The sequence below is a fragment of the Salvelinus fontinalis genome, chromosome 3 (assembly GCF_029448725.1).
Source record: "Salvelinus fontinalis isolate EN_2023a chromosome 3, ASM2944872v1, whole genome shotgun sequence".
In the NCBI taxonomy this organism is placed as follows: domain Eukaryota; kingdom Metazoa; phylum Chordata; class Actinopteri; order Salmoniformes; family Salmonidae; genus Salvelinus; species Salvelinus fontinalis.
In genome coordinates this window covers 38,312,220-38,456,398 of record NC_074667.1, presented here as the reverse complement: position 1 = coordinate 38,456,398, position 144,179 = coordinate 38,312,220, and the positions used below count along the sequence as shown (strand labels likewise).

General features: G+C 42.4%; 1 protein-coding gene across 6 annotated transcripts; it reads right to left on the bottom strand.

Annotated features, from left to right (window-relative positions):
* Nucleotides 1-37,443: 37,443 nt before the first annotated feature.
* LOC129847225 (E3 ubiquitin-protein ligase RAD18-like) lies at nt 37,444-126,200 on the bottom strand. Of its 6 annotated transcripts, none has more exons than XM_055915045.1 (15): nt 126,142-126,200; nt 125,986-126,048; nt 125,597-125,675; nt 125,383-125,444; nt 125,184-125,254; nt 118,943-119,313; nt 114,449-114,548; nt 112,849-113,036; nt 100,993-101,063; nt 100,737-100,797; nt 93,938-94,024; nt 87,689-87,829; nt 83,489-83,657; nt 57,764-57,799; nt 37,444-37,793 (listed from the first exon to the last, which is right to left on the bottom strand). In XM_055915045.1, exons 2-15 carry the CDS (start codon nt 126,034-126,036, stop codon nt 37,691-37,693), a joined length of 1,590 nt encoding a protein of 529 aa, XP_055771020.1. In that variant the 5' UTR covers nt 126,037-126,048; nt 126,142-126,200; the 3' UTR covers nt 37,444-37,690. The 6 variants fall into 6 exon arrangements, with proteins under 6 accessions (XP_055771020.1, XP_055771019.1, XP_055771024.1 ...); XM_055915046.1 differs by adding an exon at nt 44,478-44,549 and having other exon boundaries at nt 37,707-37,793; nt 125,986-126,188; XM_055915044.1 differs by having other exon boundaries at nt 125,986-126,188.
* Nucleotides 126,201-144,179: the final 17,979 nt, after the last annotated feature.

The following is a 144,179-nucleotide window of genomic DNA, read 5'->3' as shown; positions in this document are numbered from 1 at the left end:
TACCTCTTTTGCGTGCCTGAACCACTCGTCCACCACAGGAGCTTCGGTCTGGCTCGGAGTCCACGGAGCCAGGGCTCACTGATAACCTAGAACACACTGAAAGGGAGTTAGCCCGGTCGAGAAGTGTCGCAATGAATTCTGGGAATACTCAGCCCAATGAAGGAATTGGGTCCACTCCCCCTGCCGGACCTGGCAGTGGCCCCTCAGGAACCTCCCCAGCTTCTGGTTCATCCTCTCCACCTGCCCATTAGACTGACACGGAACCCAACCCGGCTGCGCGCGTGCACCATCGTGCATACATGTATTTTGTCCCCCCACATCAAACATGATCACAACACGCAGGTTAAAATATCTAAACAAACTCTGAACCAATTATATTAAATTGGGGACAGGTCGAAAAGCATTAAACATTTATGGCAATTTAGCTAGCTATCTTGCACTTGCTAGCAAATTTGTCCTATTTAGCTAGCTTGCTGTTGCTAGCTAATTTGTCCTGGGATATAAACATTGAGTTGATATTTTACCTGAAATGCACAAGGTCCTCTACTCCGCCAATTAATCCACACATAAAACAGTCAACCGAATCGTTTCTAGTCATCTCTCCTCCTTCCAGGCTTTTTCTTCTTTTGACTTTATATTGCGATTTGCAACTTTCATAAATTAGGTGCATTACCGCCACTGACCTCGTTCGTCTTTCAGTCACCCACGTGGTTATAACCAATGAGGAGTATCTGCTTCTATAAACCAATGAGGGATGGGAGAGGCAGGACTTGCAACGCGATCTGCGTCACAAATAGAACTGACTTCTATTTTAGCCCTTGGCAATGCAGACGCTTGTTTGGCGCGCGCAAGCAGTATGGGTGCAATAATTGAATAATATAGATTTCTAAATGTATTTTGCAATGCTCGCGCACGTGACGTGAGCGGTGTAGTCAGCCTGTGAGGCCGGATGTGAGGCTGACCGTTACCTTCTCCATTAAAGTATTCAATACACGTGATGTGAATTGGGGGCCACGATCAGAGACTATATCCTTCGGAAGGCCAAAATGCCGGAAGACCTGCTTGAACAGTGCCTCAGTGACCTGGAGAGCGGTAGGGAGCCCAGAGAGAGATGAAACAGCATGATTTAGCGAATCTGTCCACTTTCACCAAAATCGTGGTAAAACCATCAGAAGAGGGGAGATCAGTGACAAAGTCAACAGACAGATGAGACCAGGGACGCTGAGGCACGGGAAGGGGAAGGCGTTTCCCTGCTGGAGCGTTCCGGGGGGATTTGGATTGGGCACATACGGAACAGGAGTTGACATAACGAGTGTCGTCCCGCACCAAGGTAGGCCACCAGTACTTTCCAGAGATGGACTGAATGGTGCGGGTGATACCTGGATGTCCAGCGACAACAGCTGTGTGTGCCCTGGTCAATAGCCGATCCCTTATCCCCATCGAAAGTTTAAATACACTTAGGTTGGAGTCATTAAAACTTGTTTTTCAACCACTCCACACATTTCTTGTCGACAAACTATAGTTTTGGCAAGTCGGTTAGGACATCTACTATGTGCATAACACAAGTAATTTTTCCAACAATTGTTTACAGAAAGATGATTTCACTTATAATTCACTGTATCCCAATGCCATTGGGTCGGAAGTTTACATACACTAAGTTGACTGTGCCTTTAAACAGCTTGGAAAATTCCAGAAAATTATGTTATGGCTTTAGAAGCTTCTGATAGGCTAATTGACATCATTTGAGTCAATTGGAGGTGTACCTGTGGATGTATTTTAAGGCCTACCTTCAAACTCAGTGCTTCTTTGCTTGACATCATGGGAAAATAAAAAGAAATCTGCCAATACCTCAGCAAAAGTGTAGACCTCCACAAGTCTGGTTCATCCTTGGGAGCAATTTCCAAACGCATGAAGGTACCACATTCATTTGTACAAACAATAGTACGCAAGTAAAAACACCATGGGACCACGCAGCCGCATACCGCTCAGGAAGGAGACGCGTTCCGACATGCTTTGTCTCCTAGAGATGAACGTACTTTGGTGCGAAAAGTGCAAATCAATCCCAGAACAACAGCAAAGGACCTTGTGAAGATGCTGGAGGAAACAGGTACAAAAGTATCTATATCCACAGTAAAACGAGTTCTATATCGACATAACCTGAATGTCCGCTCAGCAAGGAAGAAGCCACTGCTCCAAAACTGCCATTAAAAAAGCCAGACTACGGTTTGCAACTGCACATGGCGACAAAGATCGTACTTTTTGGAGAAATGTCCTCTGGTTTGATGAAACAAAAATAGAACTGTTTGGCCATAATGACCATCGTTATGTTTGGAGGATAAAGGGGAGTCTTGCAAGCCGAAGAACACCATCCTAACCGTGAAGCACGGGGCTGGCAGCATCATGTTGTGGGGGTGCTGTGCTGCAGGAGTTGTGCTCTTCACAAAATAGCTGGCATCATGAGACAAGAAAATTATGTGGATATATTGAAGCAACATCTCAAGACATCAGTCAGGAAGTTAAAGCTTGGTCGCAAATGGGTCTTCCAAATAGACAATGACTCCAAGCATACTTCCAAAGTTTTGGCAAAATGGCACAAAGTCAAGGTATTGGAGTGACCATCACAAAGCCCTAACCTCAATCCTATAGAAAATGTGTGGACAGAACTGAAAAAGCGTGTGCGAGCAAGGAGGCCTACAAACCTGACCCAGCTACACCAGCTCTGTCAGGAGGAATGGGCCAATATTCACTCAACTTATTGTGGAAAGCTTGTGGAACGCTACCCGAAATGTTTAACCCAAGTTAAACAATTGAAAGGCAATGTTACCATATACTAATTGAGTGTATGTAAACTTCTGACCCACTGGGAATGTGATGAAAGAAAGAAAAACTGAAATAAATAATTCTCTCTACTATTATTCTGACATTTCACGTTCTTAAAATAAAGTGGCGATTTAAGACAGGGCATTTTTACTAGGATTAAATGTCAGGAATTGTGAAAAAGGTGTATGTAAACTTCCGACTTCAACTGTAGGTGCACTCAGGAGGACACGTGGCAGGTGCAGGTTCCCTCTCCGGGCCTGGCAAATGTCCACATCTAAGTCCCAGAACACGGGGGCTACGACTCAAGAGGGTGGAATTATGGGTGCACTCAAGACAAGAACCTTCCCGAATCGTAAAGACGGGACAGGGCATCGGCTTTGATGTTTTTTGAACCTGGGCAATATGTCAGCGTGAAATTAAATCTGGTGAAGAAAAGGGTTCAGTCACCTCGCTGTCCGTATGTATTCCAGGTTCCGATGGTCAGTGAGGATGAGAAATGGTCCTCGGCGCACTCCAGCCAGTGCCTCCACTCCTCTAATGCCAACTTCTCCGCAAGATGCTCCCGATCGTCAACATCATAGTTCCTTTCTGCAGGAGACAGCTTTTTTGAGTAATATGCACATGGATACAATTTCTGTGGATTACCTTTACGTTGGGACTGAACAGTCCCCACACCTACTTCTAAAGCGTCCACCTCCACCACGAAGGGCAATCAATCGGCGGTAGAAGTTGGAAAATCCCCCAAAACGTTGTAAGCCCATTATAGTGGCTGGGACTGGCCATGACCCGACAGCATCGACCTTCATCTCATCCATCATGACTCCTTGCAGGCCGATCTGGTTACCCAAAAAGGAGACCTCCTCCAAATTGAATTGGCACTTCTCCGCTTTGACGTAGAGGTGGTTGGCCTGGAGGCGTTCCAGGTCGTTGATATACATGACCACCTGGGATCCAAGCATGTCCCGGAACACCTCGTTGACGAATGCCTGGAACAACTGATGGAGCATTGGCTAATCCAAAAGGCACCACCAAGTATTCGTATTGACCAGACATTGTGCTGAAGGCCGTCTTCCATTCATCCCCCTCCCGGATGCGGATCAAATTGTAGGCGCTCTGCTGATCCAACTTGGTGAAAAGCAGAGCCCCGCAGAGTTGTTCAATCGCGACCGGCACCAACGGGAAAGGGAAGTATTTAGGAGATGTTGTACCCACTGTGACAATTTAAACCTACCCTAACCAGAAACCATGGATAGATGGCAGCATTAGCACAAACCTGAAAGCGCGACCCACCACATTTAACTATGGCAAGGTGTCTGGGAATATGGCCGAATACAAACAGTGTAGTTATTTCCTCCGTAAGGCAATCAAACAGGCAAAACATCAGCATAGAAAAAAACAGCCACGTCGCAAACACTGACGTCTTGCTTCCGGACAAGCTAAACATCTTCTTCGCCTCCTTTGAGGATAACCCAGTGCCACCAACGCGGCTCGCTACCAAGGAATGTGGGAACTCCTTCTCCGTGGCCGATGTTGTGTAAGACATTTAAGCGTGTTAACCCTCGCAAGGCTGCCGGCCCAGACGGCATTCCTAGCTGCACAGACCAGCTGGCTGGAGTGTTTACGGACATATTCAATCTCTCCCTATCCCAGTCTGCTGTCCCCACATGCTTCATGATGTTCACCATTGTTCCTGTACCCAAAAAATCTAAGGAAACTGAACTAAATGACCTTCGTATCACTCACTTCTGTCATCATGAAGTGCTTTGGGAGACTAGTCAAGGAACATGTCACCTCTACCTTACCTTACCTGACACCCTAGACCCACTACAATTTGCTTACCGTCCCAATTGATCCACAGACGATGCAAACGCCATCGCACTGCACACTGCCCTATCCCATCTGGACAAGCGGAATACTTATGTAAGAATGCTGTTCAGTGACTATAGCTCAGCATTCAACACCATAGTACTGGTCCTGGACTTCCCGATGGGCCGCTCCCAGGTGGTGACGGTAGGAAACAGCACCTCCACTTTGCTGATCCTCAAGTGGAGAAGGTGGAAAGCTTCAAGTTCCTTGGAGTACACATCACAGACAAACTGAAATGGTCCACCCACACAGACAGTGTAGTGAAGAAGGCGCAAAAGCGCCTATTCAACCTAAGGAGGCTGAAGAAATTCGGCTTGGCACCTAAAACCCTTACAAACGTTTACAGATGCACAACTGAGAGCATCCTGTTGGTCAGTATCACCGCCTTGTACGGCAACTGCACCACCCTCAAATGCAGGGCTCTCCAAAGGGTGGTGCAGTCTGCCCAACGCATCACCGGGGGCAAACTACCTATGAGACACCTACAGCACCCAATGTCACAGGAAGGCCAAAAATATCATCAAGGACAACAACCATCCGAGCCATTGCCTGTTCACCCCACTATCATCCAGAAGTCGAGGTCAGTACAGATACACCAAAGCTGGGACCGAGAGACTGAAAAACAGCTTCTATCTCAAGGCCATCAGACTGTTAAATAGCCATCAGTAGAACCTTAGAGGCTGCTGCCATATATACATAGACATGAAATCACTGGCCACTTTAATAATGGAACACTGGTAACTTTAATAATGTTTACATATTTTGCATTACTCATCTCTTATGTGTCGTGACTTTACTTTAATCTGATGACTGTTATATATTTAATCCCCTAACTATGTTTCATTGTTACTCGATTAAATGAATCATGTAACAATTAACTAATTTGAATTTGGGGCACCACAGAAGACGTTTTTTTAATGAATTACCATCTCCTGAATTAAAGTCTGGAAGATATATAAATTCTTTATCGACAACAGTCATCTTATTAATTATCACCTCATATCAGTCTCATAATCTGAACGGTTGCAACCTTCTTGGATGCGCAAAACCCCAGCCTTGAGCATTATTCAGTACCACACAAATGTGTTGAATTATTTACTAGCTAACTAAATAATAACACAGAATACACATACCCACTTACATGAGACAAGGGTCCCTAGTGGACTGACAAGATATGACGGCTTGTTACACATATGGAGAGGGGGGAAAAGAGAGCGATAGAGAAAAAGGGACATTTATCGTGGATACATTCTAGGACTGTCCTCACATTAATCATATACCTTGCACATGAACCACCGCCCATTTGGAATAAGAAGTAATTCATGTATTTAGGTGTTGAATGCCGTTCGCCGTTTCTCAGTCGGAATGAGCCCTCCTTCGGAAAGAATGTTGGTTTGGTGAGCCTTTCCTATGGGCCACTTGTACATGCTCTGATTGTCCACCAGAGGTCACAATGTCCTTCTTCTTAGTTGTCCGGTGGTGTCTTTGTTCAGAACTTGTTCTTAGCTAGTGTGGATAGTCAGAGTTGGAACCTTGTTACATGCATAGCTGCATCCTGGCAATGTTCGGGTCTAGTCTGGTGAGTTTGTCTTCTTCACCTCGTGTTGAGGTTAAGTTCTAACCATTTAAAACGTGTGGACCATGGTCTCATGTCTTTCTAGTCTGATGTTGATTTCTCTTCCAAGCCTTTATGCACTCTGTGTAAAAGGGCGTTCCATCATCCTGACACGATCTCTCAATAGAAAATCACATTCCTATCTTTAAAAAAAAAATCTTATAATTTTCAGATTTCCTACAAAATGTAAAGGATGACTTTACGTTGTGACTTCAGGATGACTTTATGTTGAGACTTCATACATGTTGTGTAAATACTTTTCAAGTTACAGTATTTCCTTTATAACCTTAGTGATGACATCACAAAATGAAAAACAATATAACATGATTTCTTTTCCCACATTCTTATGTTAGGAATATTGTTCCAGTGTTCACTTTTTGGACGTTTTGGAGTTTTTGGACGGCAAAAATCTTCTGGAGACAAAGCACATTCCAATCACCAATACTAAAGAGCCAGAGAGTCCTCTGCTGCATAAAATTTACGACCGGGTGTGATGTGTCAAAAAGTGTCCCCCCCCTTCTGTGGGTGACAGAGGGCCTGGTTATATGTCAACCATTGCCAAGCTGATCATCATGACATATGTATATACTGTATTTTATTCTACTGTATCTTAGTCTATGCCGCTCTGACATTGCTCATACAAATATTTATATTTTCTTGATTCCATTCCTTTACTTTGGATTTGTGTGTATTGTGTGTTTTGTTGGGAAATTGTTAGATATTACTTGTTAGATATTACTGCACTGTTGGAGCTAGAAACACAAGCCGTTCGCTACCCCCGCAATAACATCTGCTAAACACATGTATTTAATTTTATTTGGTGGTACTTCGGGGTGATGGAATTCAGATTTCTGTAATTGATGCACAGACGCAATCCTCCATCCTTCTTGGCCACGAAGAAGAAGCCTGCCATTGCAGGGGAGGTGGACGTGCGAATGAAACCCTCCTTGAGAGCCTCCTGGATGTACTCCTCCTTGAGAGCCTCCTGGATGTACTCCTCCTTGAGAGCCTCCTGGATGTACTCCTCCATAGCCTTGGTTTCGGCCATCGACAGAGGGTAGTTGCGGCCGCGTTTGGCGCAGAGCCAGCAAACAGTCCCAGGGGCGATGAGGTGGGAGACAGGTGGCGCGGGTCTTGGAAAAAATCTCCCGAAGATCTTGGTATATCTCCGGGATGTTGGGTTGAAGGCCACCACAGGACTCTCAACCGACATTGAACCACAGGGAAAGGGTAAGCAGGTCTTCCGCAGAAAGGCGTGTGGCCACCACCTCCATGGGTTCAGGCTCTGACTCAGAACGATCAACAGAGGAGGGAGAGAGGCAATGGGGGTACTGAATCTCCTGAATCAGGTTATCCAGACGGATGGCCATCGAGATGAGGGCGTCCAAGGATAAGTTGTAATCTTGTCACGCCAACTCCATCTGGACTTCTTCGCGCAATCCTCTTCTGAATTCGGTGGGGAGTGCTGGCTCATTCCAGCCGCTGGTTGCTGCCACTGTCCGAAAGGTGATCGCTTATTCCACCGCGGTCTGACCATTCTGCCGTAGTTGGAGTAGACGCTCACCCCTCTCTCTACCCTCCCATGGATGGTCGAAGACTCCCCTGAACAGAGCCATGAATCCTTTATAGGAACCCAGCTCTTCCTCTCCTCTCTCCCAGATGGCTGTAGCCTACTCCTCTGCCCATCCGGTCAGCAGAGAAATAACCATGGCAACCTTGGACCTCTCGGTGGTAGGGCCTCCCATCTGATGAGTGAAATAGAGGGAGCACTGGAATAGGAAGCCACGGCATTTCGATGGAGTCCCATCATATTTGTATGGGAGGGACAATCGGGCATTGCTGACAAGGACGGATTGCTGGATGGGCTGGGGTACTAGCTTACTGGGTCGATTTGTGGTAGAGAATCCTCCACTGTTTGTAGATGACGCCCCTTGAGTAATGTCGACTCGTTGAAGAACGGGGAGGACCTCATTCATAGCCTTCCCAAATGAGCCAGCTGGTTGTGGTGTTGACGAAGTGGGTGTCCCTGTTCACTGACCATATGGGAGATGTCTTGATTAACTGCTGCTTCTATTTGCGGAGGTACTATTCTGTAACATAGACACAGGGAGTCAGGAAGCAGGTGCAGGTAGTGAGTTTAATAACAATGAACATGGAATGATACAAAACAAGAGAAGCATCTGACATGTAAAAATAATACTACCTGATGACTGATAACACAATAATGTAATATAAAGGGTAGGTAATCAAGGGAGTAATGAAGTCCAGGTATGACTGATGATGATGAGATGCAGGTGTGCGTAATGAAGGTTGCCAGGTGTGCGTAATGAAGGTTGCCAGGTGTGCGTAAAGCCAGGATCGGTGGATAGTAGACCGGTGAAGTCGAGTGCAGGACTGTCAGTGCTGACTCTCTATTCAGCCGGCAGGATTCTCCTTGCGCATATTTACACAAACCGTTTCACATTGTAAACACAAATAGGGAGAGGTGGCTTCCGTATGATTATCACATCACACTGTGGCAGTAACACAATAGTAGTCCAATGATGCTGCCAGTCAACGTATTTTAGCATAGTCTCACTTTCTTGGGTCATAAAAATCATAAAATCATCCAGCTTTTTCCATTACTAGTCTATAAATAGCACTGGGTTTAAATTCCTATATTCAGACTATAAAAAAAAGCACTATTACTTTATAGTTTAAGTCTACAGATGACCCCAATTCTGCCTCTGTTTAATTAGCTCCTCGTAATGAAAATACTGCAATGAACAACTTCCATTTCGCCAACAAGAAGGCTAAAGATAAACTTTTGCATTCAACAGAGTATTTCAGCTCATCCAAACAACTGTGTTTTCGTAATGCTTGGAGTTTTCTAAATCCACCTTTCCTTCCTCAAGGAAGCAGAGGTACGTGCTGCCAGGGCTTCATGATGCCACCGTGGATAATCAAAGAGCCAGGGTGGAAATCAATAATCCACTGAGCAAGCTCCAGACATGCCAACACAAAACACAGTGCACTGGAGCACATATTTGCAGATTTGTCCTGCTGGTGTTAACAGGCTGCTACATTCTACATTCCCCCCCCCCCCCCCCCGCCCCCCAAATTAGCATGGCAAACACAGATGTGCCATCAGGGTGACAATATCTACAATGGAACGCACACTCAAGTGCTATTGAAAAAATATGAATAAAATAGCAAAATAAATTTCACATACTGTAAATCCTGCTGTGTTTCAATTTACAATATTTTCAGTCTTCGCTTTACTTTGTTTTTCTTCTCTTTGAAAGGTACATTGCACTTTTATTGGTGTAATGTACAAGTAACCAAAATAAAGGAAACATCAACGTAAAGCATTGGTTCTCCTAGAGCCGCCAGAACAGCTTCAGTGTACATGGATTCTACAAGTGTCTGGAACTCTATTGGAGGGATGCGACACCATACTGTATTCTATTGTACTGTATCTTAGTCTATGAAATACCATAATTTATTGTTTTTTTTTAATGGAAAGCACTGGTACTGCTCCAGAATCTCCCATAAGAGTTCAATTGGGTTGAGATCTGGTGACACACACACACACACACACACACACACACACACACACACACACACACACACACACACACACACATAACACACACACATAACACACACACACACATAACACACACACACATAACACACACATAACACACACACACATAACACACACACACACACACACACACACACACACACACACACACACACACACACACACACACACACACACACACACTTTAATCCCCCTATGCTCCTTTGAGACCCCTCTTTCTAAGTCACTGAGATTTCTTCTAGCCATGGTAGACAAAATAATGGGCAACTGGGCATTTTATACATGACCCTAAGGATGCTGGGATGTTAATGCTTAATTAACCCAGGAACCACACCTGTGTGGAAACACCTGCTTTCAATATACTTTGTATCCCTCACTTACTCAAGTGTTTTCGTTTATTTTGGCAGTTAGTTGTTTAAGTAGTATTTCATTTTAATAAATGAAATAACATTGTGTTGGCATCAAATTACCTGATATAAAATAAAGTCACTGACATGATCTGATTACATAATTGCTATCCACTGAAGGTCCAGCTTACTTACACAGCAAATTATCCAGTGTTAAATCAACACTGCGAGTGTTTAAATGTAACATGGGCCAGTGTCTATATGGGTCCATGGGTTGAAATTCACATGCCATTTAATTAGTTCCCCCTCCACTGGCTCTCCTCCTCTGTGGTCTGCCTACCTGCCTCACTCCCAGAGATATATGATTAGTGCAACAAAAAACAACATGTTGGAGAGGAGAGTCCCCACTGTCTTCTATGGTTCTGTAAGTACTAGTCTCTATGCTGACCGCCACAAAACATAAACACTACCTGTATGTCATCTTTGACGGGCTCAGATGAGTCTGTTGGTTGTCTTGGCCTTGAACATTTAATGATATGAATTCAACATTCTATATTCATTAAGGATTTCTGCTACATTCTACAGATATAAAATACGAGAGTGAATACATTGATAGAGGAACTAGTTAATGAAACAAATTCATGAAAAGTGGGAAAAATCTGTTTCCTATGATGCTGAAAGCTTCATCAAAAAAAAGCTTTGCTTTATCTTGGCCAGGTCGCAGTTGTAAATGAGAACTTGTTCTCAACTGGCCTACCTGGTTAAATAAAGACCAAATAAAAATAAATAAATATCAGCAAGCAGTAGATGTATAGTGCATTCCGAAAGTATACAGACCCCTTGACATTTTCCACATTTTGTTACGTTACATACAGCCTTATTCTAACATAGATACAAAAGTCAAAATAAATATCATTAATCTACACACAATACTCCATAATAAAAAAGTAACAACATGTTTTTAGTAATGTTTGCAAATTGATTTAAAATAAACAACAGAAATACCTTATTTACATAAGTATTCAGACCCTTTGCTATTTTTTTAATTTTTTTATTTCACCTTTATTTAACCAGGTAGGCTAGTTGAGAACAAGTTCTCATTTGCAACTGCGACCTCGCCAAGATAAAGCATAGCAGTGTGAACAGACAACAACACAGAGTTACACATGGAGTAAACAATAAACAAGTCAATAACATGGTAGAAAAAAGAGAATCTATATACAATGTGTGCAAAAGGCATGAGGTAGGCAATAAATCGAATAATTACAATTTAGCAGATTAACACTGGAGTGATAAATCATCAGATGATCATGTGCAAGAAGAGATACTGGTGTGCAAAAGAGCAGAAAAGTAAATAAATAAAAGCAGTATGGGGGTGAGGTAGGTAAATTGGGTGGGTAGTTTACAGATGGACTATGTACAGCTGCAGCGATCGGTTAGCTGCTCGGATAGCAGATTTTTAAAGTTGTTGAGGGAGATAAAAGTCTCCAACTTCAGAGATTTTTGCAATTCATTCCAGTCGCAGGAAGCAGAGAACTGGAAGGAAAGGCGTCCAAATGAGGTTTTGGCTTTAGGGATGATCAGTGAGATACACTTGCTGGAGCGCGTGGGTGTAGCCATCGTGACCAGTGAACTGAGATAAGGCGGCACTTTACCTAGCATAGCCTTGTAGATGACCTGGAGCCAGTGGGTCTGACGACGAACATGTAGCGAGGGCCAGCCGACTAGGGCATACAGGTCGCAGTGGTGGGTCGTATAAGGTGCTTTAGTAACAAAACGGATGGCACTGTGATAAACTGCAACTGAGTATTGGAAGCTATTTTGTAGATGACATCGCCGAAGTCGAGGATCGGTAGGATAGTCAGTTTTACTAGGGTAAGTTTGGCGGCGTGAGTGAAGGAGGCTTTGTTCCGGAATAGAAAGCCGACTCTAGATTTGATTTTGGATTGGAGATGTTTGATATGAGTCTGGAAGGAGAGTTTGCAGTCTAGCCAGACACCTCGGTACTTATAGATGTCCACATATTCTAGGTCGGAACCGTCCAGGGTGGTGATGCTAGTCGGGCGTGCGGGTGCAGGCAGCGAACGGTTGAAAAGCATGCATTTGGTTTTACTAGCGTTTAAGAGCAGTTGGAGGCCACGGAAGGAGTGTTGTATGGCATTGAAGCTCGTTTGGAGGTTAGATAGCACAGTGTCCAGGGAAGGGCCGGAAGTATACAGAATGGTGTCGTCTGCGTAGAGGTGGATCAGGGAATCGCCCGCAGCAAGAGCAACATCATTGATGTATACAGAGAAAAGAGTCGGCCCGAGAATTGAACCCTGTGGTACCCCCATAGAGACTGCCAGAGGACCGGACAACATGCCCTCCGATTTGACACACTGAACTCTGTCTGCAAAGTAGTTGGTGAACCAGGCAAGGCAGTCATTAGAAAAACCGAGGCTATTGAGTCTGCCGATAAGAATATGGTGATTGACAGAGTCGAAAGCCTTGGCCAGGTCGATGAAGACGGCTGCACAGTAATGTCTTTTATCGATGGCGGTTATGATATCGTTTAGTACCTTGAGCGTGGCTGAGGTGCACCCGTGACCGGCTCGGAAACCGGATTGCACAGCGGAGAAGGTACGGTGGGATTCGAGATGGTCAGTGATCTGTTTGTTGACTTGGCTTTCGAAGACCTTAGCTAGGCAGGGCAGGATGGATATAGGTCTGTAACAGTTTGGGTCCAGGGTGTCTCCCCCTTTGAAGAGGGGGATGACAGCGGCAGCTTTCCAATCCTTGGGGATCTCAGATGATACGAAGGAGAGGTTGAACAGGCTGGTAATAGGGGTGCGACAATGGCATGACATTCTAAATGGAGCTCAGGGGCATCCTGTTTCCATTGATCATCCTTGAGTTGTTTCTACAACTTGATTGGAGTCCACCTGTGGCGAATTCAATTGATTTGACATGAGTTGGAAAGGCACACACCTGTCTATATAAGGTCCCACAGTTGATAGTGCATGTCAGCACAAAAACCAAGCCATGAGGTCAAAGGAATTATCTGTAGAGCTCCTTAGACAGGATTGTGTCGAGGCAGAGATCTGGGGAAGGGTAGCAAAACATTTCTGTAGCATTGAAGGTCGCAAAGAACACAGTGGCCTTTATCATTCTTAAATGGAAGAAGTTTACAATCACCAAGACTCTTCATAGAGCTGGCCGTCCGGCTAATCTGAGCAATTGGGGGAGAAGTGGTCACACAATGGTCACTCTGACAGAGCTCCAAAGTTCCTCTGTGGAGATGGGAGAACCTTCCAGAAGGACAACCATCTCTGTAGCACTCCACCAATCAGGCCTTCATGGTAGAGTGGCCAGACGGAAGCCACTCCTCAGTAAAAGGCACATGACAGAGTGCTTAGGACCTCAGACTGGGTCGAAGGTTCACCTTCCAACAGGACAACAACCCTAAGCACACAGCCTAGATAACGCAGGAGTGGCTTTGGGACAAGTCTCTGAATGTCCTTGAGTGGCCCAGCCAGAACCCGGACTTGAACTCAATCGAACATCTCTGGAGAGACTTGAAGATAGCTGTGCAGCGATGCTCCCCATCCAACCTGACAGAGTGTGAGAGGATCACAATACAAAAACAAGTAGAGGGTGAGGCTGTTACCGTGAAAGATCCGGTTTGGAGCGAGCGGTCGCATTTGCATTCGCTCTGCAGGTAGTATAACTTTTCATTACATTTTATTACATTTCATTATAGTACAACGGTTTAATTTGTCTAACCTTAGCAATTTCTTCTTAGCTAGCTACTTAGCCGTCTGTGTATAAAAGATAATTGCGTAATCATCGTATTTCGTCGCCTATCGTAGTCCACACTGCTATCTGCCCAGCAGCTAGCAAACGTCCACCGTCTACCGTATAACTTTTCATTACATTTCATTATAGTACAACGGTCTGATTTTCATTTTCATTACAGTACAACGGTTTGATTTGTTTGATCTTAGCTAGCTACATAGCCGTCTTTGCATCAAACATAATTGTGTAGTTATTGAGGTTCGCCAGCCAGCTATTTTCGCCCTAACGTAACGCAACGTAGCCAACACGGCTAGCTAGCCAGCTTGCCACCGAATAGCAGCATTGTAGAAACGAGTGCATTACAACGGAACGACTTGATCAGTGTAGTGTTGGCTGACTACACAGTTGTCTTTGCTATCTTTGATTTGTATTTGTTCGATCTTAGCTAGCTACTTAGCTGGCTACATAGCCGTCTTTGTATCGGTGATAATTGTGTAGTTATCAAGGTTCGCTGAGGTTCGCTAGCCAGGTATTCTCGCCCTAACGTAACGTAACGTAGTAAACCCTGCTAGCTAGCCAGCTAGCCACCAATTAGCAGCACTGTAGAAACGATTACATTACAACGGAACGACTTGACTTGTGTAGTGTTAGCTAGCTACATAGTTTTCTCTGCTATCTTTGTATCTAAGATAATTGTGTAGCTTTGAGTAATTATCGGTTAGCTAGCCAGCTATTTTTCGCCTGCCGCGCTGCCGTCCTCCTACCTAGCCAACGCTGCTAGCTAGCCAACTTCTACCGAATAGCAGCACTGTAGAAACTTACATTACAACGGAACGACTTGATTAGCGTAGTGTTAGCTAGTTGTCTTTGCTGTCCTTGTATCCACGATAATTGTGTAGTTTAGAGAAATTTAGTGAAATTGTCGAGGTTACCTAGCCAGCTTCACTTTCAACAACGTAGCCACTGCTAGCCAGGCTACTTCACCAGCCAGCAGTACTATATCATTTTAGTCAATAAGATCTTGTATTTTATTTTTATTTTTTTGCAACGTAAGCTTAACTTTCTGAACATTCGAGACGTGTAGCCCACTTGTCATTCTAATCTCCTTTGCATTAGCGTAGCCTCTTCTGTAGCCTGTCAACCATGTGTCTGTCTATCCCTGTTCTCTCCTCTCTGCACAGACCATACAAACGCTTCACACCGCGTGGCCGCGCCCACCCTAACCTGGTGGTCCCAGCCCGCACGACCCACGTGGAGTTCCAGGTCTCCGGTAGCCTCTGGAACTGCCGATCTGCGGCCAACAAGGCAGAGCTCATCTCAGCCTATGCGTCCCTCCAGTCCCTCGACTTCCTGGCACTGACGGAAACATGGCTCACCACAGATAACACTGCTACTCCTACTGCTCTCTCTTCGTCTGCCCACGTGTTCTCGCACACCCCGAGACCTTCTGGTCAGCGGGGTGGTGGCACCGGGATCCTCATCTCTCCCAAGTGGTCATTCTCTCTTTCTCCCCTTACCCATCTGTCTATCGCCTCCTTTGAATTCCATGCTGTCACAGTTACCAGCCCTTTCAAGCTTAACATCCTTATCATTTATCGCCCTCCAGGTTCCCTTGGAGAGTTCATCAATGAGCTTGATGCCTTGATAAGCTCCTTTCCTGAGGACGGCTCACCTCTCACAGTTCTGGGTGACTTTAACCTCCCCATGTCTACCTTTGACTCATTCCTCTCTGCCTCCTTCTTTCCACTCCTCTCCTCTTTTGACCTCACCCTCTCACCTTCCCCCCCTACTCACAAGGCAGGCAATACGCTTGACCTCATCTTTACTAGATGCTGTTCTTCCACTAACCTCATTGCAACTCCCCTCCAAGTCTCCGACCACTACCTTGTATCCTTTTCCCTCTCGCTCTCATCCAACACTTCCCACACTGCCCCTACTCGGATGGTATCGCGCCGTCCCAACCTCCGCTCTCTCTCCCCCGCTACTCTCTCCTCTTCCATCCTATCATCTCTTCCCTCTGCCCAAACCTTCTCCAACCTATCTCCTGATTCTGCCTCCTCAACCCTCCTCTCCTCCCTTTCTGCATCCTTTGACTCTCTATGTCCCCTATCCTCCAGGCCGGCTCGGTCCTCCCCTCCCGCTCCGTGGCTCGACGACTCATTGCGAGCTCACAGAACAGGGCTCCGGGCAGCCGAGCGGAAATGGAGGAAAACTCGCCTCCCTGCGGACCTGGCATCCTTTCACTCCCTCCTCTCTACATTTTCCTCTTCTGTCTCTGCTGCTAAAGCCACTTTCTACCACTCTAAATTCCAAGCATCTGCCTCTAACCCTAGGAAGCTCTTTGCCACCTTCTCCTCCCTCCTGAATCCTCCTCCCCCTCCCCCCCCCCTCCTCCCTCTCTGCAGACGACTTCGTCAACCATTTTGAAAAGAAGGTCGACGACATCCGATCCTCGTTTGCTAAGTCAAACGACACCGCTGGTTCTGCTCACACTGCCCAACCCTGTGCTTTGACCTCTTTCTCCCCTCTCTCTCCAGATGAAATCTCGCGTCTTGTGACGGCCGGCCGCCCAACAACCTGCCCGCTTGACCCTATCCCCTCCTCTCTTCTCCAGACCATTTCCGGAGACCTTCTACCTTACCTCACCTCGCTCATCAACTCATCCCTGACCGCTGGCTACGTCCCTTCCGTCTTCAAGAGAGCGAGAGTTGCACCCCTTCTGAAAAAACCTACACTCGATCCCTCCGATGTCAACAACTACAGACCAGTATCCCTTCTTTCTTTTCTCTCCAAAACTCTTGAACGTGCCGTCCTTGGCCAGCTCTCCTGCTATCTCTCTCAGAATGACCTTCTTGATCCAAATCAGTCAGGTTTCAAGACTAGTCACTCAACTGAGACTGCTCTTCTCTGTATCACGGAGGCGCTCCGCACTGCTAAAGCTAACTCTCTCTCCTCTGCTCTCATCCTTCTAGACCTATCGGCTGCCTTCGATACTGTGAACCATCAGATCCTCCTCTCCACCCTCTCCGAGTTGGGCATCTCCGGCGCGGCCCACGCTTGGATTGCGTCCTACCTGACAGGTCGCTCCTACCAGGTGGCGTGGCGAGAATCTGTCTCCTCACCACGCGCTCTCACCACTGGTGTCCCCCAGGGCTCTGTTCTAGGCCCTCTCCTATTCTCGCTATACACCAAGTCACTTGGCTCTGTCATAACCTCACATGGTCTCTCCTATCATTGCTATGCAGACGACACACAATTAATCTTCTCCTTTCCCCCTTCTGATGACCAGGTGGCGAATCGCATCTCTGCATGTCTGGCAGACATATCAGTGTGGATGACGGATCACCACCTCAAGCTGAACCTCGGCAAGACGGAGCTGCTCTTCCTCCCGGGGAAGGACTGTCCGTTCCATGATCTCGCCATCACGGTTGACAACTCCATTGTGTCCTCCTCCCAGAGCGCTAAGAACCTTGGCGTGATCCTGGACAACACCCTGTCGTTCTCCACCAACATCAAGGCGGTGGCCCGTTCCTGTAGGTTCATGCTCTACAACATCCGCAGAGTACGACCCTGCCTCACACAGGAAGCGGCGCAGGTCCTAATCCAGGCACTTGTCATCTCCCGTCTGGATTACTGCAACTCGCTGTTGGCTGGGCTCCCTGCCTGTGCCATTAAACCCCTACAACTCATCCAGAACGCCGCAGCCCGTCTGGTGTTCAACCTTCCCAAGTTCTCTCACGTCACCCCGCTCCTCCGCTCTCTCCACTGGCTTCCAGTTGAAGCTCGCATCCGCTACAAGACCATGGTGCTTGCCTACGGAGCTGTGAGGGGAACGGCACCTCAGTACCTTCAGGCTCTGATCAGGCCCTACACCCAAACAAGGGCACTGCGTTCATCCACCTCTGGCCTGCTCGCCTCCCTACCACTGAGGAAGTACAGTTCCCGCTCAGCCCAGTCAAAACTGTTCGCTGCTCTGGCACCCCAATGGTGGAACAAACTCCCTCACGACGCCAGGACAGCGGAGTCAATCACCACCTTCCGGAGACACCTGAAACCCCACCTCTTCAAGGAATACCTAGGATAAAGCAATCCTTCTGCCCCCCCCCCCCCCCCCCCTTAAAATGATCTAGATGCACTATTGTAAAGTGGCTGTTCCACTGGATGTCATAAGGTGAATGCACCAATTTGTAAGTCGCTCTGGATAAGAGCGTCTGCTAAATGACTTAAATGTAAATGTAAATCTGAAGAATGGGAGAAACTCCCCGAATACAGGTGTGCCAAGCTTGTAGCGTCATACCTAAGAAGACTTGAGGCTGTAATCGCTACCAAAGGTGCTTCAACAAAGTACTGAGTAAAGGGTCTGAATATATATGTAAATGTAATATTCTAAAAACCTGTTTTTATTTGGTCATTATGGGGTATTGTGTGTAGAATGCATTTTAGAATACGGCTGTAACGTAACAAAATGTGGAAAATGTCAAGGGGTCTGAATACTTTCCGAATGCACTGTATGTTCTTGCATTTCTAGGAAAGTAGGCTCAATCAATACTTCTTAAGTGGCCAATTCTAATGGTTAGTTGAACCTCACAAATGAATGCAATCGAAGAGCAGATCCCCCAACCAATTGCATTGAGTAAGCAGATAGCATGGTCTGAATGTATAGCAGTCAATACCTATAAAGGCCCCCCTCTCCTAATCAAAATGCAGTATAGAAGGGCACAGTTTACTTTTGCTAGGCACAAAGCTTACATTAGATATGATTTACTTAAAACAGCAATGACTGGTGAGTGTCACCCACTTGAAAATTTACATGTCCATTTAAGGTTTTATATTCGTCATCTGGCTTTCTTTGTTGCCATTGTTTAACAAAAACAGAACATTAATTCTTTTGAAGTGTGATGATTGCAGGAATGAAAATAGACAGACGGGTCTAGGATGGAAAGGACGGTGGGTGCGCTTCCCTGCTTCCTCCAAATAGAACGATAATTATATACAAATGGAGGAAAAAGTACAGTACGTTCAGATGTGTGAGCTAGGGAGAGCAGAGTGGAGATGCTCGGAATCATCACCCCATGATGGCTTTCTCTGTTTATCAAAACGCTTCTCAGACACTCGCTCTCTCTCCACTTCCTAATTGAATTTCCTCTCCAACCGGAGAAGAAAAGATGAGCTGCACTGTATTTCATTATGCACTTAGGTAATATCTGTATCACCTAAGCAATACACATGCAGAGACCTCACCTGGCGTAACTGGTCCCACCAGAGACGATATCTCTCATACCTATACTCACATCCTACCACATCCTACCAAGTCTGTACATTATGCCCTGAATCTATTCTACCACACCCAGAAATTTGCTCCTTTAATTCTCTGCTCCCAACGCACTAGACTACCAGTTCTTATAGCCTTTACCCATACCCTTATCATACTCATCCTCTGTTCCTCTGGTGATGTAGAGGTTAACCCAGGCCCTGTAGAACCCAGTACAACACCTATTCTCCAGGCGCTATCATTTGTTGACCTCTGTAACTGTAAAAGCTTTGGTTTCATGCATGTTAACATCAGAAGCCTCCTCCCTAAGTTTGTTTAACTCACTGCTTTAGCACACTCCGCCAACCCTGATGTCCTAGCCGTGTCTAAATCCTTGCTTAGGAAGGCCACCAAAAATTCTGAAATTTCCATCCCCAACTACAACATTTTCCACCAAGATAGAACTGCCAAAGGTGGCTGGGTGTCACGCCCTGACCTTAGAGATCCTTATTATTCTCTATGTTTGGTTAGGTCAGGGTGTGACTTGGGTGGGAAAATCTATGTTTTCTATTTCTTTGTGTTTTTGGCTGAGTGTGGTTCCTAATCAGAGGCAGCTGTCTATAGTTGTCTCTGATTGGGGATCATATATAAATTGTAATTTTCCTTTTGGGTTTTGTGGGATCTTGTTTTCTGTTTAGTGTTTTTTTGCCTGACAGAACTGTTCGCTTTCGTTTTTTGACTTTCGTTATTTTGTTTGAGTGCTTTTTGAATAAAAAATCATGAACACTTTCCACGCTGCGTCTTGGTCCACTCTTCCTACCACAAACGAGAGCCGTAACACTGGGTCACTACCTACTGCAGGGATAGTCGGCAGAGTTCTGTCATACTATCCAGGTCTGTGCCCAAAGAGTTCAAGCTTCTACTTTTAAAAATCCACCTTTCCAGAAATACGTCTCTCACTGTTGCCGCTTGATATAGACCCCCTCAGCCCCCAGTTGTGCCCTGGACTGCATATGCGAATTGATTGCCCCACGTTTATCTTCAGAGTTCATACTGTTAGGTGACCTAAACTGGGATATGCTTAACACCCCAGCCCTCCTACAATCTAAGCTAGATGCCCTCAATTAAGCTAGATGCCCTCACACAAATTATCAAGGAACCTACCAGGTACAACCCCAAATCCGTAAACACAGGCATCCTCATAGATATAATCCTGACCAACCTGCCCTCTAAATACATCTCTGCTGTCTTCAACCTGGATCTCAGCCATCCCTGCCTCATTGTCTGCGTCCGTAATAGGTCCGCGGTCAAACGACCACCCCTCATCACTGTCAAACGCTCCCTAAAACACTTCAGAGAGCAGACCTTTCTAATCGACCTGGCCCGGGTATCCTGGAAGGATATTGACCTCATCCCGTCAGTAGAGGATGCCTGGTTATTCTTTAAAAATGATTTCCTCATCATCTTAAATAAGCATGCCCCATTCAAAAAATGTAGAACTAAGAACAGATATAGTCCTTGGTTCACTCCAGACTAGACTGTCCTTGACCAGCAGAAAAACCTCCTGTGCCGTACTGCATTAGCATCGAATAGCCCCCACAATATGCAACTTTTCAGGGAAGCTAGGAACCAATATACACAGTCAGTTAGGAAAGCAAAGGCTAGCTTTTTCAAACAGATATTTTTTTTTCAAACAAATTTGCATCCTGTAGCACAAATTACAAAAGGTTTTGGGACACTGTAAAGTCCATGGAGAATAAAAACACTTCCTCCCAGCTGCCCACTGCACTGAGGCTAGGAAACACTGTCACCACAGATAAATCCATGATAATAAGGATTCAATAAGTATTTTTCTACAGCTTTCCACCTGGCTACCCCAACCCCGGCCAGCAGCTCTGCACCACCCGCAGCAACTTGCCCCCCCCCCCCCCCCCTCCGCTTCTCCTTCACACAAATTCAGATAACTGATGTTCTGAAAGAGCTACAAAATCTGGACCCCTACAAATCAACTGGGCTAGACAATCTGGATCCTCTCTTTCTAAAATTATCCGCCGAAATTGTTGCAACCCCTATTACTAGCCTGTTCAACCTCTCTTTCGTAATGTCTGAGATCCCTAAAAAATGGAAAGCTGCCGCGGTCATCCCCCTCTTCAAAGGGGGAGACACTCTACACCCAAACTGTTATAGACCTATATCCATCCTGCCCTGCCTTTCTAAAGTCTTCGAAAGCCAAGTTAACAAACAGATCACAGACCATTTCAAATCCAGCCGTACCTTCTCCGCTATGCAATCTGGTTTCCGAGCTGGTCATGGGTCCACCTCAGCCATGCTCAAGGTCATAAACGATATCATAACCGCCATCAATAAAAGACAGTACTGTGCAGCCATCTTCATCGACCTGGCCAAGGCTTTCAATCACCACATTCTTATCGGCAGACTCAACAGCCTTGGTTTCTCAAATGACTGCCTCGCCTGGTTCACCAACTACTTCTCAGTCAGACCTCTGGCAGTCTCTATCGAGGTGCCACAGGGTTCAATTCTCGGGGCGACTATTTTCTCTGTATATATCAATGATGTCGATCTTGCTGCTGGTGATTCTCTGATCCACCTCTACGCAGACGACCAGACGAGCTTCAATGCCATACAATACTCCTTCCGTGGCCTCCAACTGCTCTTAAATGCTAAGAAAACTAAATGCATGCTTTCAAACAATCGCTGCTCGCACCTGCCCGCCTGACTAGTATCACTACCTGACTTAGAATATGTGGACAACTACAAATACCTACGTGTCTGGTTAGACTGTAAACTCTCCTTCCAGACTCACATTAAGCATCTCCAATCCAAAATTAAATCTGGAATCGGCTTCCTGTTTCGCAACAAAGCCTCCTTCACTCATGCTGCTAAACATACCCTTGTAAAACTGACTATCCTACCAATCCTTGACTTCGGAGATGTCATTTACCAAAAACCTCCAACACTCTACTCAGCAAATTAGATGTAGTCTATCACGGTGCCATCCGTTTTGTCACCAAAGCCCCATATACTACCCACCACTGCGACCTGTATGCTCTCATTGGCTGGCCCTCGCTTCATATTCATCGCCAAAACCAGTGGCTCCAGGTCATCATATTAGTCTTTGCTAGGTAAAGCCCCGCCTTATCTCAGCTCACTGGTCACCATAGCAACACCCACCCGTAGCACACGCTCCAGCAGGTATATTTCACTGGTCATCCCCAAAACCATCTCCTGTTTTGGCGGCCTTTCCTTCCAGTTCTCTGCTGCCAATGACTGGAGCGAAGTGCAAAAATCCCTGAAGCTGGAGACATATCTCCCTCACTAACTTTAAGCATCAGCTGTCAGAGCAGCTTACCGATCACTGCACCTGTACACCGCCCATCTGTAAATAGCCCACCCAACTACCTCATCCCCATATTGTTATTTATTTTTGCTCTTTTGCACCCCATTGTCTCTATTTTCACATCATCATCTGCACATCTATCACTCCAGTGTTAATGCTAAATTGTAATTATTTTGCCACTATGACCTATTTATTGCCTTACCTACCTAATCTTACTACATTTGCACACACTGTATATAGATTTTTCTATTGTGTTATTGACTGTACGTTTGTTTATCCCATGTGTAACTCTGTGTAGTTGTTTTTGTCGCACTGCTTTGCTTTATCTTGGCCAGGTCGCAGTTGTAAATGAGAACTTGTTCTCAACTGGCCTACAATGGTTAAATAAAGGTGAAATAAAAAAAATACATATAAAAAAATACGACGCTGTAAAACAGCGATCAAAATGTAATCACATCACATTTTCCGCCTAAGTAAGTCTCGAATGACTCACTTGCACTGTGGACTTGTACAGACATTTAGAGGCTATAAGCTAATTATATGGCCATTCTAATGCTTTATCAAATCAAATTGTATTAGTCACATGCGCCGAATAAAGCAGGTGTAGACCTCACCGTGAAATGCTTACTTTCAAGCACCGAACCGACAGTGCAGTTTCAAAAAATACGGATAAAAATAAGAGATAAAAGTAACAAGTAATTCAAGAGGAGCAGTAAAAAAATAACAATATATGCAGGGGGGTGCCGGTACAGAGTCAATGTGCGGAGGCACCAGTTAGTTGAGGTAGCATGTACATGTAGGTAGAGTTAATTAAAGTGACTATGCATAGATGACAACAGAGAGTGGCAGTGGTGTGGAGAGGGGAGGGAGGGCAATGTGAATAGTCTGGGTAGCCATTTGACTAGATGTTCAGGAGTCTTATGGCTTGGGGATAGAAGCTGTTTAGAAGCTTCTTGGACCTAGACTTGGCGCTACGGGTACCGCTTGCCGTGTGGTAGCAGAGAGAACAGTCTTTGACTAGGGTGGCAGGGGTCTTTGACAATTTTTAGGGCCTTCCTCTGACACCGCCTGATATAGAGGTCCTGGATGGCAGGTAGCTTGGCCCCAGTGATGTACTGGGCCGTTCGCACTACCCTCTGTAGTGCCTTGCAGTCGGAGGCCAAGCAGTTGCCATACCAGGCAGTGATGCAACCAGTCAGGATGCTCTCGATGGTGCAGCTGTATAACCTTTTGAGGATCTCAGGACCCATGCCAAATCTTTTCAGTCTCCTAAAGGGGATTGGTTTTGTCGTACCCGCTTCAAGACTGTCATGGTGTGCTTGGACCATGTTAGTTTGTTGATGATGTGGATACCAAGGAACTTGAAACTCTCAACCTGCTCCACTACAGCCCCGTTGATGAGAATGGGGGCGTACTCGGTCCTCTAGCTACAAAGAATATAGATGAAAACTCTCTCGTTAGGTAATAAATGGGGATACCTAGTCAGTTGTACAACTGAATGCAGTCAACTGAAATGTTTCTTCCGCATTTAACCCAATCCCTCTGAGTTAGAGAGGTGCGGGGGGATGCCTTAATTGACATTCACGTCATTGGCGCCTGGGGAACAGTGGGTTAATTGCCTTGCTCGAGGGCAGAATGACAGATTTTTACCTTGTTGGCTTGGGGATTAGATCCAACATCCTTTCAGGTAATGGCCCAACGCTCCTACCTGCCAGGCTACCTGCCGCCCGCTAACTAGCCGTGGGAGGAGAAGGAGGGCTGACAGGGGGGCTGAGTTTAAGTTCTGGAGCAGGGAGGTTCAGTCTTTTTACTGCTCATGTTATCCATCTGAGTTTAGGGAAAATTTCTGGCTTCATAATGTCTTCCTGAATCACCTTTCTACCATCTGTCACATAGCCTTTTATAAAGCTTATGTCAGCAAAGAAAGTCTTTGGGGGACCCCTATCTTTGGGAATCTGCTTATTAATCTATGTTGATGTGTTATTACGCAGTTGTTGTGCTAACAATAAGATAGATCTGGGATTGAGAATACAGCGGTTAAAAGTTTAATCACCAACTCCAATCATCAACTACTTTAATAATCCAGTTTCTTGCTCCCTCGCTCTGCCAAGCAGCCAAAATGAAGTTTCTATAATGAGGGGAAAGAAGTCTTTCTTCTCTATCATTATCACTTCACCCGGTGAACATGGCAACAGTGGAATCGAGCAGAGCTTTGATCTGCTCAGGGGAAATGAGGGAACGCTTCCTGCTTTGTGGCTATTGGGAATCAAAGTCCATTACAGGCTGTCCAGTGACTGATTGGAGAAGCACTCCAAACATCCCTGGCACTAGACTGCACTCAAAGGGAACAGAAACCATTCACAATGAAATTGACTTTTTGGATGACATCAATGGTGTCTGTGAGTCAATTCTAAAGCATTTCTGCCAGTTACAAAACCCCTCTGATGAGCGAGACCACATCGCCACAGCATGATCCTGCCACCACCATGCTTCACCGTAGAAATGGTGCCAGGTTTCCTCCAGATGTGACACTTGGCATACAGGCCAAAGAGTTCAATCTTGGTTTCATCAGACCAGAGAATCTTGTTTCTCATGGTCTAATAGTCCTTTAGGAGCCTTTTGGCAAACTCCAAGTGGGCTGTCATTGGACTTTTACTGAGGAGTGCCTCCGTCTGGCCACTCTACCATAAAGGCCTGATTAGTAGAGTGCTGCAGAGACGGTTGTCTTTCTGGAAGGTTTCTGGAAGATTCTCCCATCTCCACAGAGGAACTCTGTCAGAGTGACCATCGGGTTCTTGGTCAATTCACTGACCAAGTTCCTTCTCCCGCTGATTGCTCAGATTGGCCGGACGGCTAGCTCTAGGAAGAGTCTTGGTGGTTCCAAACGTCTTCCATTTAAGAATGATGGAGGCCGCTGTGCTCTTGGGAACCTTCAATGCTGCAGACATTTTTTGGTACCCTTCCCCAGATCTATGCCTCAACACAATCCTGTCTCTGAGCTCCACAGACAATTCCTTCAACCTCATGGCTTGGTTTTTGCTCTAACATGCATTGTAAATTGTGGGACTTTATATAAACAGGTGTGTGTGCCTTTCCAAATCATGTCCAATCAATTGAATTTGCCACCGGTGGACTCCAATCAAGTTGTAAAAACATCTCAAGGATGATCAATGGAAACAGGATCCACCGGAGCTCCTGTTTTATTTTAGAATAAGGCTGTAACATAACAAAATGTGAAAAAAGTCAAGGGGTCTGAATACTTTCCAAATGCACTGTAGATTAGGAACAGAATAGGCCCCAGCACTGACCCCTGTGGGACCCCGCATGTGACTGTAGACTCTCCAATTGTGATTTATTGCTTCCTATTGGAGAGGTAGGAGGAGAACCAGTTCAGAGCAGTTCAAGAGACAGCAGTGTTCTTTCTGAGACACACCAGGAGGATGTTGTGGTGTCAAGAGCAGCACTGTGATCTAAGAGGAGGAGGCTAGGGAATCCAGAATCTGCATCCATCATTAGGTCATTGGTAACTTTCAACAGAGCTGTTTCAGTGCAGTGCAAGGGCCAGAAGCCAGACAGGAAAACTTTGTACAGCTGATTGGAAGACACATGGGATTGGAGCTGATTTGCAACCACTTTCTGCAGCACTTTTGATAGGAAGGGGAGGTTGGAGATTGTGTCAAGAGTAGTAGGCTGAGGCCCAGTTCTCTGTGACATTTTATAGACTAATTTGCATACACCCACTAACACATTTATGAAGAAGTTTCACTTTCACACACATGGAGCACAAAGAAGAATAAACATTGAGAGAGCATTAACATACACTAAAGAAAAAAAAATAAGTAAAATAATTGAATTGGGACTGGAATTTATTAAAACAATGATTAAAGGTTAAATATATTAAATGTTAAAGTTTGAAAGCATAGGGACATGTAGAAGGGAGATGTTATTAAAGAGTGATTAGAGTAATATAGTAAAGGGGTAACAATGTGTGATTAAAGTAATTTAGTGAAATAGTTAACAATGTTATAATGCTGTTTGCTTTAAGGTATGATTCATATAGACCAGGTATTCCAAACTGGGGTACGCGCAATGCCCAAAAAATGTGATTCACATAAAAAAAATATATACACTGCTCAAAAAAATTAAACAACACAATGTAACTCCAAGTCAATCACACTTCTGTGAAATTAAACTGTCCACTTAGGAAGCAACACTGATTGACAATAAATTTCACATGCTGTTGTGCAAATGGAATAGATAAAAGGTGGAAATTATAGGCAATTAGCAAGACACCCCCAATAAAGGAGTGATTCTGCAGGTGGTGACCACAGACCACTTCTCAGTTCCTATGCTTCCTGGCTGATGTTTTGGTCACTTTTGAATGCTGGCGGTGCTTTCACTCTAGTGGTAGCATGAGACGGAGTCTACAACCCACACAAGTGGCTCAGGTAGTGCAGCTCATCCAGGATGGCACATCAATGCGAGCTGTGGCAAGAAGGTTTGCTGTGTCTGTCAGCGTAGTGTCCAGAGAATGGAGGCGCTACCAGGAGACAGGCCAGTACATCAGGAGATGTGGAGGAGGCCGTAGGAGGGCAACAACCCAGCAGCAGGACCGCTACCTCTGCCTTTGTGCAAGGAGGAGCACTGCCAGAGCCCTGCAAAATGACCTCCAGCAGGCCACAAATGTGCATGTGTCAATTGTGGTGGAGTAGAAGGCAGATTGTGTTGCTTTTAGGGCAGCAGAGTAGCTTGATTGGTGGTCTTTGTACGAGTAACTGGACAGTGAGGCCATCCACCCTCTAACGCCTCTCAAGTTTACAGCCATGAGTCTTCATTCTGCACAGTTCATCTGTAAAAACCAGGGTGAAGAACGTTGGAACTTTTCAGGTTTTTTGGAGCAAGGATGTACAGAGTGCACTTATACAGATTGACCATGTCATCGAGGGCCAACTCACTGCAGTCAGACTCAAAGGTGGGCTGGATGTGTTCCAGATAGAGGGATGGGTTGAGTTTCCTTAGGTTGCGGAATTTAATGGTCCTTTTTGGGAGTTGGAGAGGTCAAAGACAGTGTCACAGCCTTGTGGACAGAGATGCCTAGCTCGATGACATCCAAGTCAGAGGGAGGGACAGTGATAATGAGGTCCAATGTGTGTCCACGTTTGTGGATGGGAACATTTTCATGTTGCACAAGGTTTAGTCAGTCCAGCAAGTTAAGTAAGTCAGCATGAAGTCAGCATAGAGTAGAGTCAACATGACTGTTAAAGTCTCCCAAAATTACAATGTTGGAGAGGATGGGGCATACAGAGGTTAATAGTTCTGAAAACTCAGGAATAAAATAAGTGCTTGTCTAGGGGGTTGGTAAACAAGGATAACAGTGCGAGGATTTGGTTGTTTACATTTCAAAGTAAGGCACTTAAAATACAGAAAATCAGCAACAGTCAGTGGGTTTATAATAAAGCAGTCACTGTATAAAACAGCAAGGCCTCCACCGCGGCCGTGGCTACGTGCCTTTCAATGTACTTATGTCTACGCAGAGCTGCCTCATTTAGGTGGTAAAAGTCCCCCTCTTTGTGCCATGTTTCAGTAAGGCATATCATGTCAAAGTCATTGTCTGAGTTAAAAAAACAGGAGATTTGTTTGTTAAGGTTTGAAGATTGTATAGTGCAAAACATGTGTAGGCGTTGGTGGAAATAGTTTCATTGCGTTTTGGTTGGTCCACTGCGCTCTGTACGGACTGTAATGGCTTGGAGTGGGTGAAGTCAATTGCCTAAGGATCAACCTGCAGAAATGGCCAGTGTCCTTTATCATCCACTCCGCTGGGCATGTTTTGTGTTGCTCTCATTGCGAGTGCACACAATAGACATTAGTTTGTTAATTAGTCTACCACCTCATTGTCTGCATGTTTTCCATTTCGGAGGAGTCTTTCTGTGTACTGAATGAAGGTTGCTGCCATTACTGCATCTTTTGGTCCAGCCTTTGGTCCTGTAGATGGATATTTTAGCACATATTTTATTTCCTGCTTTGCTCCTATAGGTACACTCGCAATGGCTGCTAGTCCAGCCATTATGCCATCATTAGGGGCTCCCGAGTGGCGCAGCGGTCTGAGGCACTGCATTTCAGTGCTAGAAGCTTCACTACAGACGCCCTGGTTCGATTCCAGGCTGAATCACAAACAGCCGTGATTGCGAGTCCCATAGGGTGGCGCACAATTGGTCCGGGTTTGGCCGGTGTAGGCCGTCATTGTAAATAAGAATTTGTTCTTAACTGACTTGCCTAGTTAAATAAAGGTTAAATAAAATAAAAAATTGACACGAATAAGGAAGCCCATTCTATTTCTATGGCAGCACATGCAGATCTGAGAAAATTAGGTAAAAAACAACAAATAATATTTGCTATTTGAACAATTTTTACGGTGACCGCTGTCATTTGGCTGGCCAATTACAATCATCCAAAATTCCATGACTGCCATGACTGCCAACACTAACTAGGAGTGCATCTCTATTGATGCAGCACTGACTTGCCACCCATAATGACTCTGACCTTTCCTTTGAAATTCCTCAGACTAAACATGACAACCAAACAGCACAACCACACTTATAATTAAAACTAAGTACAGGGACACGCATAGTCCAATTCAACAGCAACAAAACAAATGCGCAGAGCCCTAGGCATAGACACTATGACACCAGCTCTGTACTCCCAACAAATCGTTTACTGCAGGGCTTCATTTGCATATTGCTACAAGCACTATTATGCTGCTGCAGTCATCCAGCACTGCATGAATTCACCTGGCCTTCTAATCTTTATCTGGCGATGCACAATGCTGCAATACTTATATATATTCAAAGGCTCCGTGTTCATGCCTGTATGTGCAATGTTAAAGTGGAATCCTGCAGTGTTGATTAACCTTGCATATTTACCCTGTGCCTGACTAGATTAATGAACTGGGCTCTGATAGCACATCGCACAGGCTGCTAACATGCTAACATGCCTCCGTGGGAGGTGAATACTGCATAGCAATGCTGTAGCAATCAAACATGAGAACTTTTCATCACTCCGTAGTCCGTACCACAGCGCACCGCACACATATTCACCAGTCAGTCAGAGTGCATCTGAAGTTAAGACAGGCTGTCAAACTTGGCCCCTCACCTCAAAATGAAGTTATTACTGAGTTTCAGTTTGGTATTTCACTGCCTGTTTCATGTGTCACTCTGCTTATTGCAGCATTTGCAATATTCCTTTACAAAAAAAAAACTGAAAAAGGAGGAAAAGCAATACACCGTAATCTTTATTATTATAGTGAACGTATGCCAAAGCATTCACTGAATGTTTTGGCAGTTAATACCTGGAGGCATTGCTTTAGAACAAAGGGGCCGAAGTCATTTGGCGGTTGGTGCTATGTTTTATCGGGAGACACTGAGCAGAGCTGGGCCGAGCTGAACCACGTGAACAATACTTTTTCCATCTTAATTTCCCCATGATGGACAGTTTCAGGCTAAGCTGTGGGTGGTGTGCTGTGTGAGAAGAAGAGCAGCCCAGCGCTAAGACAGACTGGGGCACTAAGGCAGGGATTCAATATAACCTGTCATACCAATGTTACTACAATGTCTATGTTTACAAAGTACTGGTTGTGCACAAAGACTTGCCACTTCTTATTCTGAAAAGTGGAAGCATCTACCTGTGCGGGAGTAGTGCTGTAGACTCTTACTTATAGTTGACATTTATTTTGCTTTGTGCGAGAGTGGAAAATCACACACAAAACATTGGCCACACAGGCACTCATGAATGACTAACCCTTTTAATTAAAACACATCCTTTCTTTCCTCATTCTTTCAGAAAAATGATGTGTTTTTTATTGAAAGCCAGGGGAGTGGAAAAGTGTTGTCTCAGGGGATCTCTGCTCTGTCTGGCAGCGACAATAACACTCCCTGCTTCACTGCTTCCCAAAACCAGGAGGGGATCAGGAGCCACACATCTCTGTCCTGTGGTTTCAGGCACAGAAGACATCCCTGCTCTTCTTCCAGCCAAACCTAGGAATGACCAGCTTTCCAGCGGGGAGGGAAACAGGGAGAAAGTGAAGGATCAGTGTGCAGGGATCAACACGTCACTTTGGTATTAGGCCGGTGTCTGTGTGTCTGTGCCACAGTGAGGTGCTCCTTCCCAGTCCGTGCTCAGCGTCCAGTCAGTCAGTGGGCCCCTACAGTGACTGGGGCACCACCATCCCACGGTCCTGTCTGGCTCAAGCTAAGCTCGGTTTTCAATTACGTTCAGGTCTCCAAAGTGCTTCTGCTTACTCATCTCTACACACAACATTGGCCAGCCTCCCCCTTACAGTTCTCTCTCTTTGCTTTCTTTTCTTTCAGACCTTGAATACATATTGAATTAAACAAAATAGATTTGAGAGCTGTTCACGCTGCTCGTTCCATGGGTAAGCGAATGCTCCTATCACTGTCTCACACAAGCATCTTTGACCTGTGCGGGCTTACTGCCCGCATACCTCTTGTATCCACAGCACTAACTTGCGAGTTGGTAATATCCCGCTCGTTTAGTAAAGTGCAGCCAGGATCCATACAGAGCGCAAGTTCTCCGCTTTCTCTCTGTTTATCAGAGTTCAAACAGTACCAGGGGATAGGCAGGCTCGAGGTCAGGACAGGCAGGGGTTCAGTAACCAGGTCAGACTCCAAACGGTACCAGACGATAGGCAGGCTCGAGGTCAGGCGCAGGCAGAGTGGTCAGGCAGGTGAGCTCAGAGTCAGGACAGGCAAGGGTCAAAACCAGGAGGGCGAGAAAAGAGAGACTGGGAAAAGCAGGAGCTGAGACACAAAAATGCTGGTTGACTTGACAAACAAGAGGAACTGGCACAGAGAGACAGGAAACACAGAGATAAATACACAGATAATAAGCGACACCTGGAGGGGAGGGAGACAAGCACAAGGACAGGTAAACAGATCAGTGTGTGACAAAGAGAGGACCTCACACGTACATATGATAACATTGATGTTTAATCTCTTTTCATAGAAATTCCCTCCTGTAAATGTTTTGGTGGTAAAAAAGTGGTAATTGGATGCATCTACTGTATCTGCCATCCAATTCTGTCATTGTTAGTTTCATTGATATCCTTGCATCAACCTTGGATTTGATTAAGAACCACTCAATGACATCTGACTTTTTGAATATTTTATACTCCAGCTATCTGTATCCCCTCATCTATAAGCCCACAAGACTGATCAGTTCATCTGCCACCCTTATTGATAATATATATATATTTTTTAATATTGTGGCTAATACAGGTATACTTTATACTGACATTTCTGACCACTTTCCAAAATTCCACTTCTCTTTGGCAGCTGGAAATTAACGGATGGGAATGATTAGTAGCATTAAATGTAGAATATTTAACACAAGTAATTGTGAGCGCTTTAAAATGTTGATTGATGACATTTCATTGGAAAATGTTTAGAATCAAGCCATTGTGGAGCCTGCTTACCAGACTTTTCTCACATCTTTCACCACTGCCTCCCCTTAGTAAACCATGTAAGACAGCAGCAGAAGGTTATGTAAACCTTGGTTTACAACCGGTCTCATAAACTCCTCAGTTTAAAAAAAAGTTGTATAAAAATGGCTCACAAATCCCTCTCCCCTGAATTCTGCAAATTACAAAAAGTATAAGAACAAATTTACTCACCTACTTCGGATATCCCCAAAAATATATTTTACATTTCACAAAATCTAAGAATCCTTCAATAATATAAAGTAATCTTGGAAAATCATCAATCAACTGTTGAATAAGAAAAAGGCATCTACAACTATCCCATCTCAATTTATTGTTAGAAATAAGACCTATAGTGATCCTGATGTTATTTAATGTGAATTTAAAACTTTATTGTGAATATGGATTCCTCTCTGTCAAAGAAAATAGAGAAAGGGAAATCCCTTGGATTACATTAAGGGACATTTCCCTTCTCTGCTTCAGTTTGATCCTCCTGATATAATGCAGGTGATGGAGGTAATTGGTAACTTAAAGATATCAGCAGCAGGTCATGATGAGATTGGTGTCTCTTTGGTGAAATCAGTGTCTTCCTCGATTACTGAGCCTCTAATGTATATCTTCACGAAAACTATGCAAACTGGTATTGTTCCTAAAGATTTGAAAATTGCCAAAGTTAACCCGCTCTATAAATCTGGGGATCCAAGATATTTTACAAATTATTGCCCAACATCTTTCCTACCATGTTTTTCAAAAATCCTAGAAAAAAATAGTGTAATGTTGAAACATTTAAATTCTCTGTATTCTATGTGAGCACCAAAATGTTTTTTGTAAAAACTATTCCACAGATATGGCTATTTTACAACTTGTGGATAAAATCTTTAAAATCTCTGAACAACAATGAATATGCTCTTGGCATGTTTTCAGATTTAACCAAAGCCTTTGACATGGTTGATCATGAAATATTACTTTCTAAATTGCATTATTACGGTTTTCATGATTATACATATAAATGGCTTTTTAGTTCTGTTTCTGATAGAGAACAATTTGTTCATGCAAACAGCTGTGCATCTACCAGGGCCAAGATATCCTGTGGCATTCCACTGGGTTCAATAATTGTACCTTTGTTATTCCTAATCTATATCAATGACCTTGTGTCTTCTACCATACTTCCCATTCTCTTTGCTGATGATACCAATTTGATTTTATAACACAATAATTTTTATTCACTAATTAATGAAGCCAACTCAGGCATGACCACATTTTCTGAATGGTTCCAGATAGACAAATTATCTTTGATTGTGAAAAAAATCGAACTTTCACAATAAAAAACATTGAAAGAAAAAGAGCCAGAATCTCAATGGTTGGGAATGAAAAGTCACATCCACTAGATTCCTCAGAATTTTAATTGATTAAAAAGTTATCCTGAAAAGATCATATTCAATTTGTATGCAGCAAAGTGATAAAATCTGTTGGTATAAGAAAGATACTATAGCATAATTTACCAATATCTAATTTACTGTCATATTGTCTGGGCCAGTACAGATATACCTCATACCTACACAAATTACTCATCATACAAAATAAGTTTGCAAGACTAGCCACCTCCTGGCTCCATTTGCACCTTTGTTTAAGACACTCAATATCTTGTCTATTTACGGCATTAATGTATGCCAATTATGCACTTTCATCTACAAATACTCATACCTACCTGACAGTTTACCTAAAACCTTCAATGGATTCTTCCAGGTTAACTCTGAAATCCATCTATATAAAACAAGATACTGCGATAACGTTCCCACTGCCGCACCTCACATAATACATTCTTTATCAAATACAGAGGTACCATACTCTAGATTTTTTATCTTCACATTGCCAAAACATCATCCCTCAATAACTTCAAGCGAAGACTGGGGGTCAGCCTGATGAACCAAACTACTCAGTAATCTTCTCCATATAGCCTAACTCTCACAAACTCACATTTAAATATTTTTTTTTCATGATTACTGATCAATTCATTTATACATTTATAATTAGTAGGTTTTGTTATGTTTTTACAAAACTATCATCATTTACATAATGTTGTGCAAATTCTTACACAGGGACACTCCAAGTCAATCTTAAATGAATCATTGTTTATTGTCACTGTGCTGGAGAAGTTTCAACAAGCTTAATGCGCCATAGTGAACATCTGTCAGAAGCTCTAACGGGGCAGTCCCGTTAGTTCCCTTATATACTGACAAGTTATATTTGTATTTAGCTTATTCATAATTAATAATTAATGTTTGCTTCATTCATGTGACGACCAATACTGGTTCATGCATGTGACAGACCAATACCGCAAGAGGCTTCTTCTCTCTAAGCTGAGACCTTGAAACTGAGATATCCCTTTCTCTAAACAAGGTTCTGGGTGTAATGCCAAATTGCAGATACTGATAGTGAGGATTTGTTCAATCAGTCACTTGCATGAACACAGAATTTGGTTTAAAAAAAAAGCACAAGCAGAGAACATAGAAATTGGTACATAGAAAAGCACCAACATAAACTTTTCCATCACAGTAAGAATTCACATCCCTGAGTCAATACATATTAGAATCACCTTTGGCAGCAATTACAGCTGTGAGTCTTCTGGGTAATTCTCTAAGAGCTTTTCACACCTGGATTGTACAATGTTTGCCCAGTATTCTTTTCAAAATTCTTCAAGCTCTGTCAAGTATGAAGTCGATCATTGCTAGACAACCATTTTCAAGTCTTGCCATAGATTTTCAAGCAGATTTAAGTCAAAACTGTAACTCGGCCACTAAGGAATATTCACTGTCTTCTTGGTAAGGGACTCCAGTGTAGGTTTGGCCTTGTGTTTTAGGTTATTATCTTGCTGAAAGGTGAATTAATCTTCCAGTGTCTGCTGGAAAGCAGACTGAACCAGCTTTTCCTTTAGGATTTTGCCTGTGCTGAGCTCCATTCTGTTTTTTTTTATCCTGAAAAACTCCCCAGTTCTTAACAATTACAACCATACCCATTACATGATTCAGTCACCACAATGCTTGAAAATATGGAGAGTGGTACTCAGTAATGTGTTGTATTGGATTTGCACCAAACATAACACTTTTTATTCAGGCAAAAAAGTGAATTGCTTCGCAAAATGGTTTGCAGTATCACTTTAGTGCCTTGCTGCAAACATGTTTTTGAATATTTTTATTCTGTACAGGCTTTCTTTTTTTCACTCTGTCAATTAAGTTATTATTGTGGAGTAACTACAATGTTGTTGATCCATCTTCAGTTTTCTCCTATCACAGCCATTAAACTCTGTAAGTGCTTTAAAATCCCCATTGGCCTCATGGTGAAATCCCTGAGAGGTTTCCTTCCTCTCCGGCAACTGAGTTAGGAAGGATGATTGTATCTTTGTAGTGACTTGGTGTATTGTATAACTTCACCATGCTCAAAGGGATGTTCAATGTCTGCTTTGTATATTTTTACGCATCTACCAATAGGTGCCCTTCTTTGATAGGCATTGGAAAACCTCCCTGGTCTTTGTGGTTGAATCTTTGTGTGAAATTCACTGCTTGACTGAGGGACCTTGCAGATAATTGTATGTGTGTGGTACAGAGATGGGGTAGTCATTCAAAAATCATGTTAACTACTATTATTGAACACATGAGTCCATGCAATTTATGTGATTTCTTAAGCTAATCTTTACGCCTGAACTTATTTGGTCTTGCCATAACAAAGGGGTTGAATAGTATTTGACTCTTGACATTTCAGCTTTTAATTTTTTATTAATTTGGAAAATGTTTTACAAACAAAATTCCACTTTGACACGATGTATTGTGTGTAGATCAGTGACACAAAACTACCATTTCATCAATTTTAAATTCAGGCTGTAACACAACATTTGGAAAAAGTCAAGGAGTGTGAATACTTTCTGAAGGCACTGTATATTCTTATGGGAGCCAAATTGTTTATGTGACTATCAGAGGGGAAAAGAAAGCACATCCATGCTCCAGAGTCTCAGCTTTCAGGAATGGGTACATCCATAATCCAGAGTCTCAGCTTTCAGGAATGGGTACATCCATGTTCCAGAGTCTCAGCTTTCAGGAATGGGTACATCCATAATCCAGAGTCTCAGCTTTCAGGAATGGGTACATCCATGCTCCAGAGTCTCAGCTTTCAGGAATGGGTACATAATAGCTTACAGCCAAAGCGTTTCAAACACTAGATCCAAATTCATAGGAAGAAAATACATTCAACATTGACTTCAGAAACCACCAGAAACTAACCGCCAGAAGCTTCCGTTTTACCACATAGAGTGTTAGCTTCAATCTGCTCACCTCTACCTTTCCTGGCTGCCAAAGTACCAGAATGTTGTCTCTGGTTTTTAATCTGAATTTAGAGAATTGAAAATGGAATCTGAATGCATCTGAGAAGTTCAATATATTGAACTTTGATTAACTTGAAATTATGGTTTGTAAATTTGATACAGACAATATAATCCAATATCTACCCTATTGAAATTTAATATACAAATATAGAATTTGAATATTCAATTAAATTGAAATGTTATTTAAAAACTGAACACAATATTAATTCAATTTCAAATCATGAAATAGAAGTTCAATGATTCAATTTGTGCATTACACGTTCAAAACTATTAAGTTCGAATTCAATATTCTAATACAAATTATAAAATTTAAATACAATCTGTTGGCAATGAAATCACTCCATATAGAACGTCTAAGCCCCTTAACCCAAAGACTTAACACTGAGTGCATGTATAGTAGTCCCTCATGACAGACTTAATATTAGCTGGCCTGTGCGCACACAAGATTTGGTTCTAGGTGCCAAGATCATATGTACTGTATAGAGACCGTGGAAGAGGCGACGCGAGAGGGTTTACGCCCATCAAAATATGTCCACGATAAGCAGACTGATAAGCAGACCGCCTGCCATCCCGCTCAGCCTATGGCTTTATAATGAAGCACACAATGAGAGCACAGCATCCCTCACAGGGTCTTAGCATACAAAGCCTCCTCTATTTGGTTTTTACTATATGTGAATTCTTCTGCATTAGGTGAATCTGTTTCAGCTGTAGATGCCATTATCTACTTAATTCTAAAGCGGTGACTGCTAAGTGTGGGGAGAACTATGGGATGATTGGCAGGTTGGTCTTGGATTGTGGAATAATATACATGTTGAATCATAAGGAATCATAGAGATCCAATTATATAATTTCTATGTGTTTAATATGCTAAACTGACATTTGGGAATTAAAAAATTGTCAATAATTTGATGACCAGTTGGTCAATATACATTTGGGACACAAAAACTAAAAAGTACTGTAAAATGTGAAATATTTATTACAATGTTAATATGTACACTTGACAGTACATGTAAAGAACAATTAGCGACTAGTCCATGAAAAACAAAAATTTCTTATAAAGATATCAATACTTACAAAATGACACATATGTATAAAATATATTGCATAACTTGCCATATCCTGAAAATGTGCTTAAAGTAATGAAGGTAAAGGCGTTTAACAGAGTTCAGCTCAGATCTTTCCTGTCCTCTTCCCAGCATTCCTCCTCAGGTTTTCCGTGCTCGTTTTCCCATGACAAAGGGCAGAGCAGAGTCTTCCTCCCTGGAGCAGAAAGCCCACTTCCCACTCGGCGAGGCGTTCTCTGAAACTCTGGAGAGAGAAATTCTCATAAGTGAGTCTGGAGCTTTTGGTCATGTATCAAGCCCCAGATTAATGGAGCAGAAAGACCAAATCACATTATTAGAAAAAAATGACAATTCATGACTTCTATGGAACAATTCTGTCACAGACAAATGGGCAGCAAAAGGTGTCTTTATTTGCGCTGATGAGTCCTGTCTCATGTGGCTGTTCCCTATACAGCCCTGACCAAATCACACCCAGGGCTGCTTTACCACAGACAGTTACAGCATAGCCATCTCTGCATGCATGGGGGGGGGGGGGGGGGGGTAATAGTAGAACATTTAGGTTATGTCTCCCATCCCTAAGTGGTATCACCACTAATGATATAGCTAGATTAAAACACTCCTTGACAACAGTGTTTCCAGGGAAATGGTACAGATATGTTGAAGTGTGAGGCATGGTGGTCTGGATGCAGTACAGGTCCTAATCTACTGTCCACTGTCACAGCATAAGGCTTATAACATAAAGGATTTCTCCCTGCTCTGTTCTCCGCTCACATTCCTCTGCGGCCACATACCCACTAACACAGACAGAAGGTCAACATGTGGAGGTCAAGTCTCTGCAGGGGGCAGCAGGTCACAGACCACTCTGCACTGTGGGGTACATGTAAGACATCACAACATGTAGAGCATTGGCCTGGCAGGGTGCTGCAGGTCAAAGGGCATAGTCTCAAGAAGAGCTATGGTGGCCCTTCAGGTCATTCTCCTAGTATCTAGGCCAGTGATCCCCAGTGGGGTGACTGAAGTGTTATTTTGGAAATGTTGACACAAGGAAACAACTTTCTCCATGACATCAAAAAAGGTAATAGTAGTCTAAAACAAAAAGCTTTTGGCGAAAGGGGGATACCTAGTCAGTTGTACAACTAAATGCCTTCAACTAAAATCTATCTTCCACATTTAACCCAACCCCTCTGAATCAGAGGTGCAGGGGGCTGCCTTAATCGCCATTTTGAAAGACTTATCTGTGCTCTAGCTCTGAATGAAACGCCCCACCTGACCATCCACAGTCTGCTGATTTCCTCTCTGAAATGATAACATCCCAGAGATTGCTTTCTCCTGAACTTTCCCACCTCTCTCCCTCTCTGTTCCCTCTGCTGCTTATCGCCAGTGCGACGCACAGAATCCTGAGGAGTAGTTATATGTTCTCCCCGATTTCTTTTTCCCCACAATTAATTAACACCAAGGGGTAAACATGTTTTCGGGTTGTTAATCTGCCCAAATAATTTTCCACCATCTCTGTCCATGTGGAATAACCTGAATAGACTGGATAAGTCAAATTAAATCAAATTGCATTGGTCACATACACATATTTTGCAGATCTTTCCAGCTCAAACAGTGCAGTAATACCTAATACAAAACAATACACACAAATCCCTGCAAATAAAAAGAAAGAAATGAAGAAACATCAGAACAGCCCTGAGACAAGGGGAAATGAGTGGAGCAGAATAGAAGAATGCTCTGTGACCTGCGGTTCACTCTACCTTGGTTAGCACATGGCCAACAAGTCACACAGACAATTATCACCCAGAGCTGTGTTTGGCTTCCTCGCTGGATAGCAGAATGAATGTGCCCTTCTATTGCAATGGCACTGGCTATAGATAGGACCAACTTTAACAGACTGCAGACTGTCACCACAGAAGTTATTATGTGCTCCCCCCTCTCTCACAGCAACTTTGTTATGATGATTGGAGAGAGGACACTTGCCAGGGAAAAATCCAATAGGTCATCTTGAACTATGCCTAGTTTATTACATTTTACAAGCCACCTCATCATACACCAATTACACAAAGTTTTACTCACACACACACACACACACACACACACACACACACACACACACACACACACACACACACACACACACACACACTTAATGAAGTTGTTTGCAAATGTGTCTCATTAATTAACTCCATCATTCCTGAGATCACAACAAAATTTGGCTTTTCATATTATCTGTATGTCCAGCCCTTATATTTAGCCTCCCAATTAAATGTTAAATCAACCAGGGCTTCAACTACAACACAAAACAATTTGACATACACTACCGGTCAAAAGTTTTAGGGTTTTTCTTTAGTTTTACATTGTAGAATAAAAGTGAAGACATCAAACCTTTGAAATAACACATATGGAATCATGTACGAACCAAAAAAAGTGATATTTTATATAAAATAAATATTTTATATTTCAGATTCTTTAAATAGCCACCCTTTGCCTTGATGACAGCTTTGCACACTCTTGGCATTCTCTCAACCATTTCATAAGGTAGTCACCTGGAATGCATTTCAATTAACAGGTGTGCCTTCTTCAAAGTAAATGTGTGGAATTTCTTTCCTTCTTAATGCGCTTGAGCCAATCAGTTCTGTTGTGACAAGGTAGGGAGGTATACAGAAGATAGTCCTATTTGGTAAAAAACCAAGTCCATATTATGGCATGAACAGCTCTAATAAGCAAAGAAAAACGACAGTCCATCATTACTTTAAGGTCAGTCAATGCGGAAAATTTCAAGAACTTTGCAAGTTTCTTCAAGTACAGTTGCAAAAGCCATCAAGCGCAATGATGAAACTGGCTCTCATGAGGACCGCCACAGGAAAGGAAGACCCAGAGTTACCTCTGCTGAAGAGGATACGTTCATTAGAGTTAACTGCACCTCAGATTGCAGCCCAAATAAATGCTTCACAGAGTTCAAGTAACAGACACATCTCAATATCAACTGTTCAGAAGAGACTGCGTGAATCAGGCCTTCATGGTCAACATTCCACTACTAAAGGACACTAATAAGAAGAGACTTGCTTGGGCCAAGAAACACGAGCAATGGACATTCGACCGGTGGAAATATGTCCTTTGGTCTGGAGTCCAAATTTGAGATTTTCGGTTCCAACCGCTGTGTCTTTGTGAGACGTGGTGTGGGTGAACGGATGGTCTCCGCATATGTATTTCCCACCGTAAAGCATGGAGGTGGTGTTATGGTGTGGGGGTGTTTGCTTGTGACACTGTGATTTATTTAGAATTCAAGGCACACTTAATCAGCATGGCCACAACAGCATTCTGCAGCCATACACTATCCCATCTGGTTTGGGCTTAGTGGGACTATCATTTGTTTTTCAAAAGTACAATGACTCAACGCACCTCCAGGCTGTGTAAGGGCTATTTTACCAAGAAGGAAAGTGATTGAGTGCTGCATCAGATGACCTGGCCTCCACAATCCCATGACCTCAACCAATTTGAGATGGTTTGGGATGAGTCGGACCACAGAGTGAAGGATAAGCAGCCAACAAGTGCTCAGCATGTGGGAACTCCTTCAAGACTGTTGGAAAGGCATTCCAGGTGAAGCTGGTTGAGAGAATGCCAAGAGTGTGCAAAGCTGTCATCAAGGCAAAGGGTGGCTATTTAAAGTATCTGAAATATAAAATATATTTGGATTTGTTTACACTTGGTTCGTGCATGATTCCATATGTGTTATTTCATAGTTTATGTTTTCACTATTATTCTACAATGTAGAAAATAGTTAAAAAAAAAAGAAAAACCCTTGAATGAGTATGTGTTCTAAAACGTTTGACCGTTAGTGTAAATTGTTGCATTCTTGAGTTTTATTGACAAATGTCAATAAAAGGTCTGTCATTGCAAAAAGCTGATCAAAATGAATTTATATGACTGGTTTAAGTAAAGACATTGTTTGCTCACTGGGAAATTAATATCCAGTGATAACTGCGTGGAGTTTGTGACAGCAACTACGTGACCTATTACAGTACTATAGGCACGATGTCCTGGGATTTCCTATGATTTTCTATGTAGAAGAACCCGTTACCTTCTAACAACTTGTGTAGCTTATGAGCAAATAGAGCAAATGAGCAAATAGAGCAAAATCAGTTGCAACCCAATTCTGATCTTTTTGGTCTAATTGGTCTTTTGAACAATCACATCAGTAACTTTCCCATCGGCTCTATTTCCAATTAGTTTAAAAAATGTCACAATTTGTCTGCCTGTAAATGCAGCCAGAGTGGCTCAGATAAATATAAAGGGGTGGCATAGCTGTACATGTGTTCAGAGTTGAATGCAGCACCGTGGATGCCCTCATATACCACATAGACATTTTAGTTGACGTCTGCCAAGGATACTTAACTCACAATCCATAAAAAGCCCTGCTGAAATTGAATCCGCTATGCCATTTAGGTCACAGCGACCGCACACTTTTGTTTGGTGGAAAAATTGTCTACACAGATGCACACACTCAAATCTACAGTGCATTCGGGAAGTATTTAGACCCCTTCCCTTTTCCACATTTTGTTACGTTACAGACTTATTCTGAAATGTATTAAATACACATTTTCCCTCATCAATCTACACACAATAACCCATAATGACAAAGCGAAAACAGGTTTCTAGAAATGTTCCCAAAAATCTGAAATACCTTATTTACAGAAGTATTCAGACCCTTTGTTATTAGAATAAAAATTGAGCTCAGGTGCACTCATTTTCCACTGATCATCCCTGAGATGTTTCTACAACTTGATCGGAGTCCACCTGTGGTAAATTCAATTGATTGAACATGATTTGGAAAGGCACACACCTGTCTATATAAGGTCACACAGTTGACAGTGAAGGGTACCAAAATATATCTGCAGCATTGAAGGACGCCAAGAACAAAGTAGCCTCCATCATTCTTTTTATTACCCTGGACCCGAAGGTAATAAAAGTGTGGAAAAGTGTGTGTGTGGGTGAAAACAAGTAAAATTTTAACAAAAAGGTTTGCTGTGTGCCTTCACTTCTCCCTGGGCCTGCTGTTTCAACATAGCACCAATAACCTGTCTGTCTGTCTCCCTGCCTGTCTCCCGCTTTCTGGCACTCTATACCCTTTGTAGTGTGTGAAACTAAACAATGTCTTGCGGGAACCTGCACAATGTTATTACAATACTGTCATGATGTTGGCCTGTGGGTAAGGTTTATGACCCCCCCATAAATACCTTTCTCCCTTCCATCTCTCTTAACTCTACAGAGGGACTCTTGAATAGCTTTTGTTAAAGAGAGAGTCTGGGAACATCAAACAAGTGGCGGGAAAGGAACCATATTTCAGTAATAGAACCAGTTGAAAACATGCGTTGGTACTTAATGAATATGATGTCAGTTCGGTTGTCATCTGAGACATTATGACTGATGACAGGATGACTTAAACTGTATCTGGGAAAGTCTACACATTATAATTATCAGATTCACATGGAATTGTTGTGCAATTCAAATGTTTAAATATAAAATTATTTGGTACCAGATTAAGTGTAATGTTAGCTTCCAAATGAGAAATTTGGGTTATCATAAGGTTAGGGTTCTGCTCAATCAGTGGCCCACCCCTGTGAAGAGACATGGGTTGTAGAACACTATATAAGCCTTTGACAAAAATGTAACCTTCTGTTCCGCGTACATTAGAATGACGATCCGATGTCAGAAGGGTTCAGATAATAACTACAGAACGAAGCCAACCTCAGCGTGAGCTTTGGTTGCGAATGATATGAACTTTGAACTCTTATTCACTATAGAAGTGATACCTCCTAGCCGTTGAGTTAGCGACAGCAGCTGCAAACGCGGGCTAGGAAAGAACAGACAGAGTAACCCGTCTACCACACAACAACGTTACTACAACGTATCCAATTTACCACCAGAGACATTCACCGAGGACAGGAAGATCTCTGTTGGCCAACACGACCAGCATCTACGACCAACCTATCGAAGCGCAGCTCAGAGTAAATATTTATTGCATTTTCCTTTTCCAAATGGGCGGTAATTTAGAATGCATAAGATTCTGTATTTACGATAGAGTAGCTGCCTACGGCCCGATAGAGAAATCGCTTCTCCCTTTGTTCTTCAGTTTTCCCGCTCTTTCACTCAAACCCAACCCAGTTTTCTTTGTGTTACCAGCTGTCATATCTGTTCTGTTCGCTAGGGACGTTTACCTTTATGACATAATTTGTAATCAAGGTATGATTCATTCTGTGTATATGTTATTCTGTGTGATTAGTTAGGTATTTAGTAAATAAATAATTATTTTGTATTGCGGATTCAACTTGTTAGCCAGGGTTCGTGAAGATAACCAAGAATTTACAGCTTTCAGATGAGACTGAAATAAGGTGACGATTAATATTGACTGCTATTGATGTAAACTATTACTAGGTCTTTAAGAGTTTATTCGGAAGATAACAGCTCTATAAATATTATTTCCTGGTGCCCCGACTTTCTAGTTAATTACATTTACATGATTAGCTCAATCAGGTAATATTAATTACAGAGAAAGGATTTTATAGAATAGCATGTCATATCACTTAATCCGGCATAGCCAAAGACACAACAATACATTATTTTGATACATTGTAAAAAAAAAAAAATAAAAAAAAAAATGTATTTTTCCACACTGTACCCCAGCCAGGTACAAATTGGGGGAGGGACACAACAAATAAATAGCTTTGCATGTGTGGCTCCTTACCACAATCAATCAGTATGGCAAAAATAATCTCTGCTCAGAGGGCCTTAGAAATATTTTTTACAGAGAGAGAAGCTAGTGTGGAAGGAGGCTCTTCCACTTTGGAAGATTAAGCATTTTCTGTGTATGAGGATCATGTCTGTCAATTCGGAGTGTGACAGTGACTTGGAAGAAGAGGATGAGATTGACCTTCAGCCCCAGGACCAGCCCGTCAGCAGCCAGCCCCATGACCAGCCAGTCAGCAACCAGCTCATCAGCAGCCTGCAGGAGGAGAAATATGCATGTCAAAAAATTGTGAAATTGAATGGTCTTCTTGACGAAGGAATGAACCACCCAGTATGGCCGCCAATGTGGTAAGGATGAAACCAAAGAAAAACACGAATGGCGGTTACTCATGGGCAGGACATAAAGTATTCGTTTTAACTGTTCATCCCAGACACCATCCAGTAATTTATTCTGGACTGCACTAATTTGGAGGGAAGGCATGCTTTTTTTTTTGCATACTTTGGGTTTTTACCCTTGCTGGTGTTTTCAGATCCAAATAGGGGATCCACAGAATCGCTGTGGGATGCAGAAACTGGCAGAGAACATTTCCGTGCACAATGTCTCTGGAAACCTTCCATATTATTTCCAGGATTATCTGCTTCGATAACCGAGACACCAGACCAGCTCGGCGGCAGAGAGACAAGCTAGCTGCAATCAGGTCAGTGTGGAACAAGTGGGTGGACCGCCTTCCCCTGTTTTACAACCCTGGGCCCAAAGTTACTGTTGATGAGCAGCTTATGCCATTTAGGGGCCGCTGCCCCTTCAGGCATTACATACCGTCTAAACCCCGCAAAATATGGAATATAGATCTGGGCTGCCTGTGATGCTGCTTCATCATAGGTGTGGAACATGCAAGTGTATACAGGGAAGCCTGAAGGAGGAGTCCCTGAGAAGAACCAAGGGATGGGGTTGTCCTGAATGTGACACAGGGACCCAGTGGCCACAACATCACATGCGATAACCTTTTTACTTTGCACAAGCTGGGACAGGAGCTCCTCAAGAGGAAGTTGACGATGGTAGGAACAGTACAAAAAAAAACAAGCCAGAGCTCCTACCTCAGCTGTTGAATACACGTAACCGGCCTATCAATTCCTCTAGGTTTGTGTTCATGGCCGACACGTCCCTAGTGTCCTACGTGCCAAAGAAAGGCAAAAATGTGGTACTTATGAGTACGCTGCATAGGGATGGGAGAATCTGTGTCCAGGAACATCAAAAAACAGAAATCATAATGAATTACAATGCCACAAAAGCAGAGATGGACAACTTAGACAAGATGGTGGCAAAATAAGAAACCAATGCTGGCCACTTGTGATATTCTTCGACATCTCGTTTGTCATCTGGATGGCATTGAACACAAATTGGAACAGAGAGAAGCTCCAGAGGAGACGGCTCTTTCTCGAGGCGCTGGGCAAGGCATTATTAAGACCTCAAATCCAGGGGAGGCAACATATCCCAAGGACCCCAGCTTCTGCAGTCATCGTGAGGAGGATCCAAGAGGAGGATGCTGGTGCCCCATCCACTCAACCCACAGAACCAACAACTCCCATACCGGAAGTAAGTGTGAGTGATGTTGTTGCATCTGTGTGTCTGAGTCTCCTACCTTGGCCTGCTGTAACTACACTGTTCAAAAAAATAAAGGGAACACTTAAACAACACAATATAACTCCAAGTCAATCACACTTCTGTGAAATCAAACTGTCCACTTAGGAAGCAACACTGATTGACAATACATTTCACATGCTGTTGTGCAAATGGAATAGACAACAGGTGGAAATTATAGGCAATTAGCAAGACACCCCCAATAAAGGAGTGGTTCTGCAGGTGGTGACCACAGACCACTTCTCAGTTCCTATGCTTCCTGGCTGATGTTTTGGTCACTTTTGAATGCTGGCGGTGCTTTCACTCTAGTGGTAGCATGAGACGGAGTCTACAACCCACACAAGTGGCTCAGGTAGTGCAGCTCATCCAGGATGGCACATCAATGCGAGCTGTGGCAAGAAGGTTTGCTGTGTCTGTCAGCGTAGTGTCCAGAGCATGGAGGCGCTACCAGGAGACAGGCCAGTACATCAGGAGACGTGGAGGAGGCCGTAGGAGGGCAACAACCCAGCAGCAGGACCGCTACCTCCGCCTTTGAGCAGGAGTAGCACTGTCAGAGCCCTGCAAAATGACCTCCAGCAGGCCACAAATGTGCATGTGTCTGCTCAAACGGTCAGAAACAGACTCCATGAGGGTGGTATGAGGGCCCAATGTCCACAGGTGGGGTTTGTGCTTACAGTGCAGGACGTTTGGCATTTGCCAGAGAACACCAAGATTGGCAAATTCGCCACTGGCGCCCTGTGCTCTTCACAGATGAAAGCAGGTTCACACTGAGCACGTGACAGACGTGACAGAGTCTGGAGACGCCATGGAGAACGTTCTGCTGCCTGCAACATCCTCCAGCATGACCGGTTTGGCGGTGGGTCAGTCATGGTGTGGGGTGGCATTTCTTTAGGGGGCCGCACAGCCCTCCATGTGCTCGCCAGAGGTAGCCTGACTGCCATTAGGTACCGAGATGAGATCCTCAGACCCCTTGTGAGACCATATGCTGGTGCGGTTGGCCCTGGGTTCCTCCTAATGCAAGACAATGCTAGACCTCATGTGGCTGGAGTGTGTCAGCAGTTCCTGCAAGAGGAAGGCATTGATGCTATGGACTGGCCCGCCCGTTCCCCAGACCTGAATCCAATTGAGCACATCTGGGACATCATGTCTCACTCCATCCACCAATGCCACGTTGCACCACAGACTGTCCAGGAGTTGGCGGATGCTTTAGTCCAAGTCTGGGAGGAGATGACTCAGGAGACCATCCGCCACCTCATCAGGAGCATGCCCAGGCGTTGTAGGGAGGTCATACAGGCACGTGGAGGCCACACACACTACTGAGACTCATTTTGACTTGTTTTAAGGACATTACATCAAAGTTGGATAAGCCTGTAGTGTGGTTTTCCACTTTAATTTTGAGTGTGACTCCAAATCCAAACCTCCATGGGTTGATACATTTGATTTCCATTGATCATTTTTGTGTGATTTTGTTGTCAGCACATTCAACTATGTAAAGAAAAAAGTATTTAATAAGAATATTTCATTCTTTCAGATCTAGAATGTGTTATTTTAGTGTTCCCTTTATTTTTTTGAGCAGTGTATATATGTGAGTGAGATGTTAGTAAAATCTCCAGAACTAAATGTTTTCATCATTCTAGATTGCAGCCAGTAGAAACAAGAAGCTCTGTGATGCAAAAATTCTAGCTTAACCTCTTTGGGCTCCTCTTTGGGCTGCCTATAAATGTCCTTGATATTTATTAGTATACATGCACTTCATACGTCTTTCCACTAGATGTCGACAGGCAGTGAGAGAAGAAATGGAGTGTATAAGTTGATCTGGGGTCGAATAAAAGCTCTTTGTATGACGTGTCACCAGTTTCCTGTTTTCTGGAGAGCGCGCGCGAAGGGACCTGGTATTGCCTTCTGAAAGGCTGTCGTCATAGACGACTAATATCTCCGGCTTTGATTTTATTTGATACATGTGACAATATCATCGTAAAGTATGTTTTTTCAATATAGTTTTATTAGATTATTGACATTTTTTCGGGACGTTAGGCGTGTTGCTTTGTCTGCGTATGTTCAGGAAGGAGAGCTTCACACCACTTTGCTAGCTTTCCGTGCTAATTGACTGGAGAAGAGGACATTCTAAATCCAAACAACGATTGTTCTGGACAAAGGACCCCTTGTACAACATTGTGATGGAAGATCATCAAAAGTAGGACCCATTTTATGATGTTATTTCATATATCTGTCGAACATGTTGTACTAGTAGTTTGCGCACAGATTTTGGGCACGCTCTCGCTATAACTAAGCTGGATGTCGTAATGAAGTTATTTTTAGAATTCTAACACGGCGATTGCATTAAGAACTAGTGTATCTATCATTTCCTATACAACATGTATTTTTTAGTAACGTTTATGTATAGTTATTTGGTCAGAATAGTTGAGTGTCATAAAAATATCCGCACATTCTGGGAAAAAGATGCTGCGTTTGTCACGTTCCTGACCTGTTTTCTGTTGTTTTGTATGTGTGTGATGGTCAGGGCGTGAGTTTTGGGTGGGCAGTCTGTTTTCTGTTTCTATGTTGGTTTTGGGTTGCCTGGTATGGCTCTTAATTAGAGGCAGGTGTTTTGCGTTTTCCTCTAATTGAGAGTCATATTAAGGTAGGGTGTTCTCACTGTTTGTTTGTGGGTGATTGTCTCCTGTGTCAGTGTCTGTATGTTACGCCACACAGGACTGTTCCGGTTTTTGTTAGTTCGTTCGTTTTATGTAGTCTGTTTTCCTGGTTCATGCGTTCTTCACGTTGTATGTAAGTTCGTGTCCAGGTCTGTCTACATTCGTTTATTTGTTTTGTAATTATTCAAGTGTTTGTCATGTTTTTCCGTTTTGTCTATTAAATCATTATGTATTCACAACCCGCTGCATTTTGGTCAAATCCCTGCTACTCCTCTTCGGATGAGGAGAAGGAGGAAGCCCGTTACAGCGTTAGCACAATGTATAACCACTGATTTCAGCTCTAAATATGCACATTTTCGAACAAAACATAAGTGTATGTATAACCTGATGTTATAGGACTGTCATCTGATGAAGCTTATCAAGGTTAGTCAAAAATTATATATCTTTTGCTGGTTTGTTACGATAGCTAACTTTTGCTGCTGGGGAATGGCTTGTGTTTCTGGCTATTGTGGTAAGCTAATATAATGCTATATTGTGTTTTCGCTGTAAAACACTTAAGAAATCGGAAATATTGGCTGGAATCACAAGATGCCCGTCTTTCATTTGCTGTACACCATGTATTTTTCAGAAATGTTTTATGATGAGTATTTAGGTATTTGACGTTGGTGTCTGTAATTACTCTGGCTGCTTCGGTGCTATTTCTGACGGTAGCTGTGATGGTAGCTGCAATGTAAAACTGATTTATAGCTCAAATATGCACATTTTTCGAACAAAACATAGATTTATTGAATAACATGTTATAAGACTGTCATCTGATGAAGTTGTTTCTTGGTTAGTTTGGTTGGTTCTTGGTTAGTTAGGTTGGTTTTGTGCATGCTACCTGTGCTGTGAAAAATGCCTGTCCTTTTTTGTATTTGGTGGTGAGCTAACATAAATATACGTGGTGTTTTCGCTGTAAAACATTTTAAAAATCGGACATGTTGGCTGGATTCACAAGATGTTTATCTTTCATATGCTGTATTGGACTTGTTAATGTGTGAAAGTTAAATATTTCAAAAAAATATATTTTGAATTTCGCGCCCTGCACTTGAAGTCGCTGTTGTCATATTGTGCACGGCTTCGGGCTTGCAGCCCAAAGAAGTTAATGCTTAGCGCATAGAATTAAAAAGGTTTTGTCAGATATTATTCATCCTAATTAGACAGGTTTTTTACATGGACGAAACATTGGGGATAATATAAGACAAATACTGGAAACAATAGAACACTATGAAATATCTGGGAAACCAGGCCTGGTTTTCATAGCGGACTTTGAAAAGGCTTTTGATAAAGTATGACTGGAGTTTATATATAAATGCCTGGAATATTTCAATTTTGGAGAATCTCTTATAAAATGGGTTAAAGTTATGTATAGTAACCCTAGGTGTAAAATAGTAAATAATGGCTACATTTCAGAAAGTTTTAAACTGTCAAGAGGAGTAAAACAAGGTGGTCCACTATAGGCACTATAACTATTTATTATTGGCATCGAAATGTTAGCTGTTACAATTAGATCCAACAATAATATTAAAGGATTAAAAAACCATGCCTTAAAAACAAAAGGTGTCATTGTAAACTGATTCATGTTTTCTTTTAAATCCACAATTAGAATCCCTCCACAGCCTCATAGAGGATCTACATACTTTTTCTAACCTCTCTGGATTAAAACCAAATTATGATAAACACCAGTCTCAACGTCAACAGTGAAGAGGCGACACTGGGATGCTGGCATTCTAGGCAGAGTTCCTCTGTCCAGTGTCTGTGTTCTTTGGCCCATCTTAATCTTCTCTTTTTATTGGCCAGTCTGAGATCTGGCTTTTTCTTTGCAACTCTGCCTAGAAGGCCAGCATCCAAGTGTCGCCTCTTCCCCGTTGATGTTAAAACGGGTGTTTTGCAGGTACTATTTGATGAAGCTGCCAGTTGAGGACTTGTGAGGCATCTGTTTCTCAAACTAGACACACTAATTAATGTACTTGTCCTTTTGCTCAGTTGCGCAACGGGGCCTCCCACTCCTCTTTCTATTCTAGTTAGAGCCAGTTTGCGCTGTTCTGTGAAGGGAGTAGTGCACAGTGTTGTACGAGAGTTTCAGTTTCTTAGCAATTTCTCGCATGGAATAGCCTTCATTTCTCAGAACAAGAATAGACTGACGAGTTTCAGAAGAAAGGTCTTTGTTTCTGGCCATTTTAAGCCTGTAATCGAAGCCACAAATGCTGATGCTCCAGATACTCAACTAGTCTAAAGAAGGCCAGTTATATTGCTTTTTTAATCAGGAAAACAGTTTTCAGCTGTGCTAACATAATTGCAAAAGGGTTTTCTAATGATCAATTAGCCTTTTAATATTATAAACTTGGATTAGCTAACACAATGTGCCATTGAAAAACAGGAGTGATGGTTGCTGATAATGGGCCTCTGTATGCCTATGTAGATATTCCATTGAAGATCAGTCATTTCCTGCTACAATAGTAATTTACAACATTAACAATGTCTACACTATTTCTGATCAATTTTATATTATTTTAATGGACAAAAATGTGCATTTCTTTCAAAAACAAGGACATTTCTAAGTGACCCCAAACTTTTGAATGTTAGTGTATATTTACCCCCAAAATATATGGGGGATTGGAAATGATGCAGACAATTACGTTGATGCAATATTAAAGATGATCCACCCCCTAAGAGAGAGAAAAAAGAAGCGCTGTGATGTGTGTGGACCCAAGAAGGACAGGAAGACAGAACACATTCATCAAGTGCAAGAAATACATTTGGAACACACACAGTAAAACTCTGTCCCTCATGTGGTGTGTAGACCTGCCTTCATTTGTGTTCAATGGGGCTCATTTATCATTTCCATAAAATTCTGTATGTAAAATTTGTCCTTCCAATTTGTTCAGTTCAAAGCAATAAACATCAATAGTGATGAATACCTTGTTTCTTTTATATTTGTTCAAGATAAACATGATTTATTCCATCCATGTCTTGATTATAATATATTTCTGTTCACCCAAAAAATTGCGTTTTTATTGATAAATGTGATTCAGCAGAGGTAAATGGCAACTATTAACCATGTATGCTGTCTATATTGCTAAGAATTAAGTATTTTTACGTAAATTGTTATGGCTGTATTGTTTTAAAAACCCAATAATGTTGTTGGTCCATCAGACCCGTGAACATTGGATGAATAACAAAAACAAACACCACACGAGTTAAATCCTCAAAGGATAAGATGATCCAACTTTCAAAACAAGTCCTTTTTGGCTAGCCACAGTAGTCAACTAGCTAGCTAGTTAGCCATTTAGCTTTCTAGCACATTCCCAAAGGTGGTTTGAAATGTGGCTTGAAATCCCAGATTCCATGTGCTTTTTGGCTGTTTATATTGCAGGAAAAAGAACCGATTAGAATCGAATATTCAAAAAAAATTGATTCGAGTCGCATTAAACTTCCAATGTGAACAATACTTTAGAGCGCATTTGTTTTTTCCTCCCAAAATTTGAAAAATTACTTGTTTAACTTACTTTCACTGCACTTTGAAATGTTGGTGGGGGCTCATTAGCATATTTGGGAGCATGGTCTAAAATATGTTGTACTTGTGCCAACAGTGGAAGTGTTGTACCAGTTTAAGTGGTTTTATCGCTATGTTGATTATTAAGGTTGAGCACCCAGTTCTACAAAATGTGTAATAGCGTGTGACAATCAAGGGCTACACTTTAAAAAGAGGTTACTGTGCATTTTCCAGTAAGTTAATGGCAGTTGGTCATTGGGAAGTTTGCTGCACGTTAATGGCAGTTGGTCACTGGGAAGTTTGCTGCACGTTAATGGCAGTTGGTCACTGGGAAGTCTGCTGCAAGTTAATCGCAGTTGGTCACTGGTCAGCTTGCTGCAAGTAGTTATTGTAAAATTCACAGTAACTATGGCTCATCTCTGTCATGCTCACTGACCTGATGGTGTGTCAGGAAGGTCAGTTTGATGCCAACCAAGAGGTTGAGGCACAGTGAAGCCCAAGTGTGCTCACCACAAAGAATGGTTAGGAGGTGTCAAGTAATGTTATAAGCTTTCTTGTAATTAGAAAACCTTCTGGCAGCTAGTTGCAAGTAAGTTACCGTGCATTTTACAATAACATTTGTGCGAGTTAAGCTGCCAGTAAGTTAATGGCAGTTAGTTGCCAGTTACTGGCTATTAAGTTACTGTGAATTTTACAATTACTTAGTGACAGCTGGTTGCCAATTAGGTAACCCAAAATTCACAGCAACTTCTAGACAACTAACTTCCATGAAGTTCCTGTGAAATGCACAGTAACTTTTTAAGTGACTCTGTGAGGGTAATTTTCTCCAGGTGTCAGAACAACCTTTCAATAAGTCGTGTTGTTTGGGTAAAGATTTCATTAAGACCTATTTGACAGACTCGGTTATTTCCATCTCTATCTGGATATTCAGCAGTGAACACATTTACCTTAGGTACATACTGTAGGTATCTAATCAAGACCAGGTCTAGGCCTGCCTACCTTATGCCAGTCAGAGGAGAAGAGGAGAAGAAGGGAAGGCTGTTGTCTGCCCCTCTGCAACCATTACTTTGGCCACCAACCAAACTTGTTCTTGGAATTCCTTAGGACTCACCGGGGGCCTATTCTAGGGCCTATTCATGTACATAAATCAGGTCTTTCAGGAACGTAATCAGTGGACATGGAAAAGTAAATAAAAAGGCCATGTTCACAATATTATAGTCCACAAGAAGGTCCATTGGGCGGTGGGGGTACTAACCTGGGCGTGAGGTGGGGGTGGAGGGATATAAACCTGGGTGCAAGGTGGGGGTGGAAGGATATGACTACTGGACGGACAGAGAAGAGAGGGAAAACCACATTTGGTTCATGGATCCGCATTTGTGGGGGTAGAGAGGGATGGGTATGGGGAGGTAACTTAGAGCAGTATACTATTGGTTTGTTAAGAGCCATCCCCCACAACCAAAGGTTACAGATAAGACTTTTACATGCTTTCAGAGGGAAACTCTCCCTGTCTTGCAATCATTACTTTACAATTAAGAACTAAGTCATGGCTTCCTGCTCATGAGTTCACCAGTCGTTCCCAGCTCCAGCTCTCAGGGGGAGTTGTGAATGGCTGTATAAAGCAGAGATGTGAGGCTGTGTATTCAGCCCAGCAGAGGAAGAATGACATCAGGAGCGTACGGTGGCAGCTATAGACATCACTGAAAGGTCAGCAAGACAGAGATGAAGTGTGACCTTGATTATCCCCAAACACAATGACAGAGACACAACAAGAGAGGAGTCCAATTTATTGTCCTACCATGTTTGATATTCCAATTGGCTCTCATCAAGGTGAATGTATGCGAACGACCCTTTGTTCTCCTACATTAAAGAGGCAAGGGGAAGCACACAAACAAAAAAGCTTCAAATGATGACATCCTAACTAGCATGCACAATGCACACACCAAGTAAGGCACAGGCTTTACATGCCAGCAGCATACCACCCTACATCCCACTGCTGGCTTGCCTCTGAAGCTAAGCAGGTTTGGTTCTGGTCAGTCCCTGGTGGGTGCTACACATCGGATGAGGTAAGTTTCCCAAGGGGTGCATGTTTTGGTTTTTGCCCTAACACTACACAGCTGATTCAGCTGGGGACAAGGACAGAGTTTAGAAAATCCTGCCCTTTTATGTAAAGCGCTTTGAGTACCTCAGCTAGCAGAAAAGCGCTATGTAAATCCAATCAATTATTAACATGCTATAATTGGTTCTCCATATGAGAGTTGTTCTCTTCAGAGTCAACTCTCAGACTTGTACTTGCCATCCTCGACTTGAGCGTTGACAAACAACAGCACCATGAACACCTGGCAATGAGAGGGCTGTCCAAAAATGACTACAGCGCTTCTGCACACTGATTGGAAAACAAGCATTCACGTGACATGGACCAGGTTCCATAGCTGTTTTGAAGACAAGGGAATGCCCAGCGCTATATATCTGGGACTCAACATAAATTTCTAATTTTCCCAAGTCCATTCATGGGAAATCACCACATTAGCACGGGCACCAACTCGGAAAAGTCATTCAATAGATGCTCCATTGTCAGTTAGGTGCTATTTTCTTAAATAACTTTCCTCCCACTCTTGAGGGTATTAATTTAAAAGCAGTGTCACATTTGGGAGACAAACAGGTCTGTGCAGAAAGTAAAATGTCAGGAGACACACTTCAGTACTCCTTATCGTGGAAAGAATGGGCATCATGGGGTTTAGAGGGAGATGTGACCGCAGCTCACGGAAACTCCACTATGTAACATCTGCAAAATAAATAGCTAATTGGTTTTGTGGCAACAAACGTGCATTATGAATGGGAGGATCCTTGGCAGGCATCGTCACGACAGAGCTCCTGTCAAATCTCATGTGATGTGACAAAGTGTTAGGGTTTCCGTTATGAAAATATGGCGCCGGACATCTGACCAGCAGCACTTAAATTTATCGGATCCAATTTAGGGCGTCCACACACGGTGCTCAGAATGACAGAAATCCCACTTAGATTATGGTCATTCATTTTAAGAGAACATGCAAGTCGATGGTAGAATAACTGTCCACATTTACTTTCCCTCAGCCAACAAGATGATTAACGAACAGCATAATCACTAGCCTATACATAGACGCTGCGTGAGTTTCACTTTACTGTATATGACTGGAGACAGCAGAATCTTTTTGAATCCGAAAAATTACAGGGTAGCCTACTCTGCTGACGCTGACAAACAAATCAATAAAAACGGCATTGTCCATATCCACTGTAATAGGCCTACGAGAAGGGGAGACAAATAGAATATGACGTCCATTTAAACTGGAGGTGGCAATGACCAAACAATAATAATGGTGCCAATAAGATAGGTTACATGACTACTGTTGTTCGCTCAATTAAGTTGAGCATTTTTTTTAAATGTATTTCTGCATAGAAAGGAGTAGGCTAATTAGGCTATATAATTTTGCCAATTTAATTCAATCTACTATCCCCCATAGTAGAAAAGTTGACCTATTCTATTGGTCAGTTTGTTGAGAAAGAAATAACCCAAACAGACTCTGGCACAGTGTGTGGAGATATATCCCAAATCCATACAACCAGTAGGCCTAAATAAAACAGATTTTTACAGCAATGAATCTGATGCAACAGATCAGAAAATTTAGCTTAAAATGTTGATAAGATATTATTTATTAACGTTATTATCGCAGCAATGCGCACAAGGCAGTAGGCTACGTGCCAATGTACATTATGTACATTTGGCTAACGGACAACGAAAGGAAGTTGAAAACCAATAGAACATGAGAAAAATAGGGTACTGGTTTCAATGGCATTTGGAAGCCTTTGTAAAAACAATTGCCTCCACGGATATGGTCCAATTTTGCTAAGGCTACTTTGAAGCAAGGAAAACATACCTCAGTAAAATGTTCAATTAAGTAGTTAAATGCATACTGCCTCCAGCTCATTGCAAAGTGGTGTGTGACACACTGATGAAGCCTGCCTTCCGATGCATTTTAATGGGGAATGGGAAGCACGCCTCAATTACCAGTTGAGAAATAAAGATAGTTTTTTAATCGTGGCCCAAAAACTATTTTTAATAAACTAATTATCATTTAGAATTGTATGCAATGATTGGGTATATTAAAGCGCTGTCTGACAGATTTTCTGCTCAAAGGCTCTGTATCTGCACGGATGTCATAAGGTGAATGCACCAATTTGTAAGTCGCTCTGGATAAGAGCGTCTGCTAAATGACTTAAATGTAAATGTAATGTGCGCATGTGATGAATAAGATACATAACGAATATAAACACCAGCCATGACATGGGAACCAGCTGTGCAACAGGACTGATCATTACTCTGAGGTGGAGTGAACCGGAGCTGCACCTTGCCTGACTACACTTCAAACAGTCATAGGCTGTAGGGGGCCTCACGACTTGAGGGACCAAAACCTTGGGAGTAGGTTTATGATACAGTGCTGTGAAAAAGTATTTGCTCCCTTTCTGATTTTCTAAATTTTTGCATTTTTTGATACTGAATGTTATCAGATCTTCAACCAAAACCCATTATTAGATAAGGAATCTGAGTTTACAAATAACAATTATTTTTGAAAAAGCAATTGCCCCATTACACTCAATAACTGGTTGTGCCATCTATAGCCGCAATGACTGCAACCAAATGGTTCCTGTAGTTATTGATCAGTCTCTCACATCGCTGTGGAGGACCTTTGGCCAACTCTTGCATGCGGAACTACTTTAACTAAGCAACATTTGTGGGTTTTTAAGCATGAACTGTGTGTTTCAAGTCCTGCCACAACATCTCAAATGGGATTAGGTCTTGAATTTGACTAGGCAATTCCAAAACTTCTAATTAGTTGCTTTTTAATCTATTTCATGTAGACACACGCAAACATTGTGTGTTTTGGATCAGTGTCTTGCTGCATGACTCAGCTGCGCTTCAGTTTCAGCTCACAGACAGATATCCTGACATTCTCCTGTAGAATTATCTGATACAGAGCATAATTCACAGTTCCTTCTATTAAGGCAAGTCGTCCAGGTCCTGAGGTAGCAAAGCATCCCAAACCATCACCCTACCACCTTTGGTATAAGGTTCTTACTGTGGAATGCATTGTTTGGTGTTCTCCAGGCATAATGGAACCCATGCTGTCCAAAAAGTTGACTCAATTTCCCCAAAAAGCACCTGGAAGCACCTGGATGATCATCAAGACTCTTGTAATAATGTTCTATGGACAGATGAGTCAAAAGTATAACTTTTTGGATGACATGGGTCCCATTATGCCTGGTGAAAACCAAACCTAACATTAGCAGATTGTTAGTTGAAAAAACATTAATCCGTGTCAAGTCAAGCACGGCAGCTGTCCTAGCAGTTGCGTCAGCAATTTCAGATCCAATCTTCCCATCAGTGAGGCCTACAATTACTACTATTGGCAATTTCCTCGCATCAGCTAACTCCAAATGACAAAAACCCAGCTAGCAGAATTGAGCTGAAGACTGCCCATCTCCAACAGATGCCCTGATATGGCAACATGGCAGGAGCTGACATGATGATCAGGCTGCATGTTTCCAAACATCAGTGTTGTGTGTGAAGGTTTTGTTATTAAATATGTTTGAAGAGCAGAATAACTTACTCATAGCATCTGTCAGCGAAGACATCGGAGACGGAACTGAGAAAACAGAGAGAGGAGAAACTTGCCATTAATAATGTTCAGAGCGTCAACCAGTCATCACAACGGAGCAGCACTTAAGTGGAACAGAGAAGAGAGAGAAAGAGATAGAGCGTTAAGCCTGGCTGCAGAATTGGCACCAGTCATTGACACCAACACCATCAGGCTATAAATAGGGCCATAACACTCCTGAGTCTGTCAATGATGTCCATCCTGTATTCAGGCTATCAACTCTTAGCTCAGCATGTATCACACATCTCATCAGCAGCCCTCCCTCGCCTCATAACTTCTGTTGACAGAGCATATATCTCACATCCAAATCTCCTACTTCGAAAGCCCATTTGCATGCTGCGGCTGTCACCCAGCTAAATGGTGGGAAGAACATGTGCAAAAAACAGGATGCAGGTTTCTGACAAAGTATATATAGCAATGCAATACATCACACTGAGAGAAGAGTTTTCGAAAAGCAACACCTGAAATAACTTATTTGGACTGAGCCTTTTTTTTTCTCTCCACCTTTATTTAACCAGGTAGGCCAGTTGAGAACAAGTTCTCATTTACAACTGCGACCTGGCCAAGATAAAGTAAAGCAGTGCGTCACAAACAACAACACAGTTACACATGGAATAAACAAACATACAGTCAATAACACAATAGAAAAGTCTATTTACAGTGTGTGCAAATGAGGTAAGATAAGGCAATAAATAGGCCATAGTGGCAAAATAATTACAATTGAGCAATTAAACACTGGTGTGATAGATGTGCAGAAGATGAATGTGCAAGTAGAGATAATGGGGTGCAAAGGATAAAAATAACAGTATGGGGATGAGGTAGTTGGATGGGATATTTAAAGATGGGCTATGTACAGGCGCAGTGATCTGTGAGCTGCTCTGACAGCTGGTGCTTAAAGTTAGAGAGGGAGATATGAGTCGCCAGCTTCATTGATTTTTGCAATTCGTTCCAGTCAATGGCAGCAGAGAACTGGAAGGAAAGGTGGCCAAAGGAGGAATTGGCTTTGGGGGTGACCAGTGAAATATACTTATCGATACATACAGATATCCATGTCGATATCAATGTGTATATGCCTGAATTTAAATCAATTAATATACTGTAGGTTCAGCCAAAAGAGGGCCCCGGACAGCACGTTCCTGTTCCTGGTCTGCAGGGTCCTAGAGTATGAGGACAAACCAGCATTCAGCACTGGGTCTGCAGCTCTCCATTGTAGCCGGCTGGTCTGTGCCATAAGGACTTAGGAATGGATTGGGCTGAAGAGGTGCTGGGGCAGAGGCTGAGCTCTGTGAACCAGTGGGCTGGGCTGGGGGATCAAGGCTCAAGGTTGGGTCAACCTGTAAGATGATTGCTGAGCTTTGTCTCTCTAATGAAAAGCCTACGGGAGCAATGAGCAGCAGCTCTGTGGAGAAAGCGGTGGAAATTCGCAACCTGGAAGCTGCATCCTAACGAGGCACAGCCAGCCACTCAGGAGTCCTGCCACAGGGAAGACCTCTGTAACAAGTCGCAAAATTAGTTGTGCTTCTGAAGGCCATGGTGACTCTGGGGGATGATATGGGATTCAGAAAAAAAGCATGGGGCACACAAACAAAAGAAAAGGTCAACCCAAAAAATGCATTTCAGGAGAGTTAGAACTTTGCAGTCTTTCTAAGAACCACTCTCGGGCTCTGCTTATGGGCGGGGGTGGGTGGGGGGGGGTCAATGACAAAAAACACAATTGTGATTATCAAAGTGGTATCAAAGATCAGGAAAAGGAAAGCACTTCACAGAGTAATTTTCTCCCTGGGTGGTTTCTTTGCCTTTTGGACAGAGGGGAAGAGAGAGAAAGAGGGGAGACAGACACAGAGACAAAGACAGAGAGAGCAAGAGAGAGAATACTGCCCCCCTGTGATACTATCCAGCTGAGTCGTTTGGACTATGGCCTAGCCCAGGGATGGAAAACACTAATACGGGACCAATTTGACAAAAATGTATCTATATAAATATATATATATACAGTACCAGTCCAAATTCACACACTACTCAATCAAGGGTTTTTCTTTATTTTTACTATTTTCTACATTGTAGAATAATAGTAAAGACATCAACACTATGAAACTACACATATGGAATCATGTAGTAACCAAAAAAGTGTTAAACAAATATATTTTAGATTTTTCAAAGGAGCCACCCTTTGCCTTGATGACAGCTTTGCACACTCTTGGAATTCTCTCAACCAGCTTAATCTGGAATACTTTTCCAACAGTCTAGAATAAGTTCCCACATATGCAGAACACTTGTGGGATGCTATTCCATCGCTCTGCGGTCCAACTCATTCCAAACCATCTCAATTGGGTTGAGGTTGTGATTGTGGAGGCCAGGTCATCTGATGCAGCACCCTATCACTCTCCTTCTTTGTCAAATAGCCCCTACACAGTCTGGAGGTGTGCTGGGTCATTGTCCTGTTGGAAAACAAAAGCACAAACCAGATGGGATGGTGTATAGCTGCAGAATGCTGACGTAGCCATGCTGCTGCCTTAAATTCTAAATAAATCACAGACGGTGTCACCGGCGAAGCAACCCCACACCATTATACCTCCTCCTCCATGCTTCACGGTGGGAACCACACATACGGAGATCACCCGCTCACCTACTCTGCGTCTCACAAAGACACAGCGGTTGGAACCAAAAATCTCAAATTTGGACTCATCAGACCAAAGTACAGATTTCCACTGGTCTCATTTCCATTGCTTGTGTTTCTTGGCCCAAGCTAGTCTCTTCTTATTATTGGTATCCTTTAGATGTGTTTTTTTTCTTTTTCAGCAATTCGACCATGAAGGCCTCATTCACGCAGTCTCCTCTGAACAGTTGATGTTGAGATGTGTCTGTTACTCTGTGAAGCATTTATTTGGGCTGCAATGTGAGGTGCAGGTAATTGCTGATTTCTGACGCTGGTAACTCTAATGAACTGATCCTCTGCAGCAGATGTAACTATGGGTCCTGCTTTCCTTTGGCGGTCCTCATGAGAGCCAGTTTCATCATAGCGCTTGATTGTTTTTGCAACTGCACTTGAAGAAACGTTCAAAGTACCTGAAATGTTCAGGATTGACTGACCTTCATGTCTTAAAGTAATGAACTGTTGTTTCTCTGCAAATTTGAGCTGTTAATATGGACTTGGTCTTTTACCAAATAGGGTTATCTTCTGTGTACCAACCCTTCCTTGTCAAAACACAACTGATTGGCTCAAACACATTCAGAAGGAAAGAAATTCCACAATGTTCTTTTAACAAGGCACACCTGTTCATTGAAATGCATTGCAAGTGACTACCTCATGAACCTGGTTGAGAGGATGCCAAGAGTGTGCAAAGATGTCATGAAGGCAAAGGGTGGCTTCTTTGAAGAATCTCAAATACAAAAAATATTTGATTAGCTTAACACTTTTTAAGTTACTACATGATTCCATATGTGTTATTTCATAGTTTTGATGTCTTCATTATTATTCTACAATGTAGAAAATAGTAAAAATTCATAAAAACTCTGGAATGAGTAGGTGTGTCCAAACTTTTGACTGGTACATACATACTAGTGGTCGACCGATTAATCGGAATGGCCGATTAATTAGGGCCGATTTCAAGTTTTCATACCAATCGGAAATCTGTGTTTTTGGACACCGATTTGGCCGTTTAAAAAAATTTCTTTTTACACCTTTATTTAACTAGGCAAGTCAGTTAAGAACACATTCTTATTTTAAATGACGGCCTAGGAACGGTGGATTAACTGCCTTGTTCAGGGGCAGAAAGACAGATTTTCACCTTGTCAGCTCAGGGATTCAATCTTGCAACATTACAGTTAACTAGTCCAACCACCTGATTACATTGCACTCCACGAGGAGCCTGCCTGTTACGCGAATGCAGTAAGAAGCCATGGTAAGTTGCTAGCTAGCATTAAACTTATCTTATAAAAAACAATCAATCAATCATAATCACTAGTTAACTACACATGGTTGATGATATTACTAGTTTATCTAGCGTGTCCTGTGTTGCATATAATCGATGCGGTGGCATTCGCGAAAAAGGACTGTCGTTGTTCCAATGTGTACTTAACCATTAACATCAATGCCTTTCTTAAAATCAATACACAAGTATATATTTTTAAACCTGCTATTTAGTTAATATTGCCTGCTAACATGAGTTTCTTTGAACTAGAAAAATGGTGTCACTTCTCTTGCAACAGAGTCAGGGTGTATGCAGCAGTTTGGGCTGCCTAGCTCATTGCAAACTGTGAAGACCATTTCTTCCTAACAACGACAGCCAACTTCGCCAAACGGGGGATGATTTAGTGTACCTGTGGATGTATTTCAAGGCCTACCTTCAAAATCAGTGCCTCTTTGCTGGACATCATGGGAAAATCAAAAGAAATCAGCCAAGACCTCAGAAAGAAAAATGTAGACCTCCACAAGTTTGGTTCATCCTTGGGAGATATTTCTAAACACCTGAAGGTACCCGGATCATCTGTACAAACAATAGTACGCAAGTATAAACACCATGGGACCACGCAGCCATCCTACCGCTCAGGAAGGAGACGGGTTCTATCTCCTAGAGATGAACGTACTTTGGTGTGAAAAGTGCAAATGAATCCCAGAACAACAGCAAAGGACCTTGTGAAGAAGCTGGAGGTAACAGATACAAAAGTATCTATATCCACAGTAAAACGAGTCCTATATCAACATAACCTGAAAGGCCACTCAGCAAGGAAGAAGCCACTGCTCCAAAACCGCCATAAAAAAGTCAGACTACGGTTTGCAACTAACTGCACATGGGGACAAAGATCGTATTTTTTGGAGAAATGTCCTCTGGACTGATGAAACGAAAACAGAACTGTTCGGCCATAATGACCATCGTTATGTTTAGAGGAAAAAGGTGAATGCAAATGAATTACTTAAAAATCATACAATGTGATTTTCTGGATTTTTTTTAGATTCCGTCTCTCACAGTTGAAGTGTACCTATGATAAAAATTACAGACCTCTACATGCTTTGTAAGTAGGAAAACCTGCAAAATCGGCAGTGTATCAAATACTTGTTCTCCCCACTGTACATACATACATACATACATACATACATACATACATACATACATACATACATACATACATACATATGTATGATCTAGCAGTAATACATACGTACGTACGTGCTGATCAGACATAACAGGATGCAGGAGACTGGCTGCAGCGGGCCTCAGCTCAGACAAGAGGATGATTATTTTGTCTGCACAAGCAAGATTAAAGGGAGAATAATCACGCTAGCAAGTTTCTGCCAAATCCAAAAAGCTGTCTGTTTCGGTGGTCTGCTTTACTCATTACTCTCCACAGACATCTCAACGATTGCCACTTATAGTTACCTTCTCCACTTTGAGACAGACCGGAAGGTACAGTATGTGGGAGCATGTCTGTGTCTCCTGCAATTGTGTGTGGGACAATCAAATGAAAAGTTAAACTAGTCATCAAGGATAGAACAAACCAACAAAGTAATGCAATTTGTTCCAGAGTACATCTAAATGTATATAGATTTGAGATGTTTTATATTCTAAAACATGGCACTGTGTCTCTGTCGAAAGGGTCGAAAACTTTCCGGTAAATTTCCGGAATTTTCCAGGAAATTTTCCATGGAAGTTAAGCTCTTGAATTTGGGGAATTTTGCTTAAATTCATCAAAAAAGCTAGCTTATAACAGTGAACCTTTTTTGTTGGATACACGGGGCAATTCTAGGTCTTGTGACATATTTTGGTTAAACTATCCCCAATTCAATGGAATTGCAACCCTCTGCATGCACAGTTAATTCTTCCACCACATGTGAAGTGCACTCTTCCATCACATGTACAGCTGATTCTCAAGATCTTGCACACTAATGAGATGCTATTGAGCCCACACTACAACACTGTCTGAGCCAAGGACTACATGCTTTCTGGTAAGTTTTGATTACAATATTGGGTGGGGTGAATATATTTTATATGACATACATGATTTTTTGTTAACTAGTAAATAGTAGCCTACAGAAAAGTGTATTTAAATCATTTTTGACTTGTTAACTTGTTAACAATTTCTGCTAGTTAGTTTTTGCTAACATGTGGGTTTTAGCTTGCTTGAGCCTGCTAACTGAGGAGTGTTAATTCACCTGTTGATCTTACAAAGGAGTTGTTTAATCTAACTGCTTAACTATTTATTTGCACATGGAATTGTATTTGTTTTTTTTTAACTCATTTTTTAATAATCTTTACAGGAAAATGCCACGGGCACTATATGATGTGTGGAGACATTTCACTGCAGCTAATGCAGAAGGAAAAGCTGTTTACATTTGCAAATACTGTGCCAAATCATATGTGAAGAATGCAACAAAGATGCAGATTCATCTGGCCAAGTGCATAAAGTTCCCTCAGCGCTCATAACAAGCAACCTCTGACAAAAAACCCTCTACTTCTATTCGAGGTGAAAATGATGAATCAGACACCTGATTGATAGCAAACGCTCATGGTCCTCCGGGAATCAGAGTTTTTTAACTCAACGGAGGAACGTAGTCAGAGAAACGCTGATGAATGTCTTGCTCGAGCTGTGTATGCAACTGGTTAACCTCTGATGCTCACAGGAAATGTGTATTGGAAGAGATTTCTGAATGTTCTTCGCCTAGCACACATCCCTCCAACCAGACATGATTTATCTACTCATATCCTGGATGCAGAGTTCAACAGAGTTCAAGTGAAAATCAAGGAAATTATAGAGAAAGCAGACTGTATTGCAATCATCTCTGATGAGTGGTAGAATGTTCGTGGGCAAGGAATAATGAACTACATCATCTCCACCCCTCAATCAGTATTCTACAAGAGCACAGACACAACGGACAACAGATACACCGATCTCTACATTGCAGATGAGCTGAAGGCAGTTATCAATGACCTTGGACCACAGAAGGTATTTGGACTGCTGACAGACAATGCTGCGAACATGAAAACTGCTTGGTCTAAAGTGGAGGAGTCCTACCCTCACATCACACCAATTGGCTGTGCTGCTCATGCATTGAATCTGCTCCTCAAGGACATCATGACACTGAAAACAATGGATACACTCTACAAGAGAGCCAAGGAAATGGTTAGGTATGTGAAGGGTCATCAACTTATATCAGCAATCTACCTCACCAAGCAAAGTGAAAAGAATAAGAGCAGGGGAAGGAGTCTCTCCAAGAAATGGCCATATCACAGTCTGCCGATATGGACAGCCTCATCAAGAGGATCCTCCTGGATTATGTATTTTAGGAGAGAGTAGTAAGCAACATGAAACTCCTGAAACCTATAGCAGTAGCCATTGCACGGATTGAGGGAGACAATGCCATCCTGTCTGATGTTCAGACTCTGCTTGCAGATGTAATAGAAGAAATCCGTACTGCCCTGCCCACTTCACTGTTGCTCCAAGCAGAGGAAACGGCAGTTCTGAAATACATCAAAAAGCGTGACGACTTCTGCCTGAAGCCCATACACGCCGCAGCGCACATGTTGGACCCAAAGTATGCTGGCAAGAGCATCCTGTCTGGTGCAGAGATCAACAAGGCCTATGGTGTCATCACTATCGTGTCTCGCCACCTTGGCCTGGATGATGGCAAGGTTCTTGGCAGTGTGGCGAAGTACACTTCCAAGCAAGGGCTTTGGCATGGAGATGTAATATGGCAGTCGTGCCAACAGATCTCATCAGCCACCTGGTGGAAGGGACTTTGTGGATCTGAGGCTCTTTCCTCTGTTGCCTCCATCATCCTCCAAATCCCACCAACATCAGCTGCCTCAGAGTGCAACTGGTCCTTCTTTGGGAACACACACACCAAAGCACGCAACAGGCTGACCAATACAAGGGTTGAAAAATTGGTGGCCATCCGGGCAAATTTTAGGCTTTTTGAGCCTGACAACGAGCCATCCTCAACAAGGTTGGAAAGTGACAGTGAAGATGAGGCCTCAGAGTCTGATGTTCAAGAGGTGGACATTGAGAAGGTCCAGGGAGAAGACATGGAAGCCTGAGAGGAAGACAACCAAAACTTTCGTTTCTAGACTATCATTTTATGTTGAAGACCTTTCTGGGAGATGCGATGGATCATTCAACATCAAATTCCCTTTCTTTTGTTGTTCAGTGAAATCATCCCATGTGAAGAGTCAACTCATTTAATTTAAGTACAATTCGCAACTAAATCGCTTTTTTTTTTTTATTGGAAGGATTTAAACATTTGCAAATTATGTCTACTTATGATAAGATAAAATGTTTATGTTTCTGTCTCCACATGATATGGTAAATATATCCAATGCAAAAAAACGTCTACATTTAAATGGTATTAATATTAATTAGCATATATTTCCATTAATTCCCATATATTCCTGTTAATTCCCATGGAAAGGTTCCAACTCTGAATATTCCCCAAAATGTGCAACCCTAGTGGTGACTGCTACATACTGAACACTCTTCCACTTGAAACAAACAGAGACCAACTACAGATTAGATTTCTAACTGCAGGTCTGAGCCTACTGTTTAGGCTCTCTCAGTGCCGTGGAATCTTACTGAAACCCCCGTGAAATAATATCTCTGGGCCATTAATCACCACTGACACCCAAATAACCAGATTGAAAATGCCTGTGGCCTCGGAAACAAACAGCAAATTAGTTCTATGCGACGGCGTGTGGGTACCGTGCCGGGAGAAAAGTGATATCCAGCACAGGGTTTCCGTTAGCCAGTAATAGCCGGCAAAAAAATGAAAAGCCGATAAATAAAACTGCCGCCGCTCAATTGTCCGGAAGGAAAAAAATAAAATAAAAATAAGGCTTTTTAGCCTATTCATTGATGGAAATATTGTATTTTTCCTTTATTTAACTAGGCAAGTCAGTTAAGAACAAATTCTTATTTACAATGACTGCCTACCAAAAGGAAAAAGGCCGCATGCGGGGACGGGGGCTGGGATTAAATATATATATATAAATACACTGCTCAAAAAAATAAAGGGAACACTTAAACAACACAATGTAACTCCAAGTCAATCACACTTCTGTGAAATCAAACTGTCCACTTAGGAAGCAACACTGATTGACAATAAATTGTACATGCTGTTGTGCAAATGGAATAGACAAAAGGTGGAAATTATAGGAAATTAGCAAGACACCCCCCAAAACAGGAGTGATTCTGCAGGTGGTGACCACAGACAACTTCTCAGTTCCTATGCTTCTTGGCTGATGTTTTGGTCACTTTTGAATGCTGGCGGTGCTCTTGGTAGCATGGTAGCATGAGACGGAGTCTACAACCCACACAAGTGGCTCAGGTAGTGCAGTTCATCCAGGATGGCACATCAATGCGAACTGTGGCAAAAAGGTTTGCTGTGTCTGTCAGCGTAGTGTCCAGAGCATGCAGGCCTACCAGGAGATAGGACAGTACATCAGGAGACGTGGAGGAGGCCGTAGGAGGGCAACAACCCAGCAGCAGGACCGCTACCTCCGCCTTTGTGCAAGGAGGTGCACTACCAGCGCCCTGCAAAATGACCTCCAGCAGGCCACAAATGTGCATGTTGCTAATTGCCTATAATTTCCACCTTTTGTCTATTCCATTTGCACAACAGCATGTGAAATTTATTGTCAATCAGTGTTGCTTCCTAAGTGGACAGTTTGATTTCACAGAAGTGTGATTGACTTGGAGTTACATTGTGTTGTTTAAGTGTTCCCTTTATTTTTTTGAGCAGTGTATTAAGGATGCAACGGTACAGTGGGCCCACGGTTCGGTATGTATCACGGTTTGTGGGCGACGGTAACGGTACGGTTTCGATATCTTTATATTTAAGGAAAAAAACACACCTCAGTGCCTTTTCAAATTTGCATCTCTCTGTCTCGCTAGTGCTCGCCACTGTCATGTTGGAGCTGAGAGAATATTTGTTTTTAGTTTCCCCTCTCTTCATGGGGCTTCTTTAGGGAGGTTTTCTACTGAGATGTCATTGCAAATCATCCATTAGTTGTTTAAGGGGGAGGGGTTTGCAGTCACTACATTTTGAGATATTGCTGTGTAGTAAAGTTTGTCAGCCCTCAGGAGCCCCCTAACGGACACAAGATGCACATTTGGTTCTGTGGATCTGAATGTATAATGTGCGTGTAGTCTGCAGCGCAATAAGCACGTTTTGGAAATTATAAGAAAATAACAGGCATACCGTAATTCCGCGGTTCAAGTGTGCATTGAACCGTAGGGGGCGTACCGAACGGTTCGATAACATACTGTGTACCGTTGCATCCCTAATAAATATAGGACAAAACACACATCACAACAAGAGAGACAACACAATACTACATAAAGAGAGACCTAAAACAACAAAATAGCAAGGCAGCAACACAACATGACAACAACATGGTAGCAACACAGCATGGTAGCAGCACAAAACATGGTACAAACATTATTGGGCACAGACAACAGCACAAAGGGCAAGAAGAGACAACAATACATCACGCAAAGCAGCCACAACTGTCAGTAAGAGTGTTCATGATTGAGTCTTTGAATTAAGAGATTAAGATAAAACTGTCCAGTTTGAGTGTTTGCTGCAGCTCGTTCTAGTCGCTAGCTGCAGCGAACTGAAAAGAGGAGCGACCCAGGGACCCGTTTTTTTCTTTCTTTTTAATTACCGTTTATATTTTGTTTTTCCATCACAACTTTTTTCCCTCATTCTACTTTTTCACTTCGGACGCTTTATCTGGACATGGTTCGTCAGCACTTTCAACAGCCGAAGCTAAGTAGTAACATTAACATGATGTCTTCTAATTGCAGTTGCTGTACTCATAATATACAGGAGAACGATCGCCTTATGGCGAGGATAGCTGTGCTGCAAGCCCAGCTTCAGACGCAATCGTTAGGCAAGGGTAATTTCAGTGTAGGAAAGGATGAAACAGCGTCTGTGCCACCAGTAAGTACAGATAGTAACGTTAGTATAAATCCCCCCGCACAGTCACCGCAGCCGGACAACTTTCTCATGGCTTCTGGAGGGAAATGCTGTAGGAATGCTCAACTGGTGTCGCTCATTAAGCCGACAGAAACTTTCAACCGGTTTTCCCCATTAAGTAGCGAGTCGGAGTCTGAGGCCGAGTCTTCTCTTGTCTCTACTCCTCCCGTTACGGGGTCTGAGACGCCGAAGGCTCCCACCATTAGCTCTGACAAATTGAAAACCCTAGTCATTGGCGACTCCGTTACCCGCAGTATTAGACTTAAAACGAATCACCCAGCAATCATACACTGTTTACCAGGGGGCAGGGCTACCGACGTTAAGGCTAATCTGAAGATGGTGCTGGCTAAAGCTAAAACTGGCGAGTGTAGAGAGTATAGAGATATTGTTATCCACGTCGGCACCAACGATGTTAGGATGAAACAGTCAGAGGTCACCAAGCGCAACATAGCTTCAGCGTGTAAATCAGCTAGAAAGATGTGTCGGCATCGAGTAATTGTCTCTGGCCCCCTCCCAGTTAGGGGGAGTGACAAGCTCTACAGCAGAGTCTCACAACTCAATCGCTGGTTGAAAACTGTTTTCTGCCCCTCCCAAAAGATAGAATTTGTAGATAATTGGCCCTCTTTCTGGGACTCACCCACAAACAGGACCAAGCCTGACCTGCTGAGGAGTGACGGACTCCATCCTAGCTGGAGGGGTGCTCTCATCTTATCTACCAACATAGACAGGGCTCTAACTCCTCTAGCTCCACAATGAAATAGGGTGCAGGCCAGGCAGCAGGCTGTTAGCCAACCTGCCAGCTTAGTGGAGTCTGCCACTAGCATAGTCAGTGTAGTCAGCTCAGCCATCCCCATTGAGACTGTGTCTGTGCCTCGACCTAGGTTGGGCAAAACTAAACATGGCGGTGTTCGCCTTAGCAATCTCATTAGGATAAAGACCTCCTCCATTCCTGCCATTATTGAAAGAGATCGTGATACATCACATCTCAAAATAGGGTTACTTAATGTTAGATCCCTCACTTCAAAGGCAGTTATAGTCAATGAACTAATCACTGATCATAATCTTGATGTGATTGGCCTGAGTGAAACATGGCTTAAGCCTGATGAATTTACTGTGTTAAATGAGGCCTCACCTCCTGGTTACACTAGTGACCATATCCCCGTGCATCCCGCAAAGGCGGAGGTGTTGCTAACATTTACGATAGCAAATTTCAATTTACAAAAAAAAAATGACGCTTTCGTCTTTTGAGCTTCTAGTCATAATCTATGCAGCCTACTCAGTCACTTTTTATAGCTACTGTTTACAGGCCTCCTGGGCCATATACAGCGTTCCTCTCTGAGTTCCCTGAATTCCTATCGGACCTTGTAGTCATAGCAGATCATATTCTAATTTTTGGTGATTTTAATATTCATATGGAGAAGTCCACAGACACACTCCAAAAGGCTTTCGGAGCCATCATCGACTCAGTGGGTTTTGTCCAACATGTCTCTGGACCTACTCACTGCCACAGTCATACTCTGGACCTAGTTTTGTCCCATGGAATAAATGTTGTAGATCTTAATATTTTTCCTCATAATCTTGGACTATCGGACCACCATTTTATTACCATTGCAATCGCAACAAATAATCTGCTCAGACCCCAACCAAGGAGCATCAAAAGTCGTGCTATAAATTCTCAGACAACACAAAAATTCCTTGATGCCCTTCCAGACTCCTTCTGCCTACCCAAGGACGTCAGAGGACAAAAATCAGTTAACCGCCTAACTGAGGAACTCAATTTAACCTTGCGCAATACCCTAGATGCAGTTGCACCCCCAAAAACGAAAAACATTTGTCATAAGAAACTAGCTCCCTGGTATACAGAAAATACCCGAGCTCTGAAGCAAGCTTCCAGAAAATTGGAACGGAAATGGCGCCACAACAAACTGGAAGTCTTCCGACTAGCTTGGAAAGACAGTACCGCGCAGTATCGAAGAGCCCTCACTGCTGCTCGATCATCCTACTTTTCCAACTTAATTGAGGAAAATAAGAACAATCCAAAATGAATTTTTGATACTGTTGCAAAGCTAACTAAAAAGCAGCATTCCCCAAGAGAGGATGGCTTTCACTTCAGCAGTAATAAATTCATGAACTTCTTTGAGGAAAAGATCATGATCACTAGAAAGCAAATTACGGACTCCTCTTTAAATCTGCGTATTCCTCCAGGGCTTAGCTGTCCTGGATCTGCACAGCTCTGCCAGGGCCTGGGATCGGGAGAGACACTCAAGTGTTTTAGTACTATATCTCTTGACACAATGATGAAAATAATCATGGCCTCTAAACCTTCAAGCTGCATACTGGATCCTATGCCAACTAAATTACTGAAAGAGCTGCTTCATGTGCTTGGCCCTCCTATGTTGAACATAATAAACGGCTCTCTATCCACCGGATGTGTACCAAACTCACTAAAAGTGGCAGTAATAAAGCCTCTCTTGAAAAAGCCAAACCTTGACCCGGAAAATATAAAAAACTATCGGCCTATATCGAATCTTCCATTCCTCTCAAAAATTTTGGAAAAAGCTGTTGCGCAGCAACTCACTGCCTTCCTGAAGACAAACAATGTATACGAAATGCTTCAGTCTGGTTTTAGACCCCATCATAGCACTGAGACTGCACTTGTGAAGGTGGTAAATGACCTTTTAATGGCGTCAGACCGAGGCTCTGCATCTGTCCTCGTGCTACTAGACCTTAGTGCTGCCTTTGTCACCATCGATCACCACATTCTTCTGGAGAGACTGGAAACCCAAATTGGTCTACACGGACAAGTTCTGGCCTGGTTTAGATCTTATCTGTCGGAAAGATATCAGTTTGTCTCTGTCAATGGTTTGTCCTCTGACAAATCAACTGTAAATTTCGGTGTTCCTCAAGGTTCCGTTTTAGGACCACTATTGTTGTCACTATATATTTTACCTCTTGGGGATGTTATTCGAAAACATAATGTTAACTTTCACTGCTATGCAGATGACACACAGCTGTACATTTCAATGAAACATGGTGAAGCCCCAAAATTGCCCTCGCTAGAAGCCTGTGTTTCAGACATAAGGAAGTGGATGGCTGAAAACGTTCTACTTTTAAACTCGGACCAAACAGAGATGCTTGTTCTAGGTCCCAAGAAACAAAGAGATCTTCTGTTAAATCTGACAATTAATCTTGATGGCTGTAAAGTCGTCTCAAATAAAACTGTGAAGGACCTCAGCGTTACTCTGGACCCCGATCTCTCTTTTGACGAACATATCAAGACTGTTTCAAGGACAGCTTTTTTCCACCTACGTAACATTGCAAAAATCTGAAATTTTCTGTCCAAAAATGATGCAGAAAAATTAATCCATGCATTTGTTACTTCTAGGTTAGACTACTGCAATGCTCTACTTTCCGGCTACCCGGATAAAGCACTAAATAAACTTCAGTTAGTGCTAAATACGGCTGCTAGAATCCTGACTAGAACCAAGAAATTTGATCATATTACTCCAGTGCTAGCTTCCCTACACTGGCTTCCTGTTAAGGCAAGGGCTGATTTCAAGGTTTTACTGTTAACCTATAAAGCGTTACATGGGCTTGCTCCTACCTATCTTTCCGAGTTGGTCCTGCCGTACATACCTACACGTACGCTACAGTCACAAGACGCAGGCCTCCTAATTGTCCCTAGAATTTCTAAGCAAACAGCTGGAGGCAGGGCTTTCTCCTATAAATCTCCATTTTTATGGAACGGTCTGCCTACCCATGTGAGAGACGCAGACTCGGTCTCAACCTTTAAGTCTTTACCGAAGAATTATCTCTTCAGTAGGTCATATGATTGAGTGTAGTCTGGCCCAGGAGTGTGAAGGTGAACGGAAAGGCTCTGGAGCAACGAACCACCCTTGCGGTCTCTGCCTGGCCGGTTCCCCTCTCTCCACTGGGATTCTCTGCCTCTAACCCTATTACAGGGGCTGAGTCACTGGCTTACTGGTGCTCTTTCATGCCGTCCCTAGGAGGGGTGCGTCACTTGAGTGGGTTGAGTTACTGACGTGATCTTCCTGTCTGGGTTGGCGCCCCCCCACCCCCACCCCCCTTGGTTTGTGCTGTGGTGGAGATCTTTATGGGCTATACTCAGCCTTGTCTCAGGATTGTAAGTTGGTGGTTGAAGATATCCCTCTAGTGGTACGGGGGCTGTGCTTTGGCAAAGTGGGTGGGGTTATATCCTTCCTGTTTGGCCCTGTCCGGGGGTATCATCGGATGGGGCCACAGTGTCTCCTGACCCCTCCTGTCTCAGCCTCCAGTATTTATGCTGCAGTAGTTTATGTGTCGGGGGGCTAGGGGTCAGTTGGTTATATCTGGAGTACTTCTCCTGTCTTATCCAGTGTCCTGTGTGAATTTAAGTATGCTCTCTCTAATTCTCTCCTTCTCTCTTTCTTTCTCTCTCTCTCTCGGAGAACCTGAGCCCTAGGATCATACATCAGGACTACCGGGCATGATGACTCCTTGCTGTCCCCAGTCCAACAGGCCTTGCTGCTGTTCCAGTTTCAACTGTTCTGCCTGCGGTTATGGAACCCCTACCTGTCCCAGACCTGCTGTTTTCAACTCTTAATGATCGGCTATGAAAAGCCAACTGACATTTATTCCTGATTATTATTTGACCATGCTTGTCACTTATGAACATTTTGAACATCTTGGCCATGTTCTGTTATAATCTCCACCCGGCACAGCCAGAAGAGGACTGGCCACCCCTCATAGCCTGGTTCCTCTCTAGGTTTCTTCCTAGGTTTTGGCCTTTCTAGGGAGTTTTTCCTAGCCACCGTGCTTCTACACCTGCATTGCTTGCTGTTTGGGGTTTTAGGCTGGGTTTTTGTACAGCACTTCGAGATATTAGCTGATGTACGAAGGGCTATATAAAATAAACTTGATTTGAACTTGATTTGATCTAGCCATACTTTCAGGTACTTGTATGAGGTGACTTTCTCAAGCTCTAAACCCTCAGAGGTAGTAATCACACTTGTGGGGAGAGGTGCATTCTTCTTACCAAACCACAATACCTTTGTTTTGGAGGTGTTCCGAACAAGGTTAAGGGTAGAGAATGCTTGTTGGACACTAATAAAGCTTTGTTGTAGAGCATTTAACACAAAATCCAGGGAGGGGTCAGCTGAGTATAAGACTATCATCTGCATATAAATTGATGACAGTGCTTCTTACTGCCTGAGCTATGTTGTTGATGTAAATTGAGAAGAGCATGGGGCCTAGGGTTGAGCCTTGGGGTACTCCCTTGGTGACAGGCATTGGCTGAGACAGCACATTTTCTGACTTTATACACGGCACTCTTTGAGAGACGTAGTTCGCAAACCAGGCCAAAGACATTCAGAGACAGCAATACTCCCACAAGAATGGAATGGTCTACCGTATCAAGAGCTATGGCCAAGTCAATAAAAATAACAGCACAACATTGCTTAGAATCAAAGGCAATGGTCACATCATTGAGGACCTTTAAGGTTGTGGTGACACATCCATAATCTGAGCGGAAAACAGATTGCATACTTGAGAGAATAATATAGACATCAAAAAAGCTTTTTTCAACACTTTTGATAAACAGGGCAAAATAGAAATAGGCCTATAACAGTTAGGATCTGCTTGATCTTCCCCTTTAAATAAAAGAGGAACAGTGGCTGCCTTCCAAGCAATGGGAACCTCCCCAGAAAGGAGAGACAGGTTAAATAGGTTGGAGCAACCTTAAAGAAAAAGGGTCTAAACCATCTGACCCAAATGTTTTTTGGGGGTCAAGTTTCAGGAGCTCCTTTAGCACCTCAGACTCAGTGACTGCCTGTAGGGAGAAACTTTGTAGCGAGGCAGAGGAAAAAGAGGGAGAAGCATCGGGGATAGTCGCTTTAGAAGGGGTGGAAGATGAGGAAATGGACGGACAAGAGCCATGGCTGAGTCAAATAGGAATCCTGACTCAATGAAGTTGTGATTAAAGAGCTCAGCCATGTGTTTCTTGTCAGGAACAACCACATCATCAACATTAAGGAACATGGGCAGCTGTGAGGAGGAGGGTTTGTTTATTCTCCAGGTCTTTAACCATTTTCCAGAACTTCTTGGGGTTAGACCCACAGAGAGAACTGCTCCTTAAAGTAACTAACTTTGGCCTTCCGGATAGCCTGAGTGCACTTATTTCTCATTACACCGACTGAAATACCAGTTGGTGTAAATACATTTGACCGGTCATGCTTATCAGTCTATAGGTTAATTTGCCTAATTTAGTACAGCAATCAGATACAGAGCCTATGAGCGGAAAATCTGTCAGAAAGTGCGACAGCTGCTGCTACAGCTCTTCAAACAGCTCATTCGTTGCTGCTGGAGTGAAACGTGCTATAATAAGCCCAGTCATTGTGTAACAATGCTAAATGCAACTGCGTGTTAAAAACTGTTTATGGCCACAATAAAAAATTGCTATTCAGGAAACGGTAGGCAGGCTTGAGCACATTACACACCACTTTGCAATGAGCTGGAAGCTGTATGCATTTTGAAAACATATACTTAATTGTTTGAATTCATATTTATTTATTTATTTACCGTTATTTTACCAGGTAAGTTGACTGAGAACACGTTCTCATTTGCAGCAACGACCTGGGGAATAGTTACAGGGGAGAGGAGGGGGATGAATGAGCCAATTGTAAACTGGGGATTATTAGGTGACCATGATGGTTTGAGGGTCAGATTGGGAATTTAGCCAGGACACCGGGGTTAACACCCCTACTCTTACAATAAGTGCCATGGGATCTTTAATGACCTCAGAGAGTCAGGACACCCGTTTAACGTCCCATCCGAAAGACGGCACCCTACACAGGGCAGTGTCCCCAATCACTGCCCTGGGGCATTGGGATATTTTTTAGACCAGAGGAAAGAGTGCCTCCTACTGGCCCTCCAACACCACTTCCAGCAGCATCTGGTCTCCCATCCAGGGACTGACCAGGAACAACCCTGCTTAGCTTCAGAAGCAAGCCAGCAGTGGTATGCAGGGTGGTATGCTGCTAGATGTATGTCTTCAAAGTAAAATATGACCATAAAAACGTGGAGGCAATTATTTTATAAAGACGATTAGCCCATTTCTCTCATGTTCTATTGGTTTTCAAATCAAGTTTCTTTCATCCTCCAGTAGTCAAAGGCACATGCCTAATCATATTAGCAACCCATGCTAGCTGTTGCAACTTTAGATCTCCCCTCTTTCTAAATTTCTAACTGATATTTACATTTGTCACATGAAACCGCTCTCATGTGCGGTGCGCTTTTGACCATGGTGTTACCCTGCTATTTGCATTACGGAATGAACACTCGAGTGTAGCCTCCTGCCTTGTACGCATTGCTAATCTGAAAAAATAATAGTTTATCAACTTTTTAAGCTAAACGTTCTGATCCGCTGCATCAGCCTCATTGCTTTTTTAAAGATTTTTGGGGGATGTAGCCTAGGCATGTTTGGAATAGGCTATTTCTTTCTCACACAGAATGACAGGTTGACCAATAGATTAGGACAACTTTTCTACTATGGGGCATATTAGATTGACATAGGCTAGTGATTTTGCTGTTTGTTACTCATCTTATTTACTTTTCCTCAGCCAACGTGGCAGTTATTCTAACATATTCAAAGTGCGCATCGGAATTCGGTAAGGATTGTTGCATTGTTGCATCCTCTAGCTGCATGTTCTGTTACGATGAATAACAATTATCTAAATTATATTTCTGTCATTCTGAGCACCGTAGTTGGATGCCATAATCAGGTTATGCACCCAATGCATATGCATCTGATAAAATTCTCAAATGTCGTTTAAATTAAAATGCTGCCGGTCAATAGTCCGGCGCCACGTTTTCCTAATAAACACTGATCCAACAGCAAACATATCAAAATTATATCAAGCATGAAATGGAATGAAATGACAGTCTGTGTGTGGAAGGGGTGAGTGATAGAGGTGTGATAAAAAAAAAATTATGGTACACATGCAAAAGAGTTTGAGATCTTTCAAGGACACACGCCAAATGACGGACTACTATGATCAGAATATATATATGAGCGAATCAAATTTGGCACGATAGGTAGCTGAATAGAAAACATGCAAAGCACAGTGTAGAGCTCCTGACTGCATGTGCTGTCAATGAAATAGAATAAATAGAACGGTGTTCCCCATTCAAGTGAATGCTGGCAAAGATGGCAAAATAGGTGGATGGCAAAGATTACACAGCAAATTAGCAATACAACATTTTGCTGACCAAATTCGACAATCTCATTAAGTACGTTTACATGCACATAAATAATTCAATATTAAACAGATTATGGAAGAAGGCCAAGTATGGCATCAGTCATGTAAACACCTTACTCTGCTTATCTTAAGGTCATAATCAGGTAAGTATATGCCAATTAAATCTGAGCAATAATTCAAATTATTAGGACATGTAAACAAAAACCTTTATCAGAGTTACAGTGGTGTATTTGATCTGCACGTGCTAGCATTGTTCTTTTACACGAGTGAAGAGTTCAAATTTTATTTTGAAATAGTTTAAATGTCCCAACTCCAAATCAAATAGGGTTCACAAAAAATAACATGGTCGGTGTGGTAGAACGTTTATTTCGATTGGTGATATACTGCATTTATCAAATGTGTCTATGTAAAAATTATTATTAGGGAAATCGTTCTTCTTGCAATGTATGTAAACGTTGAAAATCAAACTATTATACAGTGCCTTGCAAACGTATTCATCCCAATTGGTGTTTTTTCTATTTTGTTGCATTACAGAATGTAATTTAAATATATTTTTATTTGGATTTCATGTAATGGACATACACAAAATAGTCCAAATTGATGAAGCTCGCGGAAGGCTACCCGAAACGTTTGACCCAAGTTAAACAATGTAAATGCAATGCTACCAAATACTAATTGAGTGTATGTAAACTTCTGACCACTGGGAATGTGATGAATGAAATAAAAGCTGAATAAATTCTTATTATTCTGACATTTCACATTCTTAAAAAAAGTGGTGATCCTAACTGACCTAAGACAGGGCATTTTACTAGGATTAAATGTCAGGAATTGTGAAAAACTGAGTTTAAATGTATTTGGATAAGGTGTATGTAAACTTCCAACTTCAACTGTATATACACTTTTTTTTCTTTTACCTTTATTTAACTAGGCAAGTCAGTTAAGAACAAATTCTTATTTTCAATGACGGCCTAGGAACAGTGGGTTAACTGCCATGTTCAGAGGCAGAACGACAGTTTTATCTCATCAGCTCGGGGATTCGATATTGCGGTTACTAGTCCAACGCTCTAACCACTAGGCTACCTGCCACCCCACCTGTTCTGAAAGGCCCCAGAGTCTGCAACACCACAAAGCAAGGGGCACCACCAAGCAAGCGGCACCATGAAGACCAAAGAGCTCTTAAAACAGGTCAGGGTCAAAGTTGTGGAGGAGTACAGATCAGGGTTGGGTTATAGAAAAATATCAGAAACTTTGAACATCCCACGGAGTACCACTAAAACCACTATTAAAAAATGGAAAGAATATGGCACCACAACAAACCTGCCTAGAGAGGGCCGCCCACCAAAACCCACGGACCAGGCAAGAAGGGCATTAATCAGAGAGGCATCAAAGAGAACAAAGATATCCCTGAAGGAGCTGCAAAGCTCCACAGCGGAGATTGGAATATTTGTCCATAGGACCACTTTCAGCAGTACACTCCACGGAGCTGGGCTTTACAGAAGAGTGGGCAGAAAAAAGCCACTGCTTAAAGAACAAAATAAGCAAAGACGTTTGGTGTTCGCCAAAAGGCATGTGGGAGACTCCCCAAATATATGGAAGAACGTACTCTGGTCAGATGAGACAAAGTTTTTGTTTTTTGGCCATCAAGGAAAACGCTATGTCTGGTGCAAACCCAATACTTCCCATCACCCCGAGAACAACATCCCCAAAGTGAAGCATGGTGTTGGCAGCATCATGCTGTGGGAATGTTTTTCATCGGCAGGGACTGAGAAACTGGTCAGAACTGAAAGAATGATGGATGGCGCTAAATACAGGGCAATTCTTGAGGGAGACTTGTATCAGTTTTCCACAGAGTTGAGACTGGGACAGAGGTTCACCTTCCAGCAGGACAATGACCCTAAGCATACTGCTAAAGCATACTGCATACTGCTAAGCATACTGCTCAATCCAATTGAGAATCTGTGGTATGACTTAAAGATTGCTGTACACCTGCGAAACCCATCCAACTTGAAGGAGCTAGAGCAGTTTTGCCTTGAAGAATGGGCAAAAATCCCAGTGGTTAGATGTGCCAAGCTTACAGAGACATACCCCAAGAGACTTGCAGCTGTAATTGCTGCAAAAGGTAGCTCTACAAAGTATTGACTTTGGGGGGTTGAATAGTTACGCTCAAGTTCAGTTTTTTGTATAAGAAATGTGCATCTTCAAAGTGGTAGGCATGTTGTGTAAATCAAATGATACAAACCCCCAAAAAATCAATTTTAATTCCAGGTTGTAAGGCAACAAAATAGGAAAAATGCCAAGGGCGGGTGAATACTTTCACAAGCCACTATATTTATCTGACTATTCACAACAATTGTATTATTGTGTGCATGTAACCATACTCGTTGACCTACAAACCAAAATTCGGAGTAAACCACCCTCCCGCTTAGCCTTTTCTCTCTGCTGGTGATAAATTGTGAGAAGCATTGCAGGAAGTAAACGCAGGAAGTGTAACCCATTAATTTAAATTATTGTGTCACACTACCAGGCAGCCATTGCAATTTTTTTTATGAGGGTTATTTTATTTTCATGACGGTAATTCATTCATAACTGTTGGTTATGAACTGTTGGTTAACTGTTGGTTAACTGTTGGTTACACGGTTATACGGTAATTGTGCCAGCCCTAACTGTGCCATCGCATTGCATGGGGTTTTTAAATAAATCCCTTACTTGGCATATCCCATGGTCATCATATCAAGCAGCTAATTTTGGCCTGGATGAAATACAAAAGCCGGGATGATGTGAGGTTACCTGAGTCCTTTATCCAAAAATAGTAGCTGAAAGGATGGGTCAAACTTGGCTGTGGAACAGAGGAATGGTAAGTGTGTGTGGTGCCAGGCATAATCAAATATGACCCGATTTGGCTTGAATCCCCTGAGATCAGTGACTTGGGGCCACGGAGGGCCTGGGAGCCAGGTAAGGACAACCCAGGACAAGGAGCCCATCTACATGGATTAAACCAGGCCTCTTTGAAGCTGGTTCTTTTCATTGGAAGGCTATTAATATTAATAATGAAAAGCCCAGCGTGAATACTTCCTGGCCAGGGGAAAATGAACAAAATAAACAGAGAGGAACCTCTAGCAAACTTCTGACTGCTAATAAAACACTATCAGGGGATTAACTCTCGCTTTGTAAAAACTACACAGCCCCTGAGTCCATTAAATTAATGAGTCGATATACAGGGATGGGAGGTGTTAACACCTTTTAATAGCCTAATTCAAAGACGACTAGCTAATTTGACGTTGCATAACTTTTACTCACTTGTTCAGTTTCATCTTTATACTGAAGAGAAATTGATCAGAAAAGTACATCCTTGTCGTACATTGTGTTGCCCATGCTGCACTCCTTGGCTTCATCTACAGTGCTTCCGGAAAGCATTCAAACCCCTTGACTTTTTTGTACATGTTGTTACGTTACAGCCTTATTCTAAAATGGATAAAATAATATATCTACACACAATACCCCATAATGACAAAGCGAAAACTGGTTTTTAGAAATGTTAGCAAATGTATGCAACAGGGAAAAAAACGTATTTACAAGTACTTTGTAGTACTTTGTGTAAGCTTAAGATGGCTATTTAAGTTAAAATGATTTCAGCCCTAAGTAGGCCTTTTTGAAAGTGAAGTTTGTAAGTTCTTCATCTAGCCTTATCACAATACAAATATAATGTATGTAGCCTACTCACTATTTCAGTATTATTTTTTCAACATTTTCCTTTATATTATTCTCTTCTCTTGAAAGTAAATCAATACATGTCAGGGGAGGGGAACTTAAAAATAAAATCAATAAAGCAAATGGAGGCTGAAGAAACTGCCATAGTGTGCAGAAGGAAAGAGATTCACCAGAAAGAACAACCGGAGAACCACAAAAAAGCAAACACATTGGGTCAATCTATCCTGAACACCTGCGTTGAGCAGCCCTGATTTATCCCATAATGAGCAGAACGCTGGAAGTAATGTTTCTCTCCTAAACATGAAATCAAAACCAAACAAGGACCTGCTTATAGTATGTACTTCCATACGACTGGCCTTTCACTTACGTAAGATTAGAAGACAGCATTAAATGTTCTCTTCAGAGATGCTCTAAATACCTGTGGAGAGTGCAGCAAAACTTCTCAGGATTCTTCAACAACACCCCTCTATGCAAGTTGAATTAATTAAAGAGCTTTTCATCACTTTGCCTGGACAAAGATTTTAAAAACTGATCACTGTGTGGGGAATAAAAAAATACTTTGTGAAGTATTGGTTTTTGGTTTTTGAGGGCTGTATAGTCCCTTTGAAGTTCTCGACTGTGGAACAGGGAGCAAACAGAATAGCCTAATTATTACACCATTGGGTAAAAAAGCTGATGCATTTTTGTGTTATCTCCTAACAGTAACATGACAGCCTACCACATAAAGAGAGCTCTAATAGGCGCTGACAGGTGAGTAATGAATGTACAGACAGAAGAGATGGCACAAACCTGGAGGCCTCATCTCCCTCTGCTCAGTCTGGGGCTCATACTCACACAGGATCACAAGGTGACCTCCGGAAGCAGGACTGAAAAACGGTAGCATTATAATCATATGAATGGAAACAGGAATAAATTCGAAACAAAGTGACACCTGGTGAGAAGATTTCTATTTGATGACCAAAAAATGAATCTGCTCCAGCAGCTGTGAGGATTATTCAGTAATGGCTGACTCTCACCAGAAATACTATGTAAACCCTGGATGGGATGGATAAAGGATGAGAAGGATATATGCAATTGATTTTTAGTGAGCCTTTTCTGAAAGAGGAAGCCAATATTTGTTAATATCTCCATGGAAGTCCTAATAAAACACTTTTACAAGCCATTTACATGCCTTAATGCGGACAAACAGAGAGTAAATTGCCTCTGGAAGGTGAGAGCACTCCTCTTGGTGCCCCTCCAGGGGAAGACTAATGAAATATCTATCTGCATAAAGAATTAGGTAGGTAGGTGGGCCGTAGCAACTGGTGGGGCTAATGCCTGGCTGTTAGCTATTAGAGCAGGCTGCTGGAGCGTGGAGCAGCTGTCCGTCTGACTGACTAACTGGCTCATTACTGGGGGGAGTGGGAGAGAGGTCTGACCAAGTCCTGCTCTGATGATAGCGCTGGCTAAGAGGCAATTTAAGTGGTGTGGTTCAGAGCATTGTCAGGTGTCCGAGTCCCCAGCTGGAAGCCGAGCCAGGCAGGCAGGCGGTGGCTTTATCAGAGGCAGGTGATGTGCACACACACACACACACACACACACAGGGTTATAATTAATCATCACACCTGCCAGATTTCACACAGACACACTTCCAGCTCCATACAGGCAGAATGTGGGGCGACAGAAAAGCATATTTGCGTGAAGCTCTAGGGCCTCATATGAATAGGAGCAGATCAATGGAACATCAGCCTCTGCCAAAAAAAGAAAGACTTGCTGTATAGATCTCTAAATTGTGGTGGGAGTCTGGACATCTCATAGTGCTTATTTGATAAGGCCCTCTGGCACACAGCATACACAGGTCTGACACTCTGAACAAGGGAGCACACTATTAATTACATTCTGTAGCTGATGGCTCTACGAATCTGCATCCTTTGGGGTCCAGGTCGATTTTCAGACAAAAGCAGCACATGTTCTATTAACAGCTTCCTGGCTCACGACCAGCTTCCTTGAAAAAATATATTTTCAAAACAATAATGTATATTGTTCCAAAACTGTATATCAAAATATTTAATATATCAATCTCTGTAAAAATAGAAATCTACCATAGAGTTTTTTTCTTCTTTGATCAGTTGACGTTAGTAACTTGTCCCAACCCTGTTTTGATAAGAGCTAGGTACTGTTAGGTATCTGTGACTGATTTAGAGTGTTATGTTCAACACGTAACTTTGGTCTTCAACTAGCCAACCTTGCGGTGTCTTTCTAAAGAAAATGCAATTTAAACTATTCTGAAGTGCAGGCAGGCTGTAGGGGTATGAATGCTGATAGAACTCTTTCCAGAGGCCCGCAACGAGCTGTGAGTCAGAACCAACTCCATACTCCCGCTGAGTCCCACTTTAGTTTCACACAGAGTTCCTCAGTAATACTACACACACACACACACACACACACACACACACACACACACACACACACACACACACACACACACACACACACACACACTAAAGCTCTCCTGTTTTGAGAGCTGTGAAGCATTGAAACCCCGAGAAGACAAGTCAAATGTCTGCTTGTTGAGGAGTGGAGAATCAGCTATTCAGCTGGCTTGGGGTGAAGCTCCCCCAAGGTACAGATCTCGAATCAGATCAAGAATACCCTTCCCCAATCCTAACCTTAACCATTAGTGGGTAAAATGCACAACGGACCCAAGATGAGTGTCTAGGGGCAACTTCACCCTAATCAATTCTGCCGTCTCCTGGGCTCGCTCACCTGCTGATGGACAAGTCACTGAGACAGCTGGGTGACCTGGAAATGACCTCTACAACAGAAGGCTGCTGCTGCTCCTCAGAGGGCTCCTGCACTGGTGATGTCATCAATATGCAGAAGGCCTCTGAGTCACTGGGACTGGGATCCCTCTGTTCCGGTTCTGCTGCTTTATCTACAGAAAGGAGGGAAAAGAACATGGACAGTACTCATGATCATGTCATAAAGAACTGGTAGAAAATCAATCATTGGTGAAAATGAGCTGTCAGGAATCTATGTTGAGAAACTGTCCTTGACAACCATGTCTTTTAATCTGGATCTGTCCTGTTTTAATGTTGTACACATGATGTGTGAGCAGGCTGCATGATAGATGCTAAAGTCATCCATGTCAATTTCTATCTTAGATATTTCCCCAATGTAATCTTCAAAATGCCTTTAACCACAAACAAACCACTGTGTCTTCTAGGCGGTGGGCAAAATATATGACCAGCAGTTAATGTTATTCTATGCATTATAAATATGATTACCTCTGCACATACTGACGTTTCGTTCTGTGACGGAGAAATTCCATGTAAAGCAATGAAACGCTTGATTTGTCGACAGTTAAAACACCATGTGGTTGTTTTTTTTCAAGATGAAAGCAAACAGAATGCTAGGTAGTGCTAGGTACTAACAGCCAATACAGCACGGGCTGGAAGCTATAGCATACCTCGATTGGTCAATTGCGCTGCAATATTTGTAAGTCGCTCTGGATAAGAGCGTCTGCTAAATGACTTAAATGTAAATGTTAATATCCCCAATAATTAGCATACTGTTAAGCTTCCCCAACTTAATGTTCACACACTGATCACCGAACTCCTCTAGCTTCACTCACTTTGATACCAGATCTTTCCTTTTATCGAAAATAAATAGGCTCCGTCATTTTGTTGGCAGCCATTGCTTTCAGTAGACTACAAGTGTGACCTTTTCCAAGATATTCAACACACTGAATCCCAAAAGAGCTCGTGGGTGTGTTGCATGTTAGCCAAAAAATATATACATAATAACTTATTCAACAAGTTATGGCAGTATGCTTCCACGTTTTATGCAATACATGTGTATCTTTTTTGGCTGACGTGCCGAAGACAAACCACACATGCAGAGGTAAAAATGTGTGTATTGACTTTCACTATAGAGTTCATGCATCTAACTTTTGGCTGGGAAGCATGCAGACACCTTAATGCCCACATTGAAACAACACTATAACAGAACACATATCAGAGCTAATATGAAAGGGTTCAAATAAGCTGTCTCCACATTTTTTTAATTTCGCCTTTATTTAACCAGGTAGGCCAGTTGAGAACAAGTTCTCATTTACAACTGCGACCTGGCCAAGATAAAGCAAAGCAGTTCGACAAAAACAACAACAGTTACACATGGGATAAACAAACGTACAGTCAATAACACAATAGAAAAATCTATATACAGTGTGTGCAAATGTAGTAAGATTAGGGAGGTAAAGCAGTAAATAGACAGTGGCAAAATAATTTCAATTTAGCATTAAAACTGGAATGATAGATGTGAAGACGATGATGAGAAAGTAGGGATACTGGGGTGCTAAACAGCAAAAATAAAAACAATATGGGGATGAGGTAGTTGGGTGGGCTATTTACAGATGGGCTGTGTACATGTGCAGTGATCGGTAAGCTGCTCTGACAGCTGATGCTTAAAGTTAGTGAGGTCGATACAAGTCTCCAGCTTCAGGGATTTTTGCAATTTGTTCCAGTCATTGGCAGCAGAGAACTAGAAGGAAAGGCGGCCAAAGAGGTGTTGGCTTTGGGGATGACCAGTGAAATATACCTGCTGGAACGCGTGCTACAGGTGGGTGTTGCTATGGTGACCAGTGAGCTGAGATTAGGCGGGGCTTTACCTAGCAAAGATTTATAGATGACCTGGAGACAGTGGGTTTGGCAACGAATATGAAGCGAGGGCCAGCCAATGAGAGCATACATGTCGCAATGGTGGGTAGTAAATGGGGCTTTGGTGATAAAACGAATGGCACTGTGATAGACTACATCCAATTTGCTGAGTAGAGTGTTGGAGGCTATTTTGTAAATGACATCGCCGAAGTCAAGGATCAGTAGCATAGTCAGTTTAACAAGGGTATGTTTAGTAGCATGAGTGAAGGAGGCTTTGTTACGAAATAGGAAGCCAATTCTAGATTTAATTTTGGATTGGAGATGCTTAATGTGAGTCTGGAAGGAGAGTTTACAGTCTAACCAGACACCTAGGTATTTGCAGGGCGGGTGCGGGCAGCGATCGGTTGAAGAGCATGCATTTAGTTTTACTAGCATTTAAGAGCAGTTGGAGGCCACGGAAGGAGTGTTGTATAGCATTGAAGCTCGTTGGGAGGTTTGTTAACACAGTGTCCAAAGAAGGGCCAGAAGTATACAGAATGGTGTCGTCTGCGTAGAGGTGGATCAAAGAATCACCAGCAGCAAGAGAAACATCATTGACATATACAGATAAAAGAATCAGCCCAAGAATTGGACCCTGTGGCACCCCATAGAGACTGCCAGAGGTCCGGACAACAAGCCCTCCGATTTGACACACTGAACTCTATCAGAGAAGTAGTCGGTGAACCAGGCGAGGCAGTCATTTGAGAAACCAAGGCTATTGAGTCTGCCGATAAGAATGTGGTGATTGACAGAGTCGAAAGCCTTGGCCAGGTCGATGAAGACAGCTGCACAGTACTGTCTTTTATCGATGGCGGTTATGATATCGTTAAGGACCTTGAGCGTGGGGGAGGTGCACCCATGACAAGCTCGGAAACCAGATTGCGGAGAAGGTACAGTGGGATTTGAAATGGTCAGTGATCTGTTTGTTAACTTGGCTTTCGAAGATTTTAGAAAGGCAGGGCAGTATAGATATGGGTCTGTAACAGTTTGGGTCTAGTGAATACCCCTTTGAAGATGGGGATGACCGCCGCAGCTTTCCAATCTTTAGGGATCTCAGACAAAACAAAAGAGAGTTTGAACAGGCTAGTAATAGGGGTTGCAACAATTGCAGTGGATAATTTTAGAAAGAGAGGGTCCAGATTGTCTAGCCCAGCTGATTTGTAGGGTCCAGATTTTGCAGTTCTTTCAGAACATAAGCTATCTGGATTTGGGTGAAGGAGAAGTGGGGGGGGGGCTTGGGCAAGTTGCTGCGGGGGGTGCAGAGCTGTTGGCTGGGGTAGGGGTAGCCAGGTGGAAAGCATGGACAGCCGTAGAAAAATGCTTAATGAAATTCTAGATTTCCGTAGATTTATCGGTGGTGAAAGTGTTTCCTAGCCCCAGTGTAGTGTGCAGCTGGGAGGAGGTGTTCTTATTCTCCATGGACTTTACAGTGTCCCAAAACCTTTTGGAATTTGTGCTACCGGATGCAAATTTCTGTTTGAAAAAGCTAGCCTTTGCTTTCCTAACTGACTGTGTATATTGGTTCCTAACTTCCCTGAAAAGTTGCATATCGCAGGGGCTATTTGATGCTAATGCAGAACACCACAGGATGTTTTTGTGCTGGTCAAGGGCATTCAAGTCTGGAGTGAACCAAGGACTATATCTGTTCTCAGTTCTACATTTTTTGAATGGGGCGCTTATTTAAGATGGAGAGGAAAGCACGTTTGAAGAGCAAACAGGCATCCTCTAATGACGGGATGAGGTCAACATCCTTCCAGGATACCCGGGCCAGGTCGATTAGAAAGGCCTGCTCGCTAAAGTGTTTTAGGGAGCGTTTGACAGTGATGAGGGGTGGTCGTTTGACCATGGACCCATTACGGATGCAGGCAATGAGGCAGTGATCGCTCAGATCCTGGTCGAAGACAGCAGAGGTATATTTAGAGGGCAAGTTGGTCAGGATGATATCTATGAGGGTGCCCGTGTTTACGGATTTAGAGTTGTACCTGGTAGGTTCCTTGATAATTTGTGTGAGATTGAGGGCATCTAGCTTAGATTGTAGGACGGCCGGGGTGTTAAGCATATCCCAGTTTAGGTTACCTAACAGAATGAACTCAGAAGACAAATGGGGGGGGGCAATCAAATCACATACAGTGGGGCAAAAAAGTATTTAGTCAGCCACCAATTGTGCAAGTTCTCCCACTTAAAAAGATGCGAGAGGCCTGTAATTTTCATCATAGGTACACTTCAACTATTAATCAACTCAACATGTTAATGAGGGTTACGGTGGTACCTGCAGAGCTGGAGCCCGCTCTCCGGTCATCCTCTACTCCCTCATGCCTCACTTTCTGTTTCATCTCCCTCTTCCTGGTCTTTTCCAGGCGACCCCGGACCTGGGCGATAAGGCGGGAGAACTCACTGTTATGCTGCTTCCCTGCAATACAGATGAGGAGAGGTAAGAAGCCAGGCAAGGCATGCAGAGATCAGACATGCACGTGCACAGTAACACACGTAAGCAGACAGATCCTGTTCCTGAATGTTGCATAGAGGGAGAACTGCAGTTCGATTCCCTTTTATACAAAAACCCACATCCAAACACGGAGAAACAAGCGTGGTTTAAGACCCAGATACATCAAGGCACCTATCATACAAACTCCCTCCTGCTTATTATATCATAACTAGAGGCACGCGCTCTGGAAGATAACCAATGTTAATGTAAGGTCTGGTGTGTTAGAATACAGGACCCCTCTCTGAGTACATTGTTGAGAACAGCCCTATATTCAGTTGCAGTGATGGTAAAGGACAGTGTGTCATGGGAGGTTTGTGGGGATGTTTTTGTTTTAAATAGCAGAAGGAAAAAGACAAGGGTTTTTACTAATATGATAGACAGACGAGGGTGAGCTCCATAAAAAGGCCTCTGAGAGCCTATCAGCCTACACAGAAAGAGTTAAATGATAACAAATCAAATTAAACCACAAGTGTCTCCTGGAAAAACAAACTCATTAAAACATGAGTGAAACCACAAATGAAAACCACACGATTAAGGCAGACAAAAGCTATTGGATCAAGTCAGCAGAAGGTATTCAAGTTGAGTGCAAAAACAGATGGGTTCAATACAGACAAAAAAAACATGAAATATTACAATAATAGAACTGAGCACAAACTCCAGAGAATGTAAAACAAAACGTATGAAATCGCAATTTCAGGGATTTTATTGCAAAACAATGGATCTGAGAGAAACAAAAAGCACATGCTATCCTAAAAATATTTATACTCAGACCTTATACCTGGTTACAGATTTGATTGAAAATATGTTTCATTCTAGGGTTGGGTGATATGGCAAAAATATAATTTAATTTGTTTTTTGGCAGTATTTTTTGTTTCTAAATAATAAAAGTTCTAAATATGCTTTATGAGTAGTTCATGACCCTAAGGACCCTAAAGTCAATCACAACACAAATAAGTGATTTCAATGGGGCTTTCTCCATTCTGATTGTTTATATTGTTCAATCCAACATCAAACGAAAATAGCTAGCTAGCTAACATATTCATGTTTCGTCTATTCCCAGTGTTGCCAATTTAGCGACTTGGTTACGCATTTTTCAGAGTTTTCAGACGCCTCCAGCTACTTTTATTGGGGAGTTTTGCTACAGAGTGTTTCTATGGTTTTGATAACATTGATCGACGTTGCCCACTCAATTCTAGCGATTAGCATTAGACAAACTAGCAAATCAAATCAAATTTTATTTGTCAAATGCGCCGAATACAACAGGTGTAGACCTTACAGTGAAACGCTTACTTGCAAGCACCTTAACCAACATTTAACCAACAAATACAGTTAAGAAAAATAAGTGTAAAGTGAAAAATAGATTAGTAAAAATGTTTCATAAAAAGTAACAAATATTTAAACAGCAGGAGTAAAATAACAATAGCAAGGCTATATACAGGGGGTACCGGTACAGAGTCAATGTGCGGGGGCACCGGTTAGTCGAGTTAATTGAGGTAATATGTACATGTAGGTAGAGTTAAAGTGACTATGCATAGATAATAAACAGAGAGTAGCAGCAGCATAAAGAGGGGGAGGGGGGGGGGGGGCAATGCAAATAGTCTGGGTAGCCCTTTGATTAGCTGTTGAGGAGTCTTATGGCTTGGGGGTAGAAGCTGTTAAGAAGCCTTTTGGACCTAAGACAGTAGTTTGCAGACAGTAAGATACACAAACTGATAATGTAGTTATAGAATGCTTGTAGAAAGCAGCATCGCTGTCACCAACATCTTTCTGCATCTATCTGACCATGCAGACCAGACCGCAGAGTGAACTGCATGAAAGTTGAGCAACTGGTCTTTCCTTGAGTGACAGGGGTCGGGGCATGGTGTGGGAAGTGGCATGCAGCAGGAGGAGAGGGAGAAAGACTACATGTAGCAAACGGAGTAAAAGTATAAAACGGACATTACACGCACTGGAGACGCGAATCACATTTAACAAACCAAACATTGAAATACCATTATAGAAGGCAAAGTAAAACCCAAACCGGTCTGTGCGTCAAATACCGGTACGTAGTAAAATAAGGTACACTGTACAGCCCTATTTTATTATTGTGCAAATTAAACTCCTCATATCATGTGCCCTGTCAATACAACTTAGGCCCAAAGTAGTCCAGATTACACACAGAACACATGTACCCGGGCCAGAATTCAATTACAACCGCCTGTAGGTAAGTGATTTCATTATGAGATTCCTTTCCTCTGACATGCCTGTTATAGCCGTGTTCTGCAGGACATTGTGTTCTCTCAGCCTGAGCACAACTAACCTCCACTCACCTCTGATGATCTGACTATGTGACTACAGCAGATCATCTGGATAGATCCTCTGGAATCTGCTCAGAAGAATCTCATTCTGATCACTATCATATCATGTACAGAAAACCAGTATCTACAATCAAATAATTCCCTAAGACCAGAAATTAGTTCTCATTCTACATAGTAGATACTGTAAATCCTAATTTTCTGAAAGCACCGGACCCTGGCTGCAGCCGCTTAGGCCAGCCTTGCGGCACCTAACACTCCAGCAGGTCCAGTGTTTACAGTAAATTGAGTTGAGGTGTGTGTGTTTGTGGGGATGCTGGTGCTCTACAGCTGCATGGTCCTACTGCATGGTCCACATTAGCCCTCTATTTCACGCCACCTTTCCCCGAACCGCAACTCAACAGTGCTGTTCTGTTTGCACATGTACTGTAAAGTAAACCCAAGGTGCCAGATTCACCAACTTGAGATATTCAGCTGCAGAACACTGATACATTTCACCGGTTTGCTTGCTTATCCGCAGACTTTACAAAGCAAGAACAAAATAGGGCTATCATTGCATTTTGGATTCCGAGGCATAAATATTTCAAACAAAAGACATACTAATTTTTATTTTTACTCAGATTAGGCCTACAAGATCAGTGACTGAATCAGACTTTGTGACTTGGCTTTGACAGGGTTCCACCTTGAAGAGTCTTGAGTGAGTACACTATATGAAGGTCAAAGAACATACATTTTATTGGACATGTTCTGATGACATTGAATATTTGAATATTTTGGGAGGAATAAAAATAGAACTTCCGTGAACTACACCATTCAGTTAGAGCAGTATTCAGAGAGCCAAGGTGAATGGCTCACAATCCATGGGTTGATTACTCATTTGCTCATGACTAATCTGGTCGTGGCCAGACCACATGGCTCATTTACATGTGAATACAAGACCCTGCTCATGGCTATTTGTTGGGTTTGATATAACAACAAGCTATTTAACATTCATTCTGCATACTACATTAAGCAAATTATAGTTTAATTGAATTCATTTCCACCACTTGTTTGTTTCGTAGACAGGGGCGTTCTATGTAAAGAATGAATGCTAATTCGTGCAATACCTGCTATCAAAGTATTGTAGCTAAAGAAATTAGTTTCATATGCAGCCCCAGAGCGACAAAACACTTTCTTGGCTGTAGTTTGAGTCTGAGCTGTAATGAAGAAAAAACAGTTGCATGGAGAAATATAGATCATTATCAAACCAGTAATTTACATCTAAATGAGCTCAAGACCTGGTATCCGTTCCAAATATTATCTGTGTGACATCCTGTCAGCAATTCTTGAAGACCCATACTGCTGCCTTGCTTGTTCCAATAACTGACTTAAAGCGGAGTACATCTTCCTCAGTAGCACAAGGATAGTCTCCAGGAAATGCCATGTTTGATGTGGCTCCAATCATGGCGTCACCTCCTTATAGGCAAACCGTTCGTCAACCACACAACGACAGGTCTATGGGCAACTTGCGCAAATATCACCACCTGCGACTGATAAAATTTCACAACAACCTGCCTCCAAACATGGGTTCAGCTGCATAAAGAGAAAGAGAGAAAAAGGGAGCAGAGAAGAAAGAAGAGATCATCATCATCACCTTTATCTGACCTTATTGTCTCAGGCTTTGATCCAGTTTAGGAGAGCAGCTTTCATGGACAACATCAAACAAATGTCTTTAGTGGTGAAACTTCCAAAATATTACTTGAGGGCAAATAGTCTATAACTTCTCTAGGATAGGGGGCATTTTCACGTTTGGATGAAAAGCATACCCAGATTCAACTGCCAGCTACTCATCCCCAGAAGATAGGATATGCATATTATTAGTAGATTTGAATAGAAAACACTCTGAAGTTTCTAAAACTGTTTGAATCATGTCTGTGAGTATAACAGAACTTATTTAGCAGGCAAAACCCTGAGGACAAACCATTCAGATTTTTCTTTTTTGAGGTCACTGTCTTTTCAATGAGGTTTCATTGGGAATCCAGAGTTCCAATTGACCTTCTTGCAGTTCCTACTGCTTCCACTGGATGTCAACAGTCTTTAGAAATTGGTTGAGGTTGTTTCCTTTGTGTAATGAAGAAGTACGGCCATCTTGAACGAGGGTCACCTCGAAGTGTACTGTTTGTTAGGGGCGCGTGACCAGAAAGCTAGCTACAGTTTGTTTTAATCCTGTATTGAACACAGATCATCCCCGTCTTCAATTTTATTGATTATTTACATAAAAAAATACCTCAAGTTCTATTACAAAAGTAGTTTGAAATATTTTTGGCAAAGTTTACAGGTAACTTTTGAGATATTTTGTAGTCACGTTGCAGAAGTTGGAACCGGTGTTTTTCTGGATCAAACGCGCCAAATAAATTGACATTTTGGATATATATCGACGGAATTAATCGAACAAAAAGACCATTTGTGATGTTTATGGGACATATTGGAGTGCCAACAACAGAAGCTCGTCAAAGGTAAGGCATGAATTATATTTTTATTTCTGCGTTTTGTGTCGTGCCTGCAGGGTTGAAATATGCTTCTCTCTCTTTGTTTACTCTGTTGCTATCCTCAGATAATAGCATCATTTGCTTTCGCCGAAAAGCCTATTTGAATTCTGACATGTTGGCTGGATTCACAACAAGTGTAGCTTTAATTTGGTATCTTTCATGTGTGATTTCATGAAAGTTTGATTTTATAGTAATTTATTTGAATTTGGCGCTCTGCATTTTCTCTGGCTTTTGGCCAAGTGGGACGTTAACTTCTCTGGGATATGTGGGACGTTAAGAGAAAAGAAAAATAATGGGTGTGCAAAACTGTAAATTCATGGAGGCATACGAAAGGGCTATGTGTTACTTGATGGTAATAAGACCAAAATAAATCAGTTTGAGGTGAAATTGCGGCTTCTGGAAATCAGAATGACAGAAAGACAAGATGGTTGTCAGAGGTGACAGAAAAAGGCAAGTGTTTTTTTTTCTAATACCGTATTAATATTATTATTTTGGTCTCTAAACAAAAACGTTCTAGCAACAGTTCAATAAAGGATGGAACATGCTAGTTGATACCATCTGGCTTTTTGCAGGTTTTTTGGCGCTCCCTTGTGTACTAAGCTGGTAATACTGTAAATCCCGGGATGAGAGAAGGACGGTATGACGATATGAAAATCTGGATACCACCCAACTCTATTAGTTGCTGCATTCAAAGTCAGCCATTCTATACCACTAGATGGCACCATATCACACCAGGGCTATAAAAACTGAACCGATGCACATGGGGCCATGAAATGTGGTATGTGAAACTTATGTATATGTCCTTAGAAGCTGTGTGAATATCGTCACTGCAACCTTAGCTAGCTGCACCAGACCAGTTGGTTGCACTACATTTACATTTACATTTAAGTCATTTAGCAGACGCTCTCACTATAGATGTCATTAGCATCAGTGGCACCATAAGATACTAGAGCAATAACTATTGATCAAGTGGACTGTGCCTCTTGCAAATTAACGTTAAATAGCAAATTTTCATGGAGGTTGCTAGCTAAATTTGCTAACGAGGGCAAATTCTTTTTTTTACAAAGACAGGCATTCCATCTCAAAGTCGTACATATATAGGAAGGAGCTACCGAATGTAATTTTTGGTGAGCTAGGACATTTACAAGTGAATATTAACGAGACATCTTGCAAATGAACAGTACTGGCTCTGGAGCAGAGTGTGTACACACGGTGTCTGTGTGGAATCTGGAGTCGCCAGGGCAACGGGCCTGCTTGTTCTGCTTGTAGTAGATGGGGGAGGAGCAGACAGGCCAAGACTGGAGAGGAGAAAAAAAACACAAGGAAATCAAAAGATAGCAGTTGTACAGATAACTCATCCAAAGGGCATTGACTTCTCAAACATGGCAGAAAGTCAACACAATATGATTCCCCGTTGCCTTATTAATTCAGCCACTTACTGAGCTAAATAACTAGCAAGTTTAACTTAGGGGTCTCGTTAACGCAGAATTCGCATAAGAAATATACATTTTGGCCTCCCGGGTGGCGCAGTGGTCTAGGGCACTGCATCGCAGTGCTAACTGCACCACCAGAGTCTCTGGGTTCGCCCCCAGGCTCTGTCGCAGCCGGCCGCGGCCGGGAAAGGTCCGTGGGGCGACGCACAATTGGGCTAGCGTCGTCCGGGTTAGGGAGGGTTTGGCCGGTAGGGATTTCCTTGTCTCATCGCGCTCCAGCGACTCCTGTGGCGGGCTGGGCGCAGTGCGCGCTAACCAAGGGGGCCAGGTGCACGGTGTTTCCTTCGACACATTGGTGCGGCTGGCTTCCGGGTTGGAGGCGCGCTGTGTTAAAGAAGCAGTGCGGCTTGGTTGGGTTGTGCCTCGGAGGACGCATAGCTTTCGACCTTCGTCTCTCCCGAGCCCGTACGGGAGTTGTAGCGATGAAACAAGATAGTAATTACTAGCGATTGGATACCACGAAAATTGGGGAGAAAAGGGGATAAAATTTAAAAGAAAAAAGAAAAAAAAGAAATATACATTTTAAAATAATGTGACAGGTGAAATGAAGAACGTAATCTGCTTTATCTTCTAACATATTGTACAAGTCGACTGTAGGTATTTATTTAAGAGGCTACAAATATTAAAATTTATAGAAAAATTAAAAAGAAAAAGTTTAAACGGTATTGATGGTATTGAAAAACCATCCCGTGGCTATTTCCAAATACCCGGTATATGGTACAATGCAGTCGGAAAGTATTCAGACCGCTTGAATTTATCAAAAGAAAATTGCATTACAGCTTTTTCGCACTCAATCTATACACAAAACCCCATATTGACAAAGCAAAAACAGGATTATTGAAACTTTTGCAAATTTATTACAAATAAAAAACTAAAATTATGCCTTACATAAGTATTCAGACCCTTTACTCAGTACTTTGTTGAAGCACCTTTGGAAGCGATTACAGCATCAAGTATTCTTGGGTATAATGCTATAAACTTGGCACATCTGTATTTGGGGAGTTTCTCCCATTCTTCTCTGCAGATCCTCTCAAGCTCTGTCAGGCTGGATGGGGAGCGTCGCTAAACAGCTATTTTCAAGTCTCTCCAGAAAAGTTTGATCGGGCTCTGGCTGGGCCACTCAAAGACATTCAGAGACTTGTCCTGAAGCCACTCAAGCGTTGTCTTGGCTGTGTGCTTAGGGTCGTTGTCCTGTTATTAGGTGAACCTTCACCCCAGTCTGAGGCCGAGAGCTCTGGAGTGGCTCTGGAGTTTTTTTTATCAAGGATCTCTCTGTACTTTGCTCCGTTCATCTTTACCTCGATCCTGACTAGTCTCCCAGTCCCTGAAAAATATTCCCACAGCATGATGCTGCCACCACCACTCAACGTAGGGATGGTAATAGGTTTCCTCCAGACATGACGTTTGGCCTTCAGGCCAAAGAGTTCAATCTTGGCCATCGAACCATCAGGTTCTTGGTCACCTCTCTGACCAAGCCCACACACACAGTGCCTTCAGAAAGTATTCACACACCTTGACTTTTCACAGTATTAACACCCCTTTTTCTTGTTTTGATTTATGCATTGTTGGGTTTTGAGTTTTCAAGAAAGACATTTCACTGACATGAGCTGATTGAGGACTACAGGAAACGGAGGACCGAGCACGGCCCCATTTATATTGACGAGACTGTAGTGGAGTGGGTCGAGAGCTTCAAGTTTTTCGGTGTCCACTTCACTAAGGATCTATCATGGTCCACACACACCAACATAGTCATGAAGGGGCTGAAAAAGTTCTACAGCTTCACCATTGAGAGCATCTTGACTGGCTGCAACACCGCTTGGTATGGCAACTGCTTGGCCTACAACCGCAAGGCACTAGAGGGTAGTGCGTATTGCCCAGTACATCACTGGGGTCGAGTTCCCTGCCATCCAGGACCTCTATACCAGGCGGTGTCAGAGCAAGGCCCTAAAAATGGTCAAATACTCCAGCCACCCAATTCATAGACTTATCTCTGCTACCGCATGGCAAGCGGTACCGATGCACCAAGGCTGGAACGAACAGAACCCTGAACAGCCTCTACCCCCAAGCCATAAGACTGCTAAATAGTTATTTAAATAGTTAACCAAATAGCTACTCGGACTATCTGCATTGACCCTTTTTGCACCAACTTTTTTGACTTATAAAATGTACTGCTGCTACTGTTTATTATCTGTCCATTTATTCCTAGTTATATGTACATATCTACCTCAATTACTTCTTACCCCTGGGACATTGCTATACACACAGTGTACCAAGTCAAAGTTATCGTTGTGTATTTATTATAGCGTGTTTTACTTTTCTATTATTTCTCTATTTTCTTTCTCTCTGCATTATTGGAAGGAGCTAACAAGTAAGCATTTCACTGTTAGTCTACACCGGTTGTTTACAATGCATGTGACAAATACAATTTTATTTAGATTTGATTGCCTCAGTACAAATAAGTGGCTTATTATGTATCTCAGATGTTTAATGAATGAGAAACATAGTGTATGAGTTACATATGGTGTTATACACTGTATAGTGTATATGTTAAGCAGTGTGGAGCCAGAATAATTTCAGTGTGCCACTGGGAAGGCCCAGGGCTGACAGATTACTACCATACCCTGCCAGGGGCACAGGAGCAAGCTGCAGCTTACTTTTGAGGGGAAATAATAACACTGGTCTCCATTGACAGAGATCTGTTTGGTTGGGCATTGTTCGATGGTCCTGCTATTCAATAATACAACAAGGTACATTTATTAAGTAGCAATTTTTCTCACGTTTGTAAGCGATAGCGAGACTGCTACAACCTACTGCATGTGGCCAGCACTGTGTTCCTGTGTATGCGTGTGTCTATATCTGTCTGTCTGTCACTGTGTGTTAGTGTTGCACGGTATACCGGTACCAAGGTAATATCACGGTACTAAAACGTCATGATACTTATGATACCAACATTTTAGAATACCGTAGTACCGTTTCATATGATACTACAAAATATATTTAGGCTCAACCAAACTAAAGATCCCGCTGGTGCCTCTTATAAAATGTTAATCCATTTTGTTTATAAATTCTGTTGAATATTTTTAAGCAAACTAGTCTCTTGTAAGTGTCGGTCCAATAATGTCCACTTCACTTTTATGTGCATATATCACGTGTAAGAGCTGTAATCATCCAGCAGGCAGCTGCCTCCCTTTCCAGCCATAACTCACCTGCTTCTCTCCATCTGCTCTATCTGCACAGCTATTCCTCAATCAGTTTTTAGAAATAAAATTGGTCCATGACAGCACACGGTGATGTATTCTCTGATGAGTCTTCTGTTGTTACATTTGTACATTTGATACACTGGAGCAGCATGCAGAGCTGATATAACCAATAGCACAGGCCAGTCGGAGTAGGCTTTGCAAGTTCGCTGTCACGCAGCCTCCAAGTGCCAGGGAGGACAAATAGAGTACCGCTGCGCAACAAGTATGCTTGCAGCTTCACAGCAAAGAAAACGTCTTGTCTCTAGCTCAAACAGTAAAAAAAATATGACCCATATTACTGGAGCTACATTTTTTGCGCGCATTTTATACAATATCGCAAACCATGTCACAGGCCATTTTAAACGAATTATGGGTCACTAAGTATTGGTTTGATAAACAACATTGTTCTGTCATGTTACCTAGCTAAGAACCTGCTAACTTGACAGTAGGTCTAGGCAAATTTAATTGGCACAAGAAGAAAGGAAATGTGTCTGCTTCACTACTCATTGCATGGGCTTCAAAAGGTACTGTAGGATTCATATAGGCTGAATGGATGCCTAAACTATATCAAAAATCTCTCTTTCTGGTGCTCCTTAAATTCTGTTTGGTGCCTAACGTTTTTAATGTTGGGAGCAGCGTGTGTATGTTTTTGTGGGAGAGAGAATGGTGTGTGTGTTTATGAGAGAGAGACACAATCTCTGTTTCCGAGGGAGGGACAGTCTGGGTGGTTCTGTTTACTGAAGAGTAAAGGTTTCATTCAGTGTTTTTCCCTTCCTGCCACAATGACATTCAGATCATTATGAATATGCAGTGCATTCAGAAAGTATTCAGACCCCTTGAAATTTTCCAACTTTTTTTGTGTTATAGCCTAATTCTAAAATGCATTAAATATTTTTTCCCTCATCAATCTACACACAATACCCCACAATGACAAAGCAAAGTATTCAGACCCTTTACTCAGTACTTTGTTGAAGCACATTTGGCAGCAATTACACCCTTGAGTCTTCTTGGGTATGACGCTACAAGATTGGCACACCTGCATTTGGGGAGTTTATCCCATTCTTCTCTGCAGATCCTCTTAGGCTCTGTCAGGTTGGATAAGGAGCATCACTGCACAGCTATTTTCAGGTCTCTCCAGAGAAGTTTGATCGGGTTTAAGTCTGGGCTCTGGCTGGGGCACTCAAGGAGACTTGTCCTGAAGCCACTCCTGCGTTGTCTTGGCTGTGTGCTTAGGGTCGTTGTCCTGTTGGAAAGTGAACCTTCGCCCCAGTCTGAGGTCCTGAGCGCCCTGCAGCAGGTTTTCTTCAAGGATCTCTCTGTACTTTGCTCCGTTTATCTTTCCATTGATCCTGACTAGTCTCCCAGTCCCTGCAGCTGAAAAATATACCCACATTATGATGCTACCACCACCATGCTTCACCGTAGGGATGGTGCCAGGTTTCCTTCAGACATGACGCTTGGTATTCAGGCCAAAGAGTTCAATCTTGGTTTCATCAGACCAGAGAATATTGTTGTTTTCTCGTGGTCTGAGTACTTTAAGTGCCTTTTGGCAAACACCAAGCGGGATGCCATGTACCTTTTACTGAGAAGTGGCTTCCGTCTGGCCACTCAACCATAAAGGCATGATTGGTGGAGTGCTGCAGAGATGGTTGTCCTTCTGGAAGGTTCTCCTATCTCCACAGATGAACTCTGGAGCTCTCTCAGAGTGACCATTGGGTTCTTGGTCACCTCCCTGACCAAGGCCCTTCTCCCTCAATTGCTCAGTTTGGTCGGGTGGCCAGCTCTAGGAAGAGTCTTGGTGGTTCCAAACTTCTTCCATTTAAGAATGATGGAGGTTACTGTGTTCTTGGGGACCTTCAATGCTGCAAACATTTTTGGTACCCTTCCCCAGATCTGTGCCTCGACACAATCCTGTCTCGGTGCTCTACGGACAATTCCTTCAACCTCACGGCTTGGTTTGTGCTCTGACATGCACTGTCAACCGTGGGACCATATATAGACAGGTGTGTGCCTTTCCAAATCATGTCCAATCAATTGAATTTACCACAGGTGGACTCCAATCAAGTTGTAGAAACATCTCAAGGTGTTGTATTGAATAGAAAATGTAGAAAATGTTTAGTGTAGCACGTACATTAAGAAAACGTGAACAAGAGTCGGGGGACGGGACGAACAGGACTCTAGGACACTCCAAATGTTTTCCCTGTGGTATGGTGATACTACTTGGGCGGGCCGGCCCTGGCCTGACTGATCACAGTTATCACAGCTCACCAGCTAGTAATAGAAAACCCCTCTGTGAGTCACATCAATATTTCAATATCCCTCTTTCTCAAAGTTAGCTCCACCAAGCTATTTCTAGTTCCTCCCACCTTTCATCCTCCTCTTGCTATCACAGCACTTTAACTAACAAACTCTTTCTCTCCCTCTGTCCGGTAAAGCAAACACAATCTAGCTCAGTTTCCTCCTGCTGGGTAAAGTCTATTACACCTTAGAGTTATTCCCCAAAGAGAAACTGAAACACCCCAGCAAACCTAAACGTTTCCCTCCTCTTCACTGTGTAATGTCTGCTGCAGTGACAGTCCCTGATGCTTAATCACTTCAGCACATCTCCAGCACATCTCCACTCCCTCAGGTGCACTTTCAAACAGCCCCTCCAGATAGAGGCCTTCTCAGATATACAGTAACACAGTTATCAGGGGACCTTATGGTCTTCCTGGCAATTCTCTCTGCCAGAGTTAGTCATTAGCCATACGAGGGCCTCTCCACATAATGAAGCAGGATCAACGATGCACCCCTGTTGCACTCCCACTGTTTTGATCCACTCTGTGAATGTGAGAGCCACTCCTCTTCTCTTGGGTTGTGGCCTGATTCACTTCACAGCTCTCAGCTTTTTCTGCTAAACTGCTACAAGGACTAAAGTGAGTGCACCACTTTGGTGGGATGGACTGGAATGACTAAGCACTCTGAACTATTAACGCACACTGCAGTGTTTCAGAATCTAAGACTTTGCACCAGTGCAAATGCAAACACAAGAGTGAGAATACACTCAGAGTCCAGTGATGCTGCTAAACTAAACTATTTCCATGCCAATCCTTCACCAGGAGTAATCATTCAGATTCACTGAAGAACAAAAGAGGGATCCACTGTCAACTGAGTCAATATCGCACACATCCATTGTAGACAATAATACACAACGCAGTGCTGAAGTCAATAGAGAAAACAATTCTGAACTCCCACTGACAACAGATGAATGGTGGAAGTGCACCACAGAGATGACTTACTGTAAGTTGACTGCATCTCGTCGATCTTCCCCACACTTTGATTCTTTGAGAAGTCCATGGCCTGCAACATAGTTGGACAAACAAAAAAAACATGTACTGTAGAGTGATCTTTTGCGTTTCAAGAACACACTAGACAATGCTATTTACAAGGGACAACGCATTTTATTGAACATGTTGTCATGTTGGGAACAACAAAAAGTATCCGGGGGTGCTGTGGCACAAGTCAGAGATGCTTTGATCAGGTATTGGTACGTACACGTTTGGTTTTCCCCTGAAGTCGGTTCCTGGCCTTCTCGTTGGCCTCCACTTCATTGGCAATGTCTTTGGCTGTTGACAGAAAATGAAAAGAGACCTTTAGGACCCTCCGGATCACACGCATGGCTTGTTATGTGAACTGTTGTTTTCAACACATTAAGGTCTCTGCCCCTGAGACCACTGCTGAGGAAATAAAGCACAGCCAGAGAAACAAAACAAAAAACAGGAAACGATCAAGTGGTTCAAATTTTTGTTTGTGATTTGCACACAAAGAAGGAAAGAAGTAGGCATAGCTCAGAGCTAAACTCTGTCCGCCGAGTTTAAAAAGATAAAGTAGTGTGTCGTTTACAGCCTTTATCCTCCGACATCTTATGCCCAACTACTAACTGAAAAGAGCTAAGAGGTAGGAGGACACACCATTATACATCTAGCATGATCATGTATCAAGGTCACTTACTGACATTCTTATAGCATGTGCAAGTAATATACACCCTAAAGATATCATAGAAGCATGACAAATGCAAAGGCAAGAAAAAAATACTCGCTAGAGCTGAAATGATTTAAGTGTTGATAACAGTAGATTCTCAAATCATGTGCTAGGCTCAGAACAGGCCTTGGTGTTTGATTGAAACACTGCATCTCACCAGAGATGGGGTGTGTTGTAGGGATGGCCATGGTTATAATATTCTTGAATTATTTCTAAATGAAATTCAAATATCCATGTGACATTGTTACATACAAGGATATACCATGACATTTCAAATTCATAAATGAATAAAACCAAATGTTTGAATGTATTTCTTCATGACGTGCAACAATCACAGATGTCTATGTCTTACAAGTTGACATCACAGTATAGCACAGTAGAGTGCAGTGCAGTCCAGCACAGTGCAGTACAGTAGAGTACAGTACAGTACAGAAGAGTAGAGTTCAGTACAATACAGTAAATTACACTGTACTCTAGTCTAGTGTAATCTACTGCAGGGTTTCCCAAATAAATACAAATACTACACCACTGATTCAAATAACCAACTCATCATCAAGCTTGGATTATATTATTCAGCTGTGTAGTGCTACGGCAAAAACCAAAACGTGCATCCAGGGGGGTCCCAGAACCGAGAACAGTACTGACCTAAACTCTACTTTTCTTTACTGTACTGTAGTGCTATACGGTATTGTATTGTAATGTACAGTACTATAAAGAAAAGTAGAGTATAGGTCAGTACTAGGGATTCATATTTTGGATTCATATTTTTATAAGTTTCAATATAAGGAACAATTCCTGGGAAATACCTCAAAAATTTGAATCAATCAATCAATCAAATTTATTTTATATAGCCCTTTGTACATCAGCTAATATCTCGAAGTGCTGTACAGAGAAGTGCCCATTTAAAACCAAGAAGTCTAGATTTTGCTCGCCTGAAGAAGAGAATACTGTGATAAATTGCAGGACACACTACTTGCCTAGAATTTTTTCAGCTATACTTTTCGTGGCTGTTTATTTACCACCACAGACAGATGCTGGCACTAAGACCGCACTTAGTCAGCTGTATAAGGAAATAAGCAAACAGGAAACCACTAACCCAGAGGCGGCGCTCCTAGTGGCCGGAGACTTTAATGCAGAGAAACTTAAATCAGTTCTACCAAATTTCCATCAACATGTTAAATGTGCAACCAGAAGGAAAAACATTCTAGATCACCTTTACTCCACACACAGAGATGCGTACAAAGCTCTCCCTCGCCCTCCATTTGGCAAATCCGACCAAAACTCTATCCTCCTGATTCCTGCTTACAAGCAAAAATTAAAGCAGGAAGCACCAATGACTCGGTCTATAAAAAAGTGGTCAGATGAAGCAGATGCTAAACTACAGGACTGTTTTGCTATCACAGACTGGAACATGTTCCGGGATCCGATGGCATTGAGGAGTACACCATATCAGTCACTGGCTTTATCAGTAAGTACATCGAGGACGTCGTCCCCACAGTGACTGTACATACATACCCCAACCAGAAGCCATGGATTACAGGCAACATTCGCACTGAGCTAAAGGGTAGAGCTGCCGCTTTCAAGGTGCGGGACTCTAACCCGGAAGCTTACAAGAAATCCTGCTATTCCCTGCGACGAACCATCAAACAGGAAAAGCGTCAATACAGGGCTAAGATTGAATCATACTACACCGGCTCCGACGCTCGTCTTATGTGGCAGGGCTTGCAAACTATTACAGACTACAAAGGGAAGCACAGCCGCGAGCTGCCCAGTGACACGAGCCTACCAGACGAGCTAAATCACTTCTATACTCGCTTTGAGGCAATCAACACTGAGGCATGCATGAGAGCATCAGCTGTTCCGGACGACTGTGTGATCACGCTCTCCGTAGCCAACTTGAGTAAGACCTTTAAACAGGTCAACATACACAAGGCTGCGGGGCCAGACGGATTACCAGGAAATGTGCCCCGGGCATATGCTGACCAACTGGCAGGTGTCTTCATTGACATTTTCAACATGTCCCTGATTAAGTCTGTAATACCAACATGTTTTGAGCAGACCACCATAGTCCCTGTGCTCAAGAACACAAAGGCAACCTGCCTAAATGACTACAGACCTGTAAGCACTCACGTCCGTAGCCATGAAGTGCTTTGAAAGGTTGGTCATGACTCACATTAACACCATTATCCCAGAAACCCTAGACCCACTCCAATTTGCATACCGCCCGAACAGATCCACAGATGATGCAATCTCTATTGCACTCCACACTGCACTCTCACAACTGGACAAAAGGAACACCTATGTGAAAATGCTATTCATTGACTACAGCTCAGGGTTCAACACCACAGTGCCCTCAAAGCTCATCACTAAGCTAAGGATCCTGGGACTAAACACCTCCCTCTGCAACTGGATCCTGGACTTCCTGACGGGCCACAACCAGGTGGTGAGGGTAGGTAGCAACACATCTGCCAAGCTGATCCTCAACACTGGAGCTCCCCAGGGGTGCGTGCTCAGACCCCTCATGTACTCCCTCTTCACCCACGACTGCATGGCCAGGCATGACTCCAACACCATCATTAAGTTTGCAGACGACACAAGAGTGGTAGGCCTGATCACCGATAACGAAGAGACAGCCTATAGGGAGGAAGTCAGAGACATTGCCGGGTGGTGCCAGAATAACAAACTATCCCTCAACGTAACCAAGACTAAGGAAATTATTGTGGACTACAGGAAAAGGAGGAATGAGCACGCCCCCATTCTCATCGACGGGGCTGTAGTGGAGCAGGTTGAGAGCTTCAAGTTCCTTGGTATCCACATCAACAACAAACTAGAATGGTCCAAACACACTAAGACAGTCGTGAAGAGGGCACGACAAAGCCTATTTCCCCTCAGGAAACTAAAAAGATTTGGCATGGGTCCTGAGATCCTCAAAAGGTTCTACAGCTGCAACATTGAGAGCATCCTGACTGGTTGCATCACTGCCTGGTATGGCAATTGCTCGGCCTCTAACCGCAAGGCACTACAGAGGGTAGTGCGTACGGCCCAGTACATCACTGGGGCTAAGCTGCCTGCCATCCAAGACCTTTACACCAGGCAGTGTCAGAGGAAGGCCCTAAAAATTGTCAAAGACCCCAGCCACCTCAGTCATAGACTGTTCTCTCTACTACTGCATGGCAAGCGGTACCGGAGTGTCAAGTCTAGGACAAAAAGGCTTCTAAACAGTTTTTACCCACAAGCCATAAGACTCCTGAACAGGTAATGAAATGGCTACCTGGACTATTTGCATTGTGTGCCCCCCCCCCAACCCCTATTTTTACGCTGCTGCTACTCTCCGTTTATCATATATGCATAGTCACTTTAACTATACATTCATGTACATACTACCTCAAATTGGGCCGACCAACCAGTGCTCCCGCACAATGGCTAACCGGGCTTTCTGCATTGTGTCCCACCCACCACCCCCTCTTTTACGCTACTGCTACTCTCTGTTCATCATATATGCATAGTCACAACCATATCTACATACGACTTCAATCAGTCTGACTAACCGGTGTCTGTATGTAGCCTCGCTACTGTATATAGCCTGTCTTTTTACTGTTGTTTTATTTCTTTACCTACCTATTGTTCACCTAATACCTTTTTTGCACTATTGGTTAGAGCCTGTAAGTAAGCATTTCACTGTAAGGTCTACTACACCTGTTGTATTCAGCGCATGTCACAAATAAACTTTGATTTGATTTAATTTGGTCACTGTGCCAGGGTTCTACCAAAATAAGACTGTCACATTTTCTTTCTTTATTTAACTAGGCAAGTCAGTTAAGAACAAATTCTTATGTTCAATGACGGCCGAGGAACAGTGGGTTAACCTGTCTGGCTCTGGCGTTCCGCTAGCGGAACTCCTCCCACATTCCACTGAAAAGGCAGAGCGCGAAATTCAAAAGATATTTTTTAGAAATATTTAACTTTCACACATTAACAAGTCCAATACAGCAAATGAAAGATACACATCTTGTGAATCCAGTCAACATGTCCGATTTTTAAAATGTTTTACAGCGAAAACACCACATATATTTATGTTAGCTCACCACCAAATACAAAAAAGGACAGACATTTTTCACAGCACAGGTAGCATGCACAAAGCCAACCTAACTAACCAATAACCAACCAAACTAACCAAGAAACAACTTCATCAGATGACAGTCTTATAACATGTTATACAAAAAATCTATGTTTTGTTCGAAAAATGTGCATATTTGAGGTATAAATCAGTTTTACATTGCAGCTACCATCACAGCTACCGTCAGAAATAGAACCGAAGCAGCCAAAGTAATTACAGACACCAACGTCAAATACCTAAATACTCATCATAAAACATTTCTGAAAAATCGATGGTGTACAGCAAATTAAAGACAAACATCTTGTGAATCCAGACAATATTTCCGATTTTTTAAGTGTTTTACAGCGAAAACACAATATAGCATTATATTAGCTTACTACAATAGCCTACCACACTACCGCATTCATTCATCAAGGCACGTTAGCGATAGCAATAGGCACGTTAGCGATAGAGAATAAACCAGCAAAAGATATTAATTTTCACTAACCTTCATAAACCTTCATCAGATGACAGTCCTATAACTTCAGGTTATACATACACTTATGTTTTGTTCGAAAATGTGCATATTTAGAGCTGAAATCAGTGGTTATACATTGTGCTAACGTAGCATCTTTTTCCCAGAATGTGCGGATATTTTTATGACACTCCAACTATTCTGACCAAATAACTATTCATAAACGTTACTAGAAAATACATGTTGTATAGGAAATGATAGATACACTAGTTCTTAATGCAATCGAAGTGTTAGAATTCTAAAAATAACTTCATTACGACATCCAGCTTAGGTATAGCGAGAGAGTACCCAAAATCTGGGCGCAAACGACTAGTACAACATGTTCGACAGATATATGAAATAGCATCATAAAATGGGTCCTACTTTTGATGATCTTTCATCAGAATGTTGTACAAGGGGTCCTTTGTCGGGAACAATCGTTGTTTGGATTTAGAATGTCCTCTTCTCCAGTCAATTAGCACGGAAAGCTAGCAAAGTAGCGCAAAGCTCTCCTTCCTGAACAAAGGCACACAACGCAACACGCCTAACGTCCCGAATAAATTTCAATAATCTAATAAAACTATATTGAAAAAACATACTTTACAATGATATTGTCACATGTATCAAATAAAATCAAAGCCGGAGATAGTCGTCCATAACGACAGCTTATCAGAAGGCAAAACCAGGTCCCTTCACGCGCTCTCCAGAAAACAGGAAACTGGTGACACGTCATGCCGAGAGCTATTATTCGACCCCAGATCAAGTTATACACTTAATTTCTTCTCTCACTGCTTGTCGACATCTAGTGGAAGACGTATGAAGTGCATCTATACTAATAAATATCAAGGACATTAATAGGCAGGCCCTAGAACAGAGCATCGATTTCAGATTTTCCACTTCCTGTCAGGAAGTTTGCTGCAAAATGAGATCTGTTTTACTCACAGATATAATTCAAACGGTTTTAGAAACTAGAGAGTGTTCTCTATCCAATAGTAATAATAATATGCATACTGTACGAGCAAGAATTGAGTACGAGGCCGTTTAAATTGGGCACGATTTTCCCCCAAAGTGAAAACAGCGCCCTCTGTCCTCAACAGGTTAACTGCCTTGTTTAGGGACAGAACGACAAGTTTTTACCTTGTCAGCTCGGGGATTCGATCTTGCAACCTTTCGGTTACTAGTCCAACGCTCTAACAACTAGGCTACTTGTCGGCTTGGCTGCACCACTATGTAAAGATTTCACAGCAAGTGAAACTGATGTTAAGTAATGATAGAGTAACTTTGCTCGCCAATGACTGTTGTTAATTGCGAAACAGTTCGTTCATAAATTCTGAGAGTTATCCTCAATTAATTCAGCACATTTCAGCAGTAGGCATAGGCTCTCTCGAAAGAGCGCACGTTCTGGACACACAGACGACACCCTCAATAGGCTATAGCATTGTCGATTGATAAACTTTGTAACGGCAGTCAAACATAAGTCAAATTACCAAAGTTGTAAGCTTGCTAGATAACCTCCAACTAATGACAGAATATCTCCTATTTGTCAAAATCGAGTTGATGATTATACAGATAGCAGATCAGTTCATGAATAACGGTCAGATGAAGAGAGGAAATGTTTGAAATATGAAGGTATCTTAAAGGAGACCAACTCTGTTTTTAAAAATTATCATAGTGGCAGACGGCAGGGAGAGGTGAGGGGAATGGTGATTGAAGGGAGATACCTGGCAGCCCACTGGCTCCACCCCTGGACCTTATACGGACTTCCTGTCCCAACGAGGCGAGCCTGTGGGTCATTAAGCCAGGGAGTGCTTGGGGATAAAAGGAAGCAGCCTGCACAAAGGGGCAGAGAACAGAGAGGGAGTGTGAGAAGAGAGAGAAATAGCTGTCTGATTACCGGGAGACCCATGGGGCGGCACACAATTGGCCCAGCGTCATCCAGGATAGTGGAGGGTTTGGCCGGCAGGGATATCTTTGACCCATCGCACTCTAGTGACTCTTGTGGCTGGCCGGGCGCAGTGCACCCTGACACAGTCGCCAGGTGTAAGGTGTTTCCTCCGACACATTGGTGCAGCTGCCTTAAGTGGGCATTGTGTCAAGAAGCAGTGCGGCTCGGCTCGGTTGTGTTCCGGAGGACGCACGGCTCTCGACCTTATACAAGCAGACTTGTATAACATGCTAGCATAATCAATCACTGTAATCAGCTAATATATGAGCAAACTAGAATAAAAATCATTAGCACTGAGCTAACAATTCCCAAGCCTAATTGTTACCACATATCCAAACAGAGATTCAGTGAAAACAAAAATCTGTATTGATTGATTTACGTAGATGATTCCCCACTCTTGTCTCGCTGTCCCAGTCAAAACAGTGCTGAAATGATAATCTAGGTACGCACACACACAACTATTGCTTTAAATTAGCATAACAGTTGGATATGACTTAGGGAGTTTCATTGTAAGCAAGAATTTGATACATTCCTTAAATTGCATTAGTCTACATTATTTAAATAATTTCATAATTCAGTGGATCATAACTAAGGTGAGTTGTCTAGGCCCAATGGCTGTTTTCTAGTCTCCTCACTCCGCCCACCTCCGCCGCGTTGTTCTCGACACCACTTTAAATCAATATAGAGCACTGTTTTCTAGACATCTGGCTTTTTTTCAGGTTCGGCTCATTTCATTTCTGTGATGTCAAACCAGGCATGGCCTCGGGCTTCAGCTCACCGGAGTTGGGTCTGAACGGGATCGCACTTCCAGTTCTGATGAGAAGTCTAAACTGCTTTTGTGTCTTGTGTGCAGTCCGGCAGTATCAATTACGAGCGTTGAATTTATACCGACTTTGTGTGACGTAAATACACTAGGCTAAAGATTTCCATGTGACAATCTGTTTGTATAATGGGCTATTTAATTTTTTACAATCAGCTGCTGTGCATGTGTATTTTGTGGAATTACACTAGTGCAACATTGGGGAATATTTTTGTAATTTTCTGGGTCTTGTCATTTTATGTCCCGGGATCCCGGTTACCGGTGTAAATCCCTAGTCAGTACAATACAGTACAGTACAGTAGAGTTTTAATCAAACAAAATGTTATTGGTCACATACAGTTGAAGTCAGAAGTATACATACACTTATGTTGGAGTCATTAAAACTTGTTTTTCAACCACTCCACAAATTTCTTGTTGACAAACTATAGTTTTGGCAAGTCGGTTAGGACACCTACTTTGTGCATGACACAAGTAATTTCTCCAACAATTGTTTACAGACAGATTATATCACTTAATCACAATTCCAGTGAGTCAGAAGTTTACATACACTAAGTTGCCTTTAAACAGCTTGGAAAATTCCAGAAAGTTATGTCATGGCTTTAGAAGCTTCTGGCTAATTGACATCATTTGAGTCAATTGGAGGTGTACCTGTGGATGTATTTCAAGGCCTACCTTCAAAAAGACAGCCAAATATCTCAGAAAAAAATTGTGGACCTCCACAAGTCTGGTTCGTCCTTGGGAGCAATTTCCAAACGCCTGAAGGTACTACGTTCATCTGTACAAACAATAGTATGCAAGAATAAACACCATGGGACCACGCAGCCGTCATACCTCTCAGGAATGAGACACATTCTGTCTCCTAGAATGGATTGTACTTTGGTGCGAAAAGTGCAAATCAATCCCACAACAGCAGCAAAGGACCTTGTGAAGATGCTGGAGGAAACAGGTACAAAAGTATCTATATCCACAGTAAAACGAGTCCTATATCGACATAACCTGAAAGGTCGCTCAGCAAGGAAGAAGTCACTGCTCCAAAACAGCCATAAAAAAGCCAGACTATGGTTTGCAACTCCACACGAGGACAATATCATACTTTTTGGAGAAATGTCATCTGGTCTGATGAAACAAAAACAGAACTGTTTGGCCATAATGACCATTGTTATGTTTGGAGGAAAAAGAGGGAGGCTTGTAAGCTGAAGAACACCATCCCAACCAGCAATGCTAACAAGTACATGTAAAATCCTATGGAGAATGCTAATGAGTGCATTGCGAACATTTTCAACTGTCTCTGACCTAAACTATTTGCAGGACATACATCCCAGCTCATAAAATTTTACAAGTAAAAAAAATAAAGAAATAAATAAAATAAACTCTACTCAGAGTTTGCTGCACGCACAAAACAAATATTAGACAGCATGGCTCTTGCTCCAGGAGGGGATCCTCTGGTGTTAGGCTACCAAACGAAGCTTGATTTTGGAAGAAGCTACCCACTTAGCTAGATAGCTAACTAGCTACTAAATTAACAAACCAAATGCACTACTGCAGAGCATTTAGCACATTTTAGACAGTTAACGTAATAGTTATAAGATATCTAGCTGGCAAACACTTAGTTATGAATTCCATACTTCAACTAGCACGCTCCCGTGACACATGCTGCAGTGAGTGACTCACAAGGCTCTGGTCTCTCGTCATTGTGTGCTTGTTAACAAACACAACGTGACTCGGAACTACAGGTAAGCTTCATAATGAAAATTTATGTGGTTATCTCCTAACGTATTGCACAAGTTGACTGCAGGTATTTACTTACAATGTAGCTACAAATATATTAATTTATTTAAAAACATCAAATAAATAGATTTAAATGGTATTGACGGAATTGATTAATCATCCCGTGGCTATTTCCAAATACCCTGGTATACGGTATACCGCCCAAGCCTACAATACAGTAGAGTACACTAGAATAGAGTACAATATAATTAACTATACTGAACTCTACCGTACTGGACTGTCGGGATGGGCATTTGAAATTATTTCACTATTCGAATAATATCATGATTGTCCAGATATACACACACATGTATTTACATATACAGTGCATTCGGAAAGTATTCAGACCCCTTGACGTGGTGGCAGCATCCTGCTGTGGGGATGTTTTCAGTGGCAGGTACTGGGAGACTAGTCAGGATTGAGGGAAAGATGAACGGAGCAAAGTACAGAGAGATCCTTGATGAAAACCTGCTCCAAAGTGCTCAGGACCTCAGACTGAGGCGAATGTTCACCTTCCATCAGGACAACAAACCTAAGCACACAGCCAAGACAACGCAGGAGTGGCTTCGGGACAAGTCTCTGAATGTTCTTGAGTGACCCAGCAAGAGCCCGGACTTGAACCTGATCGAACATCTCTGGAGAGACCTGAAAGTAGCTGTGCAGCGACGTTCCCCATCTAACTTGACAGAGCTTGAGAGGATCTGCAGAGAAGAAGGACAAACTCCCCAAACACAGGTATGCTAAGCTTGTAGCGTCACACCCAAGAATACTTACGTAAATGTGAATACTTACGTAAATGTGATATTTCAGTTTATTTTTAATACATTTGCAAAAATTGCTAAAAACTTATTTTTTCTATGTCATTATGGGGTATTGTGTGTAGATTGATGAGGGAGAAAACGATTTAACCAATTTTATAATAAGGCTGTAGCGTGACAAAATGTGAAGTCAAGGGGTCTGAAAACTTTCCGAATGCCCTGTATGTATTTAGATTTTGTGTAGGCCGGTCTCAAACTTGTATCTTCTCTTTGTTACAGACGAGGTTTAAACACCTTCCAATTAATTTGTCTGTATTTATTTATCTGAATGTATTTTTCAAATCAAAATCAATCGTTATTTATATAGCGCAATCTGTTTCACAGGAAAAAAACTAATAAAAAACTGAAATATTTACTGCAAACATAAGAGGATAAAAAAACAAGACTAAAAAGGCAACCTAAGGAAAAGAAAAGATAAAAAGGCATGTTTTAAGATCTCTTTAAATATGTTCACAGTTTTGACACCCCCCCATAGGTTTTCTGGCAGGCTATTCCAGAGACAGAGTAGGTAAAGGCTACCTCTCCATGCCTCTTGGTCCAAGGCTTTGGGATAGTTAAAAGGCCAGTGGCAGAGTATGTGAGGGACCTATTGGGTACATAACTCAAAAGCATGTCTGATTTGTATTGGGGTGCACAATTGTGGATTGATTTAAAAACCAATATAACAATCTTAAAATGTATTCTAAAACTCACTGGCCCCCAGTGTAGAGACTTTTAAAATATGGTGAATTGTGTGCTCTCTGTCTGGTCTTGGTCAGTTCCTGTGCTGCAGTATTCTGAATGTTTTGCAGTTGACCACTGGCTTTCTTGGGTAGGCCAGACAAAAGAGCATTACAGTAGTCAAGCCTGCTTGTAATAAAAGCAGAATCTCTCTGTGTCAACCTGAGATAGAAACGTCCGCACACTTATTTATGTATTTAATGCATTAGGGTTATTATTACTGCTTGGATAACCTTATCTACTATTATGTATTGATTTACTTTTCCTTCTTTATGCGGTGCGCACTGCACAGAAAGCCAAAATAATTTTCACTGTGAATCCTAGTAATGTTTATGTGTGTCAATTACTCCCGTAAGGGATGGGTTGTCAACTGGCGATTTGACACGAAAATAACATTTCATTAATTCAGTCAGTCTAAGGCTCTATGATTTTTTTAAACCGTCAAACAACAGCTGTTGTGTATATTTTTTGTAATGAATGTCAATCATGAATGACAGCTTCATGAATCGACAATGGCCAGAAACGTCTAAAGCTTTCTAGCAGTTATACAATGATGGCTTTGAATGATGGAAAGTCAATTTATGGTGGTCAGAAAACTGCTCTGGCATTTACTGTCACAATTTTACCATCATCCATGGTTGACTCCCTGCCATCTTCATTATTCTACCACAGTGAAAATGGCACTCTCACCTGATTTCGGTTCCAGGGCGTCACACTGGGCGTTGTAGAAATGTACAAAGTCCTGGTGCCTCCTGACCAGCTGATCTTTGTTACCCTGGACAGAGAGGTGGCACTCCTTCAGCCTCCTCTTCAGTTCCTGCACGGACAGCAGCGTGTACACCAGCTTCCCCATCGGCCTCCTCTTAGCACCTAGGGAGCTGTGGAACATGAAGCCATAAGGAAGATCAGCTTATAACCTACTATAACATGGTCATTATATATTAAGCCTACACAGTTATGAGCTCTGTAGTGAGACAGATATTCAGTGTTACTATTATTCCATGATGAACTACAGTGTGAAGTGTTGTTATTGCAGCTCTCAAGACCTCTGGCTGGCCCAATAAGATTCCATCATAGGGAGGGCACCACAGAGGAAGACAACATGAATGTTATAGTTAACTTAAGGCCTGATATACAGGGAGGGAGGGAGGCTCTGTAAAAAAATTATATTAGAAGCCGGGAGTCACTCAGCTACCACTTGTCAGATCAGATGCATATAATTAGAGCCAGGCAACTTGGCAGCAGTGTACAGTATAAAGCTCTTTCCTAGCGCTGACCTCCCTGTAAGGCCAATAAATCAATTGGGGTTTTAGCTGGGCTTTCCAAGTAATTATTTTTCGGTTCACTCTGTTCGGTCCCTTCTCCTACCACATACGTAATCATAATGTAGACTAGACTTTCAAATAAGCTGCTTTTCAGATTGAAAGTCAATGACTATTTCAGAGCCGGATAAGGTTCTGCCCACATGGCATCTTTTCATCACCAAGCCGTGATGCCTGTATTTATTACAGTAGCATTGAAAACTCTCCAGCTCCTATGCAGAGCTGTGTGGCAGGTCAAATGTGTTGACGAGTATAGGAACTTCTGTAATCCATCACTCTGACATCAAGGTCCGCCACACATCAAGGGTTCCATGCTGTCACGCACACTTCGCCTGTTTCTGACGGAGCCTCAGAAGTCACAAGCCTACATTAATCATACCGTGGAACCTTGCATTAGATTTAAGCAGAAAGGAATATTTTCAGGTTGTAGACATCAATTTCCTTAGAGGAAGGGATATTGTCTCCCCAAACATAAATCTAAACATGATATACAACACAGACAGAGACACATCCAAATAGAAGTAATATACCCCACCTAGAGCTAGCTTTACATCAGGGCTAATCTTGAGTGGCGCAGCAGTCTAAGGCACTGCATCACAGTGCTAGAGGCGTCACTACACACCCGGGTTCGATCCCGGGCTGTATCACAACCGGCTGTGATCGGGAGTCCCATAAGGCGGCACACAATTGGCCCAGCACAGTCCGGGTTAGGGGAGTTTGGCCGGGGTGTTGTATCATTGTAAATAAGAATTTGTTCTTAACTGACTTGCCTAGTTAAATAAAGGTTAAATAAATAATGCAAAATGTTATGAGAATTCTTTAAAGGGATAGTTCACTTTTTTTTTTAACATTTCAGCTTATTCTCTGACTTCATTAGTGTTGTTGTTTCAGGGAAGTTGAAAATAAGTTTAAACTTCCAAAAAGTTATCCACCTCTTGAACCCCTGTGAGATGTGTGTCCACTAGTACCTCCTAAGGCTCTCCTTCTTCTCCCCTCGGGTCAGACAGGTGTCCAGGTGCTTGTTGATGAGCTGTTCAGAGATGCCCACAGAACACACAGGACACTCCACTGCAAAACACACACAGACATAGGATTTAGAGACAAATACACACATAGAAAAGAAGAGACATTGACCATGTTCACATGCACTACAAAATATCCAGTTATTATTTGGGATGCTCAAGTATTCTATTTTTAAGTTGACTCATATAAACATCATATCCCGTTTACAATAACCCAAATAAGCTCGATTACCTGTTTTGAGAAACCTGAATAAGATGCCTGGTATATGCTAATCTTAGACGGGACACTGTGGCATGTAAACATCTTATCCAGTTAACTGTTTGTTTTTCTCGGTTTGCATAAGCTCATTTTCACATAGTATCACCTTTGAAGTTCAGATGGGAACATTAATAGTTAGAATAGTATCTGAAGTCTGGACATTGACTGTAGGCCGCACATGTAACCTTATAATATTAACTCCTGCAGAATTAAATGTTTCTTGCAGTAAAATGACAGACCAAATGTTTGTCATTCAAGACTAACTGAAATACTGTCAGAAACATGTTGGATTGTTTCGCAGCTTTCCTTTGCCTGAAACCGGTCAACAGTGATGTCATTTGAAAATGTTGCACGGAATTTGAAAAACGTCTTCACTCCACGAGTGAAGGAGAAAGAAAAGAGATAACTCTATCAATGTCTAGATTGTTGATGCATTGATTAAATCGATCTATAACATTCTGGTGAGCAAGTCATGTATCTATACTGAACAAAAATATAAATGCAACATGCAACAATTTCAAAGATTTTACTGAGTTACAGTTCTTATAAGGAAATCAGTCAATTTATATAGATTCAATAGGCCCTAATCTATTGACTTCACATGACTGGGAATACAGATATGCATCGGTTGGTTACAGATACCTTAAAAAAAAGGTAGAGGCGTGGATCAGAAAACCAGTCAGCATCTGGTGTGAACACCATTTACGTCATGCAGCACAACATCTTCTTCGCATAGAGTTGATCAGGCTGTTGATTGTGGAATATTGTCCCACTCTTCTTCAATGGCTGTGCAAAGTCCCTGGATATTGGCAGGAACTGGAACATGCTGTCGTACACGTCAATCCAGAGCATCCTAAACATGCTCATTTCTGGTGAGTATGCAGGCCATGGAAGAACTGGAAATGTTTAGCTTCTAAGAATGGTTTACAGATCCTTGCGACACGGGGCCGTGAATTATCATGCTGAAACATGAGGTGATGGCGGCAAATGAATGGCACGACAATGGGCCCCAGGATCTCGTCAAATTGCCATCGATAAATGTAATTGTGTTTGTTGTCCATAGATTATGCCTGCCCATACCATAACTCCACCACCACGGGGCACTCTGTTCACAATGTTGACATCAGAAAACCGCTCGCCCACACGTCTGCCATCTGCCGGCTACAGTTGAAACCGGGATTAATCCGTGAAGAGCACACCTAAACCAGCGTGCCAGTGGCCATCGAAGGTTAAAGTTTGGCCACAACGCCAAACTGCAGTCATGTCAAGACCCTGGTGAGGACAACGAGCACGCAGATGAACTTCCCTGAGACAGTTTCTGACAGCTTGTGCAAAACTTATTTGGTCGTGCAAACACACAGTATCATCAGCTGTCCGGATGGCTCGTCTCAGACAATCCCGCAGGTGAAGAAGCCGGATGTGGATGTCCTGGGCTGGCGTGGTTACACGGGGTCTGCGGTTGTGAGGCCGGTTGGATGTACTGCCAAATTCTCTAAAACAACGTTGGAGGCGGCTTATGGTAGAGAAATTGACATTCAATTATCTGGCAACAGCTCTGGTGGACATTCCTGCAGTCAGCATGCCAATTGCACTCTCCTTCAAAACTTGAGACCTCTGTGGCATTGTGTTGTGTGACAAAACTGAACATTTTAGAGTGCCCTTTTATTGTCCCCAGCACAAGGTGTACCTGTGTAATGATCATCCTGTTTAATTGGTTTCTTGATATCCCACATCTGTCAGGTAGACAGATTATCTTGGCAAAGGAGAATTGCTCACTAACAGGGATGTTAACACATTTTCACACAACATTTTAGAGAAATAAGCTTTTTGTGCATATGGAAAATGTCAGGGATCTTTTATTTCAGCTCATGAAACATGGGACCAACACATTACATGTTGCGTTTATATTTTTGTTCAGTATAGTTATAGACAAATTGATTAACAAATAGCCTACCTAATATCGGAAACGATATGCAGAAAAATAGGAATATTCTGTTTTTTCATGGTTCAGCAGTGGCGTTTGGTGCCGTTTAAGATGAAGGATGGCATTTTTTTTATTTTATAAGCATGGCCTATTACAGCATATTGGATGACTGTCATTCATATTCCATTTACCCAGCTTAATGTAACATCGATAGGTTTAGGCTACATGATACTCTAATTTTCCCTATACCCATCATGAGGTTGCTACAACCAAGCCTATGAATGAAAGTTAACAGCGTAGATCAAGAGAAATTTGCGTAATCAAGGTGACAGACAGTGACACATTCAATACCGCCTTGCACACTTGCCTGATTCTAGCTGATCTAGGGTGTAATCATTAGTACAACAGTTGCAAACAAGAATTTATAATGAACAAATGCAGGTATGTTCATCTCCGTTCCGTTGCATAATTCCTTTTCGCACCTACTTGCTCTCCTACTCTCACCTCTTCCATTTGCTTGTGGACTTCAGTGCACAACGAATACATCAGCTATCTGTGACCAGGTGAAAAAAACTTTCCAAGCCAAACGTTCACATCATAATCGCTACACAACACAGCCTACATTGTTGTCACCATATTAGCAGATGTCATACCCAACATAGCTACTAGAACTAAAGCATTAGTAAATCCGCTACAATCATGCAGTACAGTGTACAAGCAGATTAGCAGTTACACCGGCAGGCCCAGGTGGCAATAAATTAATAAAACCAAAACCTACCAGAGTTGTATTTTTCCACTTTCACTTAGCAAGTTAGCTAACATAGCATCCCTCTTGGTTTGAGCCAGGTGTTTGAGCAAGCTAAACTAGCTAGCTGCATTTGCAAACTAAGTGAACGTGTTAAAAAAATACAATGAAATATAGCTAGCTCTCTCTCGCTTCTTCAAACTAGCTTTCCACTGTGTTAACCTACAGAGTACTGTTGAGGCTACTGTTTTAATTATTCGGTGAAGTGAATATATTTAGTATAGTTTTATCTAAAAGGAATAACTTGAATGTTTTATTAGACATTTTATGAAATTCACTAAAAAGGATGGTCCTCCCCTTCCTCCTCTGAGGAGCTTCCCCTGAGATACAGGGATACTCAGGAGTGGGATATCAAAGGTGCATGTAGGGCCCTATAAAATATGTTGTTTTCTTTTTTTACTTGATTACATTTTCTTTTTTCCTAAATTTAGTTCTCTCTGTTTAGTTTTCCAGGTATCTGTTTTCCTGTTTTTCACTCTCAAAAATCACACTTTTTAAAAATAGAAAAACCACTAAATTGGATGTTTCAAGTTCACAACAATGGTTAAACTGGCGACCACTTGAAGTCTGGTAAAAAATATATATATTTTGAGTGTAGTTGCACTTATCTAGCAAGAGGCTATTATTTAACTGTGTTTTTGTAGCGCACATGTGATGGTAGAGTTAAATGTGATGGTAGAGTTAAATACCCACTGGTTTGATGCAAATAATCATGATATCATTCTGCCAGGTAAGCATAGGCTACTTTGTACAGTAGTTAATTAATCTAGAAGATTTTTGGGAAAACCTTTCCATCTACCAGAAGACTTTTCATTAGCATCATCACTAACGACTACACAAAGTGTAAGCGCACCGCCGCACATACAGACGGGGATTTCTCATTGCCTCTTCAAAAAGATGCAGGAAATACAAATCACTGATGAATTCTGTTCAGGTCTCATGATAAACTTGTACAAATTAATAAATGTTCAATACTTTTAGTTGATTCCCTACTAAATTCAATAAAAAAATTATATAATTGAATTCGTTTTAATGTCTGGATTCTGTGATTCTGTCCGTGTTCTCCGCATCGCATATCTTATAGGGCCCTAATGCATGTAAACAGTTTATCCTGAATAAGACCTTAACCGGGATATGAGCTATTATTCGGAATACTTTTCATTAGCATCATCATGTAAACGTGGTCATTGTGAAATGGCCACTGTTCCATGTAGCATTGAAATCATCCATCATTTTAAATGGACATGAATATTCTATGCAACTAGTACAATGAAAAAAAAGTACAACTAACATTGCTTTCCCATTTTAAGCATAGGCCCATATGCATTAGAAATACTGTGTTTTGGCAGCCAAGTCTTCCTCAAATTCTAAATGTTCTAGTGGAAAATATCATTAGTGTCTCCACACACACACAAGACTTCCTGGAGACTCCTTCCTGCAGACAGGCCTCACCTTTAACTACAGGCTTCATGTCCTGTGATGTGGACGGTGAGTCAGCCAGAGACGCCAGCCCTGTCATGGAGATGTCCATCTTCTCAATCTTCACAGACACCAGCACCGGTATCTCCTCCTCCATGGGGTCCTTGTTCACAGAGACCTGATGACCAGGGTCTACTTTCACAGTTTGTGTATGATGTGCTAGCAGGGCCTCTGTAGTGAGAGATGTTGTGGAAGTGATTGGCCCCTTCTGGAAAAAGTGACTGAGGATGGAGCCATCCTTCTTGGGGCCCATGGTCTGTCTGTGTGTTTTACACTTGACAGCAGAGGCTGGGGTCTTCGGGGATAATGGAGGTGAGTCGAAATTAGCTTTTGACAACTGCTGCCTGGGATAAGCAGGCGGGAGAAAAGAACATCAGAACTTTAGTGTGAGACTGAAGAAATACAATGAGTTGGTCACAACAGAGGAACAAGAGGACAGAGCTGACAAATCCTCCAGGTCTAAGTAGTCTGATAAAATGCATTGACCATTCCACACAGATATGCACACCAACCAAAAATGACACACACACATAGTGACAGTGAAACAAAGGCTCACTAAATTACTAAACAAAAACAGTTGTACCTATTGAGGCGCATGCAGACTCTCTAGAGAAGGAAAGGTTTGGGGCCCACTGGAAAGAAGAGAGGGTTATCTGCCAATAAATGCTGCTGACAGTAATGTGAGCCCCTTGAGGGAAACTGCACATGTCCAATTATCTCGCACTTTCTTGCGGAGCGAGAACGAGTCGGCCAGTTGGCCACAATCTTGGAAATGTGGAAAGCAAACAAATAGAGCTGGTAGCTGCAGAGCCATTACTGGGCAATAAAGTGGAATCAATGAGGTGTGCAACGCTCTGCTTTCCATATTGAAACCCTTTTATTTGTCTTCGCTCTGAGCATTAGAGCAGGTTACAGCACACGCAAGGCAGCCAGCACCTTCACAGCACACACCATACGGTGTAGGAAAGGCCATAAAACTCCCACTAGGACAGGTGCTCAGCTGCTCCCAGTACCTTACCCCCTGCCACTATTAGTAAATATAAAGCCACAGGTAATATTATGCACATCCAGTCTAAATTAAATGCACTTAATGAAGAGGTGGCAGTGTGGTGGGCAGTAATATTTGACATGTATATACAGTATAGTGTATATGCTCACTCCTTCAAATGCTCTCATGCCATCTGAAAAACACATCTAGTGGCAGTAACACTATCACGTAAAGCAGACAGGGTATCAGGAGGGTATCTTGTGATTTGGGAAACCGAAGGCTCCACTCTCAGTGTTTACCCTCTATGCAATTCTAATTAATAAAAACATTTTAAACTAATTTCCTGCAATTCTACACATTTTGCAATGACTTATGCCATGTTAATAATGATACCGGAGTGAGAGTGACTAACAAAATCAATGGAGGCTCCGTGAAGATCAGGGCCCCTAGGCACGTACCCTGCATGAAATTAGCTTAAAATGTATTCAGCCATGATTACTACAAGTTTAGATAACTGGCTAGACTAACTTAGCAATCTAAAAAGTATTAGTTGACATGGCTAAGTAAGTGACTGGCAATGACTGACACAAGAGAAAAACTGCTGATGCACAAACAAATTTCGAAATTGCACATTGTGTATACTACTATTCTAACAGTCAATTAAGATCCCGACAGGACATGTCACGCGATCCACCAATAACACTGACGTTTCTTCGGTTTCATGGGAAAAATTCCAACATTTAGCCTAGGCTAATGCAATAGGTTTAATAGAGGCTGACAATAAGGCTAAATATAAATACACACACACAAACATTGTTTTTTCTAACGATATTAGATTGTTAATTTACCCCTTTAAACCAAAGCAGTAGTGTTTTTGTTTAAAAGTATTGATTACCATGTAAGTTTCACTAATACTAAGCCCACCATGACTTGGTAGGTAGCAGATCAAAGTCAGAATTGGAAGAAGTCCCACCCTTATTCAATAGTAGAAATGCCTCTACACAAATCTCACTGCAAGCAATCTTTATGGAGATCATCAAAAAGCCAATAGTTGGGTTATGGGAGTTGATAAAACAGCAAGCCGCAACACAAGTAATAAGCATAGAGACTAAATGGGTGCCTTTGTCATTCTTTCATGGCTTCTCTCATTCCAGCATTGGCACGGAGTCAGGAGTCAAACTTTGCAAATACTGCATATGACCAAACTGAATCTCCCCTGGGCTGCCTCACTCAGATCCACTGAGTTACACTCATCCTGCATCTGCTGAACAAAACCCTGGAAGAGTCTGGGCTTTGTCATAATAAACAGCGCACCTCAGAGGGACAGGCTGACTGCCTATTGCCTTCTAATCGGAGTTATATCATAAACCTTTCCTCCACTATTCCATACATCACCCAGTAGGAACATTGTAATACTTTAGAAAATCATTAGCTACAATTTTCAGAGGTTGAAAGATGCTGAGGTTAATCTGCCAAAGTAGAGAATAGTGTAGTTAATAAAACATTAGATAATCTATTCTCTTTGTGCTTGATGACTATTCATAGATTCTAAATTAAGACAGGAAATGGAACAGATTGGAGTTAACTATATCTGTAATTAGATGAGAGAACCAATGAGTTATATGTGTTATTGGCACAGTGGGCAGCAGTGATGCGCACCACGAGCACACACAGTTGCACAGACACACAGACATCTATGTACCTCCATGGCCTTTATGGAAGAGTGTCGATGTACTGCTTCCCCACACAAGGTGTGATTTGGCATGTGTTGAGCCCAGGTCACGGAGGAAGGGATTACTTGGAGATAATCTAAGCCTACATGACAGTTTGATCTGATTGCCTGCCTGATTTACTATTCAGAGGCACAGAGCGCAGTTCCATTGTGAATAACAATGAAGAGGAGACCCATGGTTTGAGCCAGGAATAACCAGTTTCCCAGAGGAAAGGGCATCCTGATAGTTACTAAGAATCCAGGAGATCTGCTCCCTAAACAGGCTGTCACCAGCCACACACAGCGTCCATTTACATTAAAAACAACATCCATATAGGGAGGGAAATACATTACTCTAAAGGCCAAAGGAAAGTATTCGATGCTGCTTGGTTTCTTGTTGTCATTTTGTTGACACAACGCTATGCAACTGTCCAAACACAAAGTGGTAGAGAAATGGTCATAACAGCGGGCGTTAGATTAAAGAGCTGATAATAAATAGCAGGCCAGGCCAGAAGCCCCCCAAAGGTGAGCGTGGGTCAGCGGCAGGCCGGGGAGAGAGGCCAGGGTTTTGGGAGCTCATTGATCATGAATGAGCAGACCTGAAGTCACCAGAGGATCGGATAGTGTCAATACAGCCTCCTTAAAGCTGAGAGTCTAATTGCATTTCAACTGTCCCAGGATATTGATTCTAAAGTTGTCAGGCAGCTTCCTGCACAGAAAATGTTACCTACGACAAATAGCATCTTAAGCCCAAAGTATCAGAATAGCTCATAGTTTGCTTTTAAGGTCAGATACTTATGGCCTCCTATCAAGTATCTAGCCTAGTAACAACTTATTAAATAACTACATGATCAGTTAGGTAGGCTACTCAGCAAAATGAACACATTTCAGAAAGGACAAAAAGTAGATGAGAGTCAAGACATACAGTACAAAGCAAGGACTATGCTATTTGATTGCATCTCAGACAGCAGGGAAATGAACAAATGTGTACTCTGTAAACATCCTGCTTTCTGACGGTCCAGTCCCACATGCCCCCTGCTAGACAAACAGGAAATTAAAGGACAGAGGAGAGGGCAGCCACATAAGTCACTCTCTCCAAACCCCGATGGCCATCAAATTCCTCAGTTGTAAATTAGAGCTTTCTGAGGGATGACGCCATTCAGATGATTGACGTGAGTGAGCAGCATGGTTTAAACATTGATAACAGCAGCACCGCGAGATCAAGTCTGCTGCCTGCAGCCTTAAATCCTGCCTGGGCAAATATATAATTTTTTATGCTCACTCATAAAATACTCATAAAACAGTGGACTTACTTACTGGGAACATCCATTTGTGGAATTACTACAGAAGTGCAAATATATTTTATGTTATTCACTCAATATCATGCCATGGTCATAGTCTTGTTGACAACAGCATTGCATTGTAGTAAATAAGAAATAATGCAATGCAAAAAAGGATATAGCTCAGGTATATTAAATAGAAATCCCCATTTGATTATAAAGGGAAATTCACAATTTAGAGGTGTATTAGTAACAGGTAAGTAGTAAGATGTTAAATAAAAATGGTTTAAATGTTGTTCACCAGAGGGCAAATTATAATCTAGTCAATAACAGTAGCATCCCCTGGCATGCATTCCTAATCTTTCACATTCATTTTTGTTTCCTGGTATTTTTACGATGTAAGCTAAAAACAACATTGGCTTTTTTATGTGTTTGTGGTTGAGGATATGTTTTTGGTGTCCTGTAGTAAATATCTCTTCTGTCGTTTTCATTACTCCATTACTGCCATTCCCAAGGCCAAAGTATACACAACATTGAATTGACTTGCTCTACCAGTGTGTCCTGCTACTATGAAGGGAAAAGGACATTGTTATCATTCATTTTATCCTCAGGATTATCATTCTGAAATGACAACATTTAAAATGGCATCCCCAAACATCGGCACAAAAAGTGTATTAAAAGGCAGTCCTCAAAACCAGTGTTTCCCCAAAGTCGGTCCTGGGGCCCCACTGGGTGCACTTTTTGGTTTAAGCCCTAGTACTACATAGCTGAATAAAATAACAAACTCATCATTAAGCTTTAAATGAATCAGCTGTGTAGTGCTAGGGCAAAAACCAAAACGTGCACCCACGGGGGCCCCAGGACCGAGTTTGGGAAACCCTGCTCAAAACAGCACTTTTGAATGGTTTTGTATACTGACTGTATAAATCATTAGGAACACCTTCGTAATATTGAGTTGCGCCCCCTTTTGCCCTCAGAACAGCCTCAATTTGTCAGGGCATGGACTCTACAAGGTGTCGAAGGCATTCTACAGGGATGCTGGCCCATGTTGTCTCCAATGCTTCCCATAGTTGTGTCAAGTTGGCTGGATGTCCTTTGGTTGGTGGAACATCGCTGGCACACACAGGAAACTGTTGAGCGCAAAAAACCCAGCAGCGTTGCAGTTCTTGACAGACAAACCGATGCACCTGGCACCTCCTACCATACCTCCTCTTCAAAGGCACTTAAATCTTTTGTCTTGCCCATTCACCATCTGAATGGCACACATACACATTACATGTCTCAATACACGTCATGTTCACCGGACGTGCTACCTGTCCCAGACCTGCTGTTTTCAACTCTCCAGAGACAGCAGGAGCGGTAGAGATACTCTTAATGATCGGCTATGAAAAGCCAACTGACATTTACTCCTGAGGTGCTGACTTGCTGCACCCTCGACAACTACTGTGATTATTATTATTTGACCATGCTGGTCATTTATGAACATTTGAACATCTTGGCCATGTTCTGTTATAATCTCCACCCGACACAGCCAGAAGAGGACTGGCCACCCCTCATAGTCTGGTTCCTCTCTAGGTTTCTTCCTAGATTTTGGCCTTTCTAGGGAGTTTTTCCTAGCCACCGTGCTTCTACACCTGTATTGCTTGCTGTTTGGGGTTTTAGGCTGGGTTTCTGTACAGCACTTTGAGATATCAGCTGATGTAAGAAGGGCTATATAAATACATTTGATGTCTCAATTATCTCAAAGCTTAAAAATCCTTTAACCTGTCTCCTCCCCTTCATCTACATTGATTAAGTGGATTTAACAGGTTACATCAATAAGGATCATAGCTTCCACCTGGCTTCACCTGGTATATTTGTCATGGAAAGTTTCTAATGTTTTGTGCACTCAGTCTATATAAGTAATACACATGCATTTGCAAATAACATGCACTTTCAAACCTTTGCTTATCATTTTTCTACAAAGGAACCTGCCATCTGGGCTTATGGTATCAGGCATACCCTCAGCCATCAAACAATGAGCTTGGTGGCTTTTTCAAAATATACATTTTTGCAGTATCTATCATGAATTGGTAGTTCATCTATCATATAGGTAGGCACGGTTGTGCTGTAGGGGGTCTAGTTGTCTGAGGAGATGCCTCTATATATTCTAAGAACGAGAAATAGGCTAGATACAGTATGTTTACATTCATCTACCAGCATATCATGTAATTATTTCATACACAATATAGGTACCTTGCAGTTTGAAAGTTTGTGACCAGGTCATCCAGTATCCGGTTGTTTCTTAGGTCCTGTTCTGTTGTAGGCTAAAATAGAGAAAAATACATGCCTGCCTGATTTTGACATATGGAAAGTGTAAACAGATTCAATTAAAAAGACAGCTTCATTGTCACAACGATGCAATGCATTCAGTACCACCAGGGATCATACTTACTGAATTACACACTGGACATTGCAACTTGTAGGACATACATCTTCTTATGCACAAAGAGCAGACTGTAAATAGAAATGTACATAATCAGGTGTGATTATACACTATTGTTAAGAGACAAGTGGTGCCATCTTCTACACACCAGGCTATAGCTATAACATGGTCTTGAAAACTAATGCTGGATAGTTTGTCTGGCGACAATATCCGGTTAACTTACAGTTGTGAGAGCATTTTGTCATCACTGCGATACTCAGGAACTCAAAACAAATAGGACATCGGAGAAGGGTATCAACATTCTGCATACAGAAAGAATAGTGGCAGGTACTGTAGACTAGTATGATACATGGTGTGCATCACATTTACATTATTGTTCACACTACTGGGTTAGCTAGCTGGCTATTATGCATCATGTTTAAAAAGGCAAAACAATAAAAGCAAGTTAGTTAGCTAACTTGCTGTCTGACAAATATTCTGTACTAACTAACGTTAGCTTGTTATCATGGAGTTTGGGCTATTTTGCGAAAATAGTTATTGTAAGTAGCTAGACTGTAGTTCGCTGACGTCGACGTTAGCTTGTCAATGTGGGAGTTTTGAACTAGCACTTACTTTGAGGCAAGTCAGATTTGGTGGTAAATCCGCTTCAGTAAAATTGGCCATGATGATAGTTCTCTATAAACAGTGGTTAAAAGAAAGAATTTAGAAATAAACTGGGGCTACTAGCTATGTTTCATTGTATAATTCCGCGCAGATGTATTTTCATACCAAATGCACTCTTCCGGTAGGATCATGTCAGTTCCTGTCTCGGTTTGCTCTTCGTGACCAATGCGCACACATAAATGTACCGGTTGGGCGGAGTAGCTCACAAACCTTTGGCCCGTTATTTTATACCACAGTCATTAGACAGAGAAAATTTGCTATTGGTTTGACCACTGCTCCTGTCTGTACTTGTCTTGACTTCATGTATGGTTACTTATCTGTAAAGTGCTTGTCATCCAAATACTTGATATACAGAAGGTTTATGTTCGTATGGTTTGCTTCAGAAATTCTACATTACTAGAATGGAAGGTAAGCCTCCTCTGTCCCATAGAGATCCTATTAAATTACTAAAGGGGCTAATTCATACAAGCCTTAAAAGTTTCAGAATAGAAATGGCAGCCATATTGGTTTGCCAAGAGGCACATAAAGGACTCTCAGACCATGAGAAACAAGATTCTCTGGTCTGATGAAACCAAGATTGAACTCTTTGGCCTGAATGCCAAGCGTCACGTCTGGAGGAAACCTGGCACCATCCCTACGGTGAAGCATGGTGGTGGCAGCATCATTCTGTGGGGATATTTTTCAGCAGCAGGGACTGGGAGACTAGTCAGGATCGAGGGAAAGATGAACAGAGCAAATTACAGAGAGATCCTTGATGTAAACCTGCTCCAGAGCGCTCAGGACCTCAGATTGGGGTGAAGGTTCACCTTCCAACAGGACAACGACCCTAAGCACACAGCCAAGACAACTCATGAGTGGCTTTGGGACAGGTCTCTGAATGTCCTTGAGTGGCCCAGATAGAGCCCGTACTTGAACCCGATCAAACATCTCTGGAGATACCTGAAAATAACCTGACAGAGCTTGAGAAGTTCTGTAGAGAAGAATGGGAGAAACTCCGCAAATACATGTGTGACAAGCTTGTAGCATCATACCCAAGAAGACTGAAGACTGTAATCGCTGCCAAAGGAGCTTAAACAAAGTACTGAGTAAAGGGTCTGAATACTTATGTGTGGTATTTAATTATTTATTTTTTTATATACAATTGCAAAATAAAAAATAAAAAACTGTTTTTGCTTTGTTATTATTGGGTATTGACTGTGTTTGTCTATTGTTGTGACTTAGATGAAGATCAGATTACATTTTATGACCAATTTATGCAGAACTCCAGGTAATTCCAAAGGGTTCACATACGTTTTCTTGCCACTGTAATTACTCACGTCTCTGAAATTGCACAAACACATATTGCACAAACACATATAGTAGTGCATGTCTGAATATCACTTCGCTCTGAAGCCTGCAGCCTTGCTGGCTCGGTCGAAGTAGCTGTCTGAAGGTCTAATTAGCCCCTACACCCTCAATAATTTTCACTCCCACAGCTTGCGAGGGGAAGGGAAAGTGGGTGATTTGGGATTCAGCCCCTGATTTTACTTATGCAGGAAAATAAAAGTAAAGCGATATATCAGAAATTGTGTAATATAATTATTGTCAGCCTAAAATATTGTCATAATTTTAAATACAATTTATACAGGTTTTATACACATTTTTTGTATAAATAGCCTCTAAAATATGCTATTATGTTATACAATATCAGTACTTGTTGCATTTACAACTTGTCTAAATCCTATCATCAAATGATTTCAGCCAGTGTATGGCTGTGGATTCACTGCATTGTTTGAATGGAATGTTGCCATATTGGCAGTTATACAATGGGTGGGTCTAATCCTGAATGCTGATTGGTTAAAACCACATTCCAGCCAGTGTATATTCCACAAATGACCACCGGCTAAATCTATGACGTTAAAATGCCTATTTACTCTGTTCCATCTGACTGCATAATCCACTGTCTCGTCAACCCAGCCAGTCACTTTGTAAATTTGATCTCCACTATAAAAAGCATCTAGACATTATCTCACATTTATTTTATACTAATTTGAATATTGAAACAGCGGTGATTGTATAAACCTTGCATTTTTTCAATATTCAAATTCGATCTCTGTCCCATAGTAATGATCGTGTCGGGATGAGACAGACAGGCATGCAGCTTTTTTCATCCAGTCGAAATAATGCATTTTTATGGATATATACAAAGAACTATCAATAGAAAACAGGCCAAGTGAAACAAAGTGCAACTAGTTTGCTGTCTTTCCAGCTTCAGTTTGAATGGATGTGGCTGTGTTGTTGGCTAGCTCCTCTGAACAAGTGTCCTGACGAGAGAGCACATTTTCTACGCCAGGCGAAATAGCGTATCATTTGCTCATTGTTATGGATGTATCCAAATAAATGTCACAAGCAAACAGCTTAAACAAATGCAAATACAGCTACTTTGCTGTTATTCTGGCTGCACTGTTTGATGTGACTGTAAATTAGCCGTAGCTGTCTAGCTAGCAAGCAAGGGATAAGAACGTTGCCAGAATGTATGGCAAAGGAACATATAGAACGAACGACTGGGTCGCGTCCATAGATGCAGAACAAAAAGACTTAATGACTAGGTCAACCGAACCAATAGAACGAATGACCAGCCAGCTTGGGTAGGAACCTTAGATTTTTATCGGGACTATATCTTGTGGAAGGATGAAATAGTATGAGTAAATTCCTCAAAATAACTTTTTTTATGAAAATATGTCAATCATTATTTGAAGATGTTGGTAACCCGTTGTATAAAAGTGATAATGCTTTCGAACCCGTGGTTTGAAGGATATATTGGCACGGTAACAACATGCATGTCAATATATCCTCCAAACACTGGCTTCTCGGGCATTATCACTTAATACGTTTTTTTAATGCGAATCATTCCTCTAAAACTGTCTGGCTAGATTGCTAACAAACATACAGTGCAGATCAATTCTCCAAATGCATTTATTTACACAATATCTTATCACAGCACTGGCAAACCCTGGTTGACCAACTCCATGACCTAAATGGTTTATCCCATCATAAAAAGGTTAATGTCCATTCTAGTATTCTAAATCGTAATTCTATTCTCTGTCCTTTCTAATGCTCCTGACATGTAGCCTCCCCATGGTTTATTGTGTGTTAGTCTACTAGCTTTAATTTTGGCACATGAATAGCTTTGTGCTGGAGAGAATGGTCTGATTTATTAGGAGCTAGCATGTTGCAGGATCCCATTTGTAATTACAGGCCATGGAATGATGATAATAACACATTTGCATGTATGGTCTTCAGACATCAGATGTGTGTTTACCCAGAACAAACACAAGCTGTCACATAGAGAAACGAGAGTCAATGCCATTCATACTCAATCCAAAAACTCTGTGCGTAATTAGATTCACAGTTTAATACACTTAAACAGAATAGTGGAGTAGATAACCTGCCTCAGTCCTAGTTCGTCATTAATTCATTCAGTCATTCATCAGCACGTCATCCGTTCATTCTTTAGATTCCAAAGCAGCTGCACTAGAATAATAACTAGCAATGGCTTTGGATTCGATTTGGGTGACAGTGTGCATCGTACGGCTGGGTATATCCCTGGGATGTTTTTGTTGTTGACTGTTTGCTGGTGAGAAACGTAACATTTAGGTAACTCTTTATCTTTGAGAAGGGCGGTACCTCCATGCTCTCTCTGCAGGTGATTGCCAGTTCATTGAGTTCAATCCATGTCTTATGCCCAAAGCATAATTGCATTAATTCTGTAAAGTCCCTCACAGTATCTCCACTATACAGCATGTGGAAGCTGCCAAGGCATTTAAGAATGCCCATAAACCATGATGAAGTTCACAATTCAAATCAAATGTTATTTGTCACATGCGCCGAATACAACCTTACAGTGAAATGCGTACTTACAAGACCTTAACCAACAATGCAGTTTTAAGAAAATACCCCCAAAAAATGCAAATAGTCTGGGGAGCCATTTGATTAGATGTTCAGGAGTCTTATGGCTTGGGGGTAGAAGCTATTTAGGAGCCTCTTGGACCTAGACTTGGCACTCTGGTACCGCTTGCTGTGCGGTAGCAGAGTGAACAGTCTATGACTAGGGTGGCTGGAGTCTTTGACAATTTTTAGGGCCTTCCTCTGACACCGCCTGGTATAGAGATCCTGGATGGCAGGAAGCTTGGTCCTGGTGATGTACTGGGCCGTACGCACTACCCTCTGTAGTGCCTTGCGGTCGGAGACCGAGCAGATGGCCAAACCAGGCAGTGTTGCAACCCGTCAGAATACTCTCGATGGTGCAGCTGTAAAACCTTTTGAGGATCTGAGGACCCATGCCAAATCTTTTCAGTCTTTTAAGGGGGAATAGGTTTTGTCGTGCTGTCTTCATGACTGTCTTTGTGTGCTTGGACCATGTTAGTTTGTTTGTGGTGTGGGCGCCAAGGAACTTGAAGCTCTCAACCTGCTCCACTACAGCCCCGTCGATGAGAATGGGGGAGTGCTTGGTCCTCCTTTTCCTGTAATCCACAATCATGTAATCCACAATCATCTCCTTTGTCTTGATCACGTTGAGGGAGAGGTTGTTGTCCTTGCACCACACGGTCAGGTCTCTGACCTCTCTATAGGCTGTCTCATCGTTGTCGGTGATCAAGCCTACCACTGTTGTGTCATCAGAAAACGTAATGATGATGTTGGAGTCGTGCCTGGCAATGCAGTCATGAGTGAACAGGGAGTACAGGAGGGGGCTTATCACGCACCCTGAGGGGCCCCCATGTTGAGGATCAGCGGGGAGGATATGTTGTTACCTACCCATACCACCTGGGGGCGGCCCGTCAGGAAGTCCAGGATCCAGTTGCAGAGGGAGGTGTTTAGTCCCAGGGTCCTTAGCTTAGTGATGAGCTTTGAAGGCACTGTGGTGTTGAACGCTGAGCTGTAGTCAATGAATAGCATTTTCACATAGGTGTTCCTTTTGTCCAGGTGTGAGAGTGCAGTGTGGAGTGCAATAGAGATTGCATCATCTGTGGATCTGTTGGTGCGGTATGAAAATTGGAGTGGGTCTAGGGTTTTTGGGATAATGGTGTTGATGTGAGCCATTACCAGCCTTTCAAAGCATTTCATGGCTACAGATGTGAGTGCTACGGGTCGGTAGTCATTTAGGCAGGCTAGCTTAGTAGTCTTGGGCACAGGGACTATAGTGGTCTGCTTGAAACATGTTGGTATTACATACTCAGACAGGGAGAGGTTGGAAATTCTTGTGAATGTTAACCTGTTTGTAAGTCTTACTCACATCGGCTGCGGATAGCGTGATCACACAGTCATCTGGAACAGCTAGTGCTCTCATACTTGTTTCAGTGTTACTTGCCTCGAAGCGAGCATAGAAGTTATTTAGCTCGTCTGGTAGACTCGTGTCACTGGGCAGCTCTTGGCTGTGCTTCCCTTTGTAGTCTGTAATATTTAGCAAGCCCTGCCACATCCGACAAGCATCGGAGCCAGTGTAATACGATTAGATCTTAGTCCTGTATTGATGCTTTGCTTGTTTGATGGTTTGTCGGATGGCATAGTGGGATTTCTTATAAGCTCCCGGGTTAGTGTCCCGCTTCTTGAAAGCGGCAGCTCTATCTTTTAGCTCAGTGCGAATGTTGCCTGTAATCCATGGCTTCTGGTTGGGGTATGTACGTACAGCCACTGTGGGGACGACGTCCTCAATGTACTTATTGATAAAGCCAGTGACTGATGTGGTGTACTCCTCAATGCCATTGGAAGAATCTCTGAACATATTCCAGTCTGTGCTAGCAAAGGAGTCCTGTAGTTTAGCATCTGCTTATAGACCGAGACTGGTGCTTCCTGCTTTAATTTTTCTTGTAAGCAGGAATCAGGAGGATTTAATTATGGTCAGATTTGCCAAATGGAGAGCTTTGTACGCGTCTCTGTGTGTGGAGTAAAGGTGGTCTAGATTTATTTTTCCTCTGGTTGCACATTTGACATAGAAATTAGGTTTAATCGATTTAAGTGTTCCTACATTAATGTGCCCGTTCACTAGGAACGCCTCCTCTGGATGAGTGTTTTCCTGTTTGCTTATGGCGGTATACAGCTCATTGAGTGTAGTTTTAGTGCCAGCATCGGTCTGTGGTGGTATGTAGAAAGCTACAAAAAATACATATGAAAACTCTCTAGGTAGATAGTGTGGTCTACAGCTTATCAGTAAATACTCTACCTCAGGTGAGCAAAACCTCGAGACTTCCTTAGATATTGTGCACCTGTTGTTGTTCACATATATGCATAGGCCGCCGCCCTGTGTCTTACCAGATACTGCTGTTCTGTCCTGCCGATGGAGTGTATAACCCGCCACCTATATGTTCTTAATGTCGTCGTTCAGCCACGACTCGGTGAAACATAAGATATTACAGTTTTTCATGTCCTTTTGGTAGGCTATACGTGCTTACAGCTCGTCCCATTTATTTTCCAGCGATTGAACATTAGCTAGCAGGACGTAAGGCAAGGGCAGATTTTCCACTCGTCACCTGATCCTCGCAAGGCACCCTGATCTTTTTCCACCAAATCTTGGGTATCTGTAGTAGTATTTCCCTCCCATCCGACTCATTAAAGAAGAAGTCTTCGTCCAGTTTGAGGTGAGCAATTGCAGTTCTGATGTCCAGAAGCTCTTTTCGGTCATAAGAGACAGCAACATTATGTACAAAACAAGTTACGAACAACGCGAAAAAACAAACAAAATAGCATGATTGGTTGAGAGCTAATAAAACGGCAGCCCCCCCCACCCCTCCCCGCACCATCGGGAATTATGGAGTGTGTTTTCACAGTTTAAAAGTATTAATCATTCCATTTGTGTACTTGTTTATTTGCTCGTCCTCATTAGCTTTGTGGTTGAACTTTTTCACTGAACTTTTGCATGGCAGCAAACTGAATTGGGTTAATCTAGTTTTACAACAAATTAATTTATATTATTCATTTAATTAAATTTAACACCAAAAATATAAAAAAATGTCACTATATCAAAATATTTTTGCTTCTAGAGGGGAACTAAGTTAAACATACAGTAAACACAAATAAACAAAATAATCTGGAAACAGATTTGAATTCAGTAAATTGTACCATATACAGTATGTCTCTGAGGTGCAATGATTTTGTTACCAAAACCCAAGAGTGTAGACCTCACATACACATGTCACTGATTAACACAATCAGACCCAAACAATTCATCCCCCTTAATCCTAACCATGATTCCAGTCAAGAAATATAAGGATGGAAAATGGGTATTCCATACTAACACACTTACTCAAGGCTCCACCTTGACAGCACTGCTACTATCCAACAGGCCTATTTAAATTGATAAAGAGACAAGCAATCTTGGATGAAGTACAAATGGACATGGTCAAAGTAGCTTTACCAGCAACCATGCCATTGAAGTTAGATTCAGTACAGTGGCCGTGGTAAGTGTACAGTATCACTTTTTTCACTTTCCAGAAGATTTGTAATGGATGAGAATGTTTTACAGTACCCTTTCCCACTGCCAGGGTGCTGCCTGAGTGAAATGCCTTCATCATGAAATAATAACTACATTTTGTCATTCCCCCAGATGGCTACTACTAAATCATTGAGCTCTCTAAGACACAGGCAATTTGGAGAGGCAATGCAGGTCTAGACTGTGAGCACACATTTTCCCCAATAAACCTTCACTTCAATGCAATGTCCCACCAAGCAACCCTACTGTTCAGTGTGGAAAGGAATAACAGTTTATGTTGATATTACACTCCTCTCATGTGTCAGTAGAACAGTCATTGAATGACAGTCAAACTAGATGTACTAGAGGTACTGGAGGTACTCTGATAGTGCTGATGATAGCTATCACACTTGTTGTCAGCTTCACATCCCAGCAACACATTCTGATGAGACAGCTGATGAAAGTCGACTTTCACTCCAAAACAAGTCATACTGTTTCGGCCAAATGTGTTTTCACAGCTTAAAAGCATTCTGCCGTCCTTACCAAACTCCTTCTCTCTTTCCTTGCAACCTGTGTGCAGAAAATTACAGACAGTACTATATTTGTCCTCATGCGATATCTAGTTCATGACTAACTCTTTACAGCAGATCAGCAATCAACAATGAAGAGGTTATGTCAACAGTTCTGGTCTTATTATACGCTTTGTATTTGACTGATAAGGAGGCTGTGAGTAATGTATTGTTAAAGCAAATGGCAATTGAACTGGACGTATTTAACATAGATAAATAGCTTACCTGCTGTTAATACAACTTGAGGGCAGTTACTGAGTGTTTGTATTAGATCCTTTTATATGAATATAATGGAGAAAGGAAAAGCAGCTTCCATGTTCCAGATGTCTTGCCAGGTGACATTTTTTTACAAACACGATTAACAGTAATGTTCAAAGGAGATTGTTGACAGAAATGATATTTGACATGTACTAATGGAAAATGATTTTTTGCTAGAGCGTAGCGTATATTATTGAAAACATATGGAGACAAATTAACTGTAAAAGTTCACACTTCCGTACATTCTAACTGGAACATTAATCATCTCTTTAAACTGCTACAAGGCCCTCCATAGTAAACAACTGAAAAACATCTCTGACTGTCATCCTTTTTTCCTCAGTTATTTGTACAGCAGATGACACCTCAAACTACTGTATGAAAAATGTGAATTCTATTTTCCATCTATAGATGATAGATGTGCTGTTCTATTAAAGTGCATTAGCATAGTGATGGAGCGTTGAATTTCAAGATAACAGAACAGAAATGTCATTTTCCGAGGACTATCATTTTCCGAGGACACTTGATTCTCTATAGGCCACAGTCACAGATCCATTTCACCACAACCACCCAGCACTGTCTCTCTGGCTCATGGAAAAAGGATATGAATAACTATACAAAACAGTCCCAAAATTATATTATATGTGAACTGTCCCTAAATGAATGTCAAATGAATAACAACAACTGTAGATGTGTCTGTTTATGTTTCACCATGACTAATTGCTGTGTTATTTCCAGTTTATTTATAATTCTGAATATACAAAGGCAGTACAGTGATTAGATTTAGCCAGGCCGTTTGCATGATGCAGTCCTCCTAGCCTTTGGCCAGACTCTATAAACAGAGATGAAGCTAAAAGCTGGCCAGCCTCTTAATGACGTTTCCCCAGATTGTCTCCAAATCTCCATTATTGCTGTCAGTTTGGAAGCACCACTCTGTCTTAAAGGAACGCTTCAATCACACCGACAGCCTCATTGCATTTTGGTACACCAGAAGTACAGTACCAGTCAAAAGTTTGGACACACCTACTTATTCAAGGGTTTTTCTTTATTTTTTATTATTTTCTACATTGTGGAATAATAGTGAAGACATCAAAAAAGTGTTAAACAAATCAATAAATAGATTTTAGATTCTTCAAAGTAGCCACCCTTGGCCTTGATGACAACTTTTTACAATCTTGGCATTCTCTCAACCAGCTTCACCTAGAATGCTTTTCCAACAGTTTTGAAGGAGATCGCACATATGCTGAGCACTTGTTGGCTACTTTAAGCACAAACCAGATGGGATGGAGTATCGCTGCAGAATGCTGTGGTAGCCATGCTGGTTAAGTGTGCCTTGAATTCTAAATAAATCACCAACAGTGTCACCAGCAAAGCACCCCCACACCATCACACCTCCTCCTCCATAATTCACGGTGGGGACCACACATGCGGAGATCATCCATTCACCTACTCTGCGTCTCACAAAGACACGGTAGTTGGAAACAAAAATCTCACATTTGGACTCATCAGACTAAAGGACAGATTTCCACTCGTCTAATGTCCATTGCTTGTGTTTCTTGGCCGAAGCAAGTCTCTTCCTGTTATTTGTGTATTTAGTAGTGTTTTTTTGCAGCAATTCGACCATGAAGGCCTGATTCACACAGTCTCCAGAGGAGACTCAAGAGTTGATGTTGAGAAGAATTTATTTGGGCTGCCATTTCTGATGCTGGTAACTCTAATGAACTTATCCTCTGCAGCAGAGGTAACTCTGGTTCTTCCTTTCCTGTGACGGTCCTCAGGAGAGCCAGTTTCACCATAGCGCTTGATGTTTTTTGCGATTACACTTTCAAAGTTCTTAAAATTTTCTGGATTGACTAACCTTCGTGTCTGAAAGTAATGGTGGACTGTCGTTTCTATTTGCTTATTTGAGCTATTCTTGCCATAACATGGACTTGGTCTTTTACCAAATAGGGCGGCAGGTAGTCTTGTGGTTAGAGCGTTGGGCCGGTAACCGAAAGGTTGCTGGATCTAATCCCCAAGGTAAAAATCTGTGGTTTTGCCCCTGAACGATGCAGTTAACCCACTCTTCCCCGGTAGGCCGTCATTGTAATTAAGAATGTGTTCTTAACAGACTTGCCTAGTTAAATAAAGGTTAAATAAATACAAAATCTTCTGTATACCACCCCCTAACTTGTCACAACACAACTGATCAGCTCAAACGCATTAAGAAGGGAAACAATTCCACAAATTCACTTCTAACAAGGCACACCTGTTAATTGAAATGCATTCCAGGGGACTACCTCATGAAGCTGGTTGAGAGAATGCCAAGAGTGTGCAAAGCTGTCATTAAGGCAAAGGGTGGCTAGTTTGAAGAATCTAAAATATATTTTGGTTTGTTTAACACTTGTTTGGTTACTACATGATTCCATATGTGTTATTTCATAGTTTTGATGTCTTCACTATTATTCTACAATGTAGAAAATAGTAAAAATAAAGAAAAACCCTGGAATACGTAGGTGTGTCTAAACTTTTGACTGGTCCTGGACATTCATTTCCATTTGCCTTGCAGCATTGTTGCAGAGGCAGTTGCAGTGCATTCTGTGTGGTGCATATGTTGGATTTATATGCTTAAAATTGTATGCAGAGACAGCTTCACAGACATGATAGCAGAAGGTGAATGTTTAACTTGTGTTGCACACATATCCAGATGATGCTGCTTAACATTTTGCACAATGTCCCTTTAGGTGTGATCGAGGTGGGAGGATGGGTGCTCTTTCTCTTTCTTTCTTTGTCAATCATTAGGACAGCAGTTTGGTGTCCTAGGCTGCATACAAGGACATATGGAGACAAGGACACCTTCCTAAACACACACTAGAGAAGAGGGGGGTCAAACATGCTATGCCTACGTGATGATTCATCCTCAGAGGGATAGATAGATGTTCCTGCCCTCAGCACATAGACTGGATCAAACATGTTGCTCACAAAGGATACAAGGGGGCCAGGACTAATATCTTAATTGGCCGGGGGCCTTGACAATATACATTCATTTTCAATGCAGATGATTAAAATGACATATGACTTGCTTTTATCACCAGTCTCAGGCAGGAAAAATAGGAAGGTGGAAAACCACTGAGTTTCAAGGGAATCGAAAATGTCAAAGGCAATCAACCTTCCGCTGCTGAATTTAACTGGTTAGGTTTGTCTGATTAAATATCTGGAGCCAGAGACAACATATCATCCAGCTAAATTTCCTTTGGCACATTGCCCTGATTGAAGGTTCTACATTAGAGGGCCTGTTATTCTTTCATTCCTTTGCATTGTTTGTTTTAAACATACAGTTTCGGTCTTGGGTAATAATGTTTCCACGAATGCCGTGTCATGTCCCATGAGAATTTGAAGTGTGTTAAATGATACTGAAAGGGCTTTTTTTTATGTCTGTCGATTGCCTGTCTCTGTGGTGCCCATCGATTCAAAACAAAGGCTAACATACAGTGGGGTCCGAATATATTGACACCCTTGAAAAAATGAGCAATAATGACTTTAAAATAAATAATTAAAATACTGAGCTTTATTGTATGTTGAAATTATATAATTTTATTCTAATACAATTGTTTAACAAGTAATAAGTTGTAAGTAACAGCCAACTTTCCAAGACATGAACATGTCTTATATGGGCAGAAAGCTGCAGTGTCCAATTTACAGCTGCTATTACAGTGAAAAAAATATCATGCTATTGTATGAGGAGAGTGCACAACAACAAAACACTTTTATCACGGCAACTGGTTTGATACATTCCCCTCTGAAGGTAAATAATGTACTTACATTCAGTAATCTTCCTCTGATTTGTCATCCTGAGGGTCCCAAAGATAAAACATAGCATAGTTTTGTTTGATAAAATCTAATTTTATATTCAAATGTACGAACTGAGTTCTACAGTTTGAACCCCTGCTGTCTCAAAGATGATTCAACAAAAAAAAAGAAATCAAGTTTTTTTGTTTGTATTATCTTTTACCAGATCTAATGTGTTATATTCTCCTACATTAATTTCACATTTCCACAAACTTCAAAGTGTTTCCTTTCAAATGGTATCAAGAATATTCATATCCTTGCTTCAGGTCCTGAGCTACAGGCAGTTAGATCGGGGGGGAAATTTTAGGCGGAAATTGGGGGAAAAAAGGTCAGATCCTTCAGCGGTTAATGTGGATGCTACCATGATTACGGATAATCCTGAATGAATTGTGAATAATGTTGAGTGAGAAAGTTAGAGGGTCAATGATCATACCCCCAAGACATGCTAACCTCCCCTGTTATTGGTAATGGTGAAAGGTTAGTATGTCTTAGAGACATGATCTTTGACCCACTGTAACTTTCATCATTATTCACGTTTCATTTAGGATTATCCGTTATCATGGTAGCATCACATTCATGTAGAAGTGTTTAGAAACATATTATATTCTTCTTTACAATAAAAGTGACTCCAAAATGACACAATTCATTATTTACAGTTCATTTCTATGGGCACAAAATAATCTGCAAATGTGGAGTCACAAGCTTGATGTAGTCATTGCGTGCTAGGAACATGAGACTTAATACTAAATTTTGACTACTTTATTTCTAAGAATCTTTAGGGGGTCAATTATTTTGACCCTCACCTTTTTGAGAAAAAATATAAACTAAGGTTCTTAGTATTAGTATAAAATAGTATAGCACTTTTTTTTTTTGCGTACAATATTAAAAAGTGCATATTTTTTTGTTATTGCATACTGTAGGCGTGTGTGCAGAGGCCCGTAGGTTGAAGGAAAGTGTCACGGATCCCTTCTGTACTGTTGCTCATTCAGAGGTCTACGTCACCGGCCTCTAGACACTGAACTGTCATTACGCACACCTGGTTCCAATTCCGAACTTATTGTATTTGTATCTGGTCCCGTGTGGCTCAGTTGGTAGAGCATGGCGCTTGCAATGCCAGAGTTGTGGGTTCAATTCCCACGGGGGGACCAGGGTTCAATTCCCACGGGGGGACCACGATGAATATGTATGAACTTTCCAATGTGTAAGTCGCTCTGGATAAGAGCGTCTGCTAAATGACTTAACTGTATAAATGTGCCCTTTGTTTCACCATTGGGCTGTTGATTATTGTTCCAATGTCCGTTGTGCCTGTGAGTACCTTTGCTGTGTTGTTTTAGCTTTCGTGCCGTTTGGATGTGCATATATGATTACGGATCTCGTCCCGTGGTGTATTATTGTGCACTTGTGTTTTCGGGTCTTGTGTTTTCGGATCTCGTCCCGTGTATGTATTACGAGTCTCGTCCTGTGTATGTATTACAGGTCTCGCCCCGTGTATTTAATCGAGGTACTCCTCGCTCTTTTGTTCGGGTTCAACCCTGTGTTTTGTACAGTATATGTCTTTGTTTGGTCTTCGTCCCGGTGCCTTTACATGGCACGCTGTAATTACGCGCCTGTCTCTCGATCCTTCACACAACGTGACAGAATAATCAACCGCCCAAGGGAGACAGCTGGAATGGCCCGTCCGATGAAGCTGCAACTGGTCCGTCCGGCGGCGCAGCAACTTCAGCATCTGTAACTGGCCCGTCTGACGCCGCCACAACTGGTCCGTCCGGCGGCGCCGCAACCTCAGCATCTGTAACTGGCCCATCTGACGCCGCCACAACTGGTCCGTCCGGCGGCGCCGCAACCTCAGCATCTGTAACTGGCCCATCTGACGCCGCCACAACTGGTCTGTCCGACGGCGCCGCAACTTCAGCAGCTGCCACTGGCCTGTCCGACGCCGTCACAACCGGCCCGTCCGACAACGACACAACTTTGGCAGCTGCAACGGGTCCAGATCGACTCGCACTGCGTTCCTGTGATCATCTTCGAGGCCGGTGTCGTCCTGCTGCTGGTCCTGTCGATTATTGTTCCAATGTCCATTGTGCCTGTGCTGTGTTTTGGCCCTGTGTATTTATTCGAGGTACGCTTTTTTGTTTGGGTTCAACCATGTGTTTTGTATACGTGTTTGTTTGGTCTTTGTCCCCGTGCCTTCACATGACACGGGGACAAAGTAAAAAACCCTATTAGGCATTCATTCCTGCGCCTGTCTCCCGATCCTTCACACAACTTGACAGCATAACCACTTTGAGCATTCGAAATCCGATTAAACAAGAACACCCCAAGACAGACATACCAGGGGTTGCAAAAAATGTCTTCAAAACAGTTTGTCATGGAATTGGGGCTCATGTACAATGCACTTGAACTCGCTCTACTGTTCAAGTGCTTAGCTTAATAGAGAAACGTACCGCTTCTATTGCTTATGCAGACAAACTTATCCACTGCATGAACCTTATCATCACACCAATGTGATCTAGGATCCAAATTCACTGCGTCTGCCTTGATGTTCATAAATCTCCACGGAACCCCTCTTGTGCAGTGGAACCCAGAATAATATGTGGCTGCTTGGTTACGGCGCTGTCCTTTCAACACCCTGATTCGAAGAGCGCTCAAATCGCTTAAAATAACCTTCATCAAGTTCTGTTCCCTACACCTTATAGTCCTACTAATCACTTATTATTATTATTATTATTACAAATAGAAGATTATCACTTCTCACAATGGTGCTCATTTAGAAAAGTTAAATCATAGCTGAATCAATGTCTCACAAGATCATATGATTATTTGTATTTTAGATAACAGAACCAAATATAATAGCATATACTGTAGCATAGTAGGCCTATAATATTCTATAACAAAAACACATCCTCAGTCATTTCTTACTGGAAACTGAATAGTTACATTATTTTACTCATGCGGCCAAAACTCAACATTTTGTACCACTAGGCAGTATATATGCTTTGATTGAAACCAAATAGGCATACAAGAAAGGCTAATAGTTTGTTAACATCATCTGCTTTAATTCACTCACTGTTAAAACAGCCAGCTCCAGTCAGCTGATTCTACAGTCGTGGCCAAAAGTTTTGAGAATGACCCAAATATTAATTTTCACAAAGTCTGCTGCCTCAGTTTGAATGATGGCAATTTGCATTTACTCCAGAATGTTATGAAGAGTGATCAGATGAATTTCAATTAATTGCAAAGTCCCTCTTTTCCATGCAAATTAACTGAATCCCCAAAAAACATTTCCACTGCATTTCAGTCCTGCCACAAAAGGACCAGCTGACATCATGTCAGTGATTCTCTCGTTAACACAGGTGTGAGTGTTGACGAGGACAAGGCTGGAGATCACTCTGTCATGCTGATTGAGTTCGAATAACAGACTGGAAGTTTCAAAAGGAGGGTGGCGCTTGGAATCATTGTTCTTCCTTTGTCAACCATGGTTACCTGCAAGGAAACACGTGCCGTCCTCATTGCTTTGTACAAAAAGGGCTTCACAGGCAAGGATATTGCTGCCAGTTAGATTGCACCTAAATCAACCATTCATCAGATCATCAAGAACTTCAAGAAGAGCAGTTCAATTGTTGTGAAGAAGGCTTCAGGGCACCCAAGAAAGTCCAGCAAGCGCCATGACCGTCTCCTAAAGTTGGATCGGGGCACCACCAGTACAGAGCTTGCTCAGGAATGGCAGCAGGCAGATGTGAGTGCATCTGCACGCACAGTGAGGCGAAGACTTTTGGAGTATGGCCTGGTGTCAAGAAGGGCAGCAAAGAAGCCGCTTCTCTTCAGGAAAAACATCAGGGACAGACTGATATTCTGCAAAAGGTACAGGAATTGGACTGCTGAGGACTGGGGTAAAGTAATTTTCTCTGATGATTCCCCTTTCCGATTGTTTGGGGCATCCGGAAAAAGTTTGTCCAGGGAAGACAAGGTGAGCGCTACCATCAGTCCTGTGTCATGCCAACAGTAAAGCATCCTGAGACCATTAATGTGTGGGGTTGCTTCTCAGCCAAGGGAGTGGGCTCACTCACAATATGGCCTAAGAACACAGCCGTGTATAAAGAATGGTACCAACACATCCTTCGAGAGCAACTTCTCCCAACCATCCAGGAACAGTTTGGTGACGAACAATGCCTTTTCCAGCATGATGGAGCACCTTGCCATAAGGCAAAAGTGATAACTAAGTGGCTCGGGGAACAAAACATCGATATTTTGGGTCCATGGCCAGGAAACTCCCCAGACCTTCATCCCATCGAGAACTTGTGGTCAATCCTCAAGAGGCGGGTGGACAAACAAAAACCCATAAATGCTGACAGACTCCAAGCATCGATTATGCAAGAATGGGCTGCCATCAGTCAGGATGTGGCCCAGAAGTTAATTGACAGCATGCTAAGGCGGATTGCAGAGGTCTTGAAAAAGAAGGGTCAACTCTGCAAATATTGACTTTTTGCATCAACTTCATGTAATTGTTAATAAAAGCCTTTGACACTTATGAAATGCTTGTAATTATACTTCAGTATTCCATAGTAACATCTGACAAAAATATCTAAAGACACTGAAGCAGCAAACTTTGTGGAAATTAATATTTGTGTCATTCTCAAAACTTTTGGCCACAACTGAATATATCTATTTATTTAACAAGGAAAGTCAGTTAAGAACAAATTCTTATTTACAATGACGGCCTACCCTGACCAAACTGTAACGGTGCTGGGCTAATTGTGCACCGTCCTATGGGACTCCCAATCACGGCCAGTTGTGATAAAGCCGGGAATCGAACCAGGGTCTGTAGTGACGCCTCTAGCACTGAGATGCAGTGCTAGAATGCTGCGCCACTCGGGAGCCCTTAAAATCTGGCCATCCCTTCTGGTTAGTTCTAGTCGAACAGCTTAGTCTCCCATTCATGGTTCCCCCACTTTTGTTAGTGTCTTATCTGTCAAGGTCATGCCAAATACTTATCCCCACATCTCCTTCAGCCTATCAGTGGCTTTGATTCCCGGGACTTCAGTTTCAGTTAGTCTATGATCCCAGAACGCTGTGTGGTCAGAAACATGCTTCCCCGTCCTGATGAGAATTTCAACATTTCTCCCTCCTTTTCTTCCTGTGGTCTGAATCCCTGTATGTCTGATGTTTAATTGTGTGTGCATCTAAACCACAACATTCTGTAGTTGTTTCTACCGGCCTTAAGCCAGCACCTAAGGTTTCTTATTACATTCATGGTCCTTCGTTTCTCTACCCAGACGTCAGACGATGCTTGAGACGCAGCGCCGTTCCACATCAGCTTCACCATTATCCCCGGTCTCGGATCCGACCCCTGCTGTGGAGTCCCTCACAGCGGTGCTACATTTTTCTCTTGCGCTAGAGGACACACCAAAGCTCATCCTGGCAAAGCACCCTACCACTGTGCTCCAGCCGACCCCAGCCGTGCAGCTCCAGTCTGTTCCGACAGTGGAGCTCAAGTTAGTAGTGGGGCCTATTATACTGGCTCCTGCCATGGAGCTTCAGCTCGCCACTCCCACAAATGTGCTTCAACCAGCTCCTGTCACAGAATCTCAACTGGTTCCCACATTTGTGCCATTGCCGTCTCCAGTGACAGATGTTCTGCCGACCCCTGTTCTGGACCCAATATGAATCCTTACCTCCCTGCCTGTTCGCGAGCAGGAAAACCTACAGCCTTCTCCAGGGACGGAGGAGATGCCAGAGTTTACCTTGAGGGAGAACCCTACTCCTACTCTAGCTGACACCTCTGAATGTCAGTTGGTCCATAATGCGGACCCCTGTCTGTAGCTGCTGAAGGCGCCAAGTCCAGCCCTACCACAAATCCTACCTTCAACTTCCAGCCTACTGCTGTCCAAAGATGTCTCCATGCTCCTCCCTGGGAGCTCCCTCCAGTCTCTGCTGCAGTAGCTCGGTCTGTGTCTGCTGTTCAGGCCCTGTCAGTCTCTGCCTGGTGGAACCTGCCTGTCTCAGCCCTGGGGTTCTTGCTAGCCCCTCCAAACTGTTTCCCACTTGCT

What these genes read in the sequence shown, in the direction of transcription:
- LOC129847225 (XM_055915045.1), bottom strand. Translation starts at nt 126,036, where the DNA reads ATGGCCAATTTTACTGAAGCGGATTTACCACCAAATCTGACTTGCCTC. An exon ending in GACAAAATGCTCTCACAACT is followed by an intron (nt 125,445 to 125,596) that starts GTAAGTTAACCG and finishes TTCTATTTACAG; the next exon opens with TCTGCTCTTTGTGCATAAGA. An exon ending in AGTGACTTGTCCATCAGCAG is followed by an intron (nt 57,800 to 83,488) that starts GTGAGCGAGCCC and finishes CTGTTTTCTCAG; the next exon opens with TTCCGTCTCCGATGTCTTCG.